Source organism: Mytilus californianus, unplaced genomic scaffold (genome assembly GCF_021869535.1).
Source record: "Mytilus californianus isolate M0D057914Y unplaced genomic scaffold, xbMytCali1.0.p SCAF_3, whole genome shotgun sequence".
NCBI classification, from domain to species: domain Eukaryota; kingdom Metazoa; phylum Mollusca; class Bivalvia; order Mytilida; family Mytilidae; genus Mytilus; species Mytilus californianus.
The window spans coordinates 129712266-129856444 of NW_026262679.1; the positions used below are offsets into that span (position 1 = coordinate 129712266).

The 144179-nt window shown below is 32.4% G+C and overlaps 2 protein-coding genes and 4 long non-coding RNA genes across 8 annotated transcripts; 5 read left to right on the forward strand and 1 right to left on the reverse strand.

Annotated features, from left to right (window-relative positions):
- Nucleotides 1-17424: 17424 nt before the first annotated feature.
- On the reverse strand, nucleotides 17425-18567 carry LOC127733768 (sodium/potassium/calcium exchanger 1-like). Its single transcript, XM_052243081.1, has 3 exons — nucleotides 18267-18567; nucleotides 17892-18122; nucleotides 17425-17792 (listed from the first exon to the last, which is right to left on the reverse strand). Exons 1-3 carry the CDS (start codon nucleotides 18565-18567, stop codon nucleotides 17425-17427), a joined length of 900 nt encoding a protein of 299 aa, XP_052099041.1.
- A 5509-nt stretch (nucleotides 18568-24076) lies between these two features.
- Nucleotides 24077-32277, forward strand: LOC127733769 (neuronal acetylcholine receptor subunit alpha-10-like). Its single transcript, XM_052243082.1, has 5 exons — nucleotides 24077-24169; nucleotides 25520-25665; nucleotides 28609-28653; nucleotides 29290-29399; nucleotides 31731-32277. Exons 1-5 carry the CDS (start codon nucleotides 24124-24126, stop codon nucleotides 32275-32277), a joined length of 894 nt encoding a protein of 297 aa, XP_052099042.1. The 5' UTR covers nucleotides 24077-24123.
- A 706-nt stretch (nucleotides 32278-32983) lies between these two features.
- Nucleotides 32984-34545, forward strand: LOC127736208 (uncharacterized). The gene is made up of 2 exons (XR_007998855.1): nucleotides 32984-33153; nucleotides 34316-34545. It is a non-coding gene; the product is annotated as an uncharacterized LOC127736208 (long non-coding RNA).
- A 12372-nt stretch (nucleotides 34546-46917) lies between these two features.
- LOC127736206 (uncharacterized) lies at nucleotides 46918-103842 on the forward strand. 2 transcript variants are annotated; one of them, XR_007998851.1, is made up of 4 exons: nucleotides 46918-47003; nucleotides 85368-85385; nucleotides 103494-103511; nucleotides 103806-103842. It is a non-coding gene; the product is annotated as an uncharacterized LOC127736206 (long non-coding RNA). The 2 variants fall into 2 exon arrangements; XR_007998852.1 differs by lacking the exons at nucleotides 103494-103511; nucleotides 103806-103842 and adding an exon at nucleotides 85602-85620.
- LOC127736213 (uncharacterized) lies at nucleotides 47201-49229 on the forward strand. Its single transcript, XR_007998860.1, has 2 exons — nucleotides 47201-47303; nucleotides 49141-49229. It is a non-coding gene; the product is annotated as an uncharacterized LOC127736213 (long non-coding RNA).
- A 31948-nt stretch (nucleotides 103843-135790) lies between the features above and the next one.
- On the forward strand, nucleotides 135791-143738 carry LOC127736207 (uncharacterized). Of its 2 annotated transcripts, XR_007998854.1 has the most exons (4): nucleotides 135791-136773; nucleotides 138727-138895; nucleotides 140938-141040; nucleotides 143158-143738. It is a non-coding gene; the product is annotated as an uncharacterized LOC127736207 (long non-coding RNA). The 2 variants fall into 2 exon arrangements; XR_007998853.1 differs by lacking the exon at nucleotides 135791-136773 and having other exon boundaries at nucleotides 136990-138895.
- The last annotated feature ends 441 nt before the right edge of the window (nucleotides 143739-144179 follow it).

A 144179-nucleotide genomic window follows, 5' to 3' on the forward strand; every position in this document is an offset into this window, starting at 1 on the left:
TCCATTTCTTACAAAATGCATACTAAAAATCGACTATTGACAAATTTTCTGAAAATGTTGAGAAAACAAAATATCACTTATTCGATATTTACAGATGTGAAGTTAAGTATAAAAGCATTTTAGGTACTCCTCGTTACAAAATCTTGGGTCGTGTGGAGGTCGATTCAAACCCATTTTTCTATGATTCAATATGGATCCAAAATTAAATTTGTGAAACTTTTTAGTATTATATTGTATCGGGTTCACTTACTATGAATAATATTTAATATAACCGTGAAGTAATGTCATCCCCAGCAATGGGGAAATGTTTATTATAAAATAATCAAAAATTTAATGAACTTATTGTAAGAAAAAGGCTCTTTATGAAGTTTGTTCCGAAATTAATATAATAAGAAGATGTAGTACGAATGCTAAATGAGACAAAAAAGTTCATTTTGTTATTACTGTTTCAAACCTACATTCCCGAATTATTGCTGTACTAAGTGTACTAATATAAAGCTTTTAAAACATATACCGCTAATAGTATATATATCTTTAATGCAATTAAACGTGTCCGTGAAATTGAAAAATCACAATAAAAAAATGTTTGATCACAGCATTTATTTAATGTAACTATAAAAGGTTTCTGCGCTTAAGGATAATTAGTGTATTGTTTACGCTGACAAATGTGTGTCTCGTGACAAGAAACAATGTTGTAAAGACATTTTACCGAGTCTTGTCATCAGTATATCACATAACTAGCAATCAACATGTCGGATATGACCAAAAATTAAACATAGTATAAAGTTTGAAAAACGTAAGCTTCAATTTTTATGTGCATGCTCCAATATATTACGTTAAAAGGAATTCGTTTAGTATTTACTTTATTTTATCACTGCGATAAAGAAGATTTAAGATAGGTGTACATGAGTCAACAATCGCACGATATATAACCTTACATAATATTAAAGTAACAATATAAAATAAAGAGATATGGTATGATTGCCAATGTGACAACTATTCACCAGAGACCTAATGACGTAGATGTTAGCAACTATATATTTCATCGTAAGGTATCATCAATGATCAAAACTCAAGCAAGTAGCAAAAGACTCCGACATGACAAAACGCAAAACAATTCAAACAAGAAAACCAACGGCCTGATTTAAACAAAAAAACAAACGTATTTATAAACATATGATGGAGCAACAAACGACATCCACTGAATTACAGGACTACTGAATTTGGACAGGTGGTCCTCAGCTAATTGTGTGCTAGTTCAGTGAAAATGGAAGTCACACTAAACTCCAAAACATATAAATGAACTAAAATTAAAAAACATACAAGACTAACAAAGGCCAGAGGCTCCTGACTTGGGACAGGCGGAAAAATGCGGCGGGGTTAAACATGTTTTGTGAGATCTCAATCCTTCCCCTATACCTCTAGCCAATGTAGAATAAAGAAACACACAGCAATACGCACAGTAAAACTCAGTTTAAAAGAAGTCCGAGTCCGATGTCGGAATAGGTAACAAAAGAAACTAAGCAAAATGACAATGATACATGCATATTTTAATTGCGAAGGTTTCTTTCAAACTCTGTTATTTATTGTCCGACAAAGGACTTTATAATATATATAATAGCAACGTGTAAATAGACAATCGCAGTGTATAATATAAAGGCACGATAGAAACATGAGAAAGAAAGTAAAGTTGAAATGAGCAATTTAGATATCAGACAAAGCCCTTTTATACACAAAGTGAAATCAGATAAAAACACGTCAGTTCAAGGCATAACAGATACAGCGTATATGAAACATAAAAAAGTAATGACAAGCCTTTTTCTATCAAATGTTACCTTTGATATTGCTGCTCCTTTTTGAACAAATATGTACATTTTTAACGTTGTATTAACATGATGAATCATTATGCGCAATACTTTGATATAAAGCATTGGTGATGAAACACAATTATCGCATGATAGTAAAAGACCCTTTCCTTTTTACTCGTGCTCATAAAAATTTCACAGGACAGTGAATAAAAATATCGGAAATTAAAACAAATAAAACACAGACATCAATTTAAATACTTTATAGAAATGCACTTAATAGTATTTTAATGCATTGGATTTCAGAGATGAAAAGTATGCCACTTATTTTAACAATGCAGTTAGAAGTTTAGTCGACCTTGATTTCTGTTTGTTTTTCTTGGTTTACGGCAGCGATATTTTCACTACTAGTTATTCAGTGAATGAACAAATAAAGGACAATGTGTTTGTTCAGGAGAGAAACCTGCAATAAACTTGTGATCTGTTAAGCGTCGTAAAACTAATGACAAAAAACCAAAATTAATCGCTGCACTTGTTGGGCACTGAAAATATACTTGTTCACATGTAATAATGAAAGACCAATAAAATGTAAATCGTTATTTTGTCTTCAATGCAAGAGTATTTGATTAAATGGTGAAATAGAATATGATTAAGTACAATTAAAAACCAGAAAAACAAAGAGATAGAAAAGCCAAACAACAAAGGCCACAAACACCTCACAACAAACTAAAGAAAACAAATATATGTCTATTTATGAACTGTTATGGGCCCTAAAGTAACACCAACATAATACAAATTTAATAATGGGATATGCTGAGACTAAAATCTATGAGCAGCCAAAAGTAAAATTTAGAAACATATTCTACAATTATTTAATTAAAAACTGGAAAAGAATTTTGGATGACTGCTTTATATTATGGAACAAAGATGAAGAAAAATTACCAGTTTTCAAGACAATTACCAATAACGTAAACGCAAATATTAACGATGAAATACAGTAAAGATAAGTTACCATTCTTGGATATACTAGTATTAAAAGACAATAACCGCATTGGGACGGAAAGATACTTCAAACCAACAGATTCCAAACAATATTTATTATTTAGTTCATGTCATACGAAAAATGAGTCCATAAAGAACAAAAGAATAGAAGAGTCTTATACCAAATAAAGTAACAAATAATTGGATAACACTTACAATCCTATAAGTATATAAATAAAATGAATACAAAATAGAAAGTTTGAAAACACTTTTTACTTCCTTAGAAGAAATAATTTGTGTTTGCTTTATCAAACTTTGTAAACAGATAGTAGATCATTACTCAATAACACAAGAAATTCATCACAATAAACCAATTTGAGTGAATCCGTTCCAAGTTATGTAACAGTCATATAATGTTACACTACTGTCTCAGGTTAGGGTGAAGGTTGGCGCCTGTTAAAACGTTTAAACCCGCTGCATTTTTATGCACCTGTCCTAAGTCAGGAGCCTGTTGTTCAGTGGTTGTCGTTTGTATGTGTGGTTCATAAATGTTTCTCGTTTCTCGTTTTTTATATAGATTAGACCGTTGGTTTTCCTGTTTGAATTGTTTTACACTAGTCATTTTGGGGCCCTTTATAGCTTGCTGTTCGGTATGAGCCAAGGCTCCGTGTTGAAGGACGTTAATTGTTAACTTTTCATACATTGTGACTTGGATGGAGAGTTGTCTCATTTGGCACTCATACCGCATCTTCTTATTTATGTATACCTTTTGTTTGTTTCCTGATCTGGGAAATAGGGAAAAAAGTAAAATAACAAAAATACCGAACTCCAAGAAAATTCAAATCGGAAAGTCCTTTATAAAGTGGCAAAATCAAATGCTCAAATACATCAAACGAATGGACTGTCATATTCCTGACTTGGTATAGGCATTTCCTTATGTAGAAAATGGTGGATTTAACCTGGTTTTATAGAAGAACACGTACAGAATGTACTCACAAACTATTTTTACATCACTAGATGCCAATATGTCATATGTCAGTCAAGATCTCGAGTCAAAAACCTCGCCGGTAATTATATCTACTGATTTTAATTTTCCTTGTCATGTTTCTTAAATAAACATCAGGTAAACTTGAGAACACATGTAAGGGATACCATATTCTGTAATAAGATTCGGAGTCAAAAATGAGATATATTGGGTTTATGTCAGCGAAGCTGCAACCTAAGGACAAATAAAAACTCCAAACGATATCAAGAGGTAAACAATTGAAAGTGCTATATGGTAAGCTCTCGATCTCTCTCTCTGTTAGACAAACGAGTAAATGCACCCTGGTTTTCCCACCAACAACTAATTCTATAAACGAGAAAGACATAATTTATGACGACTTCAAATAAAAAATACCCAGATTGTTCTTGGCCATAGATTGAATTGGCACATCGACACGTTGGGAGATCATGACCATTTGTTTTAGTACTCAACACCAAATTTTAGGCTAACCTGACACAAAGAGTTAAATGAGCATTATCATCACTTGTCGTCCGTCGTCGTCGTCCGTTCACAATATAAAAATCTTCTCCTCTGAAACAAATGGGTCAATTGGAATCAAACTTGACCACAATCATCATTGGGATATCTTGTTTGAAAAAGAAGTCCGATGATCAACAAACGTGACACACCGGCAAGCTAAAAAAGAACATAGGGGGAAAATGCAAGTTCTGTCTATTATTTGGAGAAAAAAAAACGCTAAAGATAGAGAAAACCTGACACCTTCAAAATACGTTCAGAATGTTAGGATCAGCATATTCTCAATTTGCACCAAAACTTTCAGACGAATCCTTAAAGGAGTTGTTGCCCTTAAATGACGATTCACATGTTTTTTTGTAATTTTGCCTAATACTATCTTGATAACCATAATAGATATATAGAAACTTAGAATTGTAACAGTAATTATCAAGATAAGATCTTCAAATGAATCAACATAGCTAAAATGTTTGGTCTGTTCCTTTTATGACTCATTGCCCCTATTTTCTATGGTGGATTTTTGCGTATTATCTTAAAAAATACAAAAAGATATAGAAAAATTAAATAACAGAGTGCCGAAAAGTTTGGCAACTCTGAGAAGACAGATCCTATTAATAAAAGTAAGAAAAACTCGTAAACATAAACGCGGAAAGAAAACTAGGCGCCGCTCTTATGGTAAAACCGTTCTTAATATCTCAATACTCGTGGTATGACGTCAAAAATACATGAATTAAACAAGCATTTAAAAGATAACAATGTTGGTATTTTTGGTTTGGTTGAAGCATTTTTAAAAAGTAACAACCGACCACCTAACTTAGATACATCTTATTGTTGGGTTGGGAATACGCGACAAGGTAGTAAAGAAAAAGGAGGCATAGGCATTTATCTAAAGTCGCATTTACCATTGATTGATGAAAATTTGCTTGATAGCAAATCAGATTCATATGAACGGCTATGGACTTTAACGAGAATAAATAACGTGAAAACGGCAATAGGTGTAGTGTATATTCCGAACGACGGAACAAATAAAACTTACACAGATGAAACGTCTCATTTAAAAGCCATGGTTTATGAAATACTACTCATAGGGGATTTCAAAGGACGTTGCGTTGGTGTTTGCGAACATACAGGTAAAAATAAACTATGCAGTTTACCGTCATACAACGGAAATCGCTTACTACAGTTCATTGACGCAAGTCAAATGACAGTCGCAAATACAATGAATTGCTGTACGGGTCATTTCACGCGCATTCCTAATAATCAGAGATCGGCAATAGATTACGAATTTTTGACAAAAAGCTTGTCAGAAATGTTTCCAGTGTTTTTTTTGACGATTCAGGTCGAATCGACTTGCACAGTGACTATGTTTTGATAAGATTAACTCTTATTTGTAAACCTATTGTACAGAATAAGACACAAAATAATAAAGCCGTTTAAAAATAAATGATAATACAGACTGGACCCTCTTCCGGAAAAAAACTCTACAGAAAATGACAAAATAAACGATGTAAACCGACTCTGTGATTTATGGAAAAATGCGGTTGAAAAGTCTGTTCTCTCAGCTATCGGTAAAGCAAAAGAATTACAGAGACTTCTGGGATAAAGAACTACATTTGTCATTAAACTGTCCGTTCTTTTCTTCTGATGGCTTCGTGTACTTGTGCTTTCCGATTAAAATAAATTTCTTTCAGTCTTTTGCCAATTTCGTCATCATGCGCATGAAATTTATTAGGAATGCTGTTTAATCTATTGGCATTGCGGCGTTGTTTTAAAAGATAATCCATAAACGCAAAAAATAAAATGAAGGGGTTTTGGAATTTCCTTAAAATAAAACGAACCGATACAGGACCTATAGAGATTAATAATCCACATGATTCTGATAAAATATTAACGGCTACGGATGAGATAAATAATGCCCTTTCCCAGCATTTTAGCTACATAGGTTCCTTTCAAAATGAAAATGGTGAACTTGAAAAAGTAGTTAAAAACCTAGTTACAAATATTGACGAAAATTCATTAATATCAGATTCTCCTCAATCGGTTACTTTCGACGAAAATAAAATTTCACAGATTTTGAAAAATCTCAAATCCGGAAAAGTCTGTGGTACTGATGGCATTCCTAACGAATTCCTTAAATATGGTGGGGACATTCTGTTGAACTCTCTGGTTCATATTTTTACAAAAATTACAGATTTAGAAACAATTCCAGATGAATGGTATAAAAGAATCATTATACCCATACACAAAGGTGGGTCTTCACACTCTTTGAGTAATTATAGAGGTATAACTCTCACATCAAGTGATATAAGATGTACTGCAAGCTAATTGAATGTAATCTTATGGGAACTCGAGGCGCATTCCGAAAAGACAGGAGGGTGGAGGATCACATTTTTACACTTAACGGAATTTGCTCGATGAAAAAGTCCAGGAAGGAACAGATTTTTCTTGCCTTCCTTGAACTTTCATCGGCCTTCGATAAAGTTTGGCGGGATGGACGGTTCTTTCTCCTATAGAAACAGAGTATCCAGGGTAAATGCTGGAAGATTCTACGGGCACTATATAAGAATGTTAGCAATAAAGTCCTTTTTGGTAATTACGAGTCTGATTGGTTCGATCAAGAATTTGATCTTAAACAAGGATGCATTGTATCCCCTACACTTTTTTCCGTCTTAATGACTGACCTATGCGATATGCTGAAGGAGGCAAATTTGGGTATTTATATCTCTTCTGAATTAATTAACTGTCTTCTTTTCGCTGATGATATTGTCCTGTTAGGAAACACGGAAGATGAGCTACAAACTCTTTTAAACATAGCTCATAAATTTGTCTCAAAATGGAGCTTAAAATTTAATTCTTCAAAGTCGGAGGTTCTGGTTACAGTTAAAAAGAAAGACTCAAATAAAAAATGATACTTAGGGAATGATCTCATTGAAGAAGTTAATGGATACAAATATTTAGGCGTATATTTTTCAAGATCCCTTAAATCTACATATCATATAGAGTAGTACCTCAAAGAAAATTTTCAACGGAAAATAAATCATGCAATTCGTATTTTAGGTGAACATGGGGATTTTAATCGTATATATTTTGGACATTCTCTGTGGATGTCGGCTATTCGACCATCACTGACGTACGGGTGTTCGGTATGGTTCCCGTCATCCCAGAGATGTACCGAATTACTAGAAAGTTTTCAATATAAAGTGGGAAAAATTATCCTAAATACAAAAATGAATATCCCTAAATGCGCGCTACTAGCTGAATTTGGCTGGGAATCAATAAATAGATTTATGGATAGACAAAGAATTGCATACTATAGATATAAGAAGATGTGGTATGAGTGCCAATGAAACTACTCTCCATCCAAGTCAAAATTTATAAAAGTAAACCATTATAGGTCAAAGTACAGTCTTCAACAAGGAGCCTTGGCTCACACCGAACAGTAAGCTATAAAGGGCCCCAAAAACTACTAGTGTAAAACCATTCAAACGGGAAAACCAACGGTCTAATCTATATAAAAAACGAGAAACGAGAAATACTTATGAACCACATCAACAAACGACAACTTCTGAACATCAGATTCCTGACTTAGGACAAGTGCAAACAAATGCAGCGGGTTTAAACGTTTTAATGGTACCAAACCTTCACCCTTTTTCTGAAACAATAGTGTAACATCATAACATAGAAAAACACACTATAAAACTATACAATATCAACTGAAATAGCTTAACTCAATCAAAGGACATATTAACACCAGTGAACATACACTGAACAATTAAATACGCTAGATTAAAAAACCTGCCCGATAATCGACTGTCTAAAATTATCCTAAATGAAATTATACCTGTAAAATGTAATGAATGGAAACATATAGAAATATCGAAACTATTCTACAGACTGCGGGCCTTGACCATTATGCTAACGGAAACATAAACGTTGATATCTTTAATAAACTTTGTGGTAATGAAACGACCAATACTCAACTATCCAATATGCTAGGAAAGAGTAGTTTAAACTTGTACCAATCATTTGTGGTTGTTAAACGTAAGCAGTTGTATTTATCAAACGTTAACGTTGACGATTTCCGCTTAACAAGGCTAACATTTTTGGCAAGAACGAACTGTCTGCCTATAAATGCCACGCTTAAACGTATGAATCTTTTAACTAACAATGAGTGTCAGTTATGTTCCTTAAATGCGACTGAGAATATGTCTCACGTTATGTTAGATTGTCCTTCTTTCTCGTCTATCAGAAAAAGAACAAGTATTGACATACAAGCATGTTTCGATAGTTTAAAAAATGGATATCTGCTTTTCAGAGTTGCCACCCTTAGCACAAATACAGTTCATGATAGGTGATCTGGGTTTCTTGTATTCTCCAGACTCAGGTAATAGCTTAGATAAGATCGGGAAAAAATATCTTACAGACGTTATGAATGAACTTTCTTTTTTACTTGATAAAATTTCAAATGTCTTATATCATGAACTGTGTGCGAACGTTTTTCAGTTTCAAGGTTGATTTTTTTTTTTATCTTTTATCGACGCCAGAAAGATTTCGGATAATTAAGAAAATGAAATTGTTACTGTAATAAATTATACTTTTACGAAATAACCAATGTATTATGTTATTTTAGCGTTAATGTATTTATTAGACCTTTTAATATTTGCAAGTATCTTGTATCATGTTTTACTACAATCATATAATGATGTTTGTAAATACTATGTTTTTGATGACGCAGGTTTCAGTACCCTGTTGGCGCTTGCCCCCGTTGTAAAGGGGTAGTTTCACAATAAAAATATAATATAATATAATCAACAGGTTAAGATGGCCGAAATTATCTTTGTCCTTCTGGCAGGAGTTAATGTCCTGTAATGATGATTTTTACATGTAGTTTGCATATTATGCAAATACAAAAATAAATAAAGAAAAACTTTAAATAGCAAAAATGATGAGCCAAACAAGATCCACAAAGTCATTTTGAGAGTAACTGCCTTTAAATGGCGATTAGTTTACCCTTTTTTACGTGTTAGCTAAAAGCTAGATAAGAACAGAAGATAAGGAGAAACTGTTATCCGCAAACATGATCAGCTAGACAAGAGTCCAATTCTTACTAAAGTTGTTGCCTTTGTAAAATAATATTTATTCATTTCTGTGTTCTAGGCAAAAACTGTAGTATATAGATAGAGAAGATGAAACAGAAAAGAATGTTAACAAAACAAGATCAAAATCAAATAGATCTTAGCCATGGATTATATTCTATTTTTTATTGTTAGAGAGAGGCCATTGTTGAAAATTCACATAGATCAAGGTGATCGACACAGGCTCTTTAGAGTCTCTCGTTTTATTTTATCTCTTTCAATGGGGTAACAAAAGGTTAATAAAACAACATACAACACAATCAGTTTAGAAAAGCCCTGAATTCTATAAGATTACTATGACAGACAACGGTACAAGTAAACAGTTAAGAAACAATACTGTATGGAAGCATGCTCGCCATTATAGTACTCAATCTTTCATTATGTAATTCACGCATTCTTTACACGAAGGGAAGATATTAGTCCTATGTATAATAGAAACGCAATATACCTTAGATCATATGATTGGAAATAAGATACAGTTACATAATTCCTTATCATATGAAATCTTCTTTATCATTTTGATATCCTACTTCTCTATTGAAATTAATTTTATGGTGTCGTCATGTTATTTTGCAGTTGAAAAGAAAAAAAAAAGATTCAACCTTCAGGACAACGAAAACATCAACAAAGAACTGTCGTACAATATCTGCTCGCAGACAAATTACTGTCAGAGTATGTTATTGTCAGGCTTAAAATAAAAACAATATTGGTCAGCTGGAATCAAATAAACAAAAATAGATTTTCAAAGACAGATACCAATATTCCGTTTCTTGTTATAAACAAAGGTCTTGCTTGACACCGACGTACTTAAATCGATTTATAGTTGGGTGTCTTATTTAATGAAGGGGGCAGACTGATGAAAATGGATAGTCTGCTTAAACTTGTTAATCTGTCAGTGTTGACGTTGTATAAAAAAAATTGTATTATAATCTGACATCTTAAATGTGTCGTCGTCATTATCTTTGGGACACCACTTTCATTTTAGCTAAACAAATCTTTCCGTCAAAGTATATGTACGCACATTTTGCAAAGCATTCAATAATAGAACTAACGATTTTAAGTCAAGAATTATTCGAAGACGAACAATGGTACATTTGTCCACTTGTCTTCTTTATCCTGGAGAGGAACAGATTGAAGAACGTATTCGTCTGTCAAACACATCTAAAATATTAACTCATAACTACGACAAATGAAAGTAGAACGCATCAATTATTTTGGTTAAGTGCTTTTTCCTATTTCGGAAATCACATTTACCAACAAATCACTTGAAAAAACTTCAACAATCCATAAAATCTAATTGTTAATGTTGAGTATTTCCTAAGTTTAATGTTTATTTCACATAGATTGTATTTAATAAAGCGTTTTGCTAAAAGAAAAAATTAATATTACCTGTCTCTTAAAGATCAGAAATTCAAAATGATTTGATGACAGCAATTACTGATAACTTAAAATGAAAAAATCAAACATCAATGTTGTACAGGCGGAACTTTTTTTTTAAGAGTATAATTTCAAAGTGTTTAAACACTGTTTGTATTAAAAAGAAGATATGATGTAATTGCCTATCAGACAACTCCCTACAAAGACCAGATGACGTAGAAGGTTAGCAACTATAGGTCAACGTACGGCCTTCAACAATGAGCAAAACTTATACCGCATATCATGCTCTAAAAGACCCCAAAATGACAAATGTAAATCAATTCATACGAGAAAACTAATTTATGTACAAAACAACAAACAAAAAACAAATGTGATATACAGCAACAAACAGCAACCACTGATGTACAGGATCCTGACTTGGGACAGGCACATACAGAATGGGGCAGGATTAAACATGCTTGCGAGCGCGCCAACCGTCCTCCTAACATGGGACAATAATGTAACAGCACAACATAAGAAAAAGCTATAAAATCAGCTCAAAAGGGCGTAAATCATCGCATCGATACAATGTAGAGATCTGAGAGTACTCGCAGTTACTAAAAACTAGTTCAATTTCAATCACAACTATTAGGAAAATCATGTATCTAAGACTAAAATATCAATCAGTAGAAATCCAACTTCTAATAGATTTAGTACAAAGACGTCATTAACAGTCAGAAAAAAAAACCATGACCTTGTGCAATGCAAAAATATATAGACCGATTGTAGGACCGTGAAAACGCTAACACTGCTACATGTAAATAAAGGCTTTAAGAATTTGTGGTAACGAAATCCTTGATTTTATAATTTACGAGTAATACATAGATTACCTTCATTGAAATCCAAAACGTCACTACAGACACGGGCATAGCAAACGAGTTTGGATATATAAACAATGGAAGATGGTGCCAAAGGAATATCACTGTGTTTGTGTTCAAAACCATTTGCAGAGATCTCAACTATGATATGGCGGCATTTTGGTTTGAGCAAGAAGCCGGAGATCAAGGAGAGAACCACTGGATTTTGGCTGGATAGCTAGCAATCCTCGTCAATTCAGTTCAGAGAGGAACACAAGTTGGGTTCGAACTTTAAGACTAGACATTGCAGATGAACTACTTAGATCAAACGGTCATCGAGCGTATTTGTATTAAGTACCTCAATTTCTTCATTTTATTAACGAATCTAAGTGTACCCCATTTGTGTTTTATTTTAAAGAAACCAATTTTAATGTTTTATTAAGAGACAAATTTAAAGATAAAAATGAAGGGAAACTCATCAAACTACTTTTCAAGATCCTACTCATAATTTTTTGGTTATAACCGTTCAATAACGATTTGATAATTCTGGTATTTGCATTTGTACGTAGGTAAGTAAGTAATCAATTAATTTATTTTTTATTTTTTTATCTGAGATATAAGAATGGGTTTAGTGTACAAGTTCACGTCCGAGATTTGAATATTAAGCAGTGTTTGCGTTTTCAATCCAGTTGGGGGAATACGCCGGATTTATGATGTACTGAAATAGATTCATTCTTTCAGCTCAGCATAGGCATACCATAGACTTCATGGACTCATTCTTTTCAGCTCAGCATAGGCATACTGTAGACTTCATGTACTAAGTAAAAGAACATAACGAAAACATACATATTTATATAAAAAAAAGAGTGACGGTAGAAATTGTCTGGTGGAATATATAGCAATGATTCCTAAAACATTGTGTAAGATTCGTTTACATGGATGTTTTGTAAGCCCAACACTTTAAGCCGAAAACTTCTATTCCATTCCTTTTCTTGAAAATAGGTGACTGTATATACACACACATATAATTCAGAAACTTCGCAATCATTAATTTTTACTTTGTTGTGTCTACAGCTATTTCTATTTCAAATGTTTATTTTTATTGGGAATTAATACAAGGAAAAACACTTAAAAAGCTCTTTATATGTATTATTCATGTTATTATCATTATGTCTACTGAACATCAAGGAAGTCGACCACTTTTATTAGATTATTACATGACCAATTGTGTTAGGATGCACTTTATACAATTGAATCAATTGCTGTGTGTAATCTGTCTGTAACATGCTAAACCATGACACATAATAATCAGTCTGTGTAACATGCAAAACCATGACCCGTTGTAAACAGTCTGGTGATCATTATACTTTTAAAGATCTTTTCATTTCATTATTGTAGTCTCCTTCTGTGATGTTAAGCAAAACTTAAGGAATATGATTTAGCCGTATATCTTTGCCTCAAATAATGTAACTTTGGTCGGCTTTTTTATTTCGTCGGAGTAGAGTTTTAAAACACTTATATTTAGCCACACTATACCTATTTGCTTTGCCTATTTCTTTAATTTTTACGAGAATTAGTGTATGATGCAAAGGGCTTTACCATTTCTGTCAACATCCACTGTGTGCATTATTATGGGAATTTCTTGTTGAACAAAAACCCGAAATATTTTGAACATTTCTTTTAATATTAAGTTAAACTTGACAAATGTTCATCAGTAAAATCATATTTTGAAGAATGATTAATTGAGTGTTTATATAATGTTTTTTTTACTGACGCAGGTTTAGCTAGCTATAAAACCAGTTTTAATCCACCATTTTCTACATAAGGAAATGCCTGTACCAAGTCAGGAATATGACAGTTGTTTTCCATTCGTTTGATGTGCTTGGGCTTTTGGTTTTGCCATTTGATAAGGGTCTTTCCGATCTCATTCTTCCTTGGAGTTTGGTATTTTTGTTATTTTACTTTTTTTCAGTAATAATTTCGGTTTGTGACCTATTTTTAAAAGACGCTTAACTATGGTAATGGCACGCATGATGTCACAAATCTTTACTCTGATTTGACGAAATTACGGAATTGAACAAAAACCAACAATAAAAGATATATGCTACAATAAATTGAAAACATTACGGACATAAAATCAAACTTAAAAATTAAATTATCCAGGTAATTAGAAATACATTCAAGTAAAGAAGGTGTCATTATCACCCCTGTCAAATTGTTTGCATTTTAAGGCTTACCCTTTAATACATGAGTAGGTAAATATCACTGACAGGTTCATTAGACATACCAGGTCAATGATTAGGCTATAACAGCTCGAGTGCAACAAATATATCTTATCGCCTTTAGTCTAAATCTTCCAAGCGTAATAATAATTTCAAAGAGTACAACATATAATACATCAAATTAAGAATTTCAAAATACATATATCGCAAATTTAATTTGTCCAAAGTTTTATTATATAGATTATATCCCTTTGGCGTCCGTACGTCCACGATATACACATCGAATTTGGTTGTATCTCTAATTGTTATAGTAGTACTTGACATATAGTTATAATTATTGACATTTCTTCATGGTTCTAAAATGTTTCAAATTTGTTATTCATTACAGATTGTAACGTACTAATATCTTACGTTTATGTCTATTTCACAGCTACAGGTTCTTCTTTATCTCCATATTCATTTAATTAAGTACCTTGCAGTATATATTTCAATTCTTTAGAGAAAAGCGAAGAGGCTCTACTTTCAGAATCGTCATCCTTTAGACGTCAAATTGTGTGCAACTTTTTTTTAAATATGTAGTACTTGTTTTACATATTTTCAACTTTCTCTCTGCAAAATTATGATACGTGAATTTATTATGGAGTTATATCATCAAGTTTTCCCTTCTACTAATTTTTAGCATTTAAACTTAAAATGTGGGCAGCAATTAATGACGATCATCAATATCAGCAGGAACACATTGAATGAGAAAATGTTTTTGTTTAGAAATTTGTAGTAATAGGTAGTACAGGAGCTATAAAATTTCCATCAATTTCATTTCAATGGACGAATGTATTTTATCGAATTGTTGTAAAAAAAGAATATAAAAAATACCAAACTTCAAGGTAAATTCAAAAAGGGGAAGTCCATAAAAACTGAAAAACTATCAAACGTTATCTATCAACGGAATGAGTGGGAAACAACTGTCATATTCCTGACTTGTGTTAAAAACACAAAAAGACTTTGAATAAAATTAAAGATTTGAGAGATTGTTGAATTCTATAATACTAGTTTGTATTGAGTATCTATTTCATTATTTATAAAGAAAACGAATACGCTGAACATATTTGGTCACTTTATCAATTAATTTTCTGAAAGTAATATGAATGATCGTCTTGTATTATTTTTCTCATTTCTATTTTTCAAATATTGGTTTGTTCATATAATTCTGTTTTTTCTTTTATAATCCAAACAAAGAATGCAAATTTTGACATCTTTATATCTTCTTTGAACTTATTCATATTCAGAGTAGAAAATGTAGGAAAATAAAAATAAGGAGAAAACACACAATTATTTACATATTCAATTAAGGAACAGAGTTTCTTCAAGAGTTTCTGCCTTTACTGAATATTACACGTACGTCTTATGTCTGTGAAATAAGTACGCACTAATACACTATATAATGACGTTGTGAGATAAGTATAGATTATAACATGCCCTTTTCCATATTGGCCCTGGTATCATCCCGAGACTCCCATATCGGCCTCGAGGCTTTAGCTTTAGAAAGACAAATTTCAGTTTAGCATATAAATATATATTAATACATGTATAGTATAAAACATTCTACAATTTTTGTGTATACCTTAATCATCAACGAAAAATTGTGTTCTTAATATGTCGAAATGATACAATAAGTAATAAATGTCCTGGTTGTCGAAGGTGTCTTAGGACTGAGATTTTTTGAGGACTGCCCAAGTCCTAAGTGATGTTTGATGTTAGAATCAATTCTAAAATTCATTGTAATGTTAGTACACCTTTAAAAGTGCTATTTGATTACATACTGTAATGAAATCAGACTAAAAGTCTTTCGAATGCATCTGTAGAATGCTTATTGTACATAAAATGTATTCAGGAGCCTCAGTGGTCGAGTGTTGAGTATTTGAAATAATAATAAAAGCAATAAAAGCGCTGTTTGCTTTTTGTGTGTTTTTGTTTGCTGTGCATGTTCTGATTTTGTGTCATGGATCTTTTGTTTTTCTATTAGTTTAAATCATTTATCTACAATGATCACTTGCCTTTTAACACTGTCGAACCGATCTTAATTCACTAGAAATGTCAGTTTTTCTGTGAATGGTCGGGATTCTCTTCGAGTACTCTGGCTTTCTTAACTAAAAAAATGTCTGTCATTATACAGCAAAGTTTGCTGAAAGTGGCGTTAAACAACAAATATTAATCAACCATAAATGTATTTCCATAAAATTAATGTATAAGGAGTAAAAGCTTTCTAACTGAATTCATCTAACGGTTCAAGATACTGAAATATCATATACACGTAATAAAGAGTAGTTGCCATTTGGTGCCACAAAAAGAGCAAATACAAATATCACAATGCTGCATATATGCCCCTATACTACTTGCAGAATATGTCCTCTAATTTTTATAAATGTTGAGAACCTCGATATATTTTTTCAACACATTTTCATAACACTGCAACAAACGACTTCAAATATCTGAGTTATATCATATTACATTATAAAAGTTCTATTACAATATATGTCTGATCCATTTGTCATTTGGACGTTAAGCAACAAACAACCAATCAATCAATCATTTGTCATGTTTAACAATAAAATAGGTTTAAACTAAACAAACACAAAATTCCTCTAATCTAACATTGTCATGATGAATATATCTTTTTTTTATTTTCTCACCTACTTAGTATTTCATTATCGTTACTATCATACTATAAACAATTGTGTTTTTTTTGTTGTATCAATCATAATAAGTATATAAAATATTAAAGTAATTAAGATGAATTGTATTTCAATTTAGAATAAGAACAATACTATTTGATAAAACGTAAATATGATTGAGGATAGTCATAAGACCACCTAATCTATTGTTCAAGGCGTAAAATCCTGCTTTGGTTGGTCCTATCATAGTCCTAAAGTCTATAAACAAGCACAATCATTCTATGTCTACTCTGAAATATCTGTTTTATCTAATTTCAAGCTACATAAGTTGAACATACTGCTAATTTACATGTATATATGCAAGTTGTGTGTATCAATGAAGTTAAACAAAATGATTTAATCAGTTGTAATTGTAAATAAAAACTAAGACTTTTCGTAAATGAAAAAAATTACACCGCTCTCTGTTTCACCACTCTATGTTTCACCTTTCTCTGTTTCGTCGCTGTCTGTTTCATCGATATCTGTTTCACCACTCTGTTTGACCGCTCTATGTTTCACAACTCTCTTTTTCACCACTCTCTGTTTCATCGTTCTCTTGTACCGCTCTATGTTCACCACTCTCTGTTTCACCACTCTGTTTCACTGCTCTTTGTTTCACCACTCTGTTTCACCACTCTCTGTTTCACCTCTCGCTATTTCATCGCTTTCTGTTTTTTACCAATTTATGTTTCACCACTCTCTGTTTCACCTGTCTCTATTTCACCGCTCTCTTTTTTTTACTAATTTATGTTTCACCACTTTATGTTTCACCTTTCTTCTCTGTTTCTCTACTCTCTGTTTCCCCTCTCTTTGTTTCATCGCTCTGCGTTTCACCATTTCACCACTCTCTGTTTGACCGCTCTCTGTTTGACCACTCTGTTTGACCACACTCTGTTTCTCCACTCTCTGCTACTCCACTCTCTGTTTCACCACTCTCTGTTTCGCCACTCTCTGTTTCACCACTCTCTGTTTCTCCACTCTCTGCTACTCCACTCTCTGTTTCACCACTCTCTGTTTCGCCACTTTCTGTTTCAACGCTTTCTGTTTCACCACTCTCTGTTTCACCACTCTCTGTTTCACCACTCTCTGTTTCACCACTCTCTGTTTCACTATTCTCTGTTTCACCACTCTCTGTTTCATCTTTCTCTGTTTCACTTTTCTCTGTTTCACCACTCTCTGTTTCAACGCCCTCTGTTTCACCGCTCTCTGTTTCACCACACTCTGTTTCACCACTCTCTGTTTCACAACTCACTGTTTCCCCACTCTCTGTTTCACCGCTCTCTTTTTCACTGCTTTATGTTTCACCGCTTTCTGTTTCACCACTCTCTGTTTCACCGGTCTCTGTTTCAGCACTCTCTGTTTCACCACTCTCTGTTTCATCATTCTCTGTTTCACCACTCTCTGTTTCATCTTTCTCTGTTTCACTTTTCTCTGTTTCACCACTCTCTGTTTCAACGCCCTCTGTTTCACCGCTCTCTGTTTCACCACACTCTGTTTCACCACTCTCTGTTTCACAACTCTCTGTTTCCCCACTCTCTGTTTCACCGCTCTCTTTTTCACTGCTTTATGTTTCACCGCTTTCTGTTTCACCACTCTCTGTTTCACCGGTCTCTGTTTCACCACTCTCTGTTTCACCACTCTCTGTTTCACCGCTCTCTTTTTCACTGCTTTATGTTTCACCGCTTTCTGTTTCACTACTCTCTGTTTCACCGGTCTCTGTTTCACCACTCTCTGTTTCACTACTCTCTGTTTCATCGCTCTCTGTTTCACCACTCTCTGTTTCACCGGTCTCTGTTTCACCACTCTCTGTTTCACCGGTCTCTGTTTCACCACTCTCTGTTTCACCACTCTCTGTTTCACCGGTCTCTGTTTCACAACTCTCTGTTTCTCGAACTCTCTGTTTCACCTCTCTTTGTTTCACCACTCTCTGTTTCACCGGTCTCTGTTTCACCACTCTCTGTTTCACTACTCTCTGTTTCATCGCTCTCTGTTTTACCACTCTCTGTTTCGCCACTCTGTTTCATCACTCTTTGTTTCACCACTCTCTGTTACCCCACTCTCTGTTTCACCACTCTCTGTTACACCATTCTCTAATTGAATGCTCTGTTTCACCGCTCTCTTTTTCACCACTCTGTTTAGCCGCTCTATGTTTCACCACTCTCTGTTTCAACGTTCTGTTGTATCTCTCATCGTTCACCACTCTCTGTTTCGCCGCTCTGTTTCACTGTTCTTTGTTTCACTGTTCTTTGTTTCACCTCTCTATTTGAACTCTCTCTGTTTTACCAATCTATGTTTCACCACTATGTTTCATCATTGTATGTTTCACCACTCTCTGTTTCATCACTTTTTGTTTCACCTTTTTCTGTTTCACCACTCTCTGTATCACCTCTCTTTGTTTCACCGCTCTACGTTTCACAATTTCACCACTCTCTGTTTTACCACTCTCTGTTTCACCGCTCTTTGTTTTTCCACTCTCTGTTTCATTACTCTTTGTTTCACCACTCTCTGTTTCACCGCTCTCTGTTTCACCATACTATGTTTCACCACTCTCTCTGTTTCACCACTCTTTTATTCATTTCTCTCTGTTACACCGCTCTCTGTTTTACCACTCTATGTTTCAACCCTCTTTGTTTCATCCCTCTCTGTTTCACCGCTCTCTGTTTCACCGCTCTCTGTTTCACCGCTCTCTGTTTCACCATTCTCTGTTTTACCACTCTCTGAGTCTTCTAAGTATTTAAGTAACAATGCGTTATTTATGATAATTTGATATTTTAAACGTGTTTTATCACACCGTTTTACCACTCTCTGTTTCACAACTCTCTGTTTCACCACTCTCTGTTTCACAACTCTCTGTTTCACCACTCTCTATTTCACCACTCGCTGTTCAACACCTCTCTGTTTCACCACTCTCTGTTTCACCACTCTCTGTTTCACCACTCTCTGTTTCACTACTATTTGTTTCACCACGCTCTGTTTGACTACTCTCTGTTTGACCACTTTCTGTTTCACCACTCTCTGTTTGACCACTTTCTGTTTGACCACTCTCTGTTTGACCGCTCTATGTTTCACCACTTTCTGTTTGACCACTCTCTGTTTGACCGCTCTATGTTTCACCACTTTCTGTTTACGTAAAAGTATATAAGTAACAATGCGTTATGATTTATAATGATTTAATATTTTAAACGTGATACCTTGTCGTTTACAATTTACTTAATTTTGCTAAAACTTAGTATTTGGCTATAATTTTAGGTCTTTTTTATCACATAGCTCTTCAACTGTTTTGGTTCTTATACATCATCAGCTTTCAAATGTTCTGCTTTGAGCGTTCCTGGTGAAGGTGAATCTAGAAAAGTGCTTAAGACGCATGAACATTTTTAAGAGTTATTTTCATTTTTTTTAGCATACTTGGAGAGAACATTTTGCAGGCTGGATAAATTTTAGTGTGTATGTTATTCCCTCCAACCAGGCATGCTATGATAACAATACAAAAGGTAAATCTGTCAGGTATCAGTATTTACATTTTTGAATGTGTTTGATCTTCATCTACGTATTTTCTTCCGGCATTTATACCTCTTTCATTTCATTTAAAGGGGCATTAGCTACGAGATATAGAAAAAAAAAAATATGATTTTTTTGTTGTTCAATCATTAATAAAAAAGAAATAGTGAAATAACTATTCGCTGTTAACAGCCAGTTTCGTTCAAATTTGTCAAAATAAGCTAAGAAACATCGCTGATGAATTATTCACTTGCAAGTGAATAATTCGACCTCATTGAATCCGTATTCATTTGACCTTCAATTTAACCCCTTGGCTAGAGATCAATTACGCATAAACTATGCGTTTTCAGCTATTAAACAGAAAAGAATGTCTCAATAATGAAAGTGAAACAAAGGTAAACGATTTGCCATAATTTGTTTGACTGATTCGATCCACCTAAACTCATTATTCTACAGGTAAAAACGACGATTAACATATTTTTAGCATGAAATAAAACAGACCTAGAAAAATCCAATTGCACGTGTTCTCTATCTATTTATATCAATATTTGTGTTTATATCGGGTTATATAACCGTCGGATGTCTTCGGAGGTCACCTCGACGGTTAAATAGACGGCGTCTAGACTAAAATACACACGAAATGCTGATACATATTATCGAGTCCATGCATTGTAAATTGTTTATTTTAGACTTTTTATAATTAGATATACGTTTTAGTATGTTATAAATCAAATCAGAGAATTAGAGTCAAATCGGTGAACATGAATATGACAGCTTATGCCCCTTTAAGAAAACATGCAGAAATTGTCCTACTGTGTTTCAGATTATTAATCTTGATATTGTTGTTCATACATCCACTTTAAATGAACAATAATTTCATGAATGAAAGACAACGTTATACTTAGGCAACTATGTTTTTGTTCTCCCGAATGTTTGATATTCTTTTGAAGAGGTCAAATAATAAAGGTCTAAGTAGAAGGGCGTGGCTAGCATATTTCATGTCTGTCTTAAGCTTCTTACTCATTCAGATATTCTACCTAGAAGTTGACATTGGAATTACAATTATCTCCAGGAGTTGTAAACCTTTTGTAATATTTTGAAAAACAAACATTCCAGCTGAGAAGATACAAAGGGAACAATAAATAAAAAACTTTAGGTCAAATAAAACAGTTAACACCATGTCGTTAAGAACTTTAGGTCAAATAAAACAGTTAACACCATGGCAAACAGTTAACACCACGGCGTTAAGAACTTTAGGTCAAATAAAACAATTAACACCATGGCGTTAAGAACTTTAGGTCAAATAAAACAGTTAACACCATGTCTTTAAGAACTTTAGGTCAAATAAAACAGTTAACACCATGGCGTTAAGAACTTTAGGTCAAATAAAACAGTTAACACCATGGCGTTAAGAACTTTAGGTCAAATAAAACAGTTAACACCATGTCTTTAAGAACTTTAGGTCAAATAAAACAGTTAACACCATGGCGTTAAGAACGAAAAGACAAACAGCAGTCCTCAATCCACTACAAAGAACACTAAAGTTTGGTACCGACATTTTCTGCTCCACTAGACGACCCGCCGTCTTGTTACTTTTGTTGAAGTACTTTGATGAATCATATCAGCTGACTCTGCATTAATGGTGACTTTTTCCTGTTTAACCATGCGGAATCAACAATTTCATAAAATATAAACATTCAACACATGTAAATTCTCTAACCCTATAAGCTTGAGAGTTTGAAATGAAAACAGGATTTCAGGAAAAGGATAGACAAGAATGTAACCGGTAGAAACGATACATAGATTTAAAAAAAATATAGATAAAAAAAAAAACAAAACAGAGAATTATACTTCAATCTGTCTTTTAAGTTTAGAATGAAGAATACTTGTTTTATGAGTACAGAATTATTTTTTTTAACCTATGATTCGAGGATATGGACGTATGTTTCTTGACAGGTCTTCAGAATTTTTTAGTATCCACATGATTCACATCTCCCCTGAGAAGGTAGTTTGTAAGTAACTATAAAGCCACTTTTTAATTGTAGATAAAATAGTTAGTTAAACAATTTTGCTATTAATTATTTGGTAAGAGTTTTTTTTAGCATTTGGCAGACCTGGCAATATAACATTGTTTATAAGGACAATAATGACCCTAATTTAATTTGGGTAGCTAATATAAGTATAAGAATATTTATTGTTCCAATTAAGGACCCTTGATGGACAGTATGACATTTATACACACAAAACGATTCACTATGATGAAGTTAAAAAAAAAAGAACAAAATGTTCATATAGTTATAGATATACATATATATTTTGTCGTCTCATATAAATCATTTATATATTTTATTCCAGGCAGGACCAAAACCATAGAATAATTACAATAATCATCGTTATTACGTATATTAATTTACGTTTCGTCTAACATCTAGACATTTAATACCATAATTCCCCAAATGTTTTAGGACAGACATTTTCATTAGTAAATAACCAAACAAAGTTTGCCTCATTTGAGAGATCTGAAAAGTTATGACAAAAATTGTTTATCTCCTTGAAAATTATCTCCCTATCATCTTTGTATGCTGGACAACTAGTAATAAAATGTTGTTCATCTTCAACACCATATTAAGGGTACATTTCTTACAAAGCCTCTGATATCTTTCTATATATAAAGTTTTATACCTGTCTCTTTCTATATTTTGAGATCATAGGACACGGAGTCTGATTTTACATATTGCACTTCTCGATCGAATATATAGGAAAATAGGTATTGGATAGAACAAAGAGAGATAATCTATGATGAACAAAATGGTTTCATTTAAGTGCACAGTTTTCAAATATTTAAACGAGAAAAGTTGTCAACTGCTTTTATCTATAATACTTAATGAGGAGTCCTGTTTTGAGTGTTGCTGCTCCTTCTACAAGATCAAATCAATCAACATGGCTCTCTATCCCAAATGGAGTATGCAAACTGTAGTGTGTTATCCTCCCTATCGACTATTCATGATGGGATAGTTGGAAAATAAGTAGGAAAACATAAACGATGAGTTCTCCAGAAGGACAAGCGAGTTCTCCAGAAGGACAAGCGAGTTCTACCCTGTTCTGACAACCCCTAGCTGTTTCTGGTAAAAATCCGATTGTAAGAACGAAGTAACGACAAAAGGACAGGTTTAGACAGAAAGTCATCGCAAGCAGCGAAAAATTGCCACCTAATTCACTGTGTGACTGCATCAGTTGACGATACGTTAAAATAGACGTTCTAATTCAATTCAGTCATTGACCCGCGACATGTCGCAGATGTGTTCTAACAAATATAGATTTTAAGAAGGCGTACAATAATATCGGACTAAAAAAATTTAATGATTTAGTAATAAGAACAAAACTTGTATGCACTTAGTAAGAAATATATTCACATGTACAATTTGGTGTTGAACTTAACTATATTATGACATAATGGTTTAGTGTTAATTCGGGTTAGAAGAAAGGACTTTAGAATACCTGTAATTTCGATGAAATTTAATATTCCCAAACATTTTCAATAAACCAAAAATGAAAATGAATGAATGTAAAGTTAAAAGTAAACAAACTATAACAAAGAACAAATTTCTCATTTCGTTTTCTTCTTAAAACTCATAGAAGAGAAACTGTCAATCAGTTACCATATTGGAATTACACACTACAATTTCAAAACATGACAGTGTTTTACATTACTAACTATTTGTAAGAGCGAATGTATAAATTTTAATGATCTGTGTTAAATCTGATCCCCATCTTTAGAATCCCATTTATATTTCCTGTTGACTATTTGTAATATATTTTAAAGTAAATGAAATTTATAAGATTTATATAGAACGATCATTGTAAATATGCATCTACACTAAAATGAATTATGTAGGAAAATATGCATCTACACTTAAGAGAATTATGTGGGAAAATGATGATTGTCGGATTTCCTGATATGATATTCTTCCGTTTCACACAATTCTATATTTTTCAAAAACCAACGGCGTTTCTTCAACAAGTCTTTTTCGGATTTGGCATGATGAAACGAGTGATATACATCAGTATTTTTGTTTCAATTTTTGGTAAGTGTTCTTTTTTATGGTGATCATTTAGTTTATGTTTAAAATGTTTTATTAAAAAGATACTTTTGATATTTTTATTTTCATTATCAATATATACAAAAATTCGTAAAATTTCGTTGAAGAACAGTTTTGACGTTAACAGACATAGGGTAGATATAACGGTTTTAAAGATAATAGTCAAATATTGCATTTTACCCCTATGTCTTATTTTTAGCAATGTCGGCCATGTTTGTCGGCAAAAAAAAAGGGGGTCTTTGGACACAATTTTTAATCTAGTAGATACCCTATTGATGATTGTGGCCAAGTTTGGTTAAATTTGGTGAAGTAGTTTCAGAGGAGATGATCTTTGTAAAAGTTAACGGACGATGACGACGACAGACGACGGACGCCAAATGATGACAAAAGCTCACACCGAACCTTCGGACCAGGTGAGCATAAAAGTTGAAAGGCCAACTAAGCTACGAAGTTGAAGAGCATTGATAACATACAATTCCGAAAGGTTTTGGCAATTATATCTAACATAAGGTAATCTGGGTGAGTATTATCTTTGCACGTAAAAGAACACATGTTATTTTTAGAGTTTTTCGATTATATTTCTGTTTTTATAGTTGTATGAGTTTACGTTCACATAAAATTTTGAAGGCTTAGTAAAGTTCAAAATCATAAGCGGATAATTGAATTATGCACATGAGAGGTGGATAAATTGGAAACAAAAGTGAATGTCATACAAGAGGGAGGGCTGATGCTTCTTAAAACCTCATGGTGGATCATACAAAATGAAATCAACACGCTATAAATTTCGTGCGTCCGAAGCGCTTTTCTTGATTTATCTTCACCAGGAACGCTCGAAGCCTAATATTTGAAAACCAAGGATGTATTGGAACTGAAATAGTTGAGCTATATGACAAAAAAAAGGACCAAAAAAATAACCAAATCCATATAAGGTCAGCCTGAGGGAGTTGATACCTTTAAGCTAGTGTCAACTTTGCCTGAGGGATTTGAAACCTTTAAGTTAGTGTCTTTATAATTTCAAAATTCATAAACGGACAATTTTAGTAAAGGTTTGTTAAATCATGTCAGTACCGAAGAATTTAATACTGAGCTAATATAAACTCATTCCCTTTGCAAACTGTATATACCAGTTCAGAGCTAAGACAAATAATCGCCAATTATTCAAATGATGAGCATTTGAATAAAGTTTCCCGAAGTGGCTAGTACATTGAATATTGATTTTTCATATACCTTTGAGTTTATAGTAAATGTTTTCCCTTTTTCGTACAAATACAGAACGTCTGTAAATTTTATTTGTGCTTTTTTTCTATATAGTTATTTCCTTTTTTCTTTTATAAGGACTAGCGTTAAGTACTGAATCAATACTTAACGCCCTCATTACATCGATATTTGCTGGCTATGACCCGTCAGTAAGACCTATCTGTAGGGGATATGAGCAAGTAAACGTGTCTTTGGACTTGGGTTTAAGAGAGTTAATTGACTTGGTAAGTAAAACTTTAGAAGATTGTCTGTCCGCTCCCTTTATGTGTTTTAAGTATTTGTCTATCCGATCAAGCTCCCTTTATATATTTTAAGTATTTATCTGTCCGATCAAGCTCCCTTTGTGTATTTTTAGTATTTGTCTATCCGATCAAGCTCCTTTTATGTATTTTTAGTATTTGTCTATCCGATCAAGCTCTCTTTATGTATTTTTAGTATTTATCTGTCCGATCAAGCTCCCTTTGTGTATCTTTAGTATTTATCTGTCCGATCAAGCTCCCTTTATGTATCTTTAGTATTTATCTGTCCGATCAAGTTCCCTTTATGTATCTTTAGTATTTATCTGTCCGATCAAGCTCCCTTTACGTATCTTTAGTATTTATCTGATGATGATGGGAGTTTTTAACGACCTTGACTGGCTATACAGCCCTCGCACGGTATTTATCTGTCCGATCAAGCTCCCTTTATATATCTTTAGTATTTATCTGTCCGATCAAGCTCCCTTTATGTATCTTTAGTATTTATCTGTCCGATCAAGCTCCCTTTATGTATCTTTAGTATTTATCTGTCCGATCAAGCTCCCTTTATGTATCTTTTGTATTTATCTGTCCGATCAAGTTCCCTTTATGTATTTTTAGTATTTGTCTATTCGATCAAGCTCCCTTTATGTGTTTTAGTATTTATCTGTCCGATCAAGCTCCCTTTGTGTATTTTTAGTATTTGTTTATCCGATCAAGCTCCCTTTATATATTTTTTAGTATTTATCTGTCCGATCAAGCTCCCTTTATGTATTTTTAGTATTTATCTGTCCGACCAAGCTCCCTTTATGTATCTTTAGTATTTATCTGTCCGATCAAGCTTACTTTATGTATTTTTAGTATTTATCTTTCCGATCAAGCTCCCTTTATGTATCTTTAGTATTTATCTGTCCTTTGTCTATCCGATCAAGCTCCCTTTATATATTTTTAGTATTTATCTGTCCGATCAAGCTCTCTTTATGTATCTTTAGTATGTATCTGTCCGATCAAGCTCCCTTTATGTATCTTTAGTATGTATCTGTCCGATCAAGCTCCCTTTATATATCTAGTATTTATCTGTCCGATCAAGCTCCCTTTATGTATTTTTAGTATTTGTTTATCCGATCAAGCTCCCTTTATGTATCTTTAGTATGTATCTGTCCGATCAAGCTCCCTTTATGTATCTTTAGTATGTATCTGTCCGATCAAGCTCCCTTTATATATCTTTAGTATTTATCTGTCCGATCAAGCTCCCTTTATGTATCTTTAGTATTTGTCTGTCTGATCAAGCTCCCTTTATATATTTTTAGTATTTATCTGTCCGATCAAGCTCCCTTTATGTATCTTTAGTATTTGTCTATCCGATCAAGATCCCTTTATGTATTTTTAGTATTTATCTGTCAGATCAAGCTCCCTTTACGTATTTTTAGTATTTGTCTATCCGATCAAGCTCCCTTTATGTATTGTTAGTATTTATCTGTCCGATCAAGCTCCCTTTATGTATTGTTAGTATTTATCTGTCCGATCAAGCTCCCTTTATGTATCTTTAGTATTTGTCTATCCGATCAAGCTCCCTTTATGTATTTTTAGTATTTATCTGTCAGATCAAGCTCCCTTTACGTATTTTTAGTATTTGTCTATCCGATCAAGCTCCCTTTATGTATTTTTAGTATTTATCTATCCGATCAAGCTCCCTTTATGTATCTTTAGTATGTATCTGTCCGATCAAGCTCCCTTTATGTATCTTTAGTATGTATCTGTCCGATCAAGCTCCCTTTATGTATCTTTAGTATGTATCTGTCCGATCAAGCTCCCTTTATGTATCTTTAGTATGTATCTGTCCGATGAAGCTCCCTTTATGTATCTTTAGTATTTATCTGTCCGATCAAGCTCCCTTTATGTATCTTTAGTATGTATCTGTCCGATCAAGCTCCCTTTATGTATCTTTAGTATGTATCTGTCCGATCAAGCTCCCTTTATGTATCTTTTGTATTTATCTGTCCGATCAAGCTCCCTTTATGTATTTTTAGTATTTATCTGTCCGATCAAGCTCCCTTTATGCATTTTTAATATTTATCTGTCCGATCAAGCTCCCTTTATGTATTTTTAGTATTTATCTGTCCGATCAAGCTCCCTTTATGTATTTTTAGTATTTATCTGTCCGATCAAGCTCCCTTTATGTATCTTTTAGTATTTATCTGACCGATCAAGCTCCCTTTATGTATCTTTAGTATTTATCTGTCCGATCAAGCTCCCTTTATGTATCTTTAGTATTTATCTGTCCGATCAAGCTCCCTTTATGTATTTTTAGTATTTATCTGTCCGATCAAGCTCCCTTTATGTATATTGAGTATTTATCTGTCCGATCAAGCTCCCTTTATGTATCTTTAGTATTTGTCTGTCTGATCAAGCTCCCTTTACGTATCTTTAGTATTTATCCACACCTGTTTTGAAGATATCTGCCTGAATATGTAATTGAATAACATATCCTATCAAAAGTGAAAATGTAATCGAAAAAATGCATATGGTGATATATAATAGAAAAACAAAGGATATGGGGTATCCATCCATGACATATAGTTAAGTTAATATCATTTAAGCTAAATCTAAACAACTTCACAGCGGCATTCCATTCTTTATGATATTGCTGTAATATTCTTAAATTAAGGCAATATTTTAGATCGGAAAAATATGTTTTAGTTCTGAATATGATCGAAAAAAGTACACACTGGACATACATTGTAAAATATTTAACAACGGAAGGGTCACGGTAACTAAAATAAATAAATATGAAAAACGAATTTTCATTATTTCAAACAGAACAAAAAAGAATAAAGGAGATCAAAAACACAACTCTTAGAAAGTTATGAACAACTAATTCACAAAAAAAGAGAGAGAAAAACACGTTTAATTTATGTGATTTATTTACAGAATGAGCCACAACAAATCATTAAGCTCAAGCTCTGGATACGGCTGGTAAGTTCAGTATGGTGCTTCAACTAAGCAAGGATAGACTTTATTACGACTCAAAGTCACTACGTATACACGAAAAGACAAAAGAGTAAAGGAACAGCTCTTTTGTTTCTGTTCTCAAAGTTACAGTAAACTTTCAACATGGAGCAAAAAATGTCAACTGACTGCTAGTTTAACACCTTATCTCTTGATTGGGTGAATTTTTGTGTACGATGTCGATCACGCCTAAGCATTGAAGAACGCAGTATCGGGCTAAAATTTATGTGGCAAAGAAATCTCACAAAAACATAAAAATGAATTCAAATTTTAGATACAGGTTAAGTACTGTTTATACTGTAATAAAATAAAGTGAGAATGCGTCAAAGAGACAACAACCCGACCAAAGAGCAGAAAACAGCCCAAGGCCACTAAATGTAGGTCTTGTAAAGTGATAGGACTGCTGTTGCTAAAAATTACTTGATGAAATAAAAGTTCTTCGACCACATATTCTTTCTGGTAAATGAATATAACAGCAAAGGACTGACAGATTTCAATGATCACATTGTACGTCTCTTCTTAAGTAACGTTGTAAAAGCTTTATCAACATACAATTTGCATAAACCAATGGTAGTTATAAGTTGATATGTTCTTGTATTTCAGCTTTGGACAGATTGTTTACTGAAGTGGAATCCAAATGATTATCATAATGTATCAAATGTGGTAGTGCCGTTTAAAAATATTTGGACACCCGACTTAACTTTGTTCGATAGGTAATTAATTATCATATGGCAAATATGTGTTGTTGTTTGAATCTATTATTAATCAGAGATTTAATTTAATAGGCAAATCGTTGTTTCAATAACGGAAAAAGAAATATTTTATCCATATGCAGGACAAGAACAAATCAAAGAGGTAAGCTATGCGAGAAAAGTTGACCGGAATAAAGGGAAAGAAATTTGGAATTACGTAGGAAATTAAGAGCAGAAATTTTACATTGAAAAATTCCTCCAAAGTTTCTTTCTGTATCGTGCAAAGAGCATGGCACTTTCCCTACTTGTGGCATTGGTTAAACGCCCCCATTCCGACCGGATGTGAATGCGTCTTTCTGTAATCCTTACACGTTTTATACTCGTCCCGCCGGTTTATCTGTCTCGAGTGGAGAAATATCCTATAACGCTTGATGCAGTTGTAGATTTTTTTTTATAAATTCTGTTATAGCTGACTTTTGGGCTTCATACAAAACTCAAGTCGCTTTGCTATCATAATGGTTCAGGATATATCACAGCAACTATTGAATTACCAGGAACAGCAACAACTGGAAGTTCTCATCTTTGTTTATTTTTGGTTGTACCGGACAGCAATTACAACAGAAGGATTCCGCTTCTGTTAGGTACTAACATCTTAAAGGAAGTCATGAAAGATGTCAAGTTGCGTTTTGGTTGAAGGTTCCTAAACACCGACTGGTACCTTACCTTTCGATGTTTGTTATTAAGAGAGAAGGAATTACAGAAGAGATCAAATAGATTGAGACTTGTTAAATCAGCTGAAGTAGAGACCATCAAGATTCTTCCAAACAGAGATGTCATCGTTCAGCGCTAAAACTTTAAACCAACCAATCAGATTACTAGAAATTCAAATAACCACGAATATTCATCAATACGTCAATAATGTATGGAAACATTTCAATGTAATCAAAATTTAGAAAAGACCTTATGTTTTGTAGTTTTATTTCATATTTACATAATTATACATCTTTATTTTACAATTAAAAATAATACACAACTTAAAGAGGCTATCGCATTTCTAAACAACCAAACGAATGAAACATATATGTAGAAGTCGTATCCCACAGGTGGGGAAACTGGAACCCTGATGAGGATTATATTTCTACACAATCAAACGAATGTGTGACATGTGTAGGAGTTGTATTCCACGGGCGGAGAACCTGGTACCCTGATGAGGATTACATTTTTACACAACCAAACGAATGTGACATGTGTAGGAGTTGTATTCCACGGGCGGAGAAACTGGTACCTGATGAGGATTACATTTCTAAACAACCAAACGAATGTGACATGTGTAAGAGTTGTATTCCACGGGCGGAGAAACTGGTACCCTGATGAGGATTACATTTCTAAACAACCAAACGAATGTGACATGTGTAGGAGTTGTATCCCACAGGCAGATAAACTGGTACACTGATGAGGATTACATTTCTAAACAACCAAACGAATGTGACATGTGTAAGAGTTGTATTCTACGGGCGGAGAAACTGGTACCCTGATGAGGATTACATTTCTACACAATCAAACGAATGTGACATGTGTAGGAGTTGTATCCCACAGGCGGAGAAACTGGTACCCTGATGAGGATTACATTTGTAATATAGTTAAACACTTGAATGCTGATCACATATTCTAAAATATCTTACCTTGTTGGGAATTTCATTGCAATGCATGATCAGAGATTCAATTCGTGTCGTAGAACTATAAATCTTTGATTTAAGATTTACTGAAGAAATTTTAAATTGAGATTGATATTTTGATATCAATGATTCTGTAATTGATTGATCATACCTTCAACAATGAGAAAACCCTATACCGTATAGTCGGCTATAAAAGGCCCCGTATGAAAAATATGAAAACATTCAATTGAGAAAACTCACGGCCTAATTTGTAACAAAACAATTTACAAAAAAAAAAATATGACAGACATAAACCAACGACAACCAATGAACTAGAGACTCCTGACTTGGGACAGGCACATAAAGAATTTTGCGGGGTTAAACATGTTTGTGAGCGCTAAACCCTACCCTAACCTGGGACAGTGGTCTTACAACACAACTTTAGAACAAACTATCATAAAAATCAGTTGAAAAGGGCTTAACTCATCAGATCGATACAAAGCAGAAAAACATCTAACAAAAACATAGAACGGACGTTGCAAGATATATATATACATCCCTAACAACAAAAAAGACACAAAGTACATATCTGAGAGTACTCGCAGTTATTGACAATTAGTTCAAAGCCAATAACAACTAATAAACAAAAATCATGTATCTAAGACTAAAATGTCTAATAGTGTTTCTTTTCATTCAGTGTATCAACAGAATTTTGGGGATTGGACAAATTCAGGGCAATTATAAGTTTTGATGGAACTGTCCAGTACAATTTTCCAACTGTTATGGAAGTACAATGCCAAGTCGACGTCACAAAGTTTCCTTTCGATCAACAAACGTGTCCATTACAGTTTGGATCATGGATCTACACAGGAAAACAGCTGGACATGAACCTTCAAAGTGATCATGCCGATCTATCGGAACTGAAACAAAATGTAGAATGGGATGTTACTGGTGTGCCTGCTGTTAAACACATAAAATATTACGCCTGCTGTCCAGACCCATACATTGATTTAACATACAACCTCTATCTGAAAAGGAAACCAAGATATTATAAAACTAACATTATCTTGCCGTCTATGATCATCACTTTATTGGCTGCTCTTGGGTTTATACTTCCGGTAGATTCTGGTGAAAAAGTGTCCCTTGAGGTGACAGTATTACTTTCATTGACAGTGTTTCAACTACTAATCGCTGACAAACTACCACCGTCAGATGAAGCTCGACCATGGATAGGTTTGTACTAGCTTTAAGTATGAATAATTGATACAATTAACGTTAATTTGGGGATTTCGTGGCATTATTCGATGAGATAACTTTGATAATTTGAAAAAAAAACCAATACAAATTTCCTTATATTGAACAAATGGATAAAGGAATATAATAAAGTACCCCTTTTTAGTGCAGTACGATATTAAATGCCGACTTCATTGTGTTCCTTGGGTAAAAGCAGTACTAAAAGACAATCGAGGAAAGAGCTATATAATTAGTCACTACATAAACAGAAAAACGGATGCAATCATCAAAGAATATGTCCATATTTATCAAGAACACATTCAATTGTTTTTTACAATGATGAAGTGTCTATCCACTGTAAAAAGGTCTTTTCTTCTGCTTAATATCGCAAGAATGTATGAATCTGTCAATATTAACGTGGAGTTAAAATATGTAGACTTCTACATGGAAATAATTGGAGTAATCAAAACTCTAGGGAAAATTTATATTGACAAGTCAAATAAAATAAAACAATCAAATATTATATATACTGTCATACATTGAAATGTGGCTTAAACATTGAAATGTGGCTTAAACATTTTTTTTATAAACTGTTCCATTCTATTTAAGCATTTTATCGGTTATTGAAATATTGGTAAGTAATGTTTTTGTCCCTATCTCCTGTTTATCAAATCAGCAATAGTAACTTCAGTCAAGATCTAATATCTATTTGTATGAGACTTCTTCAGCCTTACCCTTATATTGTGTGGTCTTTCCGCGTTTGTCCAAGTAATTGTTATTAACATCTACCACCGTGGTGACAGGAAATGTCACATTGGGTGAAAAGAGTGATTTTAAATCCTTTATCTAAGATAACACTAACTGAGGCACTCTGGATGAATAAAAGGGTGAGTTTTTAGCCATTCAAGGTAATGTAACTGATTAAATTCTATAAAATATAGCTTTCTTAGGTTATGCATTTGACAGTGTATAGGTTTGAAGACACTCTTTCCAGAAAATAGTAATAAAAAACCAATTCAAAATTAAAATTTATTTAACGTGTCGTCGGCTAACCTTTAACATTTCAAAAATGTAATCTTTCTGGAAACGTTCGAGTGAAATCTTATTTAAACCAATGCAATTAGTTCCAGTTTATATGACTAATATGCTTCCTGGTTAGATACTGTTGACACACAGTGTATCAATTAGTAATTAATAACTTTATTGCAAAACATGAAACCCTGGCGGGTTAAAATGCAAACATAGTACATTGTATACACAAGTGGCAAGAAACATAATACATGATAAATGTTTAAAACAAGTCAAGTTGATATTAATAATAATATATATATATGTATATATATATAATAATTGACCAATGTGGACCCTATTTTCGCAATTCCATAGATTGCTTTATATAGTCTACAACACTAGACAAAATATCTTTAATGGGATCTAGAATAGTTTTAAGTTTAGAGTTTGAGTCAAGCTGGTTAAAATTAGGATAATGGGTTTTAATTGCATTTATAAGGGAATGTCTTACATTACTGTTAATTTGGCAATGAAGGAAAAAGTGTTCCTCATCATCTAAAATTTTACAAACTTTGCACAGCCTGTGTGAGACATTTAATTCAAGCAGAGTAAATGAATGCCTCTATTTAAACGAATTTCATTACTGATCTGTTAATCTGAATGCCTCTATTTAAACGAATTTCATTACTGATCTGTTAATCTGAATGCCTCTATTTAAACGAATTTCATTACTGATCTGTTAATCTGAATGCCTCTATTTAAACGAATTTCATTACTGATCTGTTAATCTGAATGCCTCTATTTAAACGAATCTCATTACTGATCTGTTAATCTGAATGACACTATAACGAAAAGAAGTGCATCAAGTACAAATAAGATAATTTACTAATCGAATATTATTTATTTACTCATTCAGTTCTATGTAGTTTTTGCTAATTTGCTTGTTTTCAATGTATTTAAACGTTTTATTTCTTGAAAATATAACCAGGAAATTCAATCGCACATATTATAATGATTAACTTATCCCTTTATTTCCAGACACAACCCGGGGATAGAACAGAAGATGACTACTCGGTTGAAGTTCTAGACAACACTAAAGAATGGGAGATGTTATCAATCTGTATCGACAGAGTAGGGCTGACTGTGTTCTTAGCAACTCTAACCATAGGAAGCATTTCTATTTTTGCAAATTTCATTGAATGATAAAAAAAATGGAGTTTGTATTCTGTCTAGATAGTAAAGCTTCATGTACAAAGACAATTATGAAATGTTGTGGTTTTTTGTATTATCTTCTCAGTTTATTCGATCATCAACTTTATCTATAATGATATATTCACTGTTGATTTTGCCATTTGATTGGGGACTTTCCGTTTTGAATTTTCCTCGGAGTTCAGTGTTTTTGTGATTTAACTTTTGATTTCAAATAAACTATAGTATTTGTTGGCCACAGAACGTTAAACAGTCATTCATCCATCCATCCAAAACTTTCAGAACAAAATTAAGAAAATTCCTACACTGACTATATAGCTCTCTGTGTGTTAAGGTAGTGCAACATTGTCGGATTTTCTATAGATTATGCATTGAAACTCCTATTTTGTGTGATAAAAAGAAAACTAAACTATAGAATTTAAAGATATATGAGAAAGTAGCTCGTGTATTGTTCTTTCAGAAAATATAAAGTAAACTCGTTTTCTTGCTACAAAACAAAATATGTAAATACATAGCAAATTCCTTTTTTAAAAATAGCTTTACCTGAGTTATCTCCCCTTAAACGGCAAAGTTGAAAAAAATTGAATCAAACAAAATATTTTCGGTATATGTAAGAGACAGTCGTAAAAATATTATAAAACACATAATTTTCTTCATTCAGTTGAACAGTTTTACAAATGAATTACATTCTTCTCTCGAATTTTGCCTATTTCATTAATGTTTCGTGCTATTTTACAATTCAAGATGGCGAAAGACACCCGATACACCTTTAAATTGGGTGTTGCTAAACGGCGGAAACGGAATACGGAACGGAAACGGAAAACGGAAACAAACAGAATTTACCTCTTTTCTTTTTGGTTATTTAATATTTTCATACTAGGCATGTTGTCTAAAGTATATCACATGTTTACAAGAAAGAAAAACAGAGGAATAAATTTAAGAAAAAAGATTTGAAAGCATAAAGTAATGAAATAAATGACAGGAGATGATGAGTCTATGTTTTTGAATAATTCTATAAGGGTCTAAAACACTTGCAATTGCTCCATTAATTCATTTGTTTCATATACTACTCTTGCACTTTTAAGACCATGAATATACGTCGTTCATGCGATTCTCTATAGTCTGTGTTTGATTCTGATTTTCCAAACAATTAAAATGAATAAAAAGAGATGTGGGATAAACGTCAATAAGACAGTAACTCAACAACACAAAAAAATCTACATACGGCCTAAATAGATGGACATTCGCCTCGATTCTAGATAGGTTTTGGAGTTATTAATTTTTTGGGGAAATGCTTTTAATCATTTTTTTCTTTGTTTCTTTTTTAATTGCTTTGAATTAAGGTTAGTGATGTGGTGTTTCTTGTTGTTTTGTTCTGCATTGGTGGATTTTTTCCGCTATCTTTTCTTGTATAAGGGAAAGAAAACGTAAGAGAAATCTGTAAGGGAAAATCAAGTATGGACAACAATAGATAAGGAAACCCGGGAACTAGACATAGAGACTTGGATATTTTCTGTTTATCAAATGCAAGAATGTAATTTTGTTGATTCTAAATATTAAAGAATACACGACCCGAGCTATCCGACTGTAAAACCATGCTACATGAGGGTGTCCGCTTGGTTCTGTGGGATGTATTAATTACGCATTCTCTAAGTTAATTTGAAGGATAACCAGAAGTTGTACGGTACAACAGACTACACCAATATCCGAAGACCAACTGATCCGATAAGAAAGACATACAAACCAAGAAAAAAAAAGTCTGCAACTGAAACATGTTTATTGATTACCAAAGTGCACGTCTATCTGACAAGCTAAATACATGGTATCTAACTTGCTACAAGCATAATATCTCCCATGCAGTAGACTCTCACATACAACAGGCATGATATCTCCCATGCAGTAGACTCTCACATATAACAGTTATAAATTTTGACTTGTATGGAGGGTTGTCTCATTGGCACTCATACCACATCTTCTTATATCTATGATAACTTACATGCGAAAAATACAACAGGTATGATATCTTACATGCGACACATACAATATGTATGATATCTTACATGCGTTACATACATGTACAACAAGCATGATATCTCCCATGCAGTAGACTCTCACATACAATAGGCATGCTATCTCCCATGCAGTAGACTCTCAAATACAATAGGCATGATATCTCCCATGCAGTAGACTCTCACATACAACAGGCATGCTATCTCCCATGCAGTAGAGTCTCACATACAACAGGCATGCTATCTCTATTGCAGTAGACTCTCGCATACAACAAGCATGCTATCTCCCATGCAGTAGACTCTCACATACAACATTCATGCTATCTCCCATGCAGTAGACTCTCACATACAACAGGCATGCTATCTCCATTGCAGTAGACTCTCGCATACAACAAGCATGCTATCTCCCATGCAGTAGACTCTCACATACAACAGGCATGCTATATCCCATGCAGTAGACTCTCAAATACGATAGGCATATCTCCCATGCAGTAGACTCTCAAATACGACAGGTATGATATCTTACATGCAATAACATAAACGGTACCAATTTTTTTGGCACCAGATGCGCATTTCGACAATCAATGTCTCTTCAGTGATGCTCGAGGTCAAAACATTTGAAAATCCAAAGCTTTTAAAAAAGATGAAGAGCTATAAGCCAAAAGGATAAAAAAGTATAGCCAAAGCCGGGCAGGGAATCAGAGCTTTGCATGAGGGAGATACATTCCTTAATTTAAAATAATTTCAAACATTTTGTAACAGGAAATTTCAATAACACAAAATCCGTATTTTCATGCCAGTACCAAAGTACTGGCTACTGGGCTGGTGATACCCTCGGGGACTATTGGTCCACCAGCAGAGGCATCGACCCAGTGGTAGTAATAACATAAACGGTACCATTTTTTTTTGCACCAGATGCGCATTTCGACAATCAATGTCTCGTCAGTGATGCTCGAGGTCAAAATATTTGAAAATCCAAAGCTTATTAAAGATGAAGAGCTATAAGCCAAAAAGGACAAAAAAGTGCAACAGTCACATTGTAACATGCAAAAGGCATAGTTTCTCACAAGCAAATAAATTAAACGACAAGGCATCTAACCAATCATCCTCCAGATACCCTTAACCGTAATGTAAGCATATACTAACCAATCATACTGCATCCTCCAGATACCCTTTGCCGTAATGTAAGCATATACTAACCAATCATACTGCATTCTCCAGATACCCTTTACCGTAATGTAAGCATATACTAAACCAATCATACTGCATCCTACAGATACCCTTTACCGTAATGTAAGCATATACTAACCAGTCATACTGCATCCTCCAGATACCCTTTACCGTAATGTAAGCATATACTAACCAATCATACTGCATCCTCCAGATACCCTTTGCCGTAATGTAAGCATATACTAACCAATCATACTGCATCCTCCAGATATCCTTTATCGTAATGTAAGCATATACTAACCAATCATACTGCATCCTCCAGATATCCTTTACCGTAATGTAAGCATATACTAACCAATCATCTACATATCTATCTGCTTTTCTTTTACTTGTTATCATGATATCTTTCATTAAGATTCTTCTTCTGGCAACAATGATGATTTGTGAATTCTTGTGAATGAGTCAGTTTAAAATTTTGGTTAGATTTTGAGGCGAATGACGACATTTTTGTGTTTTGAAGTATGCGTTCAACACATAAACATTTGTCATAAAAGAATTGCCTCTGACGATAATTTATACGAAAGAAAATGTTAACTTGTTCTTAGAAAACAATTTCACCTGTTGTACATGTTATAAGTCCGGCTATCTGGACTATGTTGTGTTCACATGTTGTACATGTAATAAGTCCGTCTATCTGGACCATGTTGTGTTCACATGTTGTACATGTTATAAGTCCGGCTATCTGGACCATGTTGTGTTCATATGTTGTACATGTTATAAGTCCGGCTATCTGGACCATGTTGTTTCACCTGTTGTACATGTACCAAGTCCGGCTATCTGGACTATGTTGTGTTCACCTGTTGTACATGTTATAAGGCCGGCTATCTGGACCATATTGTGTTCACCTGTTGTACATGTTATAAGTCCAGCTATCTGGATCATGTTGCGTTCACCGTACATGTTATAAGTCCGGCTATCTGGACCATGTTGTGTTCACATGTTGTACATGTAATAAGTCCGGCTAGCTGGACCATGTTTTGTTCAACTGTTGTACATGTTATAAGTCCGGCTATCTAGACCATGTTGTGTTCACCTTTTGTACATGTTATAAGTCCGGCTATCTGGACCATGTTGTGTTCACCTGTTGTACATGTTATAAGTCCGGCTATCTGGACCATGTTGTGTTCACCTGTTGTACATGTTATAAGTCCGGCTATCTGGACCATGTTGTGTTCAACTGTTGTACATGTTATAAGTCCGGCTATCTGGACCATGTTGTGTTCACCTGTTGTACATGTTATAAGTCCGGCTATCTGGACCATGTTGTGTTCACCTGTTGTACATGTTATAAGTCCGGCTATCTGGACCATGTTGTGTTCAACTGTTGTACATGTTATAAGTCCGGCTATCTGGACCATGTTGTGTTCAACTGTTGTACATGTTATAAGTCCGGCTATCTAGACCATGTTGTGTTCACCTGTTGTACATGTTATAAGTCCGGCTATCTGGACCATGTTGTGTTCAACTGTTGTACATGTTATAAGTCCGGCTATCTGGACCATGTTGTGTTCAACTGTTGTACATGTTATAAGTCCGGCTATCTGGACCATGTTGTGTTCAACTGTTGTACATGTTATAAGTCCGGCTATCTGGACCATGTTGTGTTCAACTGTTGTACATGTTATAAGTCCGGCTATCTGGACCATGTTGTGTTCAACTGTTGTACATGTTATAAGTCCGGCTATCTGTACCATGTTGTGTTCAACTGTTGTACATGTTATAAGTCCGGCTATCTGGACCATGTTGTGTTGCTCGTTGCTGTTTGTCTTTGTTTGTATGTCTCTTTTTTTGCGTTGGTGATTGATGCATTTTGATAGTACCCTTAATGTTTACTATCAGAATCGAGAAAATGAAAGATTAAATTTTGGCGACGTCACGTGTCAGAAATTTGAAGCATTTATTTTTATAATTTGAGAAAATTGCAATTATGATGCTCGACCTTTCACGAATAATATTGAAACATAATAATAATATACATTTAGTTAATCCCGTTCTCACATCTGAACAAATACCTGATAATGAAAATGGGGAAATTTTTTATAAAGAATTAAATAACTCTTTATAAGGAACGCTCAAAGCCGAATTTTTGAAAGCCAAAGGCGTATAACAACCGAAACAGTTAAAGAGCTATATGACGAAAAAGGACCTAACACAATATTCAAATCTAACCAAAGCCAACTGTGCCTAAGGAGTTTAAACCTTTTAGTTTTTTTTTTAATAATTTCTAGATTTATAAACGTACAATTAAGAAAGGTCTTAATAATCAGTACTACTGAGCTGATGATACCCTCGGGGACTAATAGTCCATCTGAAGCAGATTCAATCACGTGCTGTAAAAAATGAAACAACACTTTATTAATTTCTCTGTTGTTTATGAGCACATTCAAGCGCAACTTATTGCGTCCGAAGCGCTTTCCTGAATTTATCTTCATCAGGAACGCCCAAAGGTTATGTGTTCTGTGAAGTGTTATAAGAATTTTGTTTTTATCTTTTTTTGTGTCATGTTAATGTTTGTCCTTTATCGACGTATGAGGTGGATTGCCGTTTTGTAATTTTTATACGTTTAATGAGCCAGCCTATTGCCATAGGCATATTGACACTAATTAACCTTTAACATGATGTATAAATGTCGGACATGTGTTGAATTTTTCTGAGATAAGATTAGATTTCACTTATGAGATCAATCACCTCACGACTAAATCTTGATAAAGTATGACGATGAATGTCATAAGATGAGATATAGATGGGCGTCACCTTATTTTAAAAAAATACAAATATTTAAACGATTGAAATTGTTTTGATGGACTATCAGTCCCCGAGGGTATCATCAGCTCAGTAGTCAGTACTTCGGTTTTGATTTATATCAAACATTTCTAAAATTTTCTGATCATAAACTTAGAAGTTACTAAGAAACTAAGGTTTCAAATCCCTCGGGCAGAGTTGACCTTAGATGGATTTGGCATTTATATTTAGGTCCCCTATTTTGGTCAAATAGATCTTCAACTGTTTTGGTTCTTCTACATCATTGGCTTTCAAATATTTGGCTTTGAGCGTTCTTGATGAAGGTTAATTCAGAATAGCGCTTTGGACGCATGAAAGGAGTAGGTCCGGTAAGGGCCGATTTTGGCCTCAAAATTCAGGTTCATCTGATGAAAGATTTTGGAAACTTTTTAAACACTTAAGTGTCTACTTCAGTCGATTCTATTAGTTTATGTGAAAGATTTGAACTGATTTAGTCATTAAAGACGCTCAAATTCAAGCTTAAATATGAAAAATCTATCAAATATGCCATAATATGTCACTTTTCAGATGGTTTTTGTCAAAAATGAAAGTGGCCGCATCCGTGTTCATTCTCAACCTTTATATATGTTATGTATTATCATCAAATACAACTTACATTTAAATATTAAGAATGAACACAAATGCGGCCACTTCCATTTCAGACGGAAACCGTCTAAAAATTAACCAAAATGCTAAAATTTCGAAGATTTCAGTAATTTAGCATGACTTAATGATGTTAGTACCCGATACATGTGCATTGTATTGTCAAAAACAGCCCATATTTATGTAACAGAAGTATTCTTCTTTCCAATAAATAGCTAAAAATTTACATTTTAACAATTTTGTAAAACTGCTATATTTTGGGGCCAAAAAGGGGTCTTACTGGGCCTACTCCTTTATTAAATGTTGTTTTCATATTTCGTATTTTATACATTATTGGATGATTCAGTTGATTCCGTTAAAAAATCATTCTCTTTCTTATTCTTGTACTTCAACATTCAAATCAAAGTACTAAAACACGTGACCAGTAGCCTGTTGCATATAATAAGATTCAACCGAAAGATGCAACGCTTTTAAGTTCAAGCAGATGATGTTTTTGTATTGTAGGAAGATAAATCATGCATGTCCGGATTCCATATTCAAACTCTGAAGAGCTGGTGTTTCTTGTTGATAGTATACTGTATTTGTTCGAAAACTCTTTGGCTGGTGTTTACGGCTCGTTTTGATAGGTCGAGTTTAAATTATTACAAGGTATAGAGTGCAGTCTATTACAGGGTGTGAAATTCATTAGTATGGCAACTACTGTGTCTCCCATTTTATGTATTAATAGTCATACATGCCTTTTAAAGGAAGTCTCTTACACGAGGTTATATTCTCTCAGTAAAGCAAGTCTCTTTCACGATGTTATATTCTCTCAGAAGGGGTTTCGTTTTCAATAAGAAACGACACATGTAAGAACAATTTGATTACAGAAACAATTGAGAGGAGTATTACAGAAGCACAAATTGAAACAGATAAATGTGATAATTATAGGTCTCACAACGAATAAGAATTAGATATTGCTTTATATCAACTTGAGTTATCTAATTTAAATATAATAATAAACGAGCCTTTGTTGAGTTTATTATTATTATTTTCATTTTTTGCATTTTGCATTTTGCTTATTTCATTTGCTATTACATATAACAAAAAGGATCAGACACAATTTATCAGATAACTGTCCTAAATATAATAAGTTATAATTTATAAATATAAAGACATGCAACAACAACATTGAATAATTTAAAATTTGTACAATGGTCATAGTAAAAAAAGCTCACATTTTCCGAAATAAATAAACACTCCTACGCCAAAATACTTATGCCCCGACTTACTATAAACTATATAGATTCGTCAAAAAGAAAGAAATATACCTTTCTATAGGTCAAAACGTTCTTTTTTTTAATAGATGAAAGACTTCTTTAAATAAGAACGTTAAGAAGTTAAATTTACGTTTATTATCAATATTGAAATTAAATATCGAGTGTTGATCCGAAGCGAAATTCAATTCTCACGAGATGTTAATCAATTCTAACGAGATGTTAAAACCTATTTTTCTTATTATCTTTATCCTGATGGAATATGTTTGATTTTATAAGCTTATCTTCAAATGAAGTACGATATTGATAAATTTGTGTCAAAAACCCAGACTACAATAAACATCAGACGTTTTTCAACTTTTTGTACGCTTGAAATTGAATTCAATTTGAACAAAAAGAATATTTTCTTGTAAAACATGCATTTCAGAGGTTGTCGTTTGTTGCTGTAAATCATATTTGTTTTTCGTTTATTGATTTATTGTTTATTGACAAAACGATCTTCGTTTAATACAGCAGTGGTATGAGATGATAATCGTGAAGTGAAAGCATATGCTGATTCGCAGTCTTGGCAAGGGCCTTAAACCTATAATGGGTCTAAATTGACAAAAGTTCAAACCAGTAGAAGACGTCGTCATGCACATAGGGAAAGAGTTGTGACCCATGGGAAATTTTTCCATGAGTTGTTGATTTGATGATATGATCTATTTATTACAGCTCTGTTCTGAATGTATTTTTTTGTCATTACAAATCGAGTTAATTGTAAAGGCCTTGATCTTTCGGAATAGTGGAATAGACCTATGAATAAAGGCTGAATAAAACATATATTCACTTGATGTAAGAGTTTCAGTATGCTATATTTACCGATGAATCAAATACCCTGTTAAATCAATGATAATATGTAATAACGGATCCAAAGCAAATCATTTGTTATCAGTGAGATGTAATAAAAAAATATACGGACTGATTAAAGATTATATATGAAGAAATATCTAAAAACTGAACATCGGCCACCGGAATCTACATGTCAATTTTCAAAAAGCCCATCTCCTACTTGTGGAGCAGGATCTGTTTACCCTCCCGGAGCACCTGAGATTACCCCCAGTTTTTGGTGGGGTTCGTGTTGCTCAGTCTTTAGTTTTCTATGTTGTGTTTTGTGTACTATTGTTTGTCTGTTTGTCTTTTTTCTTTTTTAGCCATGGCGTTGTCAGTTTATTTTCGACTTATGAGTTTGAATGTCCCTATGGTATCTTTCACCTCTCTATTTTTTAACCATAAGAGGATAATTTTACAACATTTTTGTTGCATTTGCACAGTTACATTTAAAAAGTGTTTGCAAGAGCAGATTTATGAAAATTTATAAAATCTTGTATACATTTTTTTTTATTATCATATATTTTCACCCCTGGTATTCCTCTGATCGTTATAAAAATGGGGATAACGCACACACCAGTTTAGCCCCACCACATGTGTCTTTGCAAATCAAAATCCAAAATGGTTTGTTGCATTTCCAAAATGAGGCGTAGATATGTTTTGACCTTGATAACATCACACGACTTGCCTAATCTCTGAGCGATTTAGTAGGTTATGTACGGTTTAGATCCTTTTAGTATTGTTAACGACTGTGTGTTAACCTTTAAATAACATTTTATAAGTTGTGTCTTATTATTGCCGTCTTATTAACTTAAAAACTCTCATATTTGTTTTAATGAATATCCTGAAAATAAACTCATAGATACCAGGCTTAATTTTTTTGGCGCCAACCGCGTGTTTCTTCTACAAAAAGAGCTTTATGTACTCAGCAGTTTGAATACGTAATGTGTGTGCCTGCAAAAAAATTAAACTAAATGAAAAAAAAAAAAACAACAAAAAAACTTAAGAAAAATATAACAAAGTCAGGCTATCTTGACCGTGTGTTGGTCGTTGTTTGTTTTTCTTTTCTTCTATATCTGTTTTTTTCAGAGGAGTCTGGTGGTAGTGGTTGATGTATGTCCAGTTATTCTAGTGATTCCTGTTATTCGTTTCATGTTCAATTTGTTGCAATTTTGAACTAAGAGAAATCATTGGTTAAAATTTAGATTCACTCAAACTTCAGTTATTAACATACGTATTGTTATTGAATGGCTCTTTTTTATCACTATATCATAAATAATTAAGCATTATGGTTTCTTTGAAAAGTATCAATATATATATTTGGCATTGAAAAATTGATATTCAATTTTAATTTCGAGTAAAAAATTCGAACTTAACTTCTTTTTTATTTGAGCTAACTATCGACACAAACAGAACCGTTCAGAAACTAGAAAAAATAACCACATTTTAAACTCTAGGAGCTATTTTTTTTTGTAATCTCAAGCACCATTTTTTTGTCACTATAAAACCAATAATATGACTTTAATTATAGCAAATACTTATCTTAATATTCTTGTTTTATAACAATTATGTCAGTCTACAAGCTTTGACAGAATAAAGAATAATGTTACTGCGTTGATACAATCATGTCAGTCTACAAGCTTTGACAGAATAAAGAATAATGTTACTGCGTTGATACAATCATGTCAGTCTACAAGCTTTGACAGAATAAAAAATAATGTTACTGCGTTGATACAATTATGTCAGTCTACAAGCTTTGACAGAATAAAGAATAATGTTACTGCGTTGATACAATCATGTCAGTCTACAAGCTTTGACAGAATAAAGAATAATGTTACTGCGTTGATACAATCATGTCAGTCTACAAGCTTTGACAGAATAAAGAATAATGTTACTGCGTTGATACAATTATTTCCAAGAAACACAAATGCATATAATGACTAAAATATACATTCCTCTCTAAAAATACCAAATATACATTCCTCTCTCAAAATACCAAATAAACATTCCTCCCTTAAAATACCAAATATACATTCCTCTCTGAAAATACCAAATATACATTCCTCTCTCAAAATACCAAATATACATTCCTCTCTCAAAATACCAAATATACATTCCTCTCTGAAAATACCTTTCATTTATGTTTCAAACTTAAAATCTTATTATGCTGTGTTTTTATTAAAACATGAATTAAGTAAGTTAATGGTACCCAACTTGCAAGGGTCCAACTTCTCCATGCAAAAATGCAAAAACTGTAAAGGTAGGTGGCTTTGGCTTTATTATTGAAGTCTCTTTTGGCCTTATAGCCATCATGTATTTAAACACATTAAACGTTTTGGGCGTTATTGGTTGAGGCAAATCCGGAAAGGCACTCCAGACGAACCAAATTAAAAAGAAAATGATAAGTAATTGTGTAGATTCGCAAAAATCTAGGGGAATTTAAGGTTTAGATGATGACTGTTTAAAACCATAATATAACAAAATATTTTAAATAGTGCAAAATTTGTTAGTCTATCATTTATCATTATGAAAGTATTATTTCTTTCTAAAAAAAATATTTTGATCAATTGTTCGTTGTTAATAATTTTCAGTATTATAATGCATTATTAATTTTGATTGATTTGTGGTTATTTGTATAATACATCATATTTCATTATGAAACGAGCAATATATAAGTCTTATAGAACCAAACATTCAGCACACCACTGTATCATCGCACCAAATCAAGTAAGTTTCTTAAGTCTGTCATTGTAAAATTAACTGTACAGTCTGTAAAGGTAACTGTTCCATCTCCATTTAGTAATTAACTTTTGTCAATCTTTAAAATTGAGAAAATTTTGCGTTTGTCGTTTTCGGCAATTGTCTTCATACTATCGTTAAAATTGCCACCTTTTAAATCGAATGAAATCGACAAGTGAAAGCATATAACCGTCAGCAATATAAAATACTTTTTGTCATTGAAATTCTGTTTAGTTGAAGTAAATATTTCACATCTTTTATTAATGCCAAAAAGCTAGAAAATCATAAGTAATCACGATGTGACTTTTATCATTTCATGCATTAAAGACTATAAACCTTCTAACTACGAAGTGGTATTAAAACCATAAAGAATTTAGTATCATTAAATTACTTTATCTTTTAATGTATAAGTATATTCCTGGACTAAATACGTTTTTTTTCACTTGTCAAATGAACTGGTATTGATTTTTGATTTTTGTCTAATATATGCAGATGATGTATATATACATGTACTTTAATAACTAAGAATTGGGTAATTATCTGGTGGTGCATATATTTAGTCTTATGTTTACCACTAAATTCACAACATGAGATAAAAGATTGTATGTTTTTCGTAGAAAAACAGAACAGTAATGACTCATCCCTCTGTGGTCTTTTTTACCAAAATAAATCACTCTTAAATTATAACCAACTAATGGTCTTTACGACCAAGAGCTACTGATTGGCACACGCATAATAGAAATTTGAACACACAAAACAGTTTAACTTAACTTTAGACTATTATATTCGAGATTCTTAAATACTCCGTAATCTATAGATTTCTCGACTATTGCAGAATGCAGATTTTAGTTGGTATACTCCTGGTCATCTGTAGCGCAGTCAGCGCCTCCTATAAAGGAGGATATGGAAGAATAGGTGGATACGGAGGATATGGTGGATTTGGTGGTAGATTCGGAGGAATTGGTGGATACGGTGGTGGATATGGAGGATATGGTGGATTCGGCGGATATGGTGGATACGGAGGATATGGTGGATTAGGTGGATACGGAGGATACCGTGGATTCGGTGGTGGTTATGGAGGTGGATATGGCAAAGGAAAAGTTGTTATTGTAAAAGGTGGTGGTTATGGTGGTTATGGTGGTTATGGTGGTGGATTTGGTGGATTTGGTGGATTTGGTGGTTACGGAGGTGGATATGGTGGTTATGGTGGTTACGGAGGTGGATTTGGTGGTTTCGGTGGTGGATATGGTGGTTACGGAGGTGGATTTGGTGGTTACGGTGGTGGATATGGTGGTTACGGAGGTGGATATGGATATGGAAAGGGCAAAGGTAAGCTATTGTCTGTTTTAAATAATTATTTGACTATTATTTTCTGACTGGCTTTTTATTACTCAATGAATGGTTTACATTCAGTTATCTTTTTGACTACAGTTACTATATTTGCATTTCATTCTCTTACTTATGAATCTATGACTTTATATTGCGAAATTGACGACATGCCTTATTCATGGGGAATTTAATTCAAAATTTTTTCCACCATAATTATAGCGGAATAAATATGCATAAGGTTTTTGTCAGAATTCCACGTCTGCTTAAATGGAACCTATGCATAGAAATACCAGGAAAGATACAATCAACCTCGGTTTTTAATTATTAACCTAAATAAGAGTTACATAGATGTGAAGAAATTTTAATATTTTAACAAGAAACTCTAAGATCAGGTTTATCATCAAGGTAGAAAATCAAACAATCCTACAGAAAAATGAAAAAAGGTTATTTATATACATCAAATGACTATTATATATTTATAACAAAATAGAAATTTTATATACTTAGGAAAGAAAGCTCATCTCGTTTAATATACAATAGTCAAAAATATGACAAACACCAAAACTCTATAAACCCCTCTCTTGAAATGTGGAAAAGTGGAAAAAAGTAACCATCAGTTACAATAGGATAAAAAATGAATCGAATATAATAGAAATGTTGATAAGGTACATTTGTAATTTACATGTAGGTCTGTCAGAGTCTATTGCAAAAAAATGCAAGTAACTAAACGAAAAAATAATTAATGGTCATTCACTTCTATTCTTTAAATGCGAAAACTAAAATATAAAAACTAGAGTGAATCAATTGATTGCTGAGTATTTCACTTTTAAAGTTAGTTATTTTAATATCATGGGGTATTCATTTATAAATTATATCATAAGTAGATATATATATTTATATATATATCATCATTAATTTATAATTCAATTTTGATATTAATTTCCGATTTTCAAAAATTAGCTTAAAGAAATTAAATGAATTTATTTCATGGTGTTATCATTTGATATTCGCCTTAAAATGAGCCCCGCATGCTTTATCATGCATTTCTCCCCAAGCTATCTTTAAACTTTTTTTAACTAAAAAAAATCAAAAAAAAAAAATCGATTCCATTCAGATAAAGACAGTAGATTCATCAGTAATTTAGTTTCCCCAAGTGTAGTATAAAACTATGATCGAAACGTGATATTTGCAATTATTAGGTAAGGTCGACTCGATTACTTCATCATTGACCTTTGTGGCTGATGTAAATAGTTTCGACAAAAAACAATTTCAGTACCTGATTTTAATCATTTTTTCTTGAAAAATTGTACAAAAATTCATATTCTTATTGACTTACCTGCACTTTGTTGAAATTTTGTCAGTATTACATAAACAATACTAAAATCTCCAGGGATGAACACATCATTCTTTGGGTAATACGTAACATTTATGTCTCTAATACTGTGCTAAAATTCAATGTAGGGATAGTTAAGGCTTCTTTTTTTAATTTATAAAGAAACCAAAGTATTAACCTGCATATTTTGCATGATCCTAAACATACCCCAATTTGATCGTCACTTGCTTTCATTTCGTATATTTTTTCTCGTCAAAAAGAGCATTACAATTCATATTTACAGATCTTCAAAAAAAAATGATGAATACAATTGAAGAAAATACGAGTAAAATGTGACATGAAATAAACGTCAATAAGACAACAATTCGACAAAACAATACAACAAAAATACACTAAAGAACGTAAAAATATTCGTTTAAAAAAATCTGTTTGAAATTACACAAACTGATAACTTCGTAAAGCCAAAGTTATGCTATAATAACATTTATTTTCTTTGTTTTGTAGGATATTAAACACAGAATCTCATCCCGAACGAACAACGAATGCTTTTCCTTTTTTACATTTCTGATATAAAATATAATCGTTGCATTGAATTTGTGTTGATTTTTTTATCATAAATCTACAGTCTCGTCAGTGTCCATAGAGTGTCAATATAAAAAATGTAAAATAACAAAAATATCGAACTCCAAGAAAAATTCAAATGGAAAGTCCTTTAAAAACAAATAACTATTTCAACAAAGAAAAACATATTTATATGAAATTTTGTTGACATAGTTTTTTTTTATAGTGATTAAGATTATAACAATGTTTACGGCTGTACCCCGATTTTTGACATTTCTAGCTATTATGTCTGTTTGGTTTGCTCACACATTGTTGTCAATATAATGGAATTCTTTAAGACTACCATACAAGTGAGAGGTCTAGCTCGCTATACAAACAGGTTAAATCCGCCATTATCTACATAAGGAAATGCCGGTACAGAGCCAGGAATATGACAGTTATTTTCCATTATTAATGTTGCCTTCAAATCAATAAAGGTTAATTTGACTGTTGTACCCCAATTTTTGACTTTTTTTACCGATTATGTTTGTTTTTTTTGTTCACACACTGTTCTCAATAAAATTGACTTCTATGCGACTGTCATACAAGTGAGAGATCTAGTTAGCTATAAAAACAGGTTTTATCCACCATTTTCTAGATAAGGAAATTCCTGTTCCGAGTCCGGATTATGACAGTTGTTTTCCACACGTTTGATGTGTATGGGCTTTTGGTTTTGCCATTTGATAAAGGAATTTCGGTTTTGAATTTTCCTTGGAGTTCGGTATTTTTGTTATTCTACTTTTTGAAACATATGAGCCCTGATAGAGTTCATTAGCGGTTTGATACGTATTAGCTGCTGTGACTATATGCTGGTAAATGATTGAATCCAAGTTAACAGACAAAAAATGAGGGGATCGCATGAACTCCAAAGGAGAGAGACCGGGTGTATCGACAGGGTAAGCGTCTCCTGTTTCGCATGCATCCCCATAACGTGTCCGATAATTGTTTTTTTGCCAAAACGTGTCCACTTTAAAACGCTAGAACGTTTCAAATCTTTTAGTGCTAATATGTCATCAACGACGCCAATAACATTTACGATACATTCACTAAAGAGATATAAACAAGAAAAATAACTGTGTATGTCATATAAGCATCCCTGATACCAGCCTTATAATTTATAATCGTTAAAAAATATGTATTACATATAGGTAGCTTTAAAATACGTTAAAAACGGTTGTGTAACTTGCAAGATGCGAGTCATTTTAAATATGCATCATCTTAATAATAATCGACTAAAGGAAAATAATGAAATAACTAATTTTTGCTTGCTTAACGTACAGTGGCAAATATTTCATTCATGTCTAGGACGATAAAATATTTACCATCAATTCAATAGTTAAGACATGTTTGTGCGTTTTTAATATATGAACACCATGGAGCTTTCTCAAAAAGGAGACGTTGGGGATTCTATAAACACTTTTAAGGGAATGGACACGTTTGGGAGTTTTTGTTTAAATGGACACGATTGAGCATTCATGAAAAAGACACGTTTTGGCGCCCTTTATCAACTAGATAAGTTTTTGCAGTTCAGGGACGTCATACGAATTGTTTTATATTTGTCATTTCGGGGCCTTTTATAGCTGACTATGCAGTATGGGCTTTGCTCATTGTTGAAGGCCTTACGGTGACCTATAGTTTTTAATTTCTGTGTCATTTGGTCTCTTGTAAAGAGATATCTCATTGGCAATCATACCACATCTTCTTTTTTATACGTTTGGGGAATTAGACATGTTTCTGAGTGTTACTGATTGTTGCTTTTGTTGCACTTCAGTGTTTCCTTTGTTTTCCTTTTATAGTTGATGTGTTTCCCTCGGTTTTAGTTTGTAACCCGGATTTGTTTTCTCTAAATCGATCTATGACTTTTGAAAAGCGGTATACTACTGTTGCCTTTATTTACAAGCATATTATGGCACATTGTAGATGTATGAAATAATACTGAATTGCTAAAGTTTGTTAGTGACAGACCACAAGCTTAAATATTAGGTATATTCAAAACTTAGATTTAATTTCACTATTAAAAATTATGTCTGGTTACACTAACATGGCTAACCTTACAGTTTTATAATTGTTGACATCTAGGCGTTCACTTTGTCGTACTTAAATGTTTAAGGTTGTTTGTTTTACAGTTATCTCAGTGGCACGACACATCAGTCAAATATATTGTAGGTCTCATTGCTGTGTGGTATTTACAGTTACTTTCGGGATCTTTGCGTTGACCGGACTGTGGTTCAAATTTAAACTGTGGGAAATTATGCCTTTGTATTTACACCTTAATTATCCAATTAAACTGTTCATAACGAAGCAAGGCAACACACTTTAAGATGAAATACTTTCTTGATAGACGAAAACGTTAGACAACCTTGCAAAACTTATATTGGCAAAGTAAATGAACATCTTTGAGTGTAGTACGAATAATGTTTAAATACTTTTCTAATGTACACTTCCAGGTGTATTATTGATGTCTACAATCCAAGATGTTTCTATGAACCCACTTCTCGGTGCCCTCGGCTTTCCGAGTTTCCTAAAATAAATATAAAGAAGCTGGCATTATCCTTTAAAAGAGAACCGAAGGATATCAAAGGGACATTCAAACTCATACGTCGAAAATAAACTGATTTACGTATTTTGTCGTGTACTTGATGACGACCAGTTTTATCTTTTCACTTTATTCATTCCTGTGTGCTGGTTCATATTCTAGACGCTAGTCTTTGCTCCTTTCAAATGATATGCGGATAACCAAAAACTAAAAAAAAATGAAACTCAGAAATGGAAAAATACTAAATACCAAACTTGTTCAAAGGGTATCTACACATCTCAATATTTATAATCGCTTATCTAAAAATACTACAATCGCTAACATTTTTAATAATAAAAATCGTGGTTACCCTTCTATCGATAAGTGTCATGCCAAAAAATGACTTACAAGTCCCCTTCTTTCCACCAACAATATGGTAAGGTCCACGTTTAATGGTCGCACATTTGCCTTAAATTTTGAAATTGATATTAATTGAAAAAATAACAGTATTATCTATTTACTCACACAAACCGGGTATTCAGTACTTAGATGAAACTGGACGCTATTTATCTAAACGCACACAAGAACACCTAAATCGTTTTAAAAGACCCCATAATTCAAAAGTATCATTTATCAACACCTTAAGAAGCACAATCATCCTATTAAATATTCAACAGTTTAACCTTTAGAAGTAGTAAATAAGCAGCCTGGAGAATCTCATTCAAAGTTTGTACGATCATGGAAAATAATTGAATCAAATTGGATTAAAAAATTACAGACAGTCTATCCTCTCGGTCTTAATGATAATATCATGGGAATTGGTAATATATTGAGAACCGATTCTGTTAACATTTTGGATATAGTTTCTAAAACTGTTCGTAAAAACCGTTCTCATTGGCGTAGAATAAATCGCAATCAGAGAAAATTTCGTACCAACAATACAAATATTTCCGACCTAATTACTATTTAAAAAAACAACGGGAGACATTATATGTTAACCAAGCCCTGTTAATAAATTACATCAAATTTTGGAGGATTGCAACACAATTCCATATTGCAGTCCTATGTATGAAATCGTCTAAATTATAATTGCATATTGTTATTCCATTCTATTTCCCAAAATTGATCGCCCTGAAGATCATAAAAAACATTTTATTAAAATCAAATATGTCAATGAAGGTTTTGATTTTGTAAATATTGCCATTATTTTTAATGATCATTCTGTTAAAGAACAGATTCGTGGTTATTTTGATAATACTTAACTCCCTCTTATTTGTTATGTTTACAAAAAATCTACCCGGACATATGTGTTTAATTATAGCGAAGTGTGTAAAGATGTTAATATCAGTGACAATACACCTACGTCATGAAATTGCAGTAATTTCGAATACATTTATGGCCCCAGTAACCATGTTTTAACAGGAGACCTTAGCATCGTTCATGACCGAGAGTTGAAATTATTCCTCAGTAAAGGACCTAAATATCGTCCCCCGTCAATTATTAATTGGAATGAGTGTCGTAACATCATCGACTCACTCCGTAATTACTGCTCGAAATGGATAAAACGAGAAAAAGCTGACAAAAAATCCTTCGATTCTTTTTTGATTCAGTAATGAACATAATTGATATTCGTATTAAACATTTTTAAAAACATTGTACTCCTAACAACAACCATAATAACCCTATTTCTTGTATCGAACATAAGCTAAAAGAACTCGCCAAGGAATTCGTTTTTGTCCCGGCTGATAAGGCTGCTTATAATATCATTATTGTTTGACGTAAATTTTACATTGAGGTTCTGCAAAAGGAAATCACGAATTCACCAACATTCCAACTGACTACATTTTCGGAAAATGACATCTTTAACAAACATAAACTTTTAGCTACCTCTTTACAAGCAGAACCAAATACAATGAAAGTTCCAATTATGTACAGGCTTCCGAAGCTGCACAAAACCCCTTACAAATATAGATTTATTTCATCTTAAGCCATTGTTCCACTACTAAACTGTCTATTCTACTTACTAGTACACTTGGTACAATAAAAAACCTGGTAATAAATTGTTCAAATAAGGCCTTTGAAAATAGTGGAATTAATTACTTTTGGAGTGTCAAAAATTCATTTGAAGTACTTGATATATACTGTTTTGTTATGAGTTACAATTTATGACTAAAATCAGCAAAGACCCATCAAAACAACATCTGATACAAAAATTTAATAACACGTTTAGATATTTGGATGATATATTGGCTCTCAATAATGACGACTGCAGTGTGAACACTAAAGAGATTTATCCTGCTGAACTGACTTTAAATAAAGCTAATACTAACAGTGAACACTACCCTCTCCTGGATCACAATATCTATATCTTAAACGGGAAGTTTAATACCAAAATTTATAATAAAATGATTTTTCGTTTCCTATTGTTAATTATCCATTTTTAGATGGTGACGTTCCTTTGTCACCATCTTATGGTGTTTGTATATCTCAACTTGTTTGATTCGCTCGTGTATGTAACAACGTATTTGATTTTAACTAAAGAAATCTCTGTATTACTGAACAATTATTACACCAGGATTTTCGATATCACAAACTAGTCAAAATATTTACTAAATTTTATCATCGGTACAAGGACATCACTCGTAAATGTAAATCAACATGCAGACATCTTATACGATTAGGTAGTTCACATCAAATCTTTTATGGTAATATTATATACAAGGCACAAAAACGTCGGCACTCACCTCAAAAGCTAACCAAACCTGTAGACAGACTTATTCAGAATGGATGTAGTTACGATACTGTTGTCAGGTCATTAAAGATGGCATATTTTGGTATTAATATTGATTCACTCATAGGGTCTTTGCATCGGAAATAAACATATTTCTTCTAAAACCAGTTGTTTGCATGATACGGGTTATGTTCTTCTCATATATTTTATGGTGGTATGATACTAAACCCCGAACGGGAGGCATTGTGCTTATTTTCATATGATGAAGACATAATCTTTCAATCAGTTTAATTGAGGTCTGAAGCTGGCATATCAGTAACTGCTAGTAGTCATTTGTTAATTTATGTATCATTGTCATTTTGCTTAGTTTCTTTTGTTACCTATTCTGACATTGGACTCGGACTTCTTTTAAATTGAGTTTGACTGTGCGTATTGCTGTGTGTTAGTTTATTCTACATTGGCTAGAGGTATAGGGGGAGGGTTGAGATCTCACAAAACATGTTTAACCCCGCCGCATTTTTGCGCCTGTCCCAAGTTAGGAGTCTATGGCCTTTGTTTGCCTTGTATGTTTTTTAATTTTAGTTCATTTACATGTTTTGGAGTTTAGTGTGATGTCCATTTTCACTGAACTAGTACACATTTTTATTTAGGGGCCAGCTGAAACCCGCCTCCGGGTGCGGGATTTTCTCGCTGTGTTGAAGACCCATTGGTGGCCTTCGGCTGTTTTCTGTTCTTTGGTCGGGTTGTTGTCTCTTTGACACATTCCCCATTTCCATTCTCATTTTTATGACAACGCCATGGCTTAAAAAGAAAAAGACAAACAAACAACAATACACAAAAACAATATAGAAAACCAAAGACTGAGCAACACGAACCCCACCAAAAACTTTGGGTAATCGCAGGTGCTCCAGAAGGGTAAGCAGATCCTGATTCACATGTGAAACCCATCGTGTTACTCATGTAAGTACAAACCCGGTGATATGTCTAATTCGGTGGGTCACATTCGGGGGAAGGGGACGAGATTGTAGTTACGACAATTGGAACATATCCGTTGTCATCTGTGAAACAGATATTCCATAACGGTCAACCAACCCGTGATGGCGTCCGTAAAATTTACGAAGGGATGATTTCAACTTGACCACTTGGAACTCTTGGTTTAATAGGTTCCTTGTGAGCAGCAACCCTCTATAAAGGAAATCATGATAGGAAACACAAGTCCGGGAATATCGTATCAACTGGTAGATATATACTCCTTCTAGAATGTTACTAGATAGAAATGGAGAGTTCACAATTGGGAAGCTGAAATCATCTCTTTTGACGTAAATGTTTGTTGTCATCCGACCTAGATGAAATTAAAATATGAGGCAGACTCAACTGTGTTTATTGTATCCTTTATCTCAAGTTCGATGAGATGGATGCGTTCAACTTAAACCATTGACGTGACGTCAGCCTACTCATTTACCGTGGATTCTTTTTCTAGAATCAACGCTTCCTAAATCTGTCGCCTAAATGGACTTACCAAATCATATTCAATTGTTTCCTTTGTGTGCCTAATTTCATTAATTTTGAATTGGCTAATTTACTGATTTCTGTTCACTAATGGAATTAATTTAAAAACTTACCTTTAACATTTGTAATTTTTATATGCCTTCACTGGGAATCGAACCCCTCCTTGAAATCTGTTATGTGTGGCTTACATCAACACATCGACGATACCTATCGGCTACCAATGGGTTGCAATTTAAATGTATATTTTATATATATATATGAACATATGATGCACATCGGTACAACGGACACACAGGGTTTGTACCTTTATATATACATAATAGACAATCGTATATATATATATATAGTATAAGTTGGTAGCCGCGAGGTTAAGATCCATAAGGTATAGAATCAAGTTAGAAGTAGAGACTTGTCGGTTTAGGTTCGAATCCCTGTTTTCTCTTTGTTGTCCATATTCTTTAGATTTCCGTTTTTCTTATTTTGTATGTTATTGTGGATATTTTTGTAATAATAGCGGGGTTTCCCGTTCATTTTTTTGATTATCATTGTAACAAAAAAAAATAATTACATTCAATGTGTGCATTTTTGTTTTATATATAGTATGTTTTCATATGTTTTACTACATATCTTTTTAAATGTTTATTCGCAAATACCTATACGATTATATTGTAATATGCCTAGAATAAGGTTTCTTGCTAGAAATTTCGGTAACATACTTATCAAATATATTTAAAAATAAGTTCGAATATGTCTAATGTTGTAAATTACGGATAGTATTCAGATGCATTATAACTTAAAAAAAAGACGTGTTATGTTATATTTGTGTTTCTCTGACCAATTAATTGTGAATTTTGATTTACTTATTCATCGTTGAACATGATAACGGGGTTATTTATACTTGAAAAGACATCAATACAATAGTTTAAGTATAAGTAATAGATACAATGGATAGCGTTGATTCATGGAAAAAAAAAACATTCGTACTCTAAGCTCATGGTTCCTTTTTCAAGAATCAACGCTTATTCATTGTATCTACAATACGTTATCACCAAATTTTGAATTATTTAGTGATAGAACATCATCTATATAGTGGAGAGTGAAATTAAGGATACTGCTAACTTCTTTTCTTTCTTCATAAGAAGTTCCTGTATAAATTCAGCTTCATAATAATAAAGGAACAAGTCGGCAAGAAGAGGAGCACAGTTGGTTCCCATGGGAATACCGATTGTAACACGTCCTCTAAAAGTAACAAATATATTGTCAATCAAGAAATCAAGCATCTTGATAATGTCAGTTTCACAGAATTTGTTTGAATCAGTGTGATTTTTTTACAAAGTACGATTTATCCCTCCCCAAGACAAGAAACTTGTATCTACGTTAGCCGTTTTTTTATGAAGCAAAGCATTACCAAATCTTTCAATTTGTCTTTTAGTTTGGAATGGGGAATACTGCATAAAGAGTAGAAAAGTCAAATTTTTTAATACTATTGCTAGATGAAAGAGTATTAGATTGTATGTGCTCTAAAAGATTTTTGGATTTTTCAGTATCCACATCTGATTCACGCAACCTCTAGAATAGGTAGTTTCACAAAAACATTGAAGCCCGGCTTTGATTGCTGATAAAATAGATGTTGATAATTTAGAAAGAAATTTTGGGGAGCACTTGGAAGACCCAGCAATATAACGTTGTTTGTAAGGACACTTATGTAGTTTAGGTATCCAATACACTGAAGGAAGACCCAGTTCTTCATCTTTGGTTTTTGGTTGAAATTCCAAAGGAACATAGAACAGACCTATCATTATCCAGGATTTCCTCCTTGGTAAGTGTCGTGGTGGTATATGTTTAGTTTCCATGTGAATTGTCAATACCTAATTCATTTATCAAACAGTTTATGTAATGTGATTTGCACACAAACACGATGTTTTTTGGGGTTTTATCTGCGGGAACAACAACATTTTTGTCATGGAGGTGGGACAAGTATTTTGCAACATTTGGGTCTTTAGAGATTGATGTAGCATTGGTGTTCATAGACCCATTTATTTTTTTTGTTTCTCCATGCGTATCAGATGAAATTATTTATGCTACAAAACTGATGGTTCATTGATTCAAAGCCAATTGTCAATAAAGTATCGTAAAAGACAGGAACACTTCGATGTTACATGTAATTGCTAACAAATTGCAATTTCTAATATTTTCTTTCTGTCCATAAAATTACTTATTATCCAGACCTATATGGAATATTACTCTGGCATTTGATGTAATCATACCTCAATTTATCATTAGACAACAATTTATTTCCAAAAACAAGCTGAATAACTACCTGTTTTTCCTAAAGAAAAAGAAGTCAATATAATGACCTTGTGCATCGAAGGTCAAGTTTTGTTTTATTCATTATTCAACATGTTGTTTGTGACACATAATCCTTTAAAGATGTTCAATAAACATTGTTTGTTTACGTGTTTTTTGGTGTCATTTTCAATTGTATTACAATAATCATTCATTATTAGATTTTAGCAAGTTAATATGCTGGATCACTTATAAGTGTCAACAGTTGATGGTAAATTGGAGCAAAGTAAATAATTGTATATCAAGAAATTTTTCAACAGATTATTTAAACATATAAATCAGCCAAGCTATAGATTAAATAGCTTTTTTCAGCTTTATTTAATATGGAGTTAATAGAACAGTCACACACACGGCACATTTATTCACGCTTCAGAGTTTTAAACTGCCGTATTTGTCCTTTTAGAATCGAAATTATGCATGCAAGACATATATTTGTTGTCAAATAAGTGTAAGGCTTGCATGTATTATTTTTTTATGTAATCACGTGTAAACATGTGTAAAAAAAGAAACATATTGAAGCATTATGGTACATGTTCCTCTTGTAGGAGGAAATCTGACATTGCAAGCAAAAGGTTCGAAAAAAAATATGATTAACAAATCATGTAAAACAAAAAGTATGTCTGTTTAAGGAATTCATGTGTAAAAGATTAATTGAAAGAGTTTATTTTAGAAGATACCAAAGAGAAATTCAAACGTTTGAGTCGATGACAAACTTAGAACACCATGGAAATAACGATAAAACAAATAATAGTCTACAAAACACAATATAAAAAACTAACTAAAAACCGATGGTAAACACAGGTTATTCAGAATAGTAATCAGATGCTGCTCATCATGTGGCACCTGTAATGTTTCTCGTGTACAAGTTCAATGATTAATCTCATTATTTGATTTCACATTTGAAGAAAAGAAGATGGGATTGTGGTTAAAAGAATTAGAAAATATCCGTCGTCATCTTAACAGATATTACATAACGGTCAACCAAATAGTCATGACTTTACCTTGACCACTTAGAATCCCTGTTTTAGTAGCTGCTTTGTAACTTGCAACGTATCATCTATCAAGGAAACCATTCTAAGAAACGCCAGCTCTAGATGATCGTATAAAACGATATTTTTTGTACGACCAGATGACAAAAAGGATAAAATAAAATAGTTTGTCGATTATGTTGCCAAGGAAAACTTCTATATTTACTCATTTACATTAAATAGTGTATTATAATTAATGCATTTTTGGAATAATTAAAACATATTCTCAAATTCGTTTATAAAAAAATGAATGTATGGTTTTGTTCCTGCAATGCTGAATATTTACGTTGCGCAGCAACTCCGACGTGTTTGAATATAGTTTACTGTAGAATTATAAGTATTGACAGTTGTAGCCGAAATCACAATATCTTTTCATCTCTCATACCTTTATTAAAAAAATGTATTATACAAAATTACCAAACTGCAAGGAAAATTATAAAAGGGGAAGTCGAAAAAGAAAAAAAAAACTTGACAAAACTATACTTTTGACAAGTAAAGGTGACCGTTGATAATTCCGTAAAATTTATAAATTGACAATAATTGTCAAGAGATGAAACTATTTCATACTTAAAATGCTGTTCAAGTATTATTTGGTAGTATTTTTTTCTATGATGTTTATCTAATGTGTTATGCTTATATGTATCTTTCATATAATAAATACAATTTATTGTGATATTTATATTTTTTTGTTTAAGTATGCCTTAACAAGATATATGATTTGATGATTTTCAAAATTTACAAAATTAAAGCATTGTTGCTGTGGAATATTCACAGCTTTTGTCTATTAATCATGGTTTAAGGGTTAGGGTTAGGGTTCGGGAATATTCACAGCTTTTGTCTATTAATCATGATTTAAGGGTTAGGGTTCTTCACAGCTTTTGTCTATTTAACATGGTTTAATGACACATTTACTATGCGTGCTTATATGAATCATTAATGTGAAGAGCTATGCTTTTTGTTTTATTTTAAGATTAGTTTATTGTTTGTCCTTAATCGACTTATGAGTTTGATGGTCGTCTTAAATGAGCCAGGTTAGTGCCATAGGCATTAAGACACTAATAACCCCCTTACAAGATGTATAAATGTCGAACACGTGTTAAACTTTGCTTACATAAGATCATTCAGTTACTAGATCAATTACCTCACGACCTAACCTTGATTAATTATGACATACGAAGTTATAGTGGGCGTTCCTTTTTTAAATACAGTATTTGAACGATGTGAATTATTTATTCATTTTTGGATAATTCAGTTGATTCTCATAACTCTAATTCTCTTTCACATACAATTCTTGTAGTTCAAAATAATCAATATCAAAGTAAAAGTAGTGACCAAAAGCCTCTTGTATCTATTAAGATTGATGAGATGTACCAAAGTTCCTTTGAGAAAAAATTCAAACCTCATCAAAGATACCAGGCTTATAATTTTGCATTCCAGACGCACGTTTCGTCTACAAAAGACTCATCAGTGAGGCTCAAATTAAATTACACAGATGAGGTGTTTGTATTGTACGACGGTGGGTCATGTGAGGGGCTTTTTTTTTTTATCTTAACTCAAAAGAGGTGATATGTTGTTGAATGAAAAGTTTGACGAATCATTTGCTTGCGTCTCCGGTTTGTTACAAAGTCTGTGTAGTTTAGGTTAATACAGTGTAGAGTTTAGTTGTATGACACATAGTGAGTCCTCCCTGTTATTTATTGGTAGTGTTGCAACTTCTCTAAACTAGGTCTTGTGGATATGGTCATATTCTCTAAGGAATGATTGGTTTTATGATGTCTCGGAAGTCAAGCCACCAATAAATTAGATAGGACGGTCTGATGGTTTCATTAAGGATGCAATTTGAATTTTACATATTTTGTATAGTATTGACGACCGTACGTTTTTAGAGATTTGTGTCGTATCAACTTTACAAATAATACATGATGGTCTTGAAGTATAGATTCTAGGTAGTGACGTTGTTTATCATCTCAATTCGTGTTCTATTTGTCTTTGTATATTTTATACCTTTACTGTTTAGTCCATATTTGGTAATATAATTTTGGCGTGGCTATGTATTTATACAGCCCGCCATGTGTTGTTGTACAATGGTAATTTTGTATTCTTGTTTTTCATTTTTGCTTATGTACTTTGTCTATAGAGTGTCTATATGCCCTTTTGTTTCTATTTGCTAAAATAGTTATTTGTTTTTATAACACTATGTTGACTGCTGTACGCAAATTTTTGAAATTTTCACCAAGTACGTTTGTTTGTTTTGTTCACACATTGTTATCAATATAACTGAATTATATGCGACTGTCATACAAGTGAGATATCTAACTAGTTATAAAACAGGTTCAATTCACCATTATCTACATATGGAAATGCCTGTACCAAGGAATATGACAGATGTTTTCCATTCCTTTGATGTGTTTTAGCTTTTGATTTTGCTATAAAGGACTTTCCGTTTTGAATTTTCCTTAGAGTTTGGTATTTTTGTTATTTTACTTTTTGTTATTGTTTCATTGACAAATCTCACTCATACATTTGCATTATCTAATAACGAAAACTAACATCTATATTTTTTTTTATCCTACAAGAAATTTGAATGTTTACACCTTCAATAATTTTACATCACACTATATTGCACAATGGGTTTGCCTTCATATTTTAATAAATTATTTACATATAAAAGAACACAGTTTTATTTTTATTTTTCATATTGTTTTCGTTAACAGGCCTTTCAAATTATAGCTCTTACACATTTTAGTAAAATTAAAACGACCCAGAACATCAACTAACCATTGGATAAATCATCATAAGATGTGTGAACAGCAGATAATACCATGCAGGTAGAGAGTTCCGAATCATTAGCATACAAAAAATTGAATCAGAAAATCGAATTCCATACATTTCGTTGTCAATCAGGGAGAATTTTTCATACAAAGAATAAGTACTAACCCATAATTAAGTTTCTCCTTGAACTATTTTGAATGTAATCGCCAATTAATTAAAGCTCTGTTATAAAATATTTTTTTGTCAGTACATTTTAATGTAAAATCCTTGATATCCCGGAAATGTGATATTGGCCTTTGCATAAAAGTTGAATGAAATTTTGTAAATAAATATACTTGTCATTTTAAATTTCAGACAGGTACAATTTTCAAAAGACACAATATAATGATACTATTTCGGCTTTTCAGCCCATTATGTTAACCGATAAGCAAGCACCCTTTCATTCAATGCCAGAACATAAGCATGGATTTAAAGCTAGTCATTTGTTATCAATACAAATACTAAAGTCTACGTGGTAATTAGAAATACATGTACAATGAAGAAATATGTGAAAATTGAAATTCGGCCACCGAAAGCTTCACAACAATTCTATTACAATTGCAGAGTTACTTGTAACTAGTTTTTGCAAAAGTAGATTTATATCAATCTATGAGAGCTTGAATACACAATATTTGTTATCATCTAATATGTCCATTTGGGAAACTAGTTGATTTCAAAGTACCAATTGGTATTATTTGGATCGTTATAAAAATGGTGAGAATTGATTACGCTCCAACTAGTTATATCCTAACTCATATGTCTTTCCTATTGAAAATCAAAATGATTTGTCGCCCTTCTGGAACTTGGTGCCGATTTGTTTTGTATGTGATTATTTCACAACTTGCCTAATATCTGTTCGATATAGAGGTTGATATCTTTATTGCTGGTAACGACCGACTGCGTCATAACACCTCATTGTATCTTTGTAATTTTTTCGAATTGTGCTGTCTTATGTTACATGATACTTAAACAATTGTTGTATTCATAACAAGGAGTTTATGAAAACATCAGTTTTAAACTTAGTTTGTGTGTCTGCATAAATTCATCATAAAAAAAGAAGAAAATGCAGCATGGTCGAGCCATATTGACCGGGTATTGTTGGTTATTTGTAATCATGTCTGTTATCTTTTTCGGATAAGTTGTTGGTGGGGTTGATATGTCCAGTATCATTGGTGATTCCTCTAGTCCATTATCGTTGTGGGTGTGATGTCTGTCAATTTTGGAATAGGAGGGTTAAGGGGAATAATTAGTATGCCTTTAGATTGGTTCAGCCAGAATTCGTATTCTGATTCGAGTGCTCCTTCGGCTCATAATTATCACAATATCATAAACGATAACGCATTAGGGTTTTTGTTAAATAATCAATATATATCTCGTATTGAAAAATTAATATTCAAATTTTATTCGAGTAATGGATTTTTACAATGATTCGTACTATTATTTTGTCAACCGTTGAAACATACACAACATTCATAGCATTGATCAAAATCTTGAAAAATGCATATTTATCACATCATCGCCTAATTACCAGCACAATTACTTTTTTCTCTGTAAAACAATAATTCTTATTTAAGTATAGTCAATAATTGTCTTAATACTCTTCTTATATAAAATTATGTCATAAAATTGAGAATGGAAATGGGGAATATGTCAAAGAGACAACAACCCGACCAAAGAGCACACAACAGCCGAAGGCCACCAATGGGTCTTCAACGCAGTGAGAAAATCCCGCACCCGGAGGTGGTCCTCCGCTGGACCCTAAATACAATTGTGTACTAGTTCAGTGAAAATAGACGTCACCCTAGACTCCAAAACATATAAATGACCTAAAATTTAAAAAAACATACAAGACTAACAAAAGCCAGAGGCTCCTGACTTGGGACAGGCGCAAAAATGTGGCGGTGGTAAACATGTTTTGTGAGATCTCAACCCTCCCCCTATACCTCTAGCCAATGTAGAATAAAGAAACACATAGCAATACGCACAGTAAAACTCAGTTTAAACATTCCAGCAGCGCCTACATACGGAGTATATATCTCCCAATTGATTCGATATTCCCGGGCTTGTATTTCCTATCATGATTTCCTTGATAGAGGATTGCTGCTCACAAGGAAGCTATTAAGCCAAGAGTTCCAAATGGTGAAGTTGAAATCATCTCTTCGTAAATTTTACGGACGCCATCACGAGTTGGTTGACCGTTATGGAATAACCGTTTCACAGACGATATCGGATATGTTCCTTATGTCGTAACTACAATACCCTTCCCTTTTTACGAATGTGACCTACCGAATTAGACTATTTACCGGATTTGTAATAACATTAGCAACACGACGGGTGCCACATTAGGAGCAGGATCTGCTTACCCTTCCGGAGCACCTGAGATCACCCCCAGTTTTTGGTGGGGTTCGTGTTGCTTAGTCTTAGTTTTCTATGTTGTGTCATCTGTACTATTATTTGTCTGTTTGTCTTTTTATTTTTGACCATGGCGTTGTCAGTTTGTTTTCGATCTATGAGTCTGACTGTCCCTCTGGTATCTTTCGTCCCTCTTTTAAAAGAAGTCCGAGTCCGATGTCAGAATAGGTAACAAAAGAAACTAAGCAAAATGACAATGATACATAAATGAACAAAGGACTATGCCAGTATGCAAACTAAAAAAAATAAAAAAGAAATTAAATAAAAAAGGAAAACAACACGTTATTAATTTCATGCGTTGGAAGCGCTTTTCTAGATTTACCTTCATCAGATAAGCTCAAAGCCAAATATTTGAAAAACGACAGTTTCTTATATCAGAACAGAAACAGTTGAAGAATTTTATGACCCGAAAGTACTTAAAAAGTGACAAATATTGCGTAGATATAATTACTTCTGAGAACACGAATTAATAAAATGATAAAAATATATATTCCTCTACGTGAATGCCTAGCATTCATGTTTGAAACTTTTATTACATTTTGTTTTAACAAAAAAGATACGTATGAGAATGTTTCCAAACATGCATGGTTCCAAACTCTCCATTGACCTTTTTACGTTTTGGTTCTCATTATTGAGGTCTCTTTTGGACTTATAGCTCCTAAAGTATATTAACACCTTTGACTTTTAAATTCTTAAGATTTGAGTGTTTTTGGTTAAGGTAAATTCAGATAGGCATTCACAACTCATCAAATTTATAAAATACTAAGTTTGTAGTTTCTTCTATGACTTAAAAAAATTCATCATAATAAAATATGATTATTTCTCTCATAAAAAAATATTTTGATCAATTGCTGATTATAAATAATTTTTAGTATAAAAATGCATAATTTATTTTGATTGATTTGTGGTGACATGTATAATATATCATATTCTATTAAGGAATGAGCAATATATAAGGATTCTTGAAACAAACATTCAGCACAAAGCTGGACCATTGCACCAAATCAAGTAAGTTTCTTTAGTCTGTCATTGTAAAACTGACTGTACAGTCTGTATAGCCAACTGTTCCATCTAAATCTATAGTTTTTAACTTTTTGTCGATTTTTAAATTTGAGAAAATTTTGCGTTTATTGTCTTAAACATATGGCAAGATACTAATTTTGTAATTGCTCCCTTTAACATCAAGTATTCCCTTGTTGCTAAACAATACAAAAGAAATCTTGAAGAAAAAGCATACAACCGTCAGCAATAAAAGATTGTTTCTCATTGAAATTCTGTCTCTATGAAGTAAAGATCTCACATCTCAAACCAAAAAGCTTGAAAATCATAAGTTACCAAAAAAACCTTGTGAATATTTATCCTTTGATGAATAAAAGACTAAATACCTTTTTACTACGTAATGGTATTCAAACCATTATAATAATAGTATATTATAGAAATTACTTTATAGAATGTAAGGATATTACTTTTGACTATGCAAGTGAACTAGCACTATTTTTTTTTTTAATTTTTGTTCCTTGTATATACAGATGATCATGCTCTATCCCCTCTAGATTATAGCATTTGCAATGTATTATAACTGACTTTTTTATATTTTGGTCGTATATTTTGTTCACATTTGTCGGATCTCATACATCCTTGGCTTTCAAATATTCGGCTTTAAGCGTTTCGAATGAATGTTGACCCAGAAAAGTGTTTTCGACGCAAAAAAATACTATATTAGAGGCAACTAAATGTTAATTATCAATTGTAAAACAAAATGAGACATAGTGTCAAGTAGTTCGAATTATTTCAATATAAATATTATATCACTAAAAGTGAAATGAAAATGGTTAAAAAATTAAAATATAGTTGTTTGCAAGAAGTACCTTTGTAAGCAAGTGGTTTGTGAGAATTAGATTAGGTAATGTATGACGTTTGAAAAACATACCGGAGGCTTTTGCTTTCCATTTGACTAAAATGAATTGTGGAGTAAACGTCAATAAAACAGCAACCCATAAAAAACAAAACAATCGACGTCTAGATGCGCAATTCACTTCCGGCAGGCGGTTATGGTAGCCTTTTCTTCAGTTCCTCTGCTATCGTAAAATTGGATATGTATGATAGCTCGTTTCGAAGGTGAAACATTTTTACACATTTGGTTTAGTTTTCGAAGCACGGAGTGATATTCATTTTTCGTAATTTAGTACAACCCGAAAGGCCCTTTGATGCAGCTTCTCGAGGTAAAAAATTTCTTTTTGCAAACAAAAAGTTCTTTGCAAATTTAGTTTTTTAATCTATGGTTCTCTGCTATCTAAATCAGAACAAATGGTTAAGCTCAGTCACTTGTTAAAAATTGAAACATGTCCAATATCATTACAAAACTTTTCAGTAACTCAATTTAAAGCACATTAGGGATATTGATGTTTCGCACGGACAACAAATAGAGAATACCATATAGCTTTTCTTCAATATCACACCTGTAACAACCCGGGACACCAATATGATACCAAGAGCTCTGCTCTGGGGATTATATTGGTTGCAGGTTGATATGGTGTGTGGTATTGGAAAAGCCTTACTTTATACACTTAGCTATATACTTAAAGTAGATACTTTTCACTTGGCATGTCGTAATACAGCTTAGGCGTTTTTATGAAAGCATTTGCAACCGTGACTGATATTGATAACAAGACGTCATACATATCATCGGTTTGATAAAATCTTTGTAACCGTGACTGATGTCGATATCATCACGAATGACTGACACACCACGATTGACAATGATTGTATTACACGTACAATTAAAGTGTATTTACTACTAAGTTTAAAATAATTTGGTATATATATATACAATTTATAAAGCTCCAAATCGGTCCGAGTCAGAAAATCAGTACAGTCATGTACTCAACTCTCTGCAGCATTTTTACAAAAAAAAAATAAAAAAAAAACCAAAAAACCCCGATAAAATCACTCTTCAGTCATGTCAGTTATGAACAACTAATGGTATTTACGATCAAAGTTACTTGTAAGATTTGAATAAAAAGCTACTGATTTGCACACGAATAACAGAAATTTGAACAAACAAAGCAGTCTAACTTAAATTAAGACTATTGCATTCGGGATTCGCTTATCAAATAAACCGTAATTTATAGTGTTCACAACTATTGCAGAATGCAGATTTTAGTTGGTATACTCTTGGTCATCTGTAGCGCAGTCAGCGCCAGCTATAAAGGAGGATATGGAATAGGTGGATACGGAGGATATGGCGGATTTGGTGGTGGATTCAGAGGAATTGGTGGATACGGTGGTGGATACGGAGGATATGGTGGATTCGGAGGATATGGTGGACTCGGTGGATACGGAGGATACGGGGGATACGGGGGATACGGTGGATACGGAGGATACGGTGGATTCGGTGGTGGATTTGGTGGTTATGGAGGTGGATATGGCAAAGGAAAAGTTGTTATTGTAAAAGGTGGTTATGGAGGTTATGGCGGTTATGGCGGTTATGGTGGTTATGGTGGAGGATTTGGTGGATACGGTGGTGGATTTGGTGGGTACGGAGGTGGATATGGTGGTTATGGTGGTTATGGCGGTTACGGTGGTGGATTTGGTGGTTATGGAGGTGGATATGGCGGTTTCGGAGGTGGATATGGATATGGAAAGGGCAAAGGTAAGATAATGTCTGTTTTAAATGAATAATGACATGATTTTTATTGCTAAACGAATGGTTTACATTCATTTATTTGTTTGAATACAGTAACTATATTGACATATTATTCTCTAACTTCTGAATCCATTGCCTTATAAGGAAACATTTACGACATGCCATATATATAGCGGATTACATATGCCAAGGTTTTTGTCAGATTTCCACAAGATGCGTCTTCTTAAAACGAAACCTATGTATATGAAATACCAGGAAGAAAGGGAGGATACAAGAATACATAACACTGAAAATTTCCCCCAAGTTATCTTAAAACATTTGTTTTCACAAAAAGAAATGATTAAAAGGGGACGGTTCCAATCACTATACCTCCTGTTTTCAACATATCTTGGTCAATATATTTGAGTACAAAAGAAACGTGAAATCTGAAATTATTAGGTTATCTCCACTCGATCACTGCATTTTTATTTCGTCACTTGCTTTCATTTCGAATATTTTTTTCTCGTCAAAATCTGTAAACAAAAATTATAAATAAATGTTATTAATATATCTATCTAAAAGTTAAAGTTTAAACGCTTTGAAATTATCTAGTGAGATGCAAGAAGTTTAATTAAATTAGAAATCAATTATATGTGATATTGCTTAAATGTTCCTAATAATAATATTAGAATAATAATTGATTGTTACATATTTCTTTTATTTATTCAGATTTACAATAAATAAACATGTCAATTATTTTACCACATTGACTGAATTTTAATTTGTTTCAAAACTACCTTTGCACTAAGTACACGAACAATTTGTGAATATAGTGTTGTTTCATTAGGTGATCGGAGATTATAATTCTATGGCTGCTTTTACATAGAATTGGTTGCATTCATTTAAAAATTGATTGATTCTTTTTGTTATTCTACTGGGTGTAAAATTATTGACCGATGCCAATGTTGTATGAAGCGCAAAAGCACATCATACTAATAATGTGCAACCGTTTAAGGCTTTAACCACTCTATTAAACCACTAAAAGACTTGTTCAATTCTTAAAAATACATTGTTGTGCTACAACTGTGAAATTACGAATTAGATCAAGCCGTTGTATTGTTTATTCTATGCATTGTTTTAATGTTGTCAATGAGATCACGAGAAGTCATAGATATACTGGAATATTAACACTTTTAGAATGCAATCGGTCAATCAAAAATTATTACATTAACGGAATCGTATGAAACTTCCATGACATGTAATTATATACAATTGAATTTTTATAACATGTATCACGTGATTCGTCTCTCAGCAAAAAACAATTAGCATTTGTATGAATTGAACACCTACTGTAAATATATGCATGCACGTAAGACGGAAATACGAGTAAAAGGAGGAATGGAATAAACGACAAGACAACAATCCGACATTAACAAAATTGTTATACAACAAAATACACGAAAAAATGTAAAAAAAATAATTATTGAAAAAAATCTGATGAAAAAAACTGAAGTTATAATCTGAGATATAAATACAGACAAACAAATCACAAAATACTAACTTCTCGAAGCCAAGGTAATGCTTTAACATATCTTTTTTATTTTGTTTTTTGTAGGATATTAAATGCAGAATATCTCCAAAACTGACATCGAATGTTATTCTTTTTTCATATTTCTGATATAAAATATAATCCATGCATTGAAATTGTGTTGAATTTTTCTTTGATAAATCTATAGTCTCTGCAAAGATTAGAGGACCTAGAATTGCCGTCGGAATATCAAGTCAACTTCATGTCAAAATTTTTTTCAACGCTGTACACTACGTATACTATTTCCCTTGCTCATAAAACAGACTTTTTTGTACAAAAGTGGGAAACTTAAATTTAACGTTTTAGGTAAAAAAAAAAGTTTACCTTGTGAATACCACACTGATTCCCACAACACACACACCGAACCTGATATCATCAAAATGCTGGACAATTTGATCGATGACATATTTGTTGAGTTTGGTGTTCGATCTTTAGAATATAACTAAAGTCGTCCGGTCTGTAATTTTACAAATTCATAGGGAACTTCTTTTTTTTGTCGAAACGTTGCAGCAGCGCCTGCTTGCACATACAATATATACATTGTTTTACCCAGTTGATACAATACTTCAGGGCTTGCGTTTGTTATCAGGATTTCTTTGATAGAGGGGAATGCTTTCAGGTAAGCTATATGGGTGACTGCCTCTTCAAAGTATTTAAAAAAAAATGTGTAAGTATCTTTAAAAGTTTGTAGATTGAGATAAAATGCAAGATCTACAGGAAAGCTGACATTTAGTATTGCCAATTAAAACCAGGTGTGCAAGTCAGACTAGTGAGGGCCTCTTGTTTACATTTAAGAAAGTAGCTTATAATTACATCATCAAACTTGTAGTCAATGTCCATAGCGGAATGTGTATCAGATGAAATTTCTAATGCTTCAAAACTGCTGGCTCCTTGATTCAAACCCAATTGTCCAAGAAGAATCGCAAAATACAGGAAGATTTTTAATTGTACATGCAATAACTGACAATTTTGTAATGTCGTATATTTTCTTTCAATCTCAAGAGTGACCTATTATCAAGACCTCTATATAGTATTACTCGAGCATCTGATATAATCCCTCTTTGATTGAGAATTGATAACTAGACAAAAAAAAATTCCGAAACAAGCTGAAATACTTTCTGTTTTTCCTAAAGAAAAAAAGGTCAATAGTAATACCTTAAGCGTCAAAAGTCAACGTTTGTTGTATTCAGTATTTAACTTGTTTGTATGTGAAACCTACTCCTTTAGAGATGTTCAATTCAAATGGAGTTTTTATGTTGTTGTCATCATGTAAAATGTGAATTTGACGGTAAATAATAGACGAAGAAAGTCATTGCAAATACAAACATACAAATGTTTATGTTGATAATTATAAGGATTAAATACATTTTAAAGATCAGTCTGTACCTATTATTTCGTATACCAGTACCAATGACATAAACATTGTCTCCGCGAAATGTGCCATTTAAAGGCCCGAAATTACGTGAACCTAAACCCATTAATTGGAAACACAACATAAAATACTGATGGATTCAGTCGATGATTATGCCAGGTTAAAAATTAGTCCTGCTTTATTTATCAAGAACGAAAGGTCCACCGTTTAAACATGTATCTTGTCGCAGGAAGATATAAATCGTACTTTGTAAAAATCAGTCTGATTTAAAAAATCATTCTCTGAAACTGATATTATCAAGATGCTTGATTTCTTGATTGACAACATATTTGTTAGTTTGCAGGACATGCTTTTCAACAAACTATCGGCAATCAAAAGGGAACCAACTGCTCTTCTTCTTGCTGACGTGTTCCTTTATTCATATGAGGCTGGCTTCATACAAAAATTTCTTGGAAATAATGAAAATGGAAAGAAGCTAACATTATTCTTTAACTTCACGTTCCGCTATATAGATAATGTCCTCTTACTAAATAATTAAACGTTTAGTGATCTTTCCCATCCAACTTGAAATAAAGGATACAACAGATACGTTTAAGTGTGCTGCATATCTTGCCTACATCTTAAAATTGACAATAAGGGTTGGTTTAGAACAAAACTTTACTACAAAAGAGATGATTTCAGTTTCCTCAATTTCGATTTCTATGTAGCAACTTTCCAACAGATCCTGTGTATGGAGTATATATCTCCTAGTTGAAACGATATTCCAGGGCTTGCATTTCCTATCATTATTTTTTTTTATAGAGGGTTGCTGCTCACAAAGAAGCTATTAAACCAAGAGTTCTGAGTGGTAAAGTCATCCCTTTTAAAATTACACGGATGCAATCACGAGTTGGTTGACCGTTATGGAATATCTTTTTCACAGATGACGACGGAAGTGTTCCAATTGTCGTTACCACAATCCCGTCCTCTTTCCAACGAATGTGACCTACCGAATAAAACTTATTACCAGATTTGTTCTTACATGAGCAATACGACGGGTGCCACATGTGGAGCAGGATCTGCTCACCCTCCTGGAGCTCCTGAGATCAGCCCCGGTGTTTGGTGGGGTTTGTGTTGCTCAGTCTTTAGTTTTTTATGTTTTCTATACTGTTGTTTGTCTTTCAATTCTTTTCTTTTTTTTGTTATGGCGTTGTCAGTTTAATTTTTTTTTTACTGTACTTTTGGTATCCTTTGATTCATTTTTTCTAGAGGATTTTAGAATTAATTCACACACAAGCCATAGATAAGTTTAAATAATTGAGCTTTATCTTGCAGGGAGTAAATAGAAGAGTCACACAAAGGGCAAACATATCTAAGCTTCATATTTTTGAATAATCCTTGTTGTCCTTTACGAATCAAAACAATGCATGTAAGCCATATATTTCTTGTCATTTTCAGATGTGAAAACTACAAAAAAAGTCATCTATGACGAGAATATGTATAATCACGTGTACAAATGTGTAAGAAAAGTAGCATTATTGTACATGTTCCCCTTTGAAAGGGCTAATCTGATATTATAAGCAAAAGGTTTATACAAAATACTAGTATATGATAAATAAATTATCTGTATGTCTGTTTAAGGGATTCCTGCGCAAACGATTAATAAGATATCAAAGGGATATTCAAACTTATAAGTCAATGTCAAAGTTTGCACACCGTGACAAAAAAAACGAACTACGACGAAAAGACAATCAAGTCTTCAAATCACAAAATAGAAAACTAAACACTGAACTACAGGAAACCACCATCAACCGGTGTGATCACAGGCAATTCGTAACAACACTCGTAGTTCTTCTTCTGTAAGTACAATGTCCATGATATCGTTGATGTCATATTTGAGGAAAAGAGGGTAGGATTATAGTTACGAAAATTGGAACATATAAGTCATCATCTGCATAACAGATATTCCATAATTGTCAATCGAATCGGGATGACTGCAACTTCACCACTTCGAATTCTTGGTTTAATAGCTGCTTTGTAATCTGCAACGTATCATACGAGCATCAGGATACCATGATAAGTAAAGCCAGCCTTAGGACATAAGATAAAAATAAGGAGATATGGTATGATTGTCAATGAGAAAAAAGTTAAATCACAAAAATACTGAACTCCGAGGAAAATCCAAAACGGAAAACTATCCACCTAAGTTCAAATGATGTGGATTAAGCAATTATAGGCAACCGCACGACATTCAACAATGAGAAAAAACCCACACCGTATATTCGGCTATGAAAGTCTCTGACGTGAACAATATGAAACAATTCAATTGAAAAAACTAACGGCCTTATTCATAACAAAGCAATTTATGAAAAGCAAAAATGATAGACAACAACTGAACTACAAGCTCCTGACTTGGGACAGGCACATAAAGAATGTGGCGGGGTTAAACATGTTTGTGAGCGCGCAATCCTCCTCTAACCTGGGACAGCGGTGTAACAGCACAACATACGAACAAACTATAAAAATCAGTTGAAAAGAGTTTAACTCTTCAGATCGATAAATTGCAAAAAAAAAAAAAAAACATCTAACAGAAACACAAACTGGACGTGACAGGGTCTTTATACATTCCGAAGAACAACAAAGACACAAAGTACAGATCTGACAGTAATCGCAGTTATTGACAGCCAATAACAACTAATTAAAAATAATCATGTATCTAAGACTAAAATATCAATCAGTACACATCAACAGCTTAGTGCAAAGACTTCATTGCCAGTCAGAGAAAAACATGAACTATGAACAATATATAGGTATCGACAGATTGAAGTACCGTTAAAGGATTTATGTGTATAATAATAATATTTAATGGTTTTTATTTACTGATTTCAAAACAAATTCCAATAAAAACAATATTCAAAGATCTAATTACAGTGTAAAATGGTAACCTATTAGAATAAATTTATTTGAAGGATCGATAAGTTAACCTGGATCGTATATAAAGAGGTAGGGCAAATTTCCCCTGAAATTTTTTCACAGAAGGGCCAATTTCAAAAAGTACTGAAAGAATAAAATTTACGATAAAAACATGAAATAAAAATGTTTTTCGGTCAATATCTCGATTTTTATGTATATGTTATGTCTGGAAAATAGTTAATTTAACCTAAAAAAAAAAAATAAAAGTCAAATATGCGGAATTTACCGTGTTTCTAGGTTGGAAAAACAGGGAATCCCCCTAGAAGGACACTTCAAACCAAAACAAAGTTATGTTTTTTGTTGTTGTTGTAATTTATACAACTTTTCCCCTCAAAAATGAAATTGGTTTAGAGTGTCCTTTATACCTAAAAGACAACTTTTTTAATAAAAAGTTGAACATCACTAAATTCTACCTATATAGTTGCTTAATATCGACTATGTTTTCAAGAGTCGCCGTGGCTCCATCGGAAGCGCTTAAAACTTTAAATAATGGATTGTTTTCAAGATGGGGTTCAAATCTCACGCTAATTTTTCTCATTTTTTATGTTGAAATATAAATATGTTATGTTTCTATCACATTTTTTCGGATGTTTGTTTAAATCAAAGAGTCACACTGAAGTAGGTGCTTGTACATAACCAATAACACGAGAATTGATTATATAGCGATGAAGCCCAAATAATGTGTGTGTTATACACATAACGAAAAAAGGCCATAGCAGAAAAATTTCAAAACAAAAATGTTTTTTCTAAATCTTGAACAAGAACGTTTTAGAAAATAGTATGATAGACATACAGTATGCAGACAGTAATTTTATCGCCAATCCACCAACTGTGTAGATACTAGTACTGGCATTGTTACATTGTACCATCGTCCCTACACCGGAATCTAAGTCATCAGAAAATGAAACAACACCACATTAAAAATCAATTAAACTACCAATCGTAATTGTAAGTTAAACATCAAGAAAGCTAGTACCAACTGGTGTAAGCTGTTGTCCAGTTCATATAGACGGTAAACCTTAAAAGCAGGAACAGTGTATAGATATAGATACATCGAGATTGACGAAAACAACATCCCAGTTAAATGCGTCCGATATTTTGTGGCTTCTTGGCATTAAAACAGATATCGATCTTGAATCAGATTAGCTGATTTTTATCTGATAATTAGATTATTAAATGTTTCTTGTATTGATATTAAACCCCCATTTTTAGGCGCCACTTAGAGGCATTCAGTTTTTTGGTCTGTCCGTCCGTCCGTCCGTCCGTCTGTCCGTCCGTCCGTCCGTCCCTTCGTTCGTCCGTCTGTTCGTTCGTCCGTCTGTCCCGTTTCAGGTTAAAGTTTTTGGTCAAGTAGTTTTTGATGAAGTGGAAGTCCAACCAACTTGAAACTTAGTACACATGATCCCTATAATATGATCTTTCTCATTTTAATGCTAAGTTACAGTTTTTATCCAAATTTCATAGTTCACTGAACATAGAAAATGATAGTACGAGTGGGGCATCTGTGTACTATGGACACATTCTTGTTTAATATTTTGTTAGTTTTAAGTTAAACAAAGCTGTGAAATACATGTACGCTACAAATCACCTACCAACATTAACACGCTAACTGAAGCACCATGTTTTTATACAAAACTAATTTTGAATATCTATTAATTGATAATTCATATTTTAATGCTCCTCATGGGCATTTACAAACAAAATCAATGTTGGTTTTGATAAACAAAAAAATCAATAGTCTTGGCCTTGATAATTGTAGGAATACCTGTTAAAGGTATGAAAATAGATGATGTGATGTGTTTTCATATACTATAATTAGTATCTATCGGGCTATTTAAAAACATGATTTACCTAGCTAATCAAATGAAAAAAACTCACGGGAAAATGGCCCTACCTCTTTCCGAGCTCGGTAAACAAGATCACCGTACAATTTAGGATGTAGTTATCCGTTTTAAATACGTTTTTTACATGTGCAGCCAAACCTGCCAACCAAATCTTTGTATCTATGGAAGAATTTAGTAAAAGTTTTAAGTAATTTATGGTAACGAAATCCCTAACTTAATAATTAACCAGTAATACATAGATTACGCTTATTAAAATACAAAACGCCACTAGAAACACGGGCATAGCGAAAAGTTAAATAAAAAAATACTGAACTCCGAGGAAAATTCAAAAAGGAAAGTCCCTAATCAAATGGCAAAATCAAAAGCTCAAACACATCAAACGAATGTACAACAACTGTCATATTCCTGACTTGGTACAGGCATTTTCTTATGTAGAAAATGGTGGATTGAAACTGGTTTTATAGCTAGCTAAACCACTCACTTGTAGGACAGTCGCATCAAATTCGATTATATTGACAACGATGCGTGAACAAAACAAACAGACACAATAGGTAAAAATGTCAAAAATAGGGGAACAGCAGTCAACATTGTGTTATCATCTTAATCACAATAAAAATAAACAAATGTAACGAGTTGGGATATATAAACACCGTAAGATGATACCAAAATAACATCACCATCTAAAAAAGGAAAAATAACATCAGGGGAAGTAAAATTATCCCTTTTGTAGTAAATTTTTATGTAGAGTTTCTGGTATAAAACTGAAATATCTAAATCTAGGAAAGGACAGTTATTGTTTTTAATATTTGATTTATTTAAAGTAAGTTCCTTTGCGTAAATTTCAGCAGTATATTTAGATAACTCTTGATTATCTAACGAAAAAATATCATCAAGATATCGGTAAATGTTGTTAAATGTTTCAATTTAATGGAACTTAGACGGTTCTTTACTGAGTTTGGCCATAAACTGTGATTTATAACAGTACAGGAACAAGTCTGCTATTTAAGGAACACAATTGGTGCTCATAGGAATACTTATATTCTGCCGATAAACTTTATTGCCGAAACGTTCATAAATGTTGCCAAGGAGAAAATTTACGGCTTTCATTTTCTCATCACAACTCTATTAAGTATATCTAGCATATTTAGACATCTCTCTCTCTCAAGCAAAAAACCCACAACTGTAAAATTTTAGTAGATATAATGAATGAATTTATCAAACGCCTTAAACATATTCTCAAATTTAGTTCATAAAAAATGTATGTTCTGTATGGTTTTGTTCTCCAATAGTGAAAATTTACACTCCAATAGATGATAAGCAACCGGAGCGCTGCATGTTTCCGAATCTGAATCGTTTTAATATATTTTTTCCGAAGAATCAAATTATTGATAGTTGTTGACATATGCATAATATCTTATTATCAATCATATAACTTAAATAAAAAAAGGTTTCACAAAAATACCGTACTCTAAGGTAAATTCAAAAAGGGAAAGTGTATGAAACCTGAAAAAATCAAGCGCTCCACGAGTTAAGAATCGTTGATTATGTAGTAAAATTCACAAATTGTCAATAATTGTCGAAAAATTAAACTACATGTATTTCATACTTAGAATGCTGCTTAATTAATATTTGATGATATTTTCTATGTTGTCTATCTAATGTATTGTGCATATATGTATCTTTTATATACTAGATACAATGTATTGTGATATTAATATATTCGTTTAAATATAACTTAAGAAGATATGTGTTTTGATGATAATCTAGCTTTTCCTAGTAACCTGGTTTAATGACATATTTACATTGCATACTTATATTGATCACTTATATGAAGGGCTATGTCTCTTTTTATCAGAATCAGATATCATCGGTATGCAACGTTTTGCTTGATAGTCATATAGTCTGCCTACTGAAAAGTCTGTCATGCAATCATATCAGGCATATGTCAAATCATCTTTTCAAATGTCGCTGTATGTGTCTTTGGCCTTAAAGAAGAAAAAAAATCATTTGGAATTTGGGTTCTTCATTACTTGTTAACTTTGTGCTTTATTTGGCCTTTATTTTATTTGATTGTCCCAGCTGAAGAGTCTTTTGCATACAAAAACACGTGTCTGGCTCTCGAAATTATCCGCCTGGTATCTGTGATGATTGTTTTTAACAACCGTGTTTCAATGACAATGCTAGTGACGTTTTCCTCCCAAGGGTACCACCGGCCCAGTAGTCAGTTCTTCTGTGTGGACATAAATAATCATTGATATGGTCTCATTTACAAATGAACTGTTTGTACACAACTTTGTATTATTCGAAATTCTCAGGATTTTGTCCTTGGGGAAAATATTTACTAAGCTGTATTAAACAAAAAGTTTGGGAATTTTAGGTTCTAAATACTCTTCAACTTCATACTTTATTTGACTTGTAAATTGTTGATTCGAGCGCCACCGATGAGTCTTTTGTAGATAAAATGCACGTCGCGCGTACAAAAGTATAGACCTGGTATCTTTGATGAGGTTTGTTTCTAATATGTCTGTTTGTATATTTTGGTTTCATGTTAATGTTTGTCCTTTTTACTCATGAGTTCAAATGACTTTTTAATGAGCAAGTTAAGTGCAATAGGCATTAGGACATTAATTATCCCCTTACAATATGTATACGTGTCGTACATGTGTTGAATTTTGTGGAGATAAGACCAGATTTCAATTGATAGATCAATTACCTAACGACCTAATTTTGATAAATTATGACCGATTAAGTTATAGTAGGTGTTCATTAATATTTTAAAAAGTATCTAAAGGATTTACACTTAAAAACGTATTGAAACAATTTAAATTAGAAATAAATATACAGTACTTGCAATCTTAGGCGTTACTATTTTAGCGATCAATCAGCGGTCATCGATCAGTTACCGATTAGTCAAGTTCGCGTCAAACTCACGTCAACAATCCGTCAGACTTATAGTTAAAAATTTTTTTACTGATCAGACGGATCGGACGGATCGGACCGATTGAGCTTTCTGACGGATTGAACTCTACTACGTCACATGATGAACTAATACAGATTACGGAATCTTAGTTTCGTTTCATTTAATTAAAATGGCGCCATGGGAAATACACAACGTTCAAGTACAAAAGATCAACAGTTTTTTTAGTAATTATATAACAAAGTTTGAAGAATTTAAAAAGAAAAGAAATATGCAAATAAAACTGATTTTAAAAATTATTAAAAAAGAATGGTGATTTTCGTTTTCATTAAGGTTATATATTTTCATACCCGAAGAGTGCTAAAACGGTTTTTATCGCGATTGTGATTTTTTTCCGAAAAAAACATTGCATTTTTTTTTATTGGTAATTTCAAACAATACGAACAACATTTTAGTATATTTTCTCTGATACTCTTTTAATTTATTTAAAACAACCAATCCTGAACAACAAACAGTACAAAATCCAACGGCGGTCAATAATTTCCATTTAAATAAAGAAATGATTGCATTCTTTTTCAACAAAAACAAAAGTTTATGTATATTTATCCTTCATTTATTCACATTTTATACAAAATTACTTATCTAAAGGCATTTACAATGACTGATTGCAATTGACGTTGCATTATTTCTGACATAAAAGAAGAAATATTTGCATTTTTAAGCAACGCGAACAAAAATTAAGTATCTTTTCCCTGAAATTCAGCAGAATTTATGAAAAACACCAATCCTGATGTACAAAAAGTACAGAAATCAAATGGCGGTTCATAATTTCTATCAAAATAAAGAAATTATTGCATTCATATTCAACACAAGCAAAAGGTTAAGCCTTATATATTTAAAATTCTCATAAAAAATCTTATCTTGAGGCCTTTAAAATAACTAGTTACAAAATCATTGCATTTTTTTTTTATCAAAAAAAAGAAAAATTAAAATTTTTAAACAATGCGAACAATATTTTAGTATATTTTCTCTGATATTCTTTTAATTTTATGAAAAACAACCAATCCTTAACTACAAAAAGTATCACGAAGAAATATATATAAACTGACATTAGGCCATCAAAATCTTTATATCAATTTTGCTAAAAACCTCCTCAACTTCCACTGTTTGTTGAGAAATAGACAATTTCATAAACGTTCCATTGCATTTGCAGATTAACTGGTGTTTTAAAAGTAGATTTGTTAAAATTTATGAAATCTTGAATACACGATATCTATTATCATTAATTGTGGACTAGGAGTGTTAAGAGAATAATTGGTATACCTTTAGATTGGTTCAGCTAGAATTCGGTTATTAAAATACGTATTGTGAGTCGATGGCTCCTTCATCTATTCAACATTATCACCATATCATAAACGATGAGGCATTATGGTTTCTGTTAAAATAATCATTATATATCTTGCATTGAAAAATTGAATTCAAATTTTATTTCGAGTAAAATACTTTTACAATGAAAAATGCACACTTTTCACGTCAACGGCTTATTACCAGCACAATTACTTTTTCTCTATAAAACAATAAATTGGATTTGATTAAAGTCAATAATTGTCTTTAATAAACACATCATAGATACCAGGAATGAAATTTTGTATATGCGTCAGACGCGCGTTTCGTCTACAAAAGACTTATCTGTGACGCTTCCATCAAAAAAGTTAAAACAAAATAACGATCGAAGTTGAAGGGCATTAGGGACTAAAAATTTCCTAAACGTTTTGCCAAATACAGCTAAAGTAACATATTTCTGAGATAGAAAAGCATTAGTATTTCAAAAATTCAAAGGTTTGTAAACAGTTAATTTATAATTATAACTATATCAATGATAATTCATTTCAACACTTTCTTGTTATATAACAATTATGTCAGTGTGCAAAACTGAATGACTCTCCGAACAATTTGATAATTAATATTATATAACATTTTATAACTTTCAAGTAACAGAAAAAGGTTAACTGCATAGATACAATTATTTGTGAGAACGCCAAGGAATAAAATGACTAAAAAATATTCCTCTCCGATATATATAATGCCTTTCATTAATGTTTGAAACATTAACTGCACTATGTTTTATAAAAATATAAGTAAGAAAATGCTTCCAAACATGGAAGATTCCAATTTTCCATTGACCTTTTAACGTTCTGGTTCTTCTTATTGAGGTCTCTTTTTGCCTTATACCTCCTTAACAATTATGGCAGTGTGCAAAACTGAATTACTCTCCGAACAATATAATGATTAATATTGTAGGAGTAATACCACCATTGTTTTTCCCGTATTAGTCTTTGTTAAATTGGTACTTTTCAAAACATTGTGCAGTATTTATCGTAGTTTCAAAAAAAGAAATACTTGGCATGAGTAAAGTCTTATCCTGTCCAGTACTACAGTAAAAATGTCACATTTCATTACATATAAGATAATTACTATCAATGGAAGTTACCCAACAAAATTTTAACCCTTTTTTTCCTGTTTACAAGCTTTAGTAACCATGTAACCTCAAGTTTCCAAAATATTTTATGGAAACACCAAATAAAACAAGAATGGTGCTTTGAAACACCTAAGATATATGTTCATTTCTCAGAATTTTTTTACTGCAATGAATTGTAGGATTAATTTCCTACAACTGTCAGATTCAAGGGAATATTTTTTGGACCCATTTTTTGTATGAAATCGGATGTTATGTACTATGACTTGATTGTATTACACTTTGTATTAAAATATATAAATTCTAAAAGACAGAAAATAAAGGTTAACTGCGTAGATACAATTAATTCTAAGAACACCAATGAATAAAATGACAAAAATGAATATTCCTCTCCGAAAATATCTTTTATTTATGTTTGAAACATTTACTGCACTATTTTTTTTTATAAAAAAAATAAGTACGAGAATGCTACCAAACATGCAAGGTTTCAACCTTTTTATTGACCTTTTAACGTTTTGGTTCTTATTATTGAGGTCTCTTTTTGACTGATAGCTCCTAAAGTATATTCACACTTTTGACTTTTAAATTCTTGAGATTTTAGTGTTCTTTGTTCAGGCAAATTCAGATAGGCATTCAGGCCGCACCAAATTTATTTATATACTAAGTCATTTGGTAGTTTCTTCTATGACTTTAACAAAATTCATCATAATAAAATATGATCATTTCGCTCACAAAAAAAAATGTTTTGATCAATTGTTGATTGTAAATAATTTTCAGTATAAAATTGAATAAATTATTTTGATTGATTTGTGGTGTCATGTATAATACATCATTCTCTATTAAGAAACGAGCAATATAAAAGGCTTCTTGAAACAAACATTCAGCACAAAACTGGACCATCGCACCGAATCAAGTAAGTTTCTTTAGTCTGTCATTGTAAAACTGACTGTACATTCTGTATAGCAACTGTAGTATTTAACTTTTTGTCGATTTTTAAAATTGAGAAAATTTTCCGTATATTATTTTAGACATATGGCAAGATACCACTTTTCGAATTGGTCCCTTTCACATCAATTATTCCCTAATTGTTAAACAATACAAAAGAAATCTGGAAGAAAAAGCATACAACCGCCAGCAATAAAAGATCTTATTTTTATTGAAATATGGTTTCGATGGAGTAATGATCTTACATCTTTTATCAAAACAATAAAGCTTGAAAATCATAAGTTACCAATGAACTTTGTGAATTAATATCCTTTGATGGATTAAAGACTATATACCTTTTTACTACGTAATGGTATTCAAACCATAATAATTATAGTATATTATAAAAATTACTTGCAGTACTTTATAGAATGCAAGGATATTGCTTTTGACTAAGCAAGTGAACTAGCACTATTTTTTTAAAAATATTTTGTCCCTTTTATATGCAGATGATTATGTTCTATTTAAGCAATTGCAATGTATTACAGCTGACTTTTTACTTTTTGATTTTATAACTTATCACATTTGTCGGATCTCACACATCCTTGGCTTTCAAATATTCGGCTTTGAGTGTTTCGAATGAATGTTGACCCAAAAAAGTGTTTCCAACGAAGAAAATACTACATAAGTGGCAACTAAATGTTAATTATCAATAGTAAAACAAAATGATAGATAGTGTCAAGTAGTTTGATTTCTAACAATACACTTATTATATTACTAAAAGTGATATAAAATGGTTAAAGAATTAAAATATAATTGTTTGCAAGAAGTAACCTTTTTTTTAAGCAAGTGACAATTTTCGTGAGAACACGATTGGTATTGCATGAAGTTTGAAAAACATACAGGTGAAAACACTTTGTCTGTTGATTTCCGTTTGACAGAAAAGGAATTGTGGTCTAAACGTCAATAAGACAGCAACCCATAAAAAACCCAAACAACATCTAGAAAGTTAAAGATGTGAAATTCTTTACGGTAGGCGGTTATGGTAGCCTTTTCCTCAAGTCCTCTACTCATATCAAAAACTTGGATATGTATGATTGATCGTTTCGAAGGTGTAAAATTTTCACATATGTGACCCGCAATGACATTTCCAGGCTTATGGAGTTAAAACGTCATTGTGAGAAAAACGTAGCTATTAACGTTACGTCAAATTATGTATGGGGACATACAAGTTTATTTCTATACTAAATGTAGAGTCTGGATGCTTTTAATAATCAAATATGAAATATCTTTTTAAGGTTTTCACTATAACATTAGAAATAATCGTATTATTCGGCAACATGAAGTTTGGTACTTTTCACATGTTTTACTTCTCTTTTTTAAAACGTGACATTTTACACAGAGTTATCTCCATGTAGTGTTATGTACCATCTTAATAATACCATAATACAATAATTTATTCAAAAATCTTTCTACTGCTTGTTTAAATTTACGATTTAATACTACACCATTTATGTGATATTTGTCGCTGGAGTATATAGGCAAACATAATCAGATTAATTAAATCAAAATTGATTCCAAATATAGTACTTCTATCACACATAACCGTTATGTCCAGGTTTTTATCATAAAAAGTGATAAATTTAGAAAATGTTTGTATTGTCCCGTATGGAATAATAAATACTACCATTTTCCGTATACTATGTGACAACAAGCACACATTAATATCGCAATTATCATTTCAAGAAATAAATGCAACCCCTGCAATTGTGTTTAATCTTTTGAAAATAAACATAAGATTTGGTAGAATTTGGTTCTTTGATATAACATTAAAAGGTATAATGGTGATTTAAGGACCTGTTCCTATTAATTGTATCATTGAAAAATATATGTGAATGACGGACATGTTCATTCGTTTGAATTAAAGGCTAACACGACTTCAGCAGTTCCGAAATATTTTGGTCCATTTCTTTTTTGAGTCGCATTTCAAGCATTAATTTATTATGAAAGTTGTAATTGTATATGTTCATATTATTCTTTTGCTTTTCAAAACCAATTACATACTTTACTCTCAATATATTCACCATATGTATAACATATCAACAGACAAAGAATAAGTGTACAGTTACAGTATACACATTATAATTTTCAAAGCTATAGTTTTTGAATAAAACAAAATGTCTTTTTTCCTTCTCTTAATGTCTCCATTTACTTATAAGGCTATACATTAGCATGCAATTGAACTGGTTCATTTATACAATAAAACCAAGTTGTTAGATATACTATGTTTAATGTCCAGTGGTAAATATTCCAAGGATATTGATTACAACAACTTGTAAATGATATTTAAAATCTGTTTGTGCTAGTCATATACGTTGAGTCGTAATTTTTTGTTCGCTTACTCACAAGTGTTTAATTGGTTAGGGCAAACATGATTAAATTAAAACATGGACATCAATGCACCGAATCCAAGAAATATACGGATATTATCAACAAAGTAGAAACAATTAAAGCCCAAATACGTTGTCCAATACGTGTGAAAAAAAATTTCTGCATATTTAGCAGTTTTGAAATATTTTTGATTGTTTAACGCGTTCAATTAAAGTTTATTTACAACTAAGTATACAATAATTTGGTATATGAACAATTTATCAAAACATCAGTACAGTTATGTACTCGAGCTTTACCAAAACAAAACTCAATAGTACATAAACTAACGAGTTAAATTGATCATAAGTACCATTTGTTTGAACAAAAAGCTACGGATTGGCACACGCATAACAGAAATTTGAACAAACAACTTAACTTCAGACTATTGTATTCGGGATTCAATTATTGAATAATACGTAATTTATAGTGTTCTCGACTTTATCAGAATGCAGATTTTAGTTGGTATACTCCTGGTCATCTGTACCGCAGTCAGCGCATCCTTTAAAGGAGGATATGGAATAGGATATGGAAGAGGTGGATACGGAGGTGGATACGGAGGATACGGTGGAGGATACGGAGGATATGGTGGATTCGGACTTGGATTCGGAGGATATGGTGGATTAGGCGGATACGGAGGATATGGTGGATTAGGTGGATACGGAGGATATGGTGGATTCGGTGGTGGATATGGTGGTTATGGAGGTGGATATGGCAAAGGAAAAGTTGTTATTGTAAAAGGTGGTTATGGTGGTTATGGTGGTTATGGCGGTTATGGTGGTTATGGTGGTGGATTTGGTGGATTTGGTGGATTTGGTGGGTACGGAGGTGGATATGGAGGTTATGGTGGTTATGGCGGTTACGGTGGTGGATTTGGTGGTTATGGAGGTGGATATGGCGGTTTCGGAGGTGGATATGGATATGGAAAGGGCAAAGGTAAGATAACGTCTGTTTTAAATGAATAATGACTATTATTTTCTGACTGAATTTTTATTGTCCAACGAATGGTTTACATTCATTTATTTGTTTGAGTACAGTAACTATATTGACATATTATTTTCTACTTTTTAACACGATACCCTATGATCAGATGCTATACAGGTAGCAAATCAAATAATCCTACCGCCTTTTGAAAGTAAGTTTTAAGAAATCAAATAAATTTGTTTCACGGTGTTAACATTCGATAGTAGCCTTATTATGAGCCCGGCATGATATATTATGAATTCCTTCCCAAGAAATCTTAAAACAATTGTTTTACAACAAAAATAAACGAATAAAACGAGACGTTCCGAATTACTGTACATCATGTTTTTAACTTATCATTGGTCAATATATTTTAGTACAGGAGAAACGTAAAATCTGAAATTATAAATCATTAGGTTATGTCCACTCGATCATTGAATTTTTATCTCGTCACTTGCTTTCATTTCGTATATGTTTTTTTCTCGTCAAAAAGGGCACTAAACTTTTCTATTTACCGATCTTCAAAAAAAAAAAAAAAAAAAAAATAATAATAAATAAATGTTATTAATATTTTGAATCCAGCTTAAAGTTGAAGTTTAAACGCTTTGAAATTGTGAGATGCAAGCAGCTTATTTAAATTAGAAGTATGTGTGATATTACTGTTATGTTCCTAATCATAATATTAGAATAATAATTAATTGTTACATATTTCTATTAATTATTCATATTTACACTAAATAAACATGTAATTTCTTTTACCAATTTAAAAAAAAATTCTAATTTGTTTCAAACTACCTTAAGGATGTTCGCTCCTCTTGTTTTTGAATTTTTGTCAGATATTCGGAGTCCTCTGGTTTTATCCATTTAGTACCCATTAAAAATTTTGCCCATTAAGCTCTACTTTTCTTTTCATAATTTTATTACATATAGTTTAAAAGCCATATTTGAAAATCTTATAAAAACCTTGTTATTTTTTACATAGTTTTTGAAAGAAAATGCTGCCAATGTTAATTTTATGAAAATTCTAGAGAGAATCATTTCCCGCCAAATTTTCAATGGCTTATATCTCAAAAACAAGCACATGGACCTATCATTTTTTGCTTCTTTTTAAGTTCCGTTATAAATATACTATCAATTCATAACAGTCTTTTAAAAAGCTTGTTATTTTGAAACAGAGTAGCGAACATCCTTAAGGTTTGCACGAAGTTCACAAACAATTTGTGAATATAGTGTTGTTTCATTAGGTGCTCGGAGCGTATAATTCTTTGGTTGCTTTTATATATTATATGGTTCTTTTTGTTATTCTACTGGGTGTAAAAATATTGACAAATGCCAATGTCGTATGAAGCGTGAAAGCAACCGTTTAATGTTTACACAACTCTTTTAAATCACTTAAAGACATACTCATGTATATAAATCGTTATGCTACAACTGTGAAAGTGCGAATTATATCAAGTCGTATGATTTCATTGTTTTAAAGTTGCCACGATCATGAGAAGTCATAGATTACTGGAATATTATTACTTTTAGAATGAATGGTCATTCAAAATTTATTACATGTACGGAATCGTATGAAATTTACATGACATCTAACTATACACAATTGAATATTTATCTCATGTATAATGTGAATCGACTTTCAGCAAAAAAACAATTACTATTGTAAATAGATTAATGAACTTAGGAAGGAAATGCGAGAAAAAAAAAGGAATGAAATAAACGTCAATAAGACAACAATGCGACATAAACAAAATTTGTATACATCAAAATACACGGAATAATGCAAAAATATAATTGTTAAAACAAATCTGATGAAAATAACTGAAATTAAAATTTGAGATATAAATACAGACAAACACCTCATAAAATGATAACTTCCCAAAGGCAAGGTCATGCTTTAACATATATTTATTTTGTTTTGTAGGATATTAAATGCAGAATCTCTTCAAAAACGGATAGCGAATAGTATTCTTTTTTACATTTCTGATATAAATTATAATCCATGCACTGAAAATGTGTTGAAGTTTTCTTTGAAAAATCTATAGTTTCTGCAAAGATTAAAGCCCCTACAATCAAGTCGAACGGAATATCAAGTCAACTAAGAAAACGTCATGTCAAAAATAACTTTTTGCAACGCTGGACACTACAATTCCTCATGCTCTTTTTCTTTGCATTTCACGTTTTAGGTTAAGGCAAATTTTACTTTGTGAATACCACACAGATTCACTCAACACACACCAAACCTGATATCATCAAAACGATGGATTTTTCGATCGTAGAAATATTTGTTGAGTTTGATGTTCGACCTTTAGAGTAAAAGTAAAGTCGCCCGATCTGTAATTTTACAGATTCATTTGGAACCTCTATTTCTGTGTAGTATCGCTGCAGCAGCGCCTGCTTGCATACAAACTATATACATTGTATTACCCAGTTAATACGATACTTCATGGCATGCGTTTGTAGATTGAGAGAAAATGCAAGATCTACCAGAAAGCTGACATTTAGTATTGCTAATAAAAGTCAGACTAGTAAGGTCCTATTGTTTAAAAAAGTGGCTTAAAACTACACCATAAAATTTGTAGTCAATGTACAATGTGGAATGTGTATCAGATAAAATTTCTAATTATACAAAACTCCTGGCTCCTTGATTTAAAACTAAATTGTCAATGCAATATCGAAAAAGTACTGGAACCTTCAAAATTGTAAATGCAATAACTGACAATTTTGTAATTTCGTATATTTTCTTTCAACACCAAGAGTGGCCTGTTATCAAGACCTATATATAATATTACTTTAGCATCTGAATAAACTAAGGCTGTGCGGTCGTTGATACAAATCAGAATAAAAAAAAAACTGAATGAGTCTATAAATACACATGCTATATCAATCTTCAAAGACCCAAAAGTTGTAAAGCACCTGTCCTACTTCTATAACAAATATATTGTTGTTCCCGCAGATAAAACCCCAAACAACATAGTTTTGGTTTGTAAATCACACTCCACAAAATGCTTAATATATGAATAAGGTATTGAAAATTCACTTGGAAACTCAACATATACCCCCACGACCAAGGAGGAAATTCTAGAATATCAACCATAGATGAAGATCTTCCCTTACTGTAGTGAATACCTAAATTAAATAAGTTTCCTTACAAACAACGTTATATTGCTGGGTTTTTCAAGTGCTCCACGAAACTTTATCAGCAATTAAAACTGGGCTTCAAAGTTACTGTGAAACTGCTTATTCTAGAGGCAGTGTGAATCGGATGAGGATGATACAAATATTTCACAGATCTTTTATAGTACATACAATTTTTCGTCTTGCATTAGTATTAAAACATTTGACTTTCTACCCTTTAGACAAGTAGTCCCTATTCTAAACTAAGAGACAAATTGAAAGAATTGGTCCTGCTTAGTTTTATAACAAATAATGGCCAAAGTAGATACATGTATCTTGTGTTAGGGAGGTATTAATCTTACTTTGTAAAAACTACTCTGATTCAAAAATTCTCTGAAACTGACATTGTCCAGATGCTTGATTTCTTGATTGGCAACATATTTATTGCGCTGTGAGAACGTGTTTTGCAAAAAAATAGGGTTGATTGAGAACAACACTTTACGAAAAAAAAGAGATGATTCCAGCTTCCCAATTGTGAACTTTCCATTTCTATATATCTCATTCTAGCAGTGCCTGCATATGGAGTATATATCTCCCATTCGATACGATATTCAAAGGCTTGCATTTCCTATCATGATTTCCTTGATAGGGTGTTGCTGCTCACAAGGACGTTTTGAATCAAGAGTTCCAAGTGGTGAAGTTAAAATAATCCGTTTTTAAATTTTACGGACGCAATCACGAGTTGGTTGACCGTTATGGAAAATCTGTTTCACAGATGACGACGGATATGTTCCAATTGTCGTTACAACAAACCCGTCCTCTTTCTCCCGAATGTGACATTCCAAAAAGTTAAATAACAAAAATACCTAACTCAAAGGAGAACTCGAAACGGAAAGTCCCTCATCAAATGGCAAAATCAAAAGCTCAAACACATCAAATGAATGGAAAACAACTGTCATATTCCTGACTTGGTACAGGCATTTCCTTATGTGAAAAATGGTGACGTAAACATGGTTTTATAGCTAGCTTAACCTCTCACTTTTATGACAGTCGCATATAATTCCATTATATTGACAACAATGAGTAGTGAACAAAGCAAACAGACATAATAGATAAAAATGTCAAAATTAGGGGTACAGCAGTCAACATTGTGTTATAATCTTAATCACTATATAAACTAATAAATAAGTCAACAAAGAAAAACAAAATGGCATATAGACAATGCACATAAGCAAAAATGAAAGACAAGAATACAAAAACATAACCACAGCACAAACACACAATGGTGGGATGCATAAGTACCGAGCCACGCTAAAAGGATATTAACAAAAATGAACTAAACAGTTAAGTATGATAATTTACAAAGACAAATAAAAGAACACTATAACATGAAATTAAGATCATACGCCAGTACTTAGAATCTATACTTCAAGACCATCATGTATAATTTGTGAAGTTGATATGATATATATTTATCAACAAGGTCTTAGTATCTTCCAATGAACTTTTTTTTTAGAAAAAAGACGAGTACGTTCTTTGACATAACCATAGTTCATCAACCGTCTGCTCAGACATTGGTGAAGTTTTATAAAGTCTGAGCAGCAGCTGCACGCTCTTGAATACCGAATGAGTTAGGAAATGTATATACCATATGCAGGTGAAGTTGGTATATTCTTACTAAGGTTGGGAAAATTGATAATTTCAAAATTAAAATTGACATGTCTCGTTTGTGATAGTTTCTGGTACTGAGATGATCGCTTATGTCAAATCCCAGGTAAAAGTCTAAAAATGAGGCGGAGGAAGTGTCGGTTGTTCCTTTAATTTTTAGTTCTGGAGGATATATAAATAAAGGCAACAGTAGTATACCGCTGTTCGAAACTCATAAATCGATAGAGAACCCAATCAGAAGATAAGGGAGATGCGTACAATTCGTTCCAATAGGAATTTTGTTGAAAAGTCTTCCTGGAAATTCAACAAATATGTTGTCAATAAGAAACTCCAGCATACTGATCACTTGTTCCTCTGTGTAGCATGTTTTACCTTTTTGTTCACTATTAACAAAACATGCCGTATGGTATCCCAAAGTAATAAATGTATAGCGTATGCTACCATTTTCATATTGAAAAGCAGTGTAGATTATTTCTTTTAGACGATTTTTTCGATTTCATGGGGAATGGTGGTATACAGGGTTGAAAAATCAAAACTTTGATAGAATTCATTTCAGAGAAAGATCAAGATTTAAAATTATACAGAAGTTCTTTAGAGTTTTTTATAATCCACATATGGTTAATATCATTACGCGAGTAAACAGTTTCAGAGTATTGCTGAAGACCCTCTTTAACTGCGGACAGAATTTTTGTCAATCTAATGGACAATTCCTTTGTAGAACATGCAGATGAGCCGGCAATATACCGTTGCTTGTATGAAATTTTGTTAAGCGTAGGTATCCAAGTAAGTCCTCAGATTTGCGTTTCTATGTAATGTCCATTGAAGCCATGAAAGACTCACGATTCGCCAAAATCATATCCTTGTCAAATGATTTGTTTTTGTATGTGGGATTACCTGAGTTCTCATTTGGTCCTAATTCTTTTACAAGACACTCGTAGTAGTACGATTTACATACAAAGACAATATCATTTGAAGCTTTGTCCGCAGGAACAACAACATATATATCGTGAAGAGATGATAGACATTTCACAGCTTATTTTTCTCTGAAAAAGGACTTTGATCACGCAGTTTTTCAACTTATAAATTTATCAGAGAACCGATTGTTTTCACACATTCTGATAAAGTGTCCAGTACAACTTCTTCTCGTTTATCCCATGCTCTGGCGTAGTCCTCAATGTAATACATACTTCTTTTGAAGTTATGTTTCAAATTGATGTGATTTGGTTCTCTGATCTTAGAACCATGAGATATCAAGGTCCTGCAATACTTGCTTATAGTTAAATACTCTAGATACAATGGTTTTGGTGTAACTGTAGGATACAATAGGAACACACTGATTTTGAAAATAAAATGGAATTTTAGATGTTACCTCCTTGTGGCGAAGAACGTTGCTGATGTTGATTGCATCAATTCCTTTATCAGAAAACTGAACTGGAAGGAATTTCCTTATTTCATCATGTATAGATTTCGATCTTACTGGTTTAAAAAGATTGGAAAGAGCTACATCACAAATTATACTGACCAGTCTGTATATTGAAGAAAATGTATTTATGTATCCTTTGGCAAGTGCATAATCTCTCAAACATTTTAGAAAATTAACAGGCAGTGCAAAAAGAATAGTTCTAATGGAATGTAACCCTAACGGATGATGAAAATGTGAAAAAAGGTCACCAAAGTTCCCAGAGGGCGATCTAGATTTTGAAGACTTTTTTTACATTGGGCCGATGGTAATGTGTTTGCCCACGACTACTCTGGTGTCTTAAAGCAGTATTAAATAAGCTCATTACATTTACATCACTGCACGCTGGACTTGACAAATTTCCAATTCCTTTGATATTTTTATTGCAACCATAAAGTATTGCAGTACATAGTTCCTGTATCCAGAAATTATCTTTACGGAAAGGAGTACTTAGTATAGGGCTATTGGTGTGGTGATAAACATTCTCGATGATGCGTACTTTCAGAGATAAAGAAGGATCATGGTCCGGTTGATTAAAATGGTTATAAAGAACCCTAAATTGCGGATCTTTATTATCAAACCGGTGTTGATTCATCCTTTTACGAAAAGTTGAGTTGTCGAGTTTCATCAACATAAAGTAGTCCACACAAAGTACATTCAATTCCGTAAACGACATTGTCCGTATTAGACTTATCACCGTATATGTAAGCAACACGTCGGATGCCATATGTGGATCAGGATTATGACCCTTCTGGAGAACCTGAGATCAACCCTGGTTTTTATTAGGGATCGTGTTTCTAAGTCTTTAGTTTTCTATGTTGTGTTTTATTTACTGTTGTTTGTCTGTTTGTCTTTTTCTTTTTTAGCCATAGCGTTGTCAGTTTATGTTCGATTTATGAGTTTGAATGTTCCTTTTGGTATCTTTCGCCTTTCTTTTATATAACTTAAGAGAGAAAAAGTATTCACAAAAATACCGAACTGCTAGGTAAATTCAAAATGTTAAAGTTCATGAAAGAAGGACCGTAAGTAATGCAGAAAATTTATCAAATTGCCAGTATTTATCAAAAACGTGAAACTATTTCATTCTTGAAATGCTGTTTAATTATTGTTAAACATTATTTTTTATGATGGTTTACTAATGTTTTATGCTTATATATAAAAGTAAGGAGATGTAGTTTGATTGCTTATGAGACACATATACACCAAAGTTCAAATGAAGTGGATGTAAGCAATTAAAGGTAACCGTAGGGTCATCAACAATGAAAAAAAAACCCATACCGTTTATAGTCGGCTATAAAAGGCTCCGACATAAAAATATGACTCAATTCAATTGAGAAAACTAACGGCCTAATTTATAACAAAACAACATACAAAAATCAAGTATGACAGACATGAACCAAGGACAACCATTGAACTACAGGCTACTGACTTGGGACAGGCACATAAATAATGGGGCGAGCACTCAATCCGCATCCTAACATGGGACAGTGGTGTTACAGCACAATATCAGAACAAACTATAAAAATCAGTTGAAAATTGCTTAACTCATCAGATCTATACAAAGCAGATTAAACAGATCGGACGTTGCAGGGTATTTATACATCCCTAACAACAACCAAAGAGACACACAGTAGATATCTGAGAGTACTCGCTGTCACTGACAGCTAGTTAAAAGCCAATAACTACTAATAAAAGAAATCATGTATCTAAGACTAATGTATCAATCAGTACACATCCAACATCTAAATGATTCAGTGTAAAGAGATTATTAACAATAAGAGAAAAACATGACCTTGTACAATGCCAAAATATAGGTATCGACAGATAGTAGTATCCTCAAAGTGTATATGTGTATAACAATATTATTTTGTATAATTTTAATTTACTGATAACAGAATAAATATTTATACCAATAAAAACAATATTCAAAGATGTAATTACACTGTTGAATTGGTAACCTTTAAGAATAAGTTTATTTAAAGGATTGATAAGTTTAAACGCAATGTATATAAAGTTCCGGGTTCGGTTAACAAAATCACTGTTAAATTTAAGATTTGCTTTTCTGTCTGAAATAATTACAGCCTAATTTACAAACCAAATCGTTGTATCTATGGACGAATTTAGTAAAGGTTCTAACTAATATGTGGTAACGAAATTCCTTACTTAATAATTCAACAGTAATACATTGATTGAGCTCATTGAAATCCAAAACCCTTTTATGTATCTTCTATTTAATAAATACAATATTTTTCTTTTTTTTCTTTAAATATGATGATTTTAGACAAAATTCAATCCCTACTGGAATGAAATCTTTATACCTTTTGCAAATCAATAATTGTTTCATGACAAAATAACTGCATGCTTATATGGATCATTATTATGAAGAGCTATCCTTTATCAAAACCAGATATCATAATAAGTCCACTGTTTACTTGATGTTTACATAGAATGCATCTTTAAAAAGTCTTTCGTGTACCTCTTTAAAGACCCTTTTCAAATATCTCTTTTTGTACCTTTGGTCTTTTTTTTTAAACTTGAAGCTGATGCAGACACATTTTTTATGTTGTGTTTTGTGTAGTTTTGTCTGTCTGTTTGTCTGTTTGTCTGTTTGACTGTGGGTCTTTTTCTGTTTTAGCCATGGCGTTGTCAGTTTATTTATTTTTTTACTTATTAGTTTGAATGTCCCTTTGGTATCTCCCGCCTCTCTTTTATGCACATCAAGTTGTACACAACAAGCATCATGTAAATCATTAAGATCCAAGACTGCAATGCTAAAATGTACTTTATATTTCCGGAAAGCAATGTTGTCTTAATTAAAAAAGAACTATTTAGTATTATCATTTTTATATGCATGTAGATAAAATATCTAAGGTCGTTCATACAGATTCTCATTTCCGCCAACAATTTTATTTTGAAAAGATATCTACAGATAATTTTTATTTTTTCCAAGAGTATGGTACTCAACAATTCATCATTGGAACGTTTTCGTTTACCAGACAACTATGTTTGGTAAAACGAGTTGCATTAGGATTTAGTTGATCTACATGTTTGAAATTAAAGAAATTCTTATAATGATATGGAAACTTTCACGAAGAATATTCACGCAGCTCTTTCATCTAGACAAATATCTGATAATGAAATTAAGAAAAGATTTGAAAAAAACTAAAATTCGTCCCCGTCGACTTTTTGTGGGATCTATGTTGTCTAGTCTTTATACCCTTCAGAATTTGAGGTCCTAATTGCTCGTCAACGTTATATTTAATATTGACCTTTTAACTTTTCTTATTCAAGCGTTAGTGATGAGTCTTTTGTACACGAAACACGCGTCTGGCGTTCATAGTTTTAAGCCTTGTATATGTTGTTAAATCACTTGGAGATGAGACTGTTGGTAAAGGTTTCCATATGCACCCCGAGGGCATCAACAGCACAGAAGTCAGCACTGCTGTGTGAATATGAAATATTATTGATACGGTCATAATTTAAATAAACTTTTTGTACAAAACTTTTTCGATATTCATAGGATATTGTCCATGAAGAAAATATTAACTATATGTATTCAGCAAAACCTTTTGGATTTTTGGATCCTTAATGCTTTTCATCTTGTAATTGATTCTGCTTTTTGAATTTTTAGATTAGTTGATTTATTGTTAGAAGGTTTAGCTAGCTATTACACCAGATTTAATCCACCATTTTCTACAGAAGGAAATGTTTGTACCATTCAGGAATACTCGTTTGATGTTTTTGAGCTTTTGATTTTTCTATTTGATAAGGGACTTTCTGTTCTGAATTTGCTTTGAGTTTGGTATGTTTGTTATTTTACTTTTTGCTTAAGGTTCAGTGGCAAATATTTTATGAATGTTCAGGACGAGAACAAGTAAACAATAGATATAAAAGGTAAGTCCTGAAATAGATGTCGTCGGGGATGGAGGTCGGGATAATGTGGACTTTCACTGAGAAATGAGGGTGTATTGGATAAGACAGAAATTTTGACCTGCAACAGACCACCTACAGGTCCCTAAAAGAGTTGATGCATGGGTTCTTTACGTGGAAAGAGCGAGACATTCTCTTTACACAAGGCATAAGATTTGACGACCCCAATCTGACGGGACGTGGCTGCGAACTTGTACATCCCACAAAGCTAAATGGACGTCCCCACTTTGGCTCGGGTCGGGAGAAGACCAAAAGTGACAATATTTCTACTCCCCACGGTGAAATTGTTCGACTTTAGCGTCACGGATGAGTCTTTTTTCAGAAAAAACGGGTGTCTGTCGTACAAAATTATAAGCTTGGTCTCTTAAAAATCTATTTTTCTGTTATTTTTCGTCAATTGTTTTGTTGACTTTTATATTGCCTTTTTGTTTTACTTTTTGATTAGTATAATGTTTGTGTTTAATTGACTTATAAGTTTGATATTGTATACATATCGGACATGAGTTGAATGTTGTTTAAATAGGATCAAATTTAAGTGACTAGATCAATTATCTCACGGCTTAACCTTATTTATTATTAAATTTGAACCGTGACATTGGCCTATGCATAACTTTGAATAACATTTTATAAATAAATAATCTTGACATTTACAATTTTTGACGGATACAATTTGATAAGGACACATTATAATGATACTATTTCGGCTTTTCAGCATGTTATGTTTACCGTTGAAGTTAACACCTTTTTCAATCAATGCTAGGACGTATTGATTGAAAGCAAATCATCTGTTATCAACCAAAAAACTACGTAAATTTATGTGGTAATTATAAAATACATGTATTATGAAGAAATATCTTAAAATTAAAATACCATGAATACGGCAAACAGTATCTTCATATTAAGTTTTGCTAAAAGCCTCTCCTCTACTTTTTGTGGAAATATATAGACAATTTGACAACAATTCTCTTGCATTACAGAGGTACTTGTAACTAGCGTTTGCAAAAGTAGATTTATGAAAATCGATGAAATCCTGAATACACGATATGTATTATGATTTATGATCACAAATGTGAGAAACTAGCTTACTTCCCAGTACTTATTGATATGCTTTGGATCTTTATAACAATGGTGAGAGTTGATTACACTCAAACTAGTTTCACCCAAACTAATACGTAATCACTGGTTAAGAATACATATATATATAGTTTTTTTTTAAAATTTTCTATAGCTTCCTTTAAAACAGATTGAAATTGGTTTAATACAAGTAGTGATACCAGATAAAAGTCAGAAAAATGGTTGAATATATATATACATGTACTTATTTTTACAATTTCATTTAACTGATATGTGTGGACAACCCATCTCAAGCTTTTTACTCTTTTTAACAATACCGACGAGAATTTTCATCATATTTAGAATTTGAAGCATTTGAAATATTCATCTTAAATATTAAAGCAAGGTTGAATAAATGAACAATATTTTTTCAATAAGATTAAACCCTGACCAGTTTTAGTTTAGGTCTGATACCACCAAATAATATTACGTCACATCCAGTTTCATACGAAAAAGGGTAAAAAAAAATATTCCTTTGAATTTGACTGATGTAGGAAGTTTATCTTACATTTCATTGCATTTAACAATTTCTGATTCATAGACATATATCTTGGATGTTTTAAAGCACCACTCTTTTTTATTTGGTGTTTCTATAAAATATTTTAACAATTTAACATAGACTAATAGGGGAAAACAATGGTGTTATTGCTCCAATAGAAAAAAGCAACTAACAGATGTTTTAAACACTGATGATACGAAGAAAAATATGCACATGTATTACATGCCATCTATGGTGTACTATGTAGTATAGATAGAGACCATAGCCATATATCGAATTATTCAATATGATTTATTTAAAATTTAGATTGTATTTTTAATTTTTAAATTTAAAATTTTTAATAAAATATCTGGAGGTCATCCTGTTTGCTTAATTATCAACAAGGATACATTCAACAACACCTCTTCAAGTCTATGCATTTTATATTTGCTTATAGATTTTGTTGTTTTTTACCAGAGACATCATATAAACCAAGCTTGATAATAATAATCTTTCTGTCCTGCAGTTGATATATTAATATGTTAATATATCAGTGATAAAGCAACCCACTATGTCTGAAGGGTGAAGTAGTTTCAAATTTAATGCAATCATTCTAAATTCTTTTTTGTAAAACAGCTTTTGTTTCAATTGAGTTTCCATCATAATTGCAATGAAGTGTACTGGCAATTTGTGATAGTATTTATTAGTTTTTTCTGTCCTGTTTAGTCAGTATTCTGTTGATACTACCCTATATCTGTGTAATATTTCCATACACACTGGAGCTACTCTATAGACATCTAGCAATTTATACTGCTCTTTATTATTGATAGAGACTGTCTTTGATTTTGGCAATAATATGTGATCTTTTGATTCAGGGTAATAGGCTTACTGTGACTTTGAGATGAGGAACATCAATTAAAGTCAATTGTTTGCCTTGAGTTGCCTTGCAGTACATCACATCCTTTTTCCCCCGTATATGAGCAGTTTTAATACCTAAACCGTAAACAATTCTAGATATAAGAGAAGTTGGCCTAGGTTTTCTTTAGGCCTCGTCGCTTTATGTCAATTATGTTAAAATGAAGCTGCCTACCTAACTTGTCAGGCATTACCATACTTAAAATACAACATACTTACATGTGACCAGATGATGTATCAACATTGATATAGATAAATTAGAGAGCAAATCTAGTTGGGGTCAGATTCCTAACAGTGTATAAATTTGACTGAAAATAAATTCAGCTATTCTTTTTAGTTCCCTTTTGATCAAATAGTAAAAGTACTTCTATTACATCTATTGATTACAAAATTTCAGATTCAAGTTTTCCTTAAAAATAAATTCAGAAAAGTGTTTGCTATAAAAATGCGGGAGGTTTGGCTAGCCACAAAACCAGGTTCAACCCAACATTTTTTCTTAAAATGTCCTGTACCAAGTCAGGAAAATGGCCATTGTTATATTATAGTTCGTTTCTGTGTGTGTTACATTTTAATGTTGTGTTTCTGTTGTGTCGTAGTTCTCCTCTTATATTTGATGTGTTTCCCTCAGTTTTAGTTTGTAACCCGGATTTGTTTTTCGAACAGCGGTATACTACTGTTGCCTTTATTTGACATGATGAAATCTAGAAAACTTTTTCACAAATAAATTAAAAGTTTTAAATGCAAAGAAGACGGTAACTACACGAAATAATTACATGTTTACAGAATAACATACCTTTTGACTTTGTGAACATCCACATCTCCACGTGTGTCGATCGCATCCATTTGTAAACAAAATTAAAACGATTGCGTAACCACCGTTAGAACACTGTCCAAACCTAGCGAGAAAAGTGTTGTATGAAAACAATTCAAACGAGAATAGTCATTAAAAGAGGGACAAAAGATACCAGGGGGACAGTTAAACTCATAGATCGAAAACAAACTGACAACGCCATGGCCAAAAATAAAAAAAACAAACAGACAAATGATAGTACAGATGACACAACATAGAAAACTAAAGACTAAGCAACACGAACCCCACCAAAAAATGGGGGTGATCTCAGGTGCCCCGGAAGGGTAAGCAGATCCTGCTCCACATGTGGCACCCGTCGTGTTGCTTATCTTTATTGTATATTAACATTTATTGTCTTAATATTCTTGTTGTATAACAATTATGTCAGTTTGCAAGAATGAATCACAAGTCCGAACTATGTAATAATTAATATTGTATTAAAATATATAACTTTTAAGGTAAAAAAAACTAGTTAGATACTATTATTTCTGATAACACCAATGAATAATATTTCTCCCTAAGTATATACACATCTTTGACTTTGAAAATCTTTATATTTGAGCGTTCTGAAGTAAAGAAAAGCCAGAAAGGCTTCAGGACGCAACACCATTTATAAAACACTAAGTCATTTGATTGATTCGTAAAGTAATTAGGAATATAATGGTTATATGTTAAATGTTTTAACCATATTGCTGACAAATATTTAACAAAATCTGTCAGTCTATGACTTTCAAAAATTTATCATGATTAAAAAGGATTATTTCTCTCATAAAAAACAAACTATTTTGATCAATTGTTGATTGTAAATAATTTTCAGTATCAAAATGCATACATTAATTTGATTGATTTGTGGTAATATGTGTAAAATACATCATTGTTTTATTATTAAACGAGCACTATTTAAAGCTTCTAGAGCCATTCATTCAGCACAACACTGGACGATCGTACCAAAGCAAGTAAGTTTCTTTATTTTATCATTGCAAAATAAACTGTATAGTCTGTATAGCTAATAGTTAACGGCCCAATCTCGATTTATAGTACAAAATGTATTTAACTTTTGTCGATTTTTAAAGTTAAGAAACTTTTGAATATATTTTTTAAGACATATGGCACGACACAAGTATTCTAATTGCCACCTTTTACATAAAATATTTCCTTATCGCTAACCATTGCAAGAGGAATCCGCAAGTAAATGACATGCAGCTGTCAACAATAAAAGATCTTTTTCTCGTTTAAATTCTGTCTCATTGAAGTATTATTTGTAGTATCGTTGTAGTATATCTAAGATCTTTTACAATATCAAAAAGTTTGAAAATCATAAGTTATCAAAGAACCTTGTGAAGTTTTATCTTTTTGTGAAATAAAGACTATGTACCGTCTTTCCACTTAATGGTTTTCAAACCATAATGATTATAGTATTTGGTTTTGAATTACTTGCACTACTTTTGTAAAATGCAAGGATATTACTTGACTAAAGTCCATTTTTTTACTAGTAAAATGAATAGGTACTTACTATTGATGTTTGTCTATTATATGCAGATGATCATTTTCTATCATCTCTAGATTTAAGAATTTGCATTGATTATCAATGATAAAATTGAAAATGGAAATGGGGAATATTTCAAAGAGACAACAACCCGACCAAAGAACAGAAAACAGCAGAAGGCCACCAATGGGTCTTCAACACAGCGAGAAAATTAATTTTTTGGTCCTGTTTGGTCGTATAACTTTTCACATTTTTCGGTTCTTATACATCCTTGGCTTTCAAATATTCGGCTTCGAGAGTTTCGAATAAAGGTTTGCCCGGAAAAGGTCTTCTGACACAGAAATAATTATACAAGTTGCAAAAAATGATAAAACGTATCAAGTAGGCTGATTTCTAATATTATAGATATTATATAACTAAAAGTGATATAAAAACAATTACAGAATTAAAATATAGTTTACGAGAAGTAAACTTTTTATTTAGCACGTGACAATATCTAAGAGAATAAGATAAGGTAATCTATGAGTTTGAAAAACATACAGGTGGAAAAAAAAACGAATTGTGGCGTAAACGTTAATAAAACAGCAGCCCAAAACATAAGAACAATCGACGTCTAGATGGATAAAGATGCGCAATTCATTTCAATTCCTCTGTCCATATCGTTAAATAGGAGATAAATGATGGTTCATTTTGAAGCTGAAACATTTTCACATATGTGGTTGAAGTACGAAATGAGATTTATTTCCCGTAATTTAGCACAACCCGAAAGGCATTTGACGCAGCTTCTCGATGTAAAAACTTTCTTTTTGCAATACATTTATAACTCCATAGTTTTGACACGTTTATCATATGGTTCTCTGCTCTACAAATCAGCACAAATGGGCAATATAAGTCACTTGTTTAATAAAACTGAAACTTGTTTGATATCATTGCACAAACTTTCAGTTCCTCACTTTGAAGCGCGTTAGGGATACCGATGTCACCGTACGGACATAAGATAAGAGAATACCCTACAGTTTTTTTTTTCAATATCATACCTGTAACAACTCGGGACACCAAAAGGATCCAGAGAACTCTACTCGAGGGATTATATTTGTTGATGGTTGATATGGTTCTTGATACTGGAAAAGCCATATGTTATATACTTTATTATGTACTTAATTTTTTTCACTTGGAATGACGTAAAACAGATTAGGCCTTTGACAAAAGCCTTTACAACGGTGACTGATATCGATGACAAGACGTCTTGTATGTCAGAGGTTTGATAAAGCCTTTGTAACCGTGACTGATATCGATACCATCACTAATGGCTGAAAACCACGATTTACAATGATTGTATTGAATATACAGATTACTCAAAATGTGTACTCCAAATCGTAGTATTACATATGCAGTATTAGAAAAATATTTTATTGCTATAATAACAAATGGTATTGTTTGAATGAGTACAAATAATTTATTACAAAAAAAAAAGATAAAGCTATGTTTGTCTTGTTAAGATAAAAACACTTGCATGATCAAACGACTATAATAATATCCACAAGAATGATCATGATATCCTGTAGTTTGTGTTGGTTGCTGTCTGTCATAAACATAAATCAGTTCTTTGTTTTTCCATTTTGTTTTTCGTTGTTGAAATTCTGTTTTTATAATATTTTAAAGATAATACAGCAATGTTGACTGCTGTACCCCAATTTCTAACATTTTTATCTATTATGTCTATTGTTTTTGTTGACACATTGTTGTCAATATGATACATTTATATTTGACTGTTATACAAGTGTTTTAATCCACCATATTCTACATCAGGAAATACCTGTACCAATGCTACAATTGGTTTCCATTCGTTTAATGTCTTTGAACTTTTGATATTCCTATTTGATAGAGGACTTTCCGTTTTGAATTTTCGGTATTTTTATTATTTTACTTTTTATGAATTATTTCACATTTATGAATCACTGTTTCTTTAAAAGTATGAATTTTATTAACTATCGAAGGCTTTACAATGACCTGCTGTTGTTCAAATACTGTTTTTGGTCTATATGAATAGTTTCCAGTCACACCACAATATTTGTATACATTGATATTCAGAGCAAATATCAGATACAACTGTTTTGAAATTTTTTGGTGGTGCATATCTTCAGTCTAATGCTGACAATTGATTTAGCATCACGAGATAAAAGATTGTATTTTTTACGTGAAACATCAGTACAGTCATGTTCTCAACACTCTGTGGTATTTGATCGGGACACGCATAACAAAATAGTCTAGCTTAACTTCAGACTGTTTTATTCGTGATTCTCCTATCAAATAATTCGTAATTTTATAGAAGAGAGGGCAAAACATACCAAAGAGATATTCAAACTCATGAGTCAAAAAGAAAAAAAAAAAAAAAATTGACAACGCAATGGCTAAAATGAAATAGACACACAGACAAACAGACAAACAACAAAACACAACATAGAAAACTATAACTGAGCAACACGAACCCCGCCAAAAACTAAGAGTGATCGCAGGTGCTCCTGGGGGTAAGCAGATCCTGCTCCATATTTGTAACCCGTCATGTTGGTACAAACCCGGCAATAAGTCTAATGTGGTAGGTCACATTTTGGGAAAGGGGGATTGTAGTTACGACAATTGGAACATATCCACTATACTTATATTCCATAACGGTCCATATAGTGTTCTCGTCTATTGCAGAATGCAGATTTTAGTTGGTATACTCCTGGTCATATGTAGCGCAGTCAGCGCCTCCTATAAAGGAGGATATGGAATAGGATATGGAAGAGGTGGATACGGAGGTGGATACGGAGGATATGGTGGATTCGGACTTGGATTCGGAGGATATGGTAGATTAGGTGGATATGGAGGATATGGTGGATTTGGTGGTGGATATGGTGGTTATGGAGGTGGATATGGCGGTTATGGTGGTGGCTTTGGTGGTTACGGTCGTGGGTTTGGTGGGTACGGAGGTGGATACGGCGGTTATGGTGGTTACGGTGGTTATGGTGGTGGCTTTGGTGGTTACGGTCGTGGGTTTGGTGGGTACGGAGGTGGATACGGCGGTTATGGTGGTTATGGAGGTTACGGTGGTGTATTTGGTGGTTATGGAGGTGGATATGGCGGTTACGGTGGTGGATATGGATATGGAAAGGGAAAAGGTAAGATTATTTCTGTTTTAAATAAATAATGACTTTTTTTTCTTGGTTGCTTTTATATAGAATTGGTTTCATTTTTTTAAAAATTAATTGCTTGTTGTTGTTTTATACTCGATTTCAAAGTATTGACCGATGCCATTTCTGAATGAAGCGCGAAAGCACATTACACTAATAATGTACAACAGTTTAACGCTTAAAGATCTTTATTGAATCACTTAAAGACATATTCAAGTCTTGCATTTTCATTGTTATGCTACAACTGTGAAAATTACGAACTAGATCAAGCCGTATGTTTGTTTATTCTATGCAATGTTTAAATGTTGTTAATGATATCACGAACGGACATAGATATGCTGGAATATTATTACTTTTAGAATGCAATCGGTCAACCAAAATTAATTTCATGTTCGGAATCGTATGCCATGTAATTATACACAATTGAATACATATAACGTGTTTTGACTTTCAGTCAAAAGCAATTAGTATTTGTATGAATTGTAAACCTACTGTAAATATATACATGCACGTAGATAAAAAATACGACAAAAAAGAGGAATAGAATAAATAAAGGCAACAGTAGTATACCGATGTTCAATAGTCATAAATCGATAAAGCGAAAACAAATCCGGGTTACAAACCAAAACCGAGGGAAACACACCAACATCAATACAACAAACCAACAAAACAATAAAAGAATGTAAAAATAATTGTTAAAAAAGTTCTGATTGAAATAACTGAAATTAGAAATTTAGACATAAATGCGAAAGAGACAGCACAGAACGATAACTTCGAAAGGTCAATGTAATGCTATAACATTTATTTGTTTTGTGTTGTAGGATATTAAACACAGAATCTCTTCAACAACGAATGGTATTCTTTTTTATAACTTTGATATAAAATATAATCCATGCATTAAATTTGTGTTGAAGTTTTCTTAGATAAATCTATATATATACATATTAGTTTTAAATATGTACTACTTTCCAGTATGTTCTGTTTTGATCGGTCCCGATTAGGTAGTTTTACATCTTACAAAATCTATCCAAATTATTTTTGCGAAGAATTCCGCTCAAGCAGATGATAGGGGCCGTCTTAGACTTGCAGTTAGGTGAGAGTTTTTTTTATCCTTGTTGAAGGCCTCACTGTGACTTTGAAATGAAGAACAGCAATAAAAGCACTGATCCTTTGCTTTTTTGTGTGTATTTTTTTTGCTGTACATGAACTGATTTTGTGTCATGGATGGATACCTCGTATCCTTTGTTTTTCTATTATATATACTCTCTGCATGTATTGAAGCACCTAAAATCAGGTCGAACTGCATTGCCGTCGGAATAGCTAGTAAACTTCGAAAAAATGATGTCAAAAATTTGATTTTTCAATGCTTTACGCTACTTTTCCCCATGCTCATTAAACAGAGCTTTTTGTAACAAATAGGTAAATGGAGATGAAAATGTCACGTTTCAGATTATTAATTCATACTTGAAACCCCAATGACTCCCACAACACATACACCGAACCTGATATCACCAAAATGTTGAAATTTTTGATTGACAACATATTTGTTGAGCTTGGTGTTCGATCTTTAGATAAAAGTAAAGTCATCCGGTCTGTTATTTTAAAGATTCTTTCTTCTATTTCTGTGTCGCAACGTTGCATCAGCGTCTGCTTGCATACAAAATATATATAATACCCAGTTGATACGAAACGCCAGGGCTTGTGTTTGTTATCAGGATTGATAGAGTGGTATGCTTTTAGTAAGCTTTATGAGTGACTGCTTATAAACAAGAGAGCACCAATCAACATCCTGGATTCTTGACGCGTTTTTATTGTATAAAGAATTCAGGCCCTCGCGAGTGGGAGAGTCGATCACGGGGAGGGACTGAATTATTCGGGTTATGTAATGACCGACAATTTTGTAATTCCGTATATTTTCTTTCCACCTCAAGAGTGACCTATACCAAGATCTATATATAATATTACTCTAGCATGTGATATAATCCCTCATTCAAGCTATTAAGAATTTATAACCAGACAAAAAAAAATCTGAACAAGCTGAATTACCATATGTTTTTCTAAAGAAAAAAGTCAATAGAATTACCCTATACGCCAAAAGTCCACGTTTTTTTGTATTCATTGTTCGACCTTTTGTATGTGAAACATACTCCTTTGTAGATGTTCAATTCAAATGGAGTTTTCATGTTGTTGTCATCATGTTAAATGTGAATTTAACGATAAATAGTAGACAAATAAAGTAATTATTTCTTTACCAAACCAATTGCAACTAACATCTCAATTACAAACACTTGTTGCACCTGTTGCACGATCTTAATGTTGACGACTTCAGGTCTAAACCTCTTGATTGCACCTGTGCTAGTTCTCAATTCAGATATAATCCGACTGGTCACGTTATTACTGATGACATAAACATGGTCAATAACACTTTTCTGCAAAATGTGCTATTAAATAAAAGGCCTGAAATGTCATCAACTTAAACCCATCAATTGGAAATACTACTTCAAAATACTGATGGATTCAGTCGATGACTATGACAGGCAATTAGATTAAACATAAGAAAGAAGACCCAGATAATCTTTCCGAATGGACTAAGGCTGTGAGGTCGTTGATAAAAATCAGAATTAGAAACCTAAATGGGTCTACACATGCTACATCAATCTTCACAGACTCAAATGTTGTGAAGCACCTGTTCAACCTCCCTGACAATAATGTTATTGTCCCCGCAGATAAACACCCAAACAACATCGTTTTTATATGTTAATCACATCGTATAAACTGCATGATAAAAGAAGTAGGTATTGAAAATTCGTTTGAAAACTCAGTAAATACGCCCACAACATTTACCAAAAGGAAATCCCGGATAGTCATAGGTCTGTTATATTCTTCTTTATAATATCAACCAAAGATGAAGATCTTCTTTTACTGTATTGGATACTTAAATTAAATAAGTGTCCTTACAAACAACGTTATATTGCTGGGTCTTCAAAGTGCTTCACGAAACCTTTTTCTAAATTATCAATTTTCTCAGCAATCAAATCCGGGCTTCAAAGTGACTGTGAAACTAATGATTCTAGAGCGGTGAAATCAGATGTTGATACTAAAATTTTTACAGAGATCTGTTATAGTACATACAATCTAATACTCTTTCAGCTAGAACTAGTATTAACACATTTGACTTTCCTGCCCTTTAGCATGTTTAGACAAATATTCTCAATACCAAAGGACAAATTTAAAAAGATTTAATCGTTCAGTTATATTCTTTTATATTAAGGTGAGTTTACCGCTATACCTTCAGCTCATGACATTCATCGTCATGATGTATCAAGGGTTAGAGGTGAGGTAATTGATCTTGTAACGGGAATCTAATCTCATCTCAGGAAATTCAACATATTTTTGACATTTATACATCTTCTTAGAGGTTAATCGTTGTCTTAATGTATATAACAGTAAACTTATTAATTCAAAACGACAATGAATCTAATACGTTGGTTAAGGACAAAGATTTACCTGATACCCAAAAAAGACAGGAAAAAAAAATAAATAATAGATACGTAAAGCCAACATCACAGAAAACAGATAAATTTCCAAAATCTGTTACCAATTTCATTATCAGATATTAGTCCAGATGAAAGAGCTGACTGAAGTTGAACGATATTGTCTTAAATTGTAAAAACACTATAGAACTTCACGCTTTTAAATCTTTTAAACCAAGCGTTATGTTTTTCTACATCAAGTCATTCTACTGATGATGACTTAATTAGTATTAGATCAAGTAAAATAAATTATACAAAAACAAGCTTCAAAAGTGATTATCATGAGTCATAACCATGATAACTCTTATACAGTATTGCTTATAATTTCTGACACTTGACGTAGTTGAAATTCGGTCCTCCTTATTATGGTTTTGATATAAACCCTCAAGTATTTTGTGTACTGATGTTTCAGTTTATTTTCGACTGATGAGTTTAACTGTCCCTTTGGTATCTTTCGACTCTCTTTTACAGTGTTTTATCTTTAGGATCTAATAAGACACCATGACAACAACCGTACAACTTGGTGCTCATAAATCACATTCAACTTCAGGTCTCTATCTTAGACCAATGACAAGATCTGAGTCATAAAAGAGATAACGAAAGGTACTAAAAGGTAATTCAAACTCAGTCGAAAAAAGTAAAATAACAGAAATACCAAACTCCAAGGAAAACGGAAAGTCCCTTATCAAATGGCAAGATCAAAAGCTCAAACACATCAAATGAATGGAAAACAACTGTCATGTTCCTGACTTGGTACAGGCATTTCCCTATGTCGAAAATGGTTTTATAGCCAGCTAAAACTCTCACTTGTATGACAGTCGCATACAATTCCAATATATTGACAACAGTGTGTGAACAAAACAATTACTTTAGGAATATTTATCAATAAGTAGTAATTCAACATTCAGCCCCATTCTTATATTTAGTCAGACGTCAGTCGCTACCCTGATATACCCTATCTTTTGTTTTATTTTTCGGGTAATTTATGACGGATAGCGTTTGACGTCTTTAGCCGAACAGTATTATCATATTCACATAATTCAATTTATTGTGTGCTGGTTCATATTCTGGACGCCAGTCTTTGTTCCTTTCTAATAAAATCCACATAACAAAAAACAAATATGAAGCTTAGAAATGGAAAAATATTAAATACTAAACTCGTTCAAAGGGTATCTTCACGTCTCAATCTTCAAAATCGCTTATCTAAAAATACTACCATCGCTAACATTTTTAACAATAAAAATCGTGGTTACCCTTCAATCGATAAGTGTCATGCCAAAAAATGACTTACATGTCCCCGTCTTTCCACCAACAATACGGTAAGGTCTACGTTTAATGGTCGCACATTTTTCTTTAAATTTTAAGACTGATATAACTTGAAAAACAAACAGTATTATTTATTTACTCACATGAAACAAACCGGGATGCGGTATTCAGTACGTAGGTGAAACTGGACGATATTTATCTAAACGCACGCAAGAACACCTGTATCGTTTAAAAAGACTGAATAAATTCAAAAGTATCATTTATCAACATCTTAAAAAGCACAATCATCCTATTAAATATTTAACAGTTCAACCTTTAGAAGTAGTAAATAAGCAATCTGGTGAATCTCATTCAAAGTTTGTACGATCACGGAAAATAATTGAATTAAATTGGATTAAAAAATTACAGACAGTCTACCTTCTCGGTCTTAATGATAATATCATGGGAATTAGTAATATATCAAGAACCGATTCTGTTAACATTTTGGATATAGGTTCTATTCGTAAAAACCGTTCTCATGGGCGTAGAAAAAATCGCAATCAAAGAAAATTTCGGACCAACCATACAAATATTTCGGACCTAATTTCTATTTCAAAAAACAACGGCAGACCTTATCTATTAACCAAGCTCTGTTCTTTACCTATAAATAAATTAAATAAAATTTTAGAGGATTGCAACACAATTTCATATTGCAGTCCTAAGTATGAAATCGTTCAAATTATAATGGCATATTGTTATTCTAAACTGTTTCCCAAAATTGATCGCCCTGAAGATCATAAAAAACATTTTATTAAAATAAAGTATGTCAATAAAGGTTTTGATTTTGTAAATATTGCCGGTATTTTTAACGATCATTCTGTTAAAGAACAAATTCCTGAATATTTTGATAATACTGAACTCCCTCTTATTTGTTATATTTACAAGAAATCTACCCGGAAATTTGTGTTTAATTATAGCCAAGTCTGTAAAAATGTAAATATCAGTGAAAATACACCTACGTCATGTAATTGTAGTAATTCCGAATACACTTATGGCCCCATTTCCCATGTTATAACAGGAGACCTTAACATCGTTCGCGACCGAGAGTTAAAATCATTCATCAGTTAAGGACCTAAATATCGCCCCCGTCAATTATTAAATGGAATGAGTGTCGTAATATCATCCACGACTCACTTCGTGCTTACTGTTTGAAATGGATAAAACGGGAAAAAGCTGACAAAAAATCTTTGGACGCTTTTTTCAATTCAGTAATGAAGATAGTTGATATACGTATACAACATTTTAAAGAACATTTTACTCTTAACAACAACCATAAAAATCCTATTTCTCGTATCAAACATAAACTAAAAGAACTAGCCAAGGAATTTGTTTTTGTCCCGGCTGATAAAGCTGCTAATAATATCATTATAGTTTGACGTAAATTTTACATTGAGGTTCTGCAAAAGGAAATCACGAATTCACCAACATTCCAACTGACTTCATTTTCAGAAAACGATATCTGTAACAAACATAAACTATTAGCTACTTCTTTACAAGCAGAACCAAATACAATGAAAGTCCCAACTATGTACTGGCTTCCAAAGCTACACATATCACCTTACAAATATAGATTTATTTCGTCTTCAAGTCATTGTTCCACTACTAAATTGTCTATTTTACTTACTACTACACTTGGTACAATCAAAAACCTGATAATAAATTGTTCAAGTAAGGCCTTTGAAAATAGTGGAATTAATTACTTTTGGAGTGTCAAAAACTCGTTGGAAGTACTTGATAAATTGCATGCATATATTGGTGATTTTGAATCTGTTCAAAGTTTTGATTTTTCTACCCTCTATACCACTTTGCCTCATATTCTAATTAAGAAAAAATTCACACACCTAATTAAATGGGCATTTAAAAAGTCGGAATGCGAATACATATGTTCAAACTCTTTTAGGTCATTTTTTAGTAGCAACAAACAAAAGAACTATATCAATTGGACATGCGTTGATACTATATCTGCCCTTGAATTTTTACTTGATAACATTTTTGTTCGCTTTGGAGATTCCGTATATCGTCAAGTTATCGGAATTCCAATGGGAACTAACTGTGCACCACTTATTGCGGACCTGTTTTTGTATTGTTATGAGTTACAATTCATGACTAAAATCAGCAAAGACCCATCGAAACAACATCTGATACAAAAAATTAACAATACTTTTAGATATTTGGATGATATATTGGCTCTCAATAATGCCGACTTCAGTATGTATACTAAAGAAATTTATCCTGTTGAACTTACTTTAAATAAAGCTAATACTAACAATGACCACTGTCCTTTCCTCGATCTCTATATCTATATCATGAACGGGAAGCTTAATTTATGATAAAAGAGATGATTTTTCATTTCCTATCGTTAATTATCCATTTTTAGATGGTGACGTTCCCTTGTCACCATCTTATGGTGTTTATATATCTAAACTTGTAAGATTCGCTCGTGTATGTAACAACGTATTAGATTTTAGCGAGAGAAATGTATGTATTACTGAAAAATTATTACACCAGGGTTTTCGATATCATAAACTAGTCAAAACATTTACTAAATTTTATCATCGGTATAAGGACATCATTCGTAAATATAACTCAACATGCAGACATCTTATACGTTCGGGTATTTCACATCCAATCTTTTATGGTAATATACTTTCCAAAGCACAAAAATGTCAGTATTCACATCAAAAGCTAACAAAACCTTTAAACAGACTTATTAAGAAGGGATATAGTTACGATACTGTTGTCAGGTAATTAAAGATGGCATATTTTGGCTTTAATATTGATTCACTAATAGGGTCTTTGCATCGGAATTAAACACATTTATTCTAAAACCAGTTGTTGGCATGACACGGGTTATGTTCTTCTCATATATTTTATGACGGTATAATACTAAACCCCTAACAGGAAGGATTGTGCCTGATATTCATATGATTAAGACATAATTTTTTCATCAGTTTAATTGAGGTCTGGAGCTACATGTCAGTAACTGCTAATAGTCTGTTGTTATTTATGTATTATTGTCATTTTGTTTATTTTCTTTTGTTTCCTATTTTGACATTGGACTTGGACTTCTCTTATACTAAGTTTTACTGTGCGTACTGTTGTGCGTTTGTTTTTTCTACATTGGCTAGAGGTATAGGGGGAGGGTTGAGATCTCAAAAAACATGTTTAACCCCGCCGCATTTTTTGCGCCTGTCCCGAGTCAGGAGCCTCTGGCTTTTGTTAGTCTTGTATCATTTTTAATTTTAGTTTCCTGTGTATAATTTGGAGTTTAGTATGACGTCCATTATCACTGAACTAGTATACATATTTGTTTAGGGGCCAGCTGAAGGACGCCTCCGGGTGCGGGAGTTTCTCGCTGCATTGAAGACCCATTGGTGGCCTTCGGCTGTTGTCTGCTCTATGGTCGGGTTGTTGTCTCTTTCCCCATTTCCATTCTCAAATTTATAATAGGTTAAAATGTCAAAAATAGTGGTACAGCAGTCAACACTGTGTTATTATCCTAATTACTCTAAAAACAAACAAAGATGTCAACAAAGAAAAAGAAATGGCATATAGACAAAGCAAATAACAAAAAACGAAAGACAAGAATGCAAAAAAAAAAAAAAGGAAATAACACAATAACACAATGGCGGGATGTATAAATACCGAGCCACGCAAAAAGGATATTACAATCATGGACTGAACAGTTCATGTTAATAATTTACAAAGACAAATAAAAGAACAATATTTCGAAAAGGAAGGCAAAAACGGGACAAACAACAGTATGCAAAAAACCACATAGAAAACTAAAGACTTAGCAACCCGAACTCCACTCATAATTGGTAGTAGTCTCAGGTGGTCTATAAGGGCAAGCAATTCATTCTCTACATTTGGAGCCACCATGTTGTTCATTTACAATTAAGGTGATGGGTCTTATTTGTTAGGTCACATTCTAGGAAATCGTGGTTACAACAATTTGAACATATCTGTCCTTGTTTGTGAAACAGATACACAATAACGGTCAACAAACCCGTGATGGCTTCCATAGAATTTTCGAATAGATGATTTCAAATCAACCACTTAAAGCTCATGGTTTAATAGCTTCCATGTAAGCAGCAACTTTCTACCAAAGAAATCATGATAGGAAATGCAAGCTCTGGGATGTCGTATCAACTTGAAGATATATACTCCATATTCCAAAATAGAAAGTTCATAATTGGAAAGCTGAAATTATCTCTTTTGTCGTAAGGTCTTGTTTTCAACCGAACCTCATTTTCAATTTCTAGATGTAAGTGAAGATTTCAGGCAGACGTACCTGTATCTGTTTGGTCTTTATTACAAGATTGACGGAAAAGATGCCAAACTTTGGAATAATTAGTGAGTGGCCAGAAAAAGAAAGGCTTAGAAAAGAGGATTGAAAAGGGTAAGATAACAAAAAAAGGCAACAGTAATATACCGCTAATCGAAATTCATAAATCGATTGAGAAAAAAACAAATCTGGGTTACAAACTAAAAACTGAGGGAAACACATCAAATATAAGAGAAAAACAACGACACGACAGAAACTCAACACTAAAATGCAAAATGCAACACACACAGAAACGAACTATAATATAACAATGGCCATTTTCCTGACTTGGTACAGGACAAATACCCAACTCAAAGAGAATTTCAAATCGAAAAGTCCTTAATTAAATGGCAAAATCAAAAGCTTAACACATCAAACGAATGGAAACAACGGTAATATTCCTGACTTGGTATAAACATTTCCTTATGTAGAAAATTGTGAAATAAACCTGGTTTTATAGCTAGCTAAACCTCTCACGTGTATGACAGTCGCATATAATTCCATTATATTGACATCTATGTGTAAGCAAAACAATCGGACATAATAGGGAAAAATGTCAAAAATTGGGGTACAGCAGTCATCATTGTAATATAATCTTTAACAAATAACTATTTCAACAAAGAAAAACTAAATGGCACATAGACACTCTATAGTCAAAGTACATAAGCAAAAATTACAAGGGTACAAAATGAACCATAGCACAATAACACATATGCGGGATGTATAAATACCGAGCCTAGCTAAAATTATATTTCCAAAAATGAACTAAACAGTAAAGGTTAAAAATGTACAGGGACAAATAAAAAGAACACTGTAACATATAATTAAGAGGACAAAAAACGTCAGTACCTAGAATCTATACTTCAAGACCATCATGTAATATTTGTGAATATTTATCAATAAGGTCTTGATATCGTCCAATGATTGTTTAAGAGATGTCAAATAGGATTGTATGAAAATTATCATTAATCCCGGGATGTTCACCAGCACAGTAGCCAGTACTTTGGAAATGACATGAAATACAGAGAGGCGAAAGATACCAGTGGGACATTCAAACTCACGAGTCGAAAATAAACTGACAACGCCGTGGCTAAAAAAGAAAAAAACCAAAAGACAAACAATAGTACACAAAACACAACATACAAAAAACTAAAGACTGAGCAACACGACCCCCAAAAAAACTGGAGGTGATCTCAGGTGCTCCGGAAGGGTAAGCAGATCCTACTCCACATGTGACTCCCGTCATGTTGCTCATGTGAGTACAAACGGGTAATAATTCTAATTCGGTAGGTCCCATTCGGGATATTGCTTTTCGGTTTTGTCAGATCTTCAACGTTTGTATTATGTTTTGGACTTTTAAATATTTTAACTTCCGGCATCACTGAAGAGAAATTTCTTGTCGAAATTGACATCTACTGCAGTAAAACGGCTCCCTTTAATGTTGATAGTACTAGTTGGTCGATAGCTTTGCAGGTGGATTGTTATTCCTTGAGGCTTTCACCAACCCATTAGCTAGTACTTCAGTACTGACATGAAAATTGTGATGTTCTTTGATTTAAATTTGCAGTTATAAATTTTCAAAATCATAGCAAATAAAGAAATATGTCTCGTTCATGCATAGGATTGCTTATTCCTGGTTTGGAATTATTTTTGGTTCATTTGTTTTTATTATACGCTCTTCAACGTTTATAGTTTGTTTCGGACTTTTCAATATATCAGTAAAATGTGTACCTTTAATTTTATTTCGATACATGCAAATTAACCTGTTAGCTAAACTGTAATAGCCATACATATGAACATTTTCTAGTTGGCGCTAAATATATAAATATCGACAATCTTATCATTTTGTTGTTTATTAAGCAAAAGCGGCACGTCATGTCAGAATTATCTAGGATCATAAAGTTTATGATTTTTGCTATGTTTGAACATCTTTAAGGGATTATGAGTAATAGAAAGGCGAAGAATACCAAAGGAATATCCAAACGCATAAGTCGAAAATAAAGAGACAACGCCATGGCTAAAATGGAAAAAAAACAAACAGACAAACAACAGTACACAAAACAACATAGAAAACCAAAGACTGAGCAATACGAACCCCACCAAAAACTGGGGGTGATATCAGGTGCTCCGAAAGAACATACAATATGTTCAATAATTAATTATAACTATAACCTGCCTATTACGTCAGTATTGATTTTGCCTTCCAGCTGTTTTTACGCGTGCAAAAACATGAGTCGTATATAGACAAAACGCTCGTCTGACGTACAAAATTATAATGTTTGTGTCTTTGATGAGTTTCGACCTTTGAATCTTAAGATCATTTTATTAACCTCTTTAAGTTTTGGAATAATATATGGTATTTCATCTTGTTTGAGAATAAGTTTGTTTGTTTTATGAAATTGTTAGTCGCTTAGAATGTTAGATGGGTGATAATATACATGGCCAGAGTAAAAAGTAAAATAACAAATACCGGACTCAAAGGAAAATTCTAAACGTAAAGTCCCTCATCAATATTCTATATAGGTCTTGAAAAAGCAATTTTGGTGCTGAAAAGACACTTTTTCGAAATTTCAAGATTTTCAGATGTTACAGTAAAATCACATGTCATTTTTTCGATACTGAATTGAAAATTAGGTCTGAATCAATGAGCCAGCAGCTTTGCAATATTATGAATTTCGTCTGATACAAATTTCAAGTTTGGGGATATCATTTGTAGTTTCTTTTTCTAAAGTAAACAGAAGATTTGAACCAGTCTGCTTAAAAGCAATTTTAAAATGATACATAGTATTTTCTTATGAGTCAAATTACAATTTAAACCATTTTGATTTTATTTTTAAATCCTGTTTGCTGATTATTTCGGCGGTTTATAATTTCTCTTCTCCGACAATTGGGATGTTCGTACCCCGCCGGAGCACCTGAGATTATCCCCGGTTTTTGATGTTGTTCGTATTTCTAAATCTTTAGTTTTCTATGTTGCATTTTGTATACATTGTTGTAAGTCTTTTGGTCTTTTTCGTTCTTTTGTTGGCCTGTCGCTGTCAGTTTATTTTCCTATTGATGAGTTTGAATGCATATGTCATCTGTCATACAGATATTCAATATCGGTGAACCAAATCACGATAGGCCCAGTAATATTTTTGAAGCGATGACTTCAATTTAACCGTTTGGAACCCCTCAAACAATAGCTTCCTTGTCAGCAGTAACACCCCATCCAGAAAATCATAATAGAAACGCAAGCCCTGGAGAATCGTATAAGCTGGAAAATATATACTGTATATGCAGCCGCTAATGCAATGTTGCTAATCTATTTAGGGACTAATTTATGATAAACAAATTCAAGTCAAATTCAATGCATGGTTATATATAATGTCAGAAATATATATATAAAAAAAGAAAATCAGTCTTTGTCCGTGTTGGGTAGGAATCTGCGTTTAATATCCTGCAATACAAAAAGATAAATTTTATAGTATAATATTGACTTTACGAAGTTATCATTTTTTTATAAGACAAAAAATGAGTGTTTAAAGATAGCTTTTAGAGTTTTGATATTTGTAATATATTTGAATATTGAATATAAAATGAGATGAGCTTTCTCTCCTTCATATATATCAGTATTTTCATATTCTTAAATCATTGTTTTTTAAATTTCATTTTGATATACATGGAATCAACTTATAGTCAATTGTAGTATATAAATAATATGTTTTTCATTTTTCTGATTGATTTTTTTTATTTTCTACCTGGATTATATCTGTATTTCTTGTTTGAATATCTATTTAACTCTTGATGATTAAAGTTTAAATAAAATCCATGATCATATTGTTTTATCAAGACCATATTATTTACAGATCGGGGAAAATATATAACTTATATTTATTTGCGTGCAAACTTTAACGTACGTTGATATAATCAATAAAAAATAACGATTATAATAGCTTTTCCTTTTGATGTTTAAATGGAAACTTTTTTTAGAAAGTTTTATACAAGTTCTGTTGTGATAAAGACGTATACTGTGGAATTCTGACAAAACCTTTTGCATATGTATTCCTCTCTAATTATGTTTGAAACAAATTTGAAATTAATTTTCCTATAAAAACGGCATGTCGTCAATGTTGCAGTATAAAGCAATGAACGCAAAAGTTAGAAAATGATATGTTAATATACTTACAGCATGTACAAAAATGAATGAATGTAAACCATTCGTTTGCTAAACAAATCCTGTTAGAAAAAAAAGTAAAACAAATAATTTTAATCAGACTTTATCTTATCTTTGCCTTTTCAATATCCTTAACTATTACAACCACTATGACCACCAAATCCACCGCCAAAACCACCATAATCACCAAATCCACCGCCAACCATCACTGTAACCACCAAATCCACCTCCGGAACCAACAAATCTACCTCCGAAACCATCTAATCCACCTCCGTAACCACCAAATCACCGTGACCGCCATATTCTAAAGACACAGGTACGTTGTTTACTACAACTGCATTGCCGTATCCTCCATAGCCTCCCATGTATCCACCACCAACTCCAGCAGATACCCCTCCAGTTCCACCACTGAATCTGCCTCCAAATCTACCATAAGCTCATCCATATCCGCCTTTACCGTATCCACCTCCTCCAATAAATAACAATCCTCCTCCGAATCTTCCTCCGTATCCACCTCCACCGTACCCTACTTATCAATATCCTCCTTTCAGTGAGGCGCTGACAGCGCTATAGATGACTAGTTGTATACTAATTAAAATCTGCATTCTGCAATAGTCAAAAACTCTAAAAAGAGATTGCTAAAGAATTACGAATATCTAAGGGGCATCGAACGATATCCACGGAACTTTTCATGCTCCTCAAAATTAGTCTAATAATAAGTTAAATAACCGTCTAGGACTTCCAATTTATATTTTGCTACAGAAAACAATCATCAGAAATGATAGAAAAGTATATTTAACAGTTTATATAAACTCTTAAAACCATAAATTTAATATAACCAACCCGTAACTAAACCAAAACAAACAACATGGCCGACAACAACTCATATGCCGGCGCTGTTTCAAAACCAGCAAATCAAAATCATGATAATCAAAATGAACATCTTGAAGAACTGTCGTCAGTAAATCCCGTATTTATCCTTGAGACAGATTTATTCGGCAATTCAATACTTCAACAAAAAGACTTCTTAACACACGAAGAAGTATTCAAAAGTATCGGCACAGAGATACCAAGATACCAAATGAAGGGACTACAAAGAGTCAAGGGAATGTGGCGCATTTACCTTGCACAAGAAGAAGCAAGAGACCACCTCCTCATATCTGGCGTATCTATACGTAATAAACTTTTAACAATCTATAATAAAAACCCAAGAATAACTGTAAATGACCAGCCAGAATATTTCAGAGTACGTGTCTCCAATATTCCATTATCAGCTGATGACGGTCAGATTTTCGGGTTCTTCCAGTCTATTGGCGTAGTTATAACAAGCTATTTCAGAGAGAGACTGAGAATAGATGGTTTTCTCACTGACTGCCAATTTGGAGACAGAATCTTCTATGTACAACCATTGGAAGGCACTTTGCCCAGATTCACAAAAATTGGAAAGTACAATGCCAAAATTTATTATAAAGGACAAATCTACATAAATCCTTACAAAACTTGTCAGAAATGTCTGAAAAAGGGACACAAACAAGAAAAGTGCCAAAACAATTGGGTTTGTAACTAATGTGGAAAAGAAGGGCATAAAGCAAAAGAATGCCAAACTCCAACTCCAACTACAAAAGCATCAGACACTAAAGGGAATAACAATGATGATCAATCTGATTCAAGTGAAAGTGAAAGTGGGAATGAGACTGACATTGGTGATCATACTTTCCATTTCTATGTAGCAACATTCCAGCAGCGCCTGCATACGGAGTATATATCTCCCAATTAATACGATATTCCCGGGCTTGTGTTTCCTATCATGATTTCCTTGATAGAGGATTGCTGCTCACAAGGAAGCTATTAAACCAAGAGTTCCAAATGGTGAAGTTGAAGTCATCCCTTCGTAAATTTTACGGACGCCATCACGAGTTGGTTGACCGTTATGGAACAACCGTTTCACAGATGATATCGGATATGTTCCTTATGTCGTAACTACAATACCCTTCCCTTTTCACGAATGTGACTTACCGAATTAGACTATTTACCGGATTTGTAATAACATAAGCAACTCGACGGGTGCCACATGTGGAGCAGGATCTGCTTACCCTTCCGGAGCACCTGAGATCACCCCCAGTTTTTGGTGGGGTTCGTGTTGCTTAGTCTTTAGTTTTCTATGTTGTGTCATCTGTACTATTATTTGTCTGATTGTCTTTTTATTTTTGGCCATGACGTTGTCAGTTTGTTTTCGATCTATGAGTTTGACTGTCCCTCTGGTATCTTTCGTCCCTCTTTTTTTATCACAGTCAAATCCCACCTTCACAGTCCATATTGCAACCTACAGATGCAATAACAGAAACATCAACAGAAATCAGTGAAGTCACAAATAAAGAAACGGAGTCTGAACTACAGAAAAAGAAACAAAACAAACAAAACAAAAAAGATAAAACAAAAAACAAGGCAAAATCAGAAGCAAAAGGTCCAATTGACAAATTTATTGTGAATTCTGAAATCAACACACCACTACAAAAACATGGAAAAAGAACAGCAACAACCCCAACGAATACCACAATAGAGAAACTTACTCCAGCAAAACTTCAAAGACATAGGTCTAAGAACAGTTACCATATATCATTTTCTTTCACATTTTCTACTGATCTCTAAATGATCAAAATGATATATACTTGTATAAACATCTGTAAATATTCCTATTTTATCTATAGCTATGAAAAACATAATAAAAAATATGTGGCAGTGTATGATACAATACCCTTAGATTGTATATACTCTGCACAATATCATTACAACAAATAACTTGTATATATAGATGTTTGTCAATATAGAATATATAGACCATGAATGAGATAATAAACTTTTCACATGAAATAACTAGTATAGTTATACATGAATATGTAATTATTTTGTTTTAATGTATAGAAAAATGTATATGTGCGTTTACGTCGTATAGCCCTATAAATATATTTACAATGTACTACAAAACACTTAGCTATTTATATAGATATGCAAATTAATCCCATCGCTATCTCCACTCACCTGTGTAAAAAATGTAAACAAATCAGTTTGATCTATTTATACCTTTTTATCTATATAGATAATTATCAATATTTTATAGTAGCTGCGAAAATTTCAATATATAATCAAACAATATTTATTCATGGTACTAATGATTTCCTTGAATTGATAAATCTCCGTATTAGTAAAGACAACCCAAGTAAACCGAACAATCGTGTCTGTATATATATCATATACATGCGAAAGCATTTGAAAATAATCTTTCAGTTTATATGGAATTCAAATCTCGCTGTTAAATTTTTGGAAACCTTTTTAAAAGTATCCAAATATTTATTTATAAACAAAATACTTACCTATTTAGAAACATTTGTTATACATCCAACACAATTATATATTTCAATGTAAGGTATACCGGTTAATATAGTGTCGATGCTCGTGGAAATCAATTGTTGTACATGTGAAGGTCGATATATTTTACCAGTCAATGATTCTAAATATAGAAACAGGTGAAAACCTATCAAAGTCGGTCAATATGGAATTAAATGTATGTGCGTACATGTATATTATATTGCAACTCACAGGGTGAAGGTTAACTCTGTCATTGATGATATATGTGTGTCATTTATTTTGTCTCTAATTTCTATAGTTGTAAATACCTGTATGATTTATTTTTGTTTATTTATTTATCATCGAATACTTTTAAAAAACAATCAAGATGTCACTTAATCTATTACACATATGTTCTTTAAATTGTCAGGGGTTGAGAAAACATGAAAAAAGAATTAGACTAAAAGAATGGATGAGACAACAGAAATGCAATATCATATTTTTACAAGAAACTCATTTTTCGGATAATTCTATAGACAAAGAATTCACGGGAGAATTATATCATAGTTTTGGAAGTACACAAGCAAAGGGTGTTTCGATTTACATTAACAAAATAATTAAACATGAAATTATTGACAAATATGTAGATCAAGAGGGAAGAATTGTTTTAATCAACATAGAAATTGATAAAAATATATTTACTTTTGTTAACCTTTACGCCCCAAACACATGTAAAGATAGAAATATATTCTTTAAAAAAGCTTTAAGTGTCATTGAAAAATATAGCCTTGGTATACTTATTATAGGGGGTGATCTGAATGAAACGCTTAATATAAAGGATAGAAAAAGTAATAGAAAAGATAAACAAAAAATAAAAAATAAGACAAATGCGTTGAAAAGTTTAATAAAAAAAACTAAAAGTTATAGACATCTGGAGAGTAATAAATCCAAATAAAACACAATATACCTGGAGAAGAAAAAATAATGAAGTAGCTAGTAGAATTGATTATTTTCTTGTTAGTCAAGACGTGAGACCTAGAGTACTCCACACTGATATAAGACCCGCTACAATTCAATATACAGACCATCTAGCAATTTCACTTAAGATAAATCATTGTCAGGGGGAGAAAGGAAAGGGTTATTTCAAATTAAACAATAGTATTCTTAAAGACGAATCATACAAAATGAAAATAAACACTTTAATAGATAAATATGAAAAATTAAGAGACCGAAAAGGTTTAGCAATCGTGTGGGATCTGTTTAAAATAGAGGTAAAGGAGACGACTATTGAACATTGTAAAATTAAAGCTAAAAATCAAAGAGATGAAATTAAAGAATTAGAACAAGAACTTAAACTTTTGAATGAAATTCAGGATAATGTCCTTGATGAAAAGAAAAATAATAACATAATAGATTCAATAAAGAAAACAGAAGAAATGTTACAAACTCTATATTCTGATAAAATAAAAGGGGCACAAATAAGATCAAGAGTTAAATGGGTAGAAGAAGGCGAAAAAAATACAAAATATTTTTTGGGATTAGAGAAATCGAGACAGACAAGAAAAAATATTACTGCGATTAGGGACAGTGAAGGGGAAATAACTGAGGATCAAGGTAAAATATTAGAAACGGGGAGGAATTATTATGTAAATTTATATACGTCAACTAAGCCAGATTTGGGAGAAATTGAGAATTATATTGAAAATACAAAAATAAACAGCAAACTAACTACACACGAAAGTAACGAAATTGAAGGAAAGCTGACAATAGAGGAATGTACAAATTCTGTTTTTAAAATGAAACTTAGCAAAACACCGGGTATTGATGGTCTTCCAATTGAATTTTATAGATCTTTCTGGTCCAACTTACAATATTTTGCTGTAGATGTCTTTAACCATTGTTATGAGAAAAAAGAATTGACAAATTCACAGAAACTAGGATTAATTACCCTTATTTACAAGAAAAATGACCCGTTAAATTTAGACAATTATAGACCAATTACTTTATTAAATGTAGATACCAAAATTATAGCATATTCTCTTGCACAAAGACTTAAACCAGTATTGCATAAAATCATTCACAGTGATCAAAACGGGTATGTAAAAAACAGATATATTGGGTTTAATATTAGACAAATCCAAGATATTATAGACTATTCAGAAAAATTCAACGTAGACGGGGCTATTCTTTTTTTAGATTTTTCAAAGGCATTTGACTCGTTAGAATGGGAATTTATGTATTGTTCATTAAAGAAATTTGGCTTTCAGAAATCTTTATTGAAGTGGATAAATACTTTATATACAGATATAAAGGGTTGTATATTAAATAATGGGTGGATTTCAAGACCCTTCAGCATTGAGCGCGGGATCCGTCAAGGGTGTCCCGCGAGTTCTATAATTTTCGTTATTGCTGTTGAAATTTTAGCCTGTAGATTAAGACAAAATAAAAAATTTAAAGTTTTTCAAATCAAACTAGATAATAAAACCCATACTCTAAAGTTAAGCCAGCTTGCAGATGACACCACTTTATTTTTAAATTCAAAACAAGAAGTTTCATTAACTTTGAACATTATCGAAATTTTCGGATCACTTTCAGGCCTAAAGCTTAATCGAAATAAAACAGAGGGGATATGGCTCGGAAATTTAAAATCTTGTAAAGATAAAGTTGAAAACATTAAGTGGACACAAGGACCGATAAAAGTATTAGGAATATATTTTGGACTTAATAAAAATGAGTGTAAAAAATTAAACTTACAAAGACAATACGAAAAATCGGAAAAAATGATTAAAGATTGGAATAAAAGAAAATTAACTTTGTTAGGTAAAATAACTCTTGTTAAATCACTAATCCTACCAAATATAACCTATGTTGCATCAGTAACAGATATTGATAAAGAATATCTCGCAAAATTTAAAAAAATAATATATAGTTTTATATGGAATAATAAACCAGAAAAAATTAAAAGAGCTATAATAAGTAAAAATTATCTTGCCGGCGGACTTAAAATGATAGACATAGATAAATATATAGAATCCATAAATATTAATTGGGTAAAAAGACTCATTGATAATGAAGACTCATCACCCAATTGGAAAGTCTTACCAAAATTTTACTTAGACAAGTTTGGACAAGAATTCCTTATATTTAAAATGGACTTTAACAATATTAATCTAATCAATAAACTAAAAGAAATTGTTCCAGAATTTTACTTAAAAATAATTATATCATGGATAAACTCAAAATCTGAAAAAGAATCAAATCGACTAACATATAAGCATATCAGACAGCAACTAATATGGGGCAATAAGCATATCAAATTAAATGGTAAATGTCTTATTTTCAAAAATTGGATAAACAGCAAAATTTTATTTGTAAATGACATAATTGATGATAAAGGAAAAATTAATCAAAATAAGATTTTGGATAAACTATCTTGCCATGATCATTGGTTTTCGGAATATTCTAAATTGATGAAAGCAATACCAAAACAGTGGTTACAAGAGCTCATAAAAGAAGAGTCAATCAAAACAAAAGTTGCTACCGACTCCGAATTTAAATTCAAAGATAGAGAAGGAAAAATGGTACCAATAAAAATATTTTCCTCGAAAGATATCTACATCTCGCTTTTAAATAGATATTATGAGAAAGCAATAGGATTTCAAAAATGGGACAGAATTCTAAATTTAGATAACAATACAAGGAAAAGAGAACAAATGTTGTACTTCATCTTTAACTATATCCAAGATAATAAATTGAGAATGTTAAGATGGAAATTTCTACATTACATTTTACCAACCAAACAATTACTTTTCTCTTGGAAAATAACTAAAACTCCTCTATGTAATATATGTAATGTCATTGAAGATTATGATCATGATTTCTGACATGCAAACATCTAAAATCATTTTGGGATCAAATAAAACTAATACTAGACAAACTTAAAATAGGACATCATATAATATCACTGGCATCACTTTTGTATGGATATAAGATAAACGATACAAATTATTACAATATCAACGATTTTCTAACAATCGTACTTTTTACTATATATAAAGTGTATTACATATCCGAGCAGAAAACAAAACAAATTAATGTGTTTGAAATTTTTAAAGGTGAACTTTTTCAACATTACGAAATATTGACAAATAAACAAGGCAAATATAAAAACTTCTACAATTTGGTTGTAGAAAACATTAATTTATCTTCTTAACTAAGATTTATAATATATCATAGTAATTTCTTTTTATTCTGTTATACATTATTTATTAGCAAAATTATATGTTGTGTACTAACAAGTACTAACCTTATGAAATGCTATATACTAACGTCAACGAGACCGGGATAAGGTACCGGTACTTTATGTATCTCTAACAAATGTACATTTCAAATAAAATTATGAAGAATTAAAAAAAAAAAGAATTACGAATATAATATTCAATACACATGTAATTGGTCAGTGTGAGTTATTTTTATCGTATCTTATTTTTAGTTAAAAAGACCACAGCTTTGGATACATAACTGTACTGTTCTTCTACGTAAAACATACAGACGTCTATTTTATGTTGTGAATTTAATTGTAAACATAAGACTTAATATATTCGCCACCAGATAATTCCCCCCTTATGATTTATAAAAGTAAATGTATATGTGATTTTATTAGATTTCATGGGATAACTCCAAGTGCCGGTAAAATGGATCAAAGCTTTTTTTTTGTCGTCGCATTTCCTTTTCGTCACAGTATTGTCAGTTTTTCGTCGACTCAATGTACTTAATATTTTTTATGTGTCTTCTGCTTCTTTTCTCCAAAATTGCACATGCACTAATAGATCCACTTTTTTACAATTGCACTTTTGAATAATGCAGTGAATTAGGCAAGAACACTTCATTCATCACTTTTCAAGACTCCTACCGGTATAGAACTTGAAAAATTGTGTAAATCCTAATTATTACATTAAGTAGTTAATACTAGAAAATTGTATGTGTTTTACAATCAATAACAATCATGCTGTGTCAGCCATTTGTAATGATATCGATATCAGTCACGGTAACAAAGGCTTTATCCAACTCTTAATAGAGTTTTCTTACAATTTGACAAAATTTTAAATTTTTCGAAAAACTAAGGATTTTCTTATCCCAGGCATAGATTACCTTAGCCGTATTTGACTTTTTGGAATTTTGGGTCCTCAATGCTCTTCAACTTTGTACTTGTTTGGCTTTATAACTATTTTGATCTGAGTGTCACTGATGAGTCTTATGTAGACGAAACGCGCGTCTGGCGTATTAAATTATAATCCTGGTACCTTTGATAACTATTGACGAAAGGTTCGTACGGTTGATGAATCATACGTAAGACCCGGTGCAGGGATCCTCTAGTTTTACTCTTTTCAATATATGACATATCTATATTATCATAATCAAGGCTGTCATGGGACTAAGATGGCGTGTTGCCTCAATGTTTCCCTTACAAAGACCATGACATTGCATGCAACGACACTGGTCAAACTTGAATTTTCGTGTGCCATAGGAATTTCGGTACATACGAGGTAAAAATATAATACCACCGGGGGAAGGAGGTATCTCAACAAAAGTTGCTATACAAAGGCATCGTCAAAAGAAGAAAAAATACAACTGAAAATAAAAGATTGTGCTCCCCCCTCCCCAACAACAACAAAAAATGAATGAAAAAAAAATATATCTTTGCATTATTTGATCTAAGAAAATACCAAGGCAAATAAATTGCTCCCTCTCCAAGAAAACATAAAAATCCAACCCCACACAATAATAAAATCGAAAAAATGCCCCCATAAATATTATGGGTCTTGTTTTTGTTTTACAGAGATTCCCCGCCTTCCCCTGTGTAATACCGCTGGTCGCCTTGTGTTGAGTACATACACCGAGTCGTTATTCTATTTTTTCACCTTCTTCCAGTTCGTTTTTTTTTTAAATTTTTCCATACATTGTTGCATCCGTGTCTGGCAAATATCGATGACCCACGTTGACAATTTGAATATGGCATAGTCATTAATATATACAAATAATTGAGAATTTTGTCGTTAAATTTAGAGTATCATACTTCAAGAAGTTCTTCAAAATGTTAATGGTTTAAAGAATTAAAAAGCATGCATGAACAATTCCTGTGCAAATGTGTGTAATCGTGGTTAACATAAGCAAAATATTGGGCGTAAGTGTATTTTTAAATGTTTTTCTTTAATTTCAGATATTAAATGCAAATTTCTATTTTCGATATCCTTAAATTTTTTAAGATAGTACCTTTGATTGGGAAGAGAATTCGGTTTTACCGGATAAAACATATACTCTCGGTGTTATCGTGGGAATGTAATACATGCTACCTTTGCGTTCGTCCGTACCATTCGTTAAAATGTAATAAAGCTCTAATAGAGGTTTCCCGATTTGCTACGTATCAGGTACGGTTGGTACGTTACTCAACGGTTAGTGCCAGATTAAAAAAAAATGAAATGCATATAAGCAAAAAAGTAGCATAAATTTTTATTTGATAACGATTTCAATGTTTCTACAACACTTTGTTTATGAGATTGTATAGTTGTGTACACGTGCATGAATCAAACAGACCTTAAAGGAACTGAGTTTGACACGGCCTTTAGATTCTTAATAAAGATTTGCGTCTCTATTTGTTATAGTTTTATATTTTGCTTTGTTTATTTCTGATGAATAAACATAATTTGAAATAATTAAAAAATAATTATGTACTACTTTCTAAAACACGTGTAAAAAATTGAAAACAACGCGTTTAATAATTTCATGCGTCCGAAGCGCTTTTCTGGATTTACCTTCATCAGGAACGCTCAAAGCCAAACAATTGAAATCCGAGGGATGTATAAGTACCGAAACAGTTGAAGAGATATATGACAAAAATACCTAAAACAAATAGCCAAATCCATCTAAGGTCAACGTTGCCTGAGGGAGTTGAAACCTTAGTTTCTTTATAATTTCAAAATTCATAAACGGACAATTTTAGAAAAGTTTGTTATAAATCATGTCAGTACCGAAGTACTGACTACTGAGCTGATGATACCCTCGGGGACTGATAGTCCACCAGCAGAGGTATCGACCCATTGATGTAAAAAATTGAAAACAACACGTTTAATAATTACTGATGTTGGTTATATTCGTTAACTGCCAAAATTGTGTTGATTTCATATTAGTTCTTGCATTTTTTTCAAATTAGTGATTATCATTTAAGTAATCTATTTTGATCATTACAGCAGAATATTTTTCTTGAGAGAATGAGAGAGCTTAGATTTTATATTGAGTGAGAAAGGGGCATTCTTCTCATTTTTTTTGCAACAACTGAAGATATTTTTTCTTGAAATGCATTCTAAAAAAGTAAACTGAAAGCAATATTGAAAGATCAATATTCACTATTTTGTTGCCGATGAAAAAAAAGCTCCAATAGATATAAGAAGATGTGGTATGAGTGCCAATAAGACAACTCTCCATCCAAGTCAAAATTTATAAAAGTAAACCATTATAGGTCACAGTACGGTCTTCAACACGGAGCCTTGTCTCACACCGAACAGTAAGCTATAAAGGGCCCCAAAAATTACTAGTGTAAAACCATTCAAACGGGAAAAACCAACGGTCTAATCTATATAAAAAACGAGAAACGAGAAACACTTATGAACCACATCAACAAACGACAACTACTGAACATCAGATTCCTGACCAATGTCTTGAATCATTGATTTTAAAAAGACTAACACAATTCTCATACAATTTTAGTATATTTTACTGACACTCGTGTTCTTTGACTATTTCATTGGCGTATTTTTTTGTTTTACCCGTTCTTCCTACCTTTAACTTTGTACAATTAAGGTGTGTATGACGATTTTTGCGAACATGCAGAAAATATAAGTATGCTATAGATAATAAATTTGAACTACTCAAATAAGTGACAATATTAAATTCTATGAAAGAATGCGAAGAATTGATACTGATAATTTACTGAAAAGTTTGTTGATCAGTGATACGAGATCATGTGACATAAGTTTATATGCATACCCAAAGACTTGCTCAGCCGGGTTAAGAACTTTATTTTCTTTTTCAAAAGGATATTTTTATTCTTAACGTTGACTTCCACAGTAGGCTTTTGGTGCCGACCAAAACAATTGCGGAATCGGTTTTTTCTTTTTTCTTTTTGTTATTTTCATTATTAATACATTATAATAAGGTCAATTTTGTATGTTAAAATAGCTCTTATTCTATCGTGTTTTCTAAAAGCCTAACCAAAAACAATGCCAACCTATTTATTCTATACTACGGTTGGTACAGTAGCAAATCGGGAAACCTCTGTTATGTATAACGTCATGACATCGATATAAGTCACAGTTGCAAAGAATTTATCAAATTCCTAATCTGTATTACGTCACGTCATGTGTGAAATATCTAGTAGAGGTATATCATTAAGTGTATGTGATGTGTGTTTTTCCAATTCCACAAACCGCATCAATCCTCGCCAAATATAATCCCTCAGACAGAGTTTATGAGATTATATTCGTGTTCCAGGGTAGTACTGATATATATTGACGTATATTGACAAATCCATGTGATATTCTGTATTTATTGTACTAACGGTGACATCTGGACGTGGTTTATTTTAATGTTTTATTTACGTTTAAATCACAACTCCTTTTTACTTAAATAAAAATCAAACTGACAAATTGTTTTCATCTGTATTTTGTTTCCCAGATTTTATGTATTTACTCAACTTGTTCTTTTAAATATTGGCAAATGTTTAAAAAGGGCAACGTCTTGCAAACAACTATATTTAAATTTTTCAACGAATTGTATCTCACTTTTAATAATGTGATAATAAGAATGTTAGAAATCGGCTTCATTTTTTTATATTGCTTTATTATTGATAATTCACTGACCGTTGAAATTTTTATAGTACTAACAAAAATCATTTAAAAAACGTTACATCAGTTTTTATCAAGAGATAAAAGAATATGTTCAACTGCATACAAAAACTAAAAATAATTCTGAAACTTACTAGCAGTTCATTTGCCAATGTCGAAAATTATGGACTTAACCAAGCAACATGCTTCTGTACTCGTACTATAAATAACAAATTTATTTTGTAAAAAATGTTTCTGTATTTCTAACAACAAAATTATTATACTTAAATTTCCCTGTGTACTTTACTTTATTTAACGCCATTTTGACATTGAAACATCTTTTGTATTTATATTGTGTCATAGATCAAACTATGTATATTTACTTGTTTTTGTGTATTGTCTTTTTGATCGAGTTAAGCCATTTCAATTGATATTTTATTGTGTGTCTTTTTATGTTGTAATGTTATAGAACTGTTTCAGGTTAGGGTGAAGGTTGGCGCTTGTTAAAACTTTTAAACCCGCTGCATTTTTATGCACCTGCACAAAGTGAGAAGCCTGTTCATCAGTGGTTGTCGTTTGTGGGTGTGGTTCATAAGTGTTTCTCGTTTCTTGTTTTTTATATAGATTAGACTGTTGGTTTTCCTGTTTGAATTGTTTACACTAGTCTTTTTGGGGCCCTTTATAGTTGGCTGTTCGGTGTAAGCCAAGGCTCCGTGTTGAAGGCCGTACTTTGACCTATAATTGTTTACTTTTTACACATTGTGAGTTGGATGGATAGTTGTCTCATTGGCACTCATACAACATCTTCTTATTAATATAGAACGATAAACGTGAAATAGAGAGGCGAAAAATACAAAAAGGCATATTCAAACTCACAAGTCGAAAATAGACTAAAAACGCCATGGGAATTTTTAAAATCGACCAAAAAGTAAGAACTATTTGTAGATTTTAACAGTAACCAGATCATAAGTTAATCTAACATTAACAATATACAGAAACTTACTTGCTTCGGTACGATGCTCCAGTGGTGTGCTGAATATGATTAAAGTTTGGTTCTAGAAGCCTTATATATTGCTGATTCATAATATAATATGATGTATTATCTACATGATCTATGTGACCACAAATTAATCAAAATTAATTTTGCATTTTCATGCTAAAAATTATTTACAACGAACATTTGATCAAAACATAATAATTATTTTACAGTTTTGATACATGTTTGAAAATCATAGACTGACAAATGTTTCACTTTTTAAAATGGTTTGTAAGCAATATTGTTAAAAATAATCAACAGTTAACATTAAACTTCCAATAACTTTTAAGAATCTACAAAATAACTTAGTATCTTAAGTATTTGAAACGTGCTGAGTTATGATCTAGATTTGCCTAAGAACGCACGAAACTTAAAAATTAAAGTCAAATGTGTGTAGATACTTTAGGAGCTTTAATGCAAAACAAAAGAAAATTTTAACGATAAAATCAAAACCATTTAAGGAGAAGTTGGAATTTTACATGTTTGGGAGAAATTTCCTACTTAATTTATTAAAAATTTGTTAGAAAGTGTAATAAATGTTTCAAATGTAAATGAAAGGCATTTTCGGAGAGGAATGTTTATTTTTGTTATTTTATTCATTGGAGTTCTTGGAAATAATTATATCTTCGCAGTTAACCTTTTCTTTGTCACTTGTAAGATATATAATTGAATACAATGCTTCTGTGTTGTTGGGATGCTGTCTCATTTATGAATGCACCACGTCTCTTTGTTGACTATGAAATATATAGATTTTAGATTTTTTTGGAAGAAAGAACAAAATCAAATACCGAACTCCAAGAAAATATTCAAAGCCGATAGTCTATTATCAAATGGCAAAATCAAAAGCTCTTTGGTATCCTTCGCCTTTCTTTTTCTCAAACACAACAAACGAATGGAAAACAACTGTCATATTCTTGACTTGGAACAGTCATTTCCTTATGTATATAACGGAACCTGGCTTTATCTAGTCAAACCTCTCAGCTATATGACAGTTGCATATAATTCGATTATAATGACAACATTATGTTAGCAAAACAGACAGATATAATAGGTCAAAATGTCAAAATTTTTCATCATGCACTATACAACAAACTACTATGGCAACAAAGAAAAACAAAATGTAATATAGACACTCTATAGACAAATACAATTGAGAATGGAAACGGGGAATGTGTCAAAGAGACAACAACCCAACCAAAAGAGCAGAAAACAGCCCAAGGCAACCAATGGGTCTTCAACACAGTGAGAAAATCCCGCACACGGAGGCGGGCTTCAGCTGGCCCCTAAACAAAAATGTGTATTAGTTCAGTGAAAATGGACGTCACACAAATCTCCGAAACATATAAATGAACTAAACATACAAGGCTAACAAAGGCCAGAGGCTCCTGACTTGAGAGAGCTACCAAAATGCGGCGGGGTTAAACATGTTTTGTGACATCTCTACACCCCCCCCTCCTATACATCTAGCCAATGTAAAATAAACAAACACACAGTAATACGCACAGTAAAACTCAGTTTAAAAGAACTCTGAGTCCGATGTCAGAATAGGTAAATGAAGAAATTAAGCAAAATGACAATGATACATAAATTAACAAAGGACTACTAGCAGTTACTGACATGCCAGCTCCAGACCTCATTTAAATTGATTGAAAGATTATGTGTTCATCATATGAAAATCAAGCACAATCCCGCCCGTTAGGGGTTTAGTATCATCCTATCATAAAATATATGAGAAGAACATAACCAGTATCATGCCAACAACTGGTTTTAGAATAAATGTGTTTATTTCCGATTCAAAACCCTTTGAGTGAATCAATATTTATACCAAAAAATGCCATCTTTAATGACCTGACAACAGTATCGTAACTATATTCCTTCTGAGTAAGTCTGTTTGAAGGTTTGGTTAACTTTTGAGGTGAATGACGACATTTTTGTGCTTTGTATAGATATTACCATATCAGATTGGATGTGAAATACCTGTACGTATAAGATGTCTGCATGTTGATTTATATTTACGAATGACGTCCTTGTACCGATGATAAAATTTAGTTAATGTTTTTACAAGTTTGTGATTTCGAAGACCATGGTGTAATTTTTCAGTAATACAGACATTTCTTTCGTTAAAATCCATTACGTTGTTACATACACGAGCGATTCGAAAAAGTTGAGATATATAAACACCATAAGATGGTGACAAGAGAACGTCACCATCTAAAAATGAATAATTAACAATAGGGAATGAAAAATCATCTGTTTTATCGTAAATTTTAATATTACGCTTCCCGTTAAAGATAGAGATATAAAGATCCAGGAAAGGGCATTGTTCATTGTTAGTATTAGCTTTATTTAAAGTCAGTTCAGCAGGATAAATCTCTTTAGTGTACATATTGAAATCGTCATTATTGAGAGCCAATATCTCATCCAAATATCTAAAAGTGTTATTAAATTTTTGTATCAGATGTTGATTTCATTGGTCTTTGCTGATTTCAGTCATAAATTGTAACTCGTAACAATATAGATACAGGTCCGCAATAAGTGGTGCACAGTAAGTCCTAATTGGAATTCCGATAACTTGACGATATACGGAATCTCCATAACAAACAAAAATGTTATTTAGAAAAAATTCAAGTGCAGTTATCGTTTCAAAGCAGGTCCAGTTTTGCTTGTTAATACGAAAAAACATTTAATTAGTTGTGTGTTTTTTTTTCGCAATAAGATTATGAGGCAGAGTGGTTTATAGGGTCAACAAATCAAAACTTTGAACAGATTCGAAATCGCCATATCAGCATGGAGTTTATCAAGTTCTTCAAACGAATTTTTGACACTCGAAAAGTAATTAATTTCACTGTTTTCAAAGGCCTTATTTGAACAATTTATTAAAAGGTTTTTGATTGTACCAAGTGTACTATTAAGTAGAATAGACAGTTTAGTAGTGGAACAATGGCTTGAAGACTAAATAAATCTATATTTGTTAACTGTTATGTGCAGCTTCGGAAGCCAGTACATAGTTGGAACTTTCATTGTATTTGGTTCTGCTTGTAAAGAGGTAGTTAAAAGTTTATGTTTGTTACAGATGTTATTTTCCGAATGGAATCCTTGTGAATTCGTGATTTCCTTATGCAAAATATCAATGTAAAATTAACGTCAAACAATAATGATACTATTGGCAGCCTTATCTGCCGGGACAAAAACAAATTCCTTGGTGAGTTCTTTTAGCTTATGTTTGAAACGAGAAATAGGGCTAGTGTGGTTGTTGATAGGAGGAAAAATGTTCTTTTAAATGTTTAATACGAATATCAACTATGCCCTTTACTGATTTAAAAAAAAAGTATCTAGGGATTTTTTGTCAGCTATTTCCCGTTTTAACCATTTCGTGCAGTAAGTACGGAGTGAGTCGTGGATAAAGCACATATTGACCTTAGTTAAAAATGAAAGACAAGAATACAAAAAAATGATGTTAAGATACCGAGCCAAAAGGATATAACCAAACAATTGACAAAATAGTAACGGTTGAAAATATGCAAAAACCAAATACAAAGAGCACTGTTATACGTATTTAGGATGAAAAACAACGCCTAGAAAAAGAAAAAGACGTTATTTGACATAATTCTGGTTTATTAACTTTCTGTTCAGACACTGGTGATGTTTAATAAGGTATGAGTAGCAGCTACAAGCTGTTGAATACGGAATCAGTTGGGAAATGAATATCCCATATGCAGGTGATGTTGGTATATTGCTGCTAAGGTGGGAAAAATTTATAATTTCAAAATATATATTAATGGAAACCACTAAGAAACGTTTGGATTGATAATGGAAATAACATCATCAATATATCTGAATTTGAAATTAAATGATCTGGCTTCTTTGATTTTTTTGTGTTTGACAAGTTTCTGAACGAACTCCGACTCGGATAAGAAGAGATCGACAAGGAGAGGCACCCAGTTTGTTCTCATAGTAATGCCGATAATTTGTTGAAAAAGTCTACCTCACAAATCAACAAATATGTTGTCATGTCTTCAATACTATGCAACATATTTGAAGTTTTTAATCGTTTTATGCATAAAATGGTTTTAAAGTAGACTGCCATAGCTCTGTCATAACTCATAATTACTAAAACATTAATTGATGAACAAGAAACAACAAAATACAACTACTGAAGAGTTTCCTGGCTCTGAACAAAAAGAGGGACGAAAGATACCAGAGGGACAGTCAAATTCATAGATCGAAAACAAACTGACAACGCCATGGCCAAAAATAAAAAGACAAACAGACAAATAATAGTACAGATGACACAACATAGAAAACTAAAGACTAAGCAACACGAACCCAAACAAAAACTGGGGGTGAACAAACACATCAGCATATAGCGGGATAATACCAATTTGTTTGACATCTCAACCCTGCCCTTTTAATCTTAGGTAGTAGGTCATCTAAGAATCATGCAAAAATCAAAAATTTGTGATACCTTTAACGATAACAATAGAAACGGTTTTTTTATCAGTTGCAATATAAGTGTATATAAAAGGAATGGGCGATATTTTCCATTTACTGCCTTACCAGGACAGATACTTGGCATCTATTTAACAAAAGTTCTATATGATAGCATTGGAATTAACTTCCTTGACATGAGTTAAATAATGCATTCATAAGACTTTATATATCATCTGACAAAAGTCCATGTAAAAACAATACACGAATTATTTCAACATAATTTTATATTCCAAATAAGATACAAAAAAAATTTTTGTAGGCTTTCCGCTAAAGAATTACATTTTGCCAGATTTTTATATGGACTAGTACTTTGGAAGTGGAATAACAAATGGAACACTTAAAATTTGTATAATAATTAAAGTTAACAAAACATAAACAAGTCAGTGGTACAGAAAACGCGCAGTTACGGAAAGTACTCTGACTACTGAACCTGCCGATATCATATCAAGCCATCCTTAACTCATATATTGATAGCTGGACGTCCGAGACAATTTTATCAAAACAAAATCCCTTCTGAGAGAATATGACCGCATCCACTAGACCTGATTCGGGAATCATGTATGACTTCTAAAAAAAAAACACTTATTAGTGTTCATACAACAGTACTCCACACCTTGTAACAAACTGTAACAAACCAAACTACAGACCTTGTCACAACATGAGAAACTAGCAAATCAGTCTTCGAATAAATGTAGCTCAGAACTGTTCTTTCAACGAAGTATCAGCTTTTTGAAGTTTGGATAAATAACATCTTTGATTTTGAATTATAAGTATTCTATGTACACAGGAAAAATTGCAACATATGTTTTTCATATGTTTTTCATATGTTTGTCCCAAACATATGAAAAACATATGTTTACAAACATATGTTTACATATGTTTTGAAACATATGAAAACATATGGAAGCAAACATATGTTTTCATATGTTTTAAAAAATATGTTTACATATGTTTGTAAACATATGAAAAACATATGATTTTCATATGTTTTCATATGTTTTAAAGGGCATTTAAAAAAAAATGTTTTGAGAAAATGTCAAAATTTGTAATTTAATTATCACATGCATTTTTTCATTCATTATCTATATAGTGTATTACTCAAACAGGAAAGTGCACTTTCTACTCTTCCCACTAAATCCCACATCATCATGATGATAAAAGCATGTCAGCCCTCAGGCTATGTCACCCCCACAGCAGAGCTATCTAATTCTGAATGGAACATAATTTAAAATAAATGAATGAGTTATAAATATTAAATAATGATATGAATAAATATTCTTTATTTAGTTTGTTCTTTATTCTCAATTCTTTTTTTTTTTTTTATCAATGATAATCCCATTATTCTCTATGATTCTTTATTCCATATTTCTGCTTTTTTAGTATCTGTTCTTTATTTTTTTTTTCTCTTTATTTTGCACTTTTTGTCATTATTTTCTATATTCTTAAACCCCAATCTTGATTCCAGACCATCATATATATATACGTAAATGTACGAAAGCTTGCATGGTACGTCGAATACGGAAACCCGGAAATCTTTTCAGCGTTACCGTTTTTTATACTATGACGCAAAATCCATGGACGCTCACGCGATCTACAGTTGTGGTCATTTAAAAAGTTTGAATGGACAGAGATAGATGATACAAAGAACTTTGGTTTTTCAAACTGGTGAATCAAGATTTATTATAAATAGATAAATTGAAATGGGTGACTTGTCGATTAACTGGAAGAAACCGGGGAACGAAACATAGAAAATTTATAGAAAGTCAACGCAACGAAACAGCGAAAGTGTTTTTGTTTTGATGGATAGTTTTACGTACCCTCAAAGCACAACGAAAGGTAAATATTATTATTCACATTTTGTTTAATTATTGGATAAAAGCAGGAATATGTATGTGCTTTATTTTTCACGAAAAACTATTTGACTGTACATAGTCCGTGTAGATATTTGTAAACCTGAGTCTGAGAACGATATTGTAATATAAATATGATTTGTAAACCCTTTAGACAATAAGACAAACTTTGAAAAGGGGGGGGGGGGGGGGGGGGGGGGGGGGGGGGTGGACATCATATACTTGATGTAATGTATTGAAATTGTTTATCTAATGTCACTTCAGAACTTAATTACTTTAACTGATGCAGACCTGTATAATCGTGTCTTATGGTGTGTGATATTTGTATTTGTTTATCAGTTGTTTTAAAACCACGACACTGTGCAGACGACTTTATAATCTCTTTAGCAATTAGTAGCTATTTTACAATTAATAGATAAGGGATCAATTACCCCCCCCCCCCCCCCCCCTTTCATTTAATTTAGATTTAAAAAATGTATATATACCTTTTCATACATTGCGTAGGTAATAATGTACATGTAACCCTTTCCAAATTTTAATTATGAGTGGTTCCAGGACATGCTGGAGCGGACAAGAATCACATTCTGGGATTACAGAGAAAATCATCACATTTGATTAAAGCTCAAATCTGAGGCTCAAATTCCTTATGTTATGTTAACTTAAGTCAAAACAAGACTTGCAACTAAGAAAATTACAGGGCTTTGCATATGACAAGTACAATAAGCCTTAATTATCCTGAGTCTGAGACTACTATTACTGAGTACTATAACAATAAACATCTAGTAATTCTCAGCCTTATCATACATGTATTATACTTCTGATAGTTTTCCACACCTATTCACATATTTTTAAGCTGAAAAATATGAGCCAGGCTATTACAGCGGCAGACTTATCACCTTGTACATTATAAGAAGTGGACCCCTAGAGTGCATGAATGGTTTACTTTACATATACTTTAATGTGAATATAAAAATAAGAAGATGTGGTACATGTACATGTATGATTGCCAATGAGAAGAGTCCAATTCTCCACCAGAGATCAAATGACATAGAAGTTAGCAACTATAATAAGTTATGGTACAAGATGACTTCAACAATGAGCAAAGCCCATACCACAAAGTCAGCTATTAAAGACATTTAATGAAAATGACAAATGTAAAACAATGCAAATGAGGAAACTAACAGACTGATACATGTTATGATTTCTAAACAAAACAAGGAACAAATAAACAAATATGATATACAGCAACAAAGTGAACAAACAACAACTTGAACATTACAGGCTCCTGACTTGGGACAGGCACATACAGGATGTGGTGGAGTCAGACTAGTTTATTGGTGCCAAATCTTCCCCTTAAAGGAGCTATAATTTGTTTTAATATGTGTGTGTGTGTGTGTGTGTGGGGGTCTAGGATGAAATTTGAAAAAAAGGCAGGATGAGACACTTTGCCCAAAAAAAAGGCAGGATGACAATTGATGTAAAACAAAAGTCAGAATAAACTATAAATAAAAAAAAGACAGGACTGAATAGAGTGGAAAAATGGAAATGCAGGACAAACTTTTTCATCCTAACCCCCCCCCCCCCCTAAATCAAATGGTAGCTCCCTAACATGGGATAGTGGTGTGAAAAGGCTTAACTCATCTGACATCAGATCTGTACAAAGCAGATTTAACCACTTTGATTTATCACTTCATACAAGTCATATGGATTTAATAAACATAAGATGGATTAGAACATTCAAATAATTTAATACTTTTTGCATAGTTAATTTTTTTTCAGGGCAAGTCTAGATCTGTTGTTCAGACTTCTTGTTTTAAAAGATCAAAATAAGCCAATTTTGTCATATAAAAAATTTTAAGGCAATACATTTGGCAGATATATAAATATTGTAACTTCATTTTATTATACATTTGTACATGTCATACTTTATTTCTTTTAGCATTTTCAATGAAAGTACATTTTGTACTCCAAGAAGTAGAAGAATCTAAGCAACAGAACAGAATTCATTTGATGCATTGCTTTCTAGATTATATAATGGATTCATAGATTGTCATATTGATTTATATGCATATAAGGAGCAGCAGGCAATAATTATTTTGTGATGAGAGGTATGTATTGTAATGAAAAGGATAACTTTGTTTAAATATTTTGTTTATTCATGTAATATTTATGTATACCAAAGGTTTATTATATATACCAGTAATGTCTTGGATAAATTATTTATACAGGAATTACTTAACTTTGAAATATAAATTCTATGGAAGATAACCAGTAAAGCACTGTTATGGTTACATTTTTTTGTCAGATATTTTTGTAATTCATACCATACATGTAGGTCTATATATCAGCATAGGCTTTTATGAGTTAGAAAATAAGTGCTGATCAAATATGTTTACAGGAGTTATGCCTCTTGGAAATAGATATTGTAAGAAAAATTGCATTGCAAGCAATCAACACACGTCTTCATTTCTTTTAGATTATTTATAATTTATGAAAAAGGTTAAAAGAACATACATATTTTTTGCTTTTTGATAGCAAATTTTATACATGTATATCCATCAATTGGCAAGGTACATTGAAAAGCTGTTCTTTTATTAAATGCATGAAGTATGGATGGTAACACAAATGACAACATATTATGTTCATGAGTTAATATTTCCTTGTCGTAAAATAGTATACGCGAAGTACTAACATTGAACTATGGTAACGTTGTAATTCTTAAGTTGTAGTGAATGACGTTATTGTATAGATTTCATAGCTACATCGACGATTAAACGAACATTGCAATCATAAGTATTTATTGAGATTCCACAACATGCCTATAAATGGTGTATTTAAACAATTTTGCCTATTTAACAGGAAACCAAGATTTATTAAACATCAAGAGTTAAGGCCTTAATCATGTTAATGTTGTTTTTTATACGACTGCAAAAAAAAATTGCAGTCGTATATTGGTATCACGTCGTCGTTGTTGTCCGCGTCGTCCGAAGACACTTAGTTTCCGGACAATAACTTTAGTTTCAGTGAATGGATGTCTATGAAATTTAAACACAAGGTTTGAAACCACAAAAGGAAGGTTGGAATTGATTTTGGGGGTTATGGTCTTAACAGTTTAGGAATTAAGTGCCTAAAAAGGGGTCAAAATAAGCATTTTTCCAGACAATATAACTTGTGTGTAAGTGTATGGATCTTTCTGAAATTGTACCACAAGGTTCCATACCAAAAAAGGAAGGTTGGAATTGAATTTGGGGGTTGTGATTCTAACTGTTTAGGAATTAGGGGCCAATAACAATACTTTTCTAATACTTTGTATAAATTGCTTATTTCTTGACGAAATCAATGGGGTTTATTCTTGAATTCTTGGGGTTCTTTAATATGCTGAATCTAACCATGTAATAAGTTTTTGGATTTTGGGCCCCGTTTTTAAATTTGTCCACATTGAGGTCCATAGGGTCCAAAATAAAACTTTGTTTGATTTCATCAAAAATTGAATTATTGGGGTTCTTTGATATGCCGAATCTAACCGTGTATTTAGATTTTTGATTTTGGGCTCTGTTATCAAATTGGTCCACATTGAGGTCAAAAGGGTCCATTAATTAAACTTTGTTTGATTTCATAAAAAAATTGAATTCTTGGGGTTCTTTTATATGCTGAATCTAACCATGTATTTAGATTTAGGATATTGAACCATAATAGGTAAATGTCTAATTTAAAATTTTTAAGTTCTTAGACCACATTGATTTTGTGTCAGAAACCTATGCCATGTATGCTGTGTCAAATATTTAATCACAAACCAAATTCAGAGCTGTATCAAGCTTGAATATTGTGTCAATACTTGCCCCATCTGTTTGGGGTTCGACCTCTGCGGTCGTATCAAGCTGCGCCCTGGGGAGCATTTTATTTTAAACTAGACAGCAGAATAGATCATTTTATATTAGAAAAAGTTCATACTATACTGAGACGGGCTTAGACTATACATATATTAATAATATTAGCTACACTGTTGATCTTTTTGTTGTTTGTTGCATATTTGTTTCCATTCACTCAAAAGTAAAAATATAAATTAGTGAGCATCAGTTCATACTACATCTACAAAAATGATCTTGTTTTTGTCTGGACTTCTGGATTAAATTAAGATTTGCAATTTTAGCTTGTTACCATGGTTACCAAATGAAAGGAAAGTACAGTATTATAATCACTGGTGTACATGTACATGTAGGTGCGGATGTCAGGCAAAAAGAACTGGTATCAAAGTAAGTTCATCTGTTGAATTGCAGTTAATTTAAATAATTTAATGTTATCTATTTAAAACTTTTTCAAGTGTAATTGTACATGTTACAGCATGTATACCATGTATACTGTTGTTTATTTCTGTCTTTCTGATGTCAAGTATGCATCAATTTGGGGGCCTTCGGCTGTTGTCTGCTCTATGGTCGGGTTGTTGTCTCTTTGACACATTCCCCATTTCCATTCTCAATTTTATCAAGGAATCCTTCTGCTCCACACACACACACGCATAAGATGGTCAGAAGTTAAAATAATTATAGCATTTGCTTATATTATGAATTGTATATTTAAAAGTAGTTCTTGTCTTGAATATACATAAAATATTTGCCACTGAATCTTAAATTAAGCTAGAAAAGTCAATCAATCATTGTTTTTGCATTATAGGAGAGAGTTTTCAAACATATAACAATTGAATAATTTCCTTTTAAGATTTTTTATGAACCAGCATATAAATATAACATGTTTAACATGTATAAGGAGATGAGGTACATGTATTATTCTCAATGTGACAACTATCAATTAAAAAACCAAAGGACGAAGATGTAAACATTTTCTTGTCACTGTACAGCCATAAACAATGATCAAAATCCATACCATAAAGTAACCTGTTATGGCTATAACTTGTATAAGGATGAAAAAATGTGAACCAATGAAAAAAATAAAACTACACACTGTGACACAGTATGGCAGACAGCACCCAACATAAGAAACACATGTCAAAATCAGCCTGAAAGGGCTGAACTCATCAACAAGCACTTAAAAAGAAATAACAAAATAATAAAAGATGCAAAAATTATGTTTTCCCAAACTAAAATATCTATCAATTCACCTTCGACAGATTTAATCAATTAATGTTACAACAAAACAATTGTCATTTCAAACAGTCTAAGAAAGCATGACTTTGTGTAATGCCAAAATATTGAACTCACAAGAATATGTAGGACCATAACAGCATATAAGTATTAATAATTGCATAGAATTTCTATTTCTGAAATACATGTTCTGCTTTTTGTCAAGCTTGCAAATTTATTTCACGAAAGCGAGACAGTGATCCTAGATTCTGCCAGGGGTGGCGTCGCTGTCCTAAAATATAGGTTCAGTCTGTGGTTAAAGTTTTTTTGTAATGTTAATTTCTCTCTTATTAATATTATTTATAGTTATCCTGGTAATAGGATATTTCTATTTACTTAGTATGTGGGTACCTTGCAAGGTCCTATAGCTAGTGTCTGTCTACTCTGTCAGAAAGTTATCGTGGTCAAGTCAATATCTGAGGTATTATAAGCAATAAGTTATACTTACTATATTTGGTGTAAGGAATTATTGTAAGGTGTAGATGTCCAACTGGCAGTTGTAATGATGGCCGATTGAATTTTTTCAAAAGAGTTATGCCTCTTGGAAATACATGTAATAAATTTATGGAAAATGGCCTGGTAAATGCTCTAAAAATTTTTTTATTAAACTTATAGTATACTATTATAGTAATGCCCTTGAAGGTCAGTTTGAAATATTTAGTATACAAGAAAAAAAACTTTATTTTTGCCTCAAGCACATTTTTTATTTATAAATATTTTTGAGAACAAAAAAACATGTTGGTTTTTTTTAATCATGTTAATATTGCCCCTTGATAGATAAACTAGAGGCTCTCAAGAGCCTGTGTCGCTCACCTGACTACTTGGGTTTTTGAAATCATATAAAAAAAGATAAAAATCATAACAGATACTTATAATAATGTTTGAGGCCAAATTTGGATTAATATTGCTATGTTTGCTTTCATTCCATTCAGTGGTTCTCTAAAAGAAGACATTTGTATGTATTTCCCGTAGGGTCCTTTGTTAAACTAAGCCCCCCGCTGGTGGCCGTCTTGGATGATGGATCGGCTACAAAGTAACAACACTTGGTCAGCACCTCATGAGGAACATTCATGCCATATTTGGTTCCATTCCATTCAGTGGTTCTCAAAAAGAAGTCAAAAATGTAAAAAGTTAACGACGACGATGGACGACGACGTACCTTGGGGCCATGTGAGCTAAAAATTTGCGACTAGGTGGACATTGAAACTTTGTTCTTTTATTTCTACTTGCAGGAACTGAAAAGTAAAGAAACAGAACCAAAGAACATTCATTTTTAATTAATACAATATTGAGCTCAAAGTCAATCTAGTTGTCTTTCTTAATCATACAGGATATTTACAAAAAGCAGCTGCATACACATGCACCAGTAATATACAGCAGTGAAGACAATTAAATATCTGTGTATGGAGGTATAGCAATAGAAATATCACATACATCATAGGAAAATAGAATATAGACAATAGAAATGGAGTATGTCAAAGAGACAAAAATATGAAAATAGAATATAGACAATAGAAATGGAGTATGTCAAAGAGACACACATATGAAAATAGAATATAGACAATAAAATTGGGGTATGTCAAAGAGACAAACATGAAAATAGAATATAGACAAAAGAAATGGGGTATGTCAAAGAGACACACATATGAAAATAGAATATAGACAATAGAAATGGGGTATGTCGAAGAGACAAACAAATGAAAATAGAATATAGACAATAGAAATGTGGTACAATGTATGTCAAGGAGACAAAAATATGAAAATAGAAGAGACAACAACTTAATAAAAAAAATTCTACTTTATATAAACATTATTGAGCACTTATTGTTTTTTATTTGTTTGAGCTTTTGATTTTGCTATGTATTTTCTGTGGAATTTGGTATTTTGGGTTTTTTACTTTTTAAAGCAACAACTCATCATAATGAAGTATTCACACTCAAAATGAGTTCCTGTCAGAAAAAAAAGATAACAAATTAAAGAAAAACATATTAAAAAACATCAAAACGTTACCCTTAAAAACCTATCGCAAAAAAAAAAATACACATATATACAAACCATGTTTAGAATCTATGAAAAAATAAATGCATTTGAACAATTAAAAACATATAAAAAATATATATTTAGGATCAAGATAAAATCATATGAAAACATATGTTTGGGCCAAACATATGAAAACATATGTTTAGGCCAGGTATGAAAACATATGAAAAACATATGTTTGTAAAAAACATATGTTTTTCATATGTTTACATGT

Bases quoted from the DNA above. Each gene is read 5' to 3' on its own strand.
- LOC127733769 (XM_052243082.1), top strand. From the start codon at position 24,124: ATGATGAAACGAGTGATATACATCAGTATTTTTGTTTCAATTTTTG. The intron at 25,666-28,608 runs GTAAGTAAAACT...ATTTATTTACAG, and splicing joins TAAGAGAGTTAATTGACTTG to AATGAGCCACAACAAATCAT. The intron at 28,654-29,289 runs GTAAGTTCAGTA...CTTGTATTTCAG, and splicing joins TCAAGCTCTGGATACGGCTG to CTTTGGACAGATTGTTTACT.
- LOC127733768 (XM_052243081.1), bottom strand. From the start codon at position 18,567: ATGAAACAGAGAGTAGTGAAACAGAGAGTGGTGAAACAGAGACCGGTG. The intron at 18,123-18,266 runs GTGAAACATAAA...GCGGTGAAACAG, and splicing joins GAGTAGTGAAACAGAAAGCG to AGAGTGGGGAAACAGAGAGT. The intron at 17,793-17,891 runs GTGAAACATAAA...GTGGTGAAACAG, and splicing joins GAGTGGTGAAACAGAAAGCG to AGAGCGGTGAAACAGAGGGC.